Source organism: Miscanthus floridulus, chromosome 12 (genome assembly GCF_019320115.1).
Source record: "Miscanthus floridulus cultivar M001 chromosome 12, ASM1932011v1, whole genome shotgun sequence".
Taxonomy (NCBI): Eukaryota; Viridiplantae; Streptophyta; class Magnoliopsida; order Poales; family Poaceae; genus Miscanthus; species Miscanthus floridulus.
In genome coordinates, this window is record NC_089591.1 from 59,233,039 (window position 1) to 59,377,217 (window position 144,179).

At 46.2% G+C, this 144,179-nt stretch overlaps 5 protein-coding genes, 1 long non-coding RNA gene and 2 pseudogenes across 9 annotated transcripts; 6 read left to right on the forward strand and 2 right to left on the reverse strand.

Moving 5' to 3' along the window:
• The first annotated feature begins 546 nt into the window (after positions 1-546).
• On the forward strand, positions 547-1,595 carry LOC136495367 (protein trichome birefringence-like 8; annotated as a pseudogene).
• Positions 1,596-26,051: 24,456 nt separating this feature from the next.
• On the forward strand, positions 26,052-41,690 carry LOC136498173 (probable metal-nicotianamine transporter YSL11). Of its 3 annotated transcripts, none has more exons than XM_066494129.1 (5): positions 26,052-26,552; positions 39,290-39,627; positions 39,709-39,843; positions 40,099-40,288; positions 40,376-41,690. In XM_066494129.1, exons 2-5 carry the CDS (start codon positions 39,380-39,382, stop codon positions 41,477-41,479), a joined length of 1,677 nt encoding a protein of 558 aa, XP_066350226.1. In that variant the 5' UTR covers positions 26,052-26,552; positions 39,290-39,379; the 3' UTR covers positions 41,480-41,690. The 3 variants fall into 3 exon arrangements, with proteins under 3 accessions (XP_066350226.1, XP_066350227.1, XP_066350225.1); XM_066494130.1 differs by lacking the exon at positions 26,052-26,552 and having other exon boundaries at positions 38,893-39,442; positions 39,530-39,627; XM_066494128.1 differs by lacking the exon at positions 26,052-26,552 and having other exon boundaries at positions 38,893-39,627.
• Positions 41,691-42,582: 892 nt separating this feature from the next.
• LOC136497969 (probable metal-nicotianamine transporter YSL12) lies at positions 42,583-45,212 on the forward strand. The gene is made up of 6 exons (XM_066493877.1): positions 42,583-42,894; positions 42,988-43,151; positions 43,239-43,336; positions 43,435-43,569; positions 43,729-43,918; positions 44,048-45,212. The coding sequence occupies exons 1-6, from the start codon at positions 42,672-42,674 to the stop codon at positions 45,179-45,181; spliced, it is 1,944 nt and encodes a 647-aa protein (XP_066349974.1). The 5' UTR covers positions 42,583-42,671; the 3' UTR covers positions 45,182-45,212.
• Positions 45,213-45,333: 121 nt separating this feature from the next.
• LOC136496459 (large ribosomal RNA subunit accumulation protein YCED homolog 2, chloroplastic-like) lies at positions 45,334-47,162 on the reverse strand. 2 transcript variants are annotated; one of them, XM_066492140.1, is made up of 7 exons: positions 46,931-47,162; positions 46,655-46,846; positions 46,443-46,496; positions 46,098-46,184; positions 45,926-46,006; positions 45,799-45,844; positions 45,334-45,718 (listed from the first exon to the last, which is right to left on the reverse strand). In XM_066492140.1, exons 1-7 carry the CDS (start codon positions 47,099-47,101, stop codon positions 45,630-45,632), a joined length of 720 nt encoding a protein of 239 aa, XP_066348237.1. In that variant the 5' UTR covers positions 47,102-47,162; the 3' UTR covers positions 45,334-45,629. The 2 variants fall into 2 exon arrangements, with proteins under 2 accessions (XP_066348237.1, XP_066348236.1); XM_066492139.1 differs by having other exon boundaries at positions 45,340-45,718; positions 46,407-46,496.
• Positions 47,163-52,398: 5,236 nt separating this feature from the next.
• On the reverse strand, positions 52,399-56,545 carry LOC136498168 (UDP-glycosyltransferase 82A1-like). The gene is made up of 2 exons (XM_066494123.1): positions 55,950-56,545; positions 52,399-53,575 (listed from the first exon to the last, which is right to left on the reverse strand). The coding sequence occupies exons 1-2, from the start codon at positions 56,452-56,454 to the stop codon at positions 52,527-52,529; spliced, it is 1,554 nt and encodes a 517-aa protein (XP_066350220.1). The 5' UTR covers positions 56,455-56,545; the 3' UTR covers positions 52,399-52,526.
• A 12,042-nt stretch (positions 56,546-68,587) lies between these two features.
• LOC136498203 (uncharacterized) lies at positions 68,588-100,683 on the forward strand. Its single transcript, XR_010769537.1, has 3 exons — positions 68,588-68,639; positions 68,720-68,916; positions 100,612-100,683. It is a non-coding gene; the product is annotated as an uncharacterized lncRNA (long non-coding RNA).
• A 16,886-nt stretch (positions 100,684-117,569) lies between these two features.
• On the forward strand, positions 117,570-118,735 carry LOC136497280 (uncharacterized). Its single transcript, XM_066493079.1, has one exon. The coding sequence runs from the start codon at positions 117,625-117,627 to the stop codon at positions 118,525-118,527; it is 903 nt and encodes a 300-aa protein (XP_066349176.1). The 5' UTR covers positions 117,570-117,624; the 3' UTR covers positions 118,528-118,735.
• Positions 118,736-129,186: 10,451 nt separating this feature from the next.
• On the forward strand, positions 129,187-133,887 carry LOC136496656 (pentatricopeptide repeat-containing protein At2g20540-like; annotated as a pseudogene).
• Positions 133,888-144,179: the final 10,292 nt, after the last annotated feature.

A 144,179-nucleotide genomic window follows, 5' to 3' on the forward strand; every position in this document is an offset into this window, starting at 1 on the left:
GGGAGTGAGCGAGTGAGACGAGTTGGGTAGCGGTGGCCGTAAATTGATGTTGGGCCGATCGGGGCGCAGGCCTAGAACGACGGGTCCGGCATGGACATGCCCGGACGGATGCCCTTACTCTCACAGAAGTATTATCGTTTAAAAAATCTGATAGATTTAACTACGTACTTTTCAACTTATTTTTTTAACCGGAACAGTGTTTTTCTCTCATCGCAAATCAGCCGGAACAATGTTTTGACTTGTTTTTTCAGTGAAGCGAACGGGGCCATAAAAATACATGGACGCATAACTAGACACTCCCTTCAATTAATTTCAAACTTTGTCGTCTTGGTTAAAAGTTAAAACTGGTGCTGATCACGACCCTTTTAGGTAGCGATGGTTTCTCTTTGATGCAGTCCAACACGACCCACAAATCGCTCACTTGTACTCTTGGCAATTGGCATTAACACCAGTGGCTCGTTCACTTGTTGGTGCTGTCCTCGCCACACTACCCTCCGAATAACCAGCAACCAATGTTAGCCAACAGTGACGCTCGCGTCTTGACCCATGCATGCGAGACACGTACTCGTCCCCTCCGTCTTCCTCTTCGTCGTCGCGCTCTGTACCGTCATCCTACCCCTGCCTCAGTGCCTCGGTGGCCAAGGTCAACGTCGTTCTTCTAGTCATCTTGGCTACCTCCGGTCAACAGAAGAGAGCACGGCGACAGTGCCGACGGCAACCCGTGCGACTATTCAGATGGATGATGGGTGAGGGACGACGATGCTGCCGACGTGACGACCTACATGGAGGACTGCCCGTTCCTGGACCCCGGCTTCCGGTGCACGCGGAACGGCCGCAGGGACTCATCCTTCTGGCACTGGCGCTGGCGACCTCACCGCTGCGACCTCCCTAAGTAGGTAGCCCCCGCCATGTCATGACATCTTCATCTTCTTCCTGGATGTCCTAATAATCGTGACCTGATATCAATGGTTTAAGTTGTTTATTAGGTTCAACGCGACGGACATGCTGGAGCGGAGCCGGAACGGCAGGATCGTCTTCGCCGGGGACTCGATCGGCCGGAACCAGTGGGAGTCCATGGTGTGCATGCTCACCGCCGCCGTGCCGCCCATGGCCAGCGTGTCAGTCGTCCAGAGTGTACGAGCGGTCCGGGAAGCTGATCAGCCAGCACAAGGGCTACCTCGCCATAGTTTTCGCCGACTACAACCTCTCCGTCTAGTACTACCGCGCGCCCATGATCAGTGATGGTCCAATGCTTCCCGGTGCCAAACGCGACAGGCAGCTGTGTGAAGGGAGCCGTCCGCCTGGACGTGCTCCCATGGCATGCCGACCGGTGGGCCGGAGCCGACGTGCTCGTGCTTAACACCGGCCACTGGTGGAACCAGCATAAAACCGTCAAGGCGTACGTATGCATGCATGCCATTGGTTATTTTGTACCCTCTAGGTAACTAAAACACTAATTTGAGGTTGTTGTGCGTGTGTGGCTCATGAGCAGAGGAAACTATTTCATGGTTGGCGACCGCTTGAATAAGACCATGGACATCAAGGATGCTTTTCAATGGTCCCTGCAAACGGTGAAATATTAGGAATTGAGTAGTACTCGATTTTCCAAAAGCTATTTCTTCTTCAGGAGCTATTCTCCCTCACATTACAGGTAAGTTAAGCTAAGTGGTGTTAATTGCATTGTGATAAAGAGAACTGTGGCATATGGTATGACAATATATATGGTCTAGCAATTGCGACTATTTGAGGATATCTCCATGGCTATAATGCTCAATCAACAATCTATATTTAAAAAAATAAACCTAGTGAACTTTAATTTTCTTCGTGAGTTATTCACCTAGGTAATTGCAGGGCTAAACTTTCTAGTCGATCGTAACCATGGTTTTTCTGCACCTGAAAATGGCAGCAATGGCACCTGGGACACTGGTGGTTCGTGCGCCAGCTAGCAAGAACCACTACTGACCACTAACGTCCACTTAAAAGAGGCATCGATCGCCTCGGGAGGGTCGAGGGACCTCACAACCACACACGACAAAGTAGAGGAAGAGGTACCCTTGCCTCCTCCTCCACCCCTGCCTCCTCCTCCACCTGTACCTCCTCCTCCTCAGAGGATGAGTGAGCGGAAGGTAACTCAGACGGCGACTGAAGGTACAGACGATGGTGGCCTCGTCTTGCCTCCACCCTTCCCTCGACCCCTAGGTCTACCCCGAGGTCTCTTCCCAGACCCCTCAGCTGCATCAGACCCTTTACGCGTCGCTGTCGCTTTTGAGTAAAGCGACGTTATCCTCTTCATACCGCCCACCATTGTTCAATCACCTGCAATTAAAAATAGTAAACCAATTAGCACAGATAATACATCAAAATAGATGCAAAATAAACAAAACATACTTAGAAAATAACATGGTATGACAAATAATAAATCAATTAGCACGGATCATACATGTATTAGAAATAATCATCATAATCGGGACTAGCTGGATCATAAGTCTCATCATCACTATCACGCATGTCGATATAATCATCCCCGTGCTCCGAAGGAGGAATGTCGTCATCACCGTCATTGCTTAGATGTAATCGCTGAAGTAATTCTAAGTCCTTCACATTCTGAACCTCATCTTCGGCGTCCTCGTCAGCACCACTTTCATTGTCTACTTTCATACCCTGAGCTTTGGTTAAGCCTATCTCAAAACTTCATTCGAGCCTATCTTCTTGAAAGAACTCTCCGTCATATGTGTTGGGGTCTATATTGTAATCTTGATTGTTTGGGACAGGTAGTTTACCATGTGGTGATACCTTGTACACAACATCCCAACCCTTAAGACAGTCTATAGTTTGGCACAGGTATGAGAGATAATAAACTTGTGTGGCCTGTTAAGCCATAATATAGACATCGTCTCCTGGTAAGACAGATGATTGTCGAATTTTGACTAGCCCAAGATTAGGGGTCCTGCCTCACTACTTTAGGATCAAACCAATGGCATTTGAATATAACAGGATTAAGAGGTTTGCAACCTTGAAACATGAGTTCATATATTTCTTCAATTCTTCCATAATACTCAACCACATCTAAGCCTTGTGTAAAAACTTTGGTATTTGTGGTTCTTCGATTAGGGCCGACTCTGCTTGTGGCTTGTTGTGTGAAAGCGATATCCATTCACGTCATAACCGGTAAATGACCTGGCCCTATAGGCACAACCATCGGCAACCTGTCTCAACTCAGCACTCATAGACGTATCGGTTTGTCCCTACAAGTTCAAGCAAGGTAGTTCGTTATATTAGTCACACGTATGAGCAACTTGTAATATCAAACTAAGTACGAGCCAAATTGAACAGTACCTTTTGTTTAAACCAAGAAATGAAATCGGGCATTCCATTTCTCGCACCCTCTTTAAGAAAGGTCAAAGTTTCCTACGGGGTAGGTTCCCTTGATTCATGCCAGAATTGTTCATAAAATTCCCTATACCAACGAGAAACAAGGGAGTTGAACACATAATTGTGACTACTTGAGAAAAAGTTTGTTGAGAACTTACAGCATGTATGGCTCCACTTCAGATAGGTTGGTCAACACATATAGCATAATAGTACGCCACTCTTCATGTTTCAAGGTCTTGTTAGTCGCACCACTTGCACTTCCTAGTTGCCCTCGGAAAATGCTAAGGTTCGATTCGTCTTTGCCAGCATTGTAACGAGGGGGTGGATTATGCACGCTAGGAAGGTTGTTAGCATAGTATTTTATTGTGAAGTTTGACACCTCCTCTAGAATGTATGCCTCTACTATGGATGCTTTAATTTTGCATTTATTTTTACATTTAGTTCGAAGAACCTTTTGAAATCTCTCAATTGAATAACACCAACGGCCCTGCACAGCCCCCCATTCGTGCCTCATACGGGAGGTGCAAAAACAAATGTTGCATCGAATTAAAGAAGCCAGGTGGAAAGATCTTCTTCAACCTGTAGAGCAACATAGGCGCTATTCTTTCCATGTCTGCAACCATGGTACGAGATAACTCCTTAGCACAAAGCTGGCGGAAGAAATTACTCAACTTCGCCAGCACTATCCAGACATGCTTAGGGACATACATAGCCTCAAACCATCACTAGCAGTAGCCGCTCAAGCCATATGCGGTAGTCATGACTCTTAAGCCCGTTGATTCACAAAGTATCTAAGTGTTGGGGACCTAATACCAGGGTACCCTAGGAGGTGGAACCGATAACCACCAAATGTGAAAAACTTCTGGACGCATAAAGGCGTCATGTCATCCCTTGTTCGAGTAACAGGAGTTCGGTTCCGCCTCGCCCGACACCTTTGGGACGGGCTCGGTCTCGCCCGAGGGCCGAGGGATAAACTCCGTCTCGCCCGATGCCTTGAGGGCGGGCTCAGTCTCGCCCGAGGGCTAAGGTATGAGTTCCGTCTCGCCCAATCCCGGAGGGGCAGGGTCAGCCTCACCCAACGCCTTTGTGGGATAACCCTGCCTCGCCCAAAGGCTCAAGGCTAAACTCCGTCTCGCCCGACGCCTATAGGGCGGGCTCGGTCTCGCCCGAAGGCTAAGGGATGGATTCCGCCTCGCCCGATCCCAGAGGGATAGGGTTAGTCTCGCCCAAGAGATAGGGATTGATCTCCGCCTCACCCGATGGCCCAGAACGAGCCTCGCCCTGATCGATATCTATCCCTCATAATGATGGGTACAGGACGAGACAAGACGTTCGGGTCAACCATGGCTCCAACGACCATACCCTGCGCCCTGGCAGGAAAAGGACTGCCAGGGAGCAACAGGACTGATGCTTTAGACCCTTCCGGGCGCCGCTGAGCCCAAAAGGTATTACAGGTGCGTGCATCTCACTCGGTAGAGTTGTAGGCGCCGCCTTCAGCTCTGGGACACGGAACCCAACGAAGATATACGACAACCGCTATGCTCTAAGAACGGATTTGCTATCTCCACGAACGACGGATACTCCATCACCGCGCTGTGGACCCGAGGGAGCGGGGCCCTCTTCCCGACCCCTCAGGTCCTCCCAGTCAGAAGGCCTTGGCCACGGCGCTACACCGGACCCCGACCCCGAATTCTCCCAACAAGAATCATGGGAACCAGAAGGCGTATGGAGCAAGGCTGGGGGGAGGCTCCTAAGTCAAAACCACTGTACTATAGCCCATACCCTGGGGGCAGCATGCTGTGACTAATCTGACATCCTACAGAGATATCGACAACATCGTAAGCACTTATCTTCCTTCGCACTCATCAGAATGGGGGACCTGACCAGGCAGACATGAGCCCCAAGGCTAAGTAGAGTACGCATCCTGGAGCCCTCACCCTTGTAAAGCCAGCCCCTTCATCTATAAAAGGGGATGCACATCCTCCATCAAAGGGACGGAAAAAATAGGACCGAACAATAGAACGCACTCATACACACAAGCAGATACGAAGCTCTCGACCACCTTTCAATCCTTCGATCAGAGACTTGGGACCAGTCCCTCTCTCGGCAGTTTGTATCCCTTACTACAGACCGTTCACGGTGCTAATAACACAAGCAGCAACAAACTGGATGTAGGGACGTTCCGCCCGAACCAGTATAAATCCTGTGTCCTTTAGCGCACCATCCGAGCCTAACGCGCATTACTATAAATTTACTTGCCGGTGCTTGTATGAAACACCGACAGTTGGCGCACCAGGTAGGGGCTTTGCGCGTTCCAAATCAGGTCTCGGATGGCCACCCACGCAATCACCTAGGCCCCGGGCGCACACGTGCGTTTCGGCGACCTGGATTTCATCATCACACTAGGAGGAGAGCTGGCGCTGACTCACTCAGCCGCCCCATCTCCCCCTTCGATCAACCTCAGCCGTCTCAGGCTTGAGGGCCCACCGGGCAACTCCCGGGGAGTCCCGCCACCCAAGGAGACCTCTCACAATGCCACCATGTGTCCGGAAGGGTCCGTATGGAGCGCCCCGACAGCGTTTCCGTTCGGTCTCCGCAACATTGCGGCAACCGCTGGCCGCCTTCTGGCGCTACGTGTGGTTCAACCACCCAGGGACATCGAGTTCGTGGGAGCGATGGAGCGGGATACGGAGACCCTCTATGAGCTCCTCAACGAGGAGCCTGTATCGCTCTCCAACTTAGATTCCAGCAGGGGGAGCCACCACCCTTCCCGGGAGTGCTACATGATGCAGACCCCCGAGGGTCACATCGAAAGTGCCTCTAGGGAAGAGGCCACCCCTACAAACAATCCTAAGAGCAGATCTAGGGAAGAGGGGATAGCCCCATCTCACCTGAGGATGGAGCAGCTAAGGGCTCGTCAGCAAGAGATCGATGAGGCCGGGCAAGGGCTCACACGGGAATACGCGGACATCAATCGCGAGATTGAACGCCGCAAAGACGGGGGGGCGCGCGCGCACCACAGCCCGCACCGTACATCAAAGGATCCTCACCGACGATAGGGCCTTTCCTCACTTTGCTCGGGCCAGCCAGAACATCGCTGCAGCAACTGCCTTGCTGCATGGCCTCCTGGAGGCTGCGACGTTCGAGGATCAACACGCTTATCAGGAGATTCGCACGTTGCTCGAGCATGCAGCCGCGCAGCAGGCGGAAAGTTCGTTGTCTCGATGACGCAAACCCGACACCAGCCAGCGCGCACCCTTAGTGCGTCCCACCAAGGATGCATCCATACACCAAACACCGCCAGCCGGCGGGCAGCCCTCCGTCGTCCCTGTACATCAACGCCTCGGCCGTGGCCGCGACGTACGCAGCATAATCGATGCCCGGAGACGTGCCCACGACGACGATGGAGAAGCAGCGCGCCGCGGCTATCATCCTCGACGTGGCGGGCACTACGACAGCAACGAGGACCGAAGCCTGAGCCCCGTCCTGCCAGGCCCTCAGGCTTTTGGCCGGCACATCCTCAACGCTGCGTTCCCTCTAAGGTATCGACCGCCTATGAACATTCCTAAATATTCTGGCGAAACAAATCCCGGGCTTTGGCTCGAAGACTATCGGCTTGCATGTCAGGCCAGTGGTGCGAGTGATGATAACTTCATTATTCGCAATCTCCCGCTGTTCTTGGCCGACTCGGCGCGAGCGTGGCTGGAGCACCTACCGTCCAATGCTATTCAGAGTTGGGCGGATCTGACTGAGATCTTCGTGGGTAATTTCCAGGGCACATACAAATGCCCTGGAAACCCATGGGACCTCAAGAACTGCCGTCAGAAAGCCGATGAAACCTCCGCGGGTACATCCGGTGCTTCTCCCGACAGTGCAATGAGCTCCCGAACGTCGCCGATGCCAACGTGATAGGAGCCTTTCTGTCCGGAACGACCTGCGAATCCTTGGTCCACAAGCTAGGACGCAGGGGCCCGCGAACTACCAAGGAACTCCTAGACATCGCCACTAGTCACGCCTCTGGAGAAGAGGCAGTCGGAGCCATCTTTGATCGCTCCGACGGAAAGATAAGGCGGGACGAGGACACCAGCGAAGGCGCCTCCAACCGTCCCGCCAAAGGGAAAAATAAGAAGCAACGGCGCGACAACTCACTCGCGGTCGCTGCCGACCGCAAAGGTGGCCGGAAGCCCACGGAGGGCACTCTGAACCACTTCGAGAAAATGCTCGAGGGGCCATGCCCAAACCACGCCTTCCCGGCCAAGCACCTATACAAGGAATGCGGCCTAATGCGCAAATACTTGGCCGGGGGTCTGAACAAGGAGGAGTAGGGGAAGGAGCCTGTTCCCACCACTAACGACACGGAGGAGAAGGACGACACCTTCCCAACTCCGACCGGTGCCCTCATGATCTTCGGAGGATCAGCGGCCTATGACTCCAAGCACCGCTAGAAGGTCACACGTCGAGAGGTCTATACCGCTGGACCGGCTATGCCAGCTTATCTCCGGTGGTCGGAATCCACCATAACCTTCGATCAGACCGACCATCCGGATACCATCCCACACCCGGGAAGGTATCCGCTTGTCATCGACCCGATCGTTGGTCCAAAGCGGCTCACCAAGGTACTGATGGATGGGGGCAGCGGCCTCAACATCATGTACGCCAAGACACTCGACGAGATGGGCGTCGACCGAACGTGCCTTCACCCCGTCCGAGCACCTTTCCATGGCGTCGTGCCAGGAAGGCAAGCCGTGCCGCTAGGGCAGATTGACCTGCCTGTCACTTTTGGGGATCAATCCAATTACCGGACTGAGACCCTCACCTTCGATGTAGTAGGGTTCCCGGGGACTTTCCACGCCATTCTGGGGCGACCATGTTATGCGAAGTTCATGGCCGTACCCAATTACACGTACCTGAAACTGAAGATGCCGGGCCCCCGTGGGGTCATCACCATCGGCACCTCCTTCCAGCGCGCTTACGAGTGCGAGGTCGAATGCTGCGGACACGCATCCGCGGTCATCGCATCCAAAGAGCTCGCCACCCTCAGGGAGGAGGTCATTGAAGGGACACCCGACGCAAAGAAGTCATCTGGATCGTTCGAATCGGCAAAGGGCTCCAGGGACGTCCTCTTGGATCCCAGTAGCTCCGAGGGCAAAAAAGTCCGAATCGGGACCGCGCTCTCCTCCGCATAGGAAAGCGCGCTCGTCGACTTCCTCCGCGCCAACAGGGACATCTTTGCGTGGAAACCCTCGGATATGCCAGGCATCCTGAGGGAGGTCGCCGAGCATACTCTCCAAATCCTCCCGGGCTCCAAGCTGGTGAAACAACGCCTGCGCTGCTTCGACGAGGAGAAACGTAGGGCCATCGGCGAGGAGATAGCCAAACTACTGGCCGCAGGATTCATAAAGGAAGTATACCACCCAGAATGGTTAGCAAATCCTGTTCTTGTCCGAAAAAAAGCGGGAAATGGAGAATGTGTGTTGATTATACTGGCCTCAACAAAGCGTGTCCAAAGGATCCATTTCCTTTACCACGAATAGACCAAATAGTCGATTCCACCTCGGGGTGCGAAACCCTCTATTTCCTGGACGCATACTCAGGCTACCATCAAATCGCGATGAAAGAGTCCGACCAGCTCGCGACATCTTTTATCACGCCCTTCGGATCATTTTGCTACGTTTCAATGCCATTTGGTCTGAAGAACGCTGGGGCAACGTACCAGCACTGTATGCTTAGTTGCTTTGGAGACCTCATCGGGCGAACCGTTGAGGCCTATGTCGACGACATTGTAGTCAAATCCAAGCGGGCTGACCACCTTGTCGCCGACCTTGAACGCACCTTTGCGAAACTCCAGGCGAACGGCATCAAGCTCAATCCCGAAAAATGTGTTTTCGGGGTCCCGAGGGGCATGCTGCTCGGCTTCATCGTCTCTGAGCGTGGCATCGAAGCCAACCTAGAGAAGATATCAGCCATCACGAGGATGGGCCCGATCCAAAACATAAAGGGGGTTCAGCGGATCACCGGGTGCCTTGCCGCCCTCAGCCGATTCATTTCACGCCTCGGCGAACGAGGACTCCCCCTTTATCGACTCCTGAAGAAAACTGACCGCTTCAAGTGGACGGCCGAGGCTCAGGAGGCACTTGACATGGTTAAACAATTTTTAACTAAGCCGCCAGTCCTAGTTCCTCCATGCGATGGAGAATCTCTCCTACTATATATATCGGCCACCACCCAAGTGGTTAGCTCCGCCTTAATAGTAGAGCGAGAGGAAGAGGGGCACGCCTTCAAGGTGCAGCGCCCTGTATATTTCATCAGCGAGGTGTTATCCGACTCCAAAACCCGCTACTCCCAGATCTAGAAACTCCTCTACACTGTCCTCATCACCAAAAGGAAGCTACGCCACTACTTCGAGTCACACCTCGTGACAGTAGTGACGTCGTTCCCCTTCGGCGAGGTCGTTCATAGCCATGACGCTACGGGAAGAACCGCAAAGTGGGCACTCGAGCTGATGGATTAGGGCATTTCTTATGTCCCCCGAACGGCAATCAAATCTCAGGCACTGGCTGACTTCATCGCGGAGTGGACCGAGGTCCAGATGCCACCAGCAGCCGTCGACCAAGAGTATTGGATAATGTACTTTGACGGATCGCTGATGAAGAAGGGCACCGGAGCAGGACTAGTCTTTGTATCCCCCCTCGGGGTGCACATGAGGTACATGGTTCGGCTTCATTTTCCCTCATCAAACAATACTGCAGAATACGAAGCGCTCATCAACGGCCTACGAATCGCCATCGAACTAGGCATCCGACGCCTCGACGTCAGGGGCGACTCTCAGCTGGTCGTCAACCAGGTCATGAAAGAGTCAGGCTGCCACGATGTCAAGATGGAGGCATACTATCGAGAGGTCCGACGTCTGGAGGACAAATTCGACGGCCTCGAACTCAATCATATCCCCAGGCGCCTCAACGAAGCGGCCGACACACTCGCAAAAGCGGCATCCAGCCGAGAGCCGGTTCCAACAGGCGTCTTTGCCAGTGATCAACACAAACCCTCGGTACGCTATGCGGGGTCGGAACAAGCCGACGATGGCCCTTCTAGTCCGATCCCCAAGGCCGATCCGCCAACTGTTCCTCCTGACCCCGAGGTCATGGAGCTTGAAGAAGATCCAGCAATGGAATCCGATCCTCCCAATGACTGGAGAACGCTTTACCTCGACTATCTCCTCCACGACGTACTACCGACCGACAAGACGGAAGCCCGGCGGCTCGTGCGACGCGCCAAATCCTTTGTTCTTGTAGAGGGCGAACTCTACAAACGAAGTCACATCGGAATTCTGCAACTTTGTATCCCTGACGAACAGGGAAAACTCCTACTGAGCGACATCCACGGTGGGGCATGCGGACACCATGCCGCACCAAGAACCTTGGTTGGGAAGGCATTCCGACAGGGTTTCTATTGGCCCACCGCAGTAGCTGATGCCGAGCAAATTGTACGCACCTGCGAAGGGTGCCAATACTATGCTCGGCAAACACACCTCCCGGCCCAGGCTCTCCAGATGATCCCCATCACGTGGCCCTTCGTGGTCTGGGGGCTTGACTTGGTTGGGCCACTTAAAAAAGCACCCGGAGGCTTTACCCACCTGCTTGTCACCATAGACAAGTTCACAAAATGGATTGAAGCTCGGCCAATATCCATAATCAAATCCGAGCAAGCTGTGTTGTTCTTTCTCGACATCATCCATCGCTTTGGAGTACCGAACTCCATCATTACAGACAATGGCACACAGTTCACTGGTAGGAAATTCATTCGTTTATGTGATGAACAACACATCCGAATCGATTGGGCAGCCGTCGCGCACCCCCGGACGAACGGACAGGTCGAGCGCGCAAACAGCATGCTTCTTCAAGGCCTCAAACCTAGAATTTTCAACCGGTTGAACAAGTTCGGCGTGCGTTGGCTCGCTGAGCTCCCAGCTGTGCTCTGGAGCCTAAGGATGACTCCTAGCCGGGCCACCGGCTACACACCCTTCTTCATGATCTACGGCTCCGAGGCCGTTCTCCCGACGGACCTCGACTATGGAGCACCAAGAATCAGAGCATATGACGAAAAGGGAGCCGAGGCATCTCACCAAGATGCCATGGACCAGCTGGACAAGGCCCGCGACATCGCCCTCCTCCGTTCAGCCAAGTACCAGTAAGCGTTACGGCGGTACCACAGCCGACGGGTGCGGTGTCGAGCCTTCAACGTCGGAGACCTCATCCTCCGCCTTGTGTAGAGCAACAAGGATCGTCACAAACTCTCCCCGCCCTGGGAAGGGCCCTACATCGTCGTGGAAATACTTCGCCCAGGCGCCTACCGGTTGAAAACCATCAAAGGCGAGGTCTTCACCAATGCCTGGAACATTGAGCAGCTACGTCGTTTCTATCCTTAAAATAAGCTTACACTTTTCTTTATCAGTTTTTGTCTTAACAGAACCCCGATCCTTAGTGACTTCCGGCCCCTGCAAATTGCGAAGGGTCAGACCTCACTCGGGGGCTGGCATGTGATCGTAACATATGTCATATGTAATACAAGTATTACGCTTGTAAAAAATCCCTGTGTTATACTTGCAAACATTCTCTAAGTTTTCCATTCGCCTCATAAACGAGTCTCGAGGGCTAAGATCTTGGGAACCAATTCTGAACACAACTGGTAGGACTGTGAGACACCCACGCCCCAGCGGCTGCAACCTCTTTGCTCACCAGTTCAATCAGAATTAGTTCGCCCACGTTCCTAGTTTCCTATGACTTAGACCATGAGAAGAGTTGGAAAGCGTTAAAATGACTTGCCATAAGCAAAGGATGTAATTTTGTTCATTTTTTGCACAAATTCACCACTTACAAAGCGATGTCATTACAAAAAGGAACAATATACTTTGAGGACTGTTTACTCGGGGGCTTCCCCATAACGTTATTTCATTACAGTCTTGGCTCAGCTCTACCACAAGTGCTACTGCGGTCGCCGTGCCACGCTCTCCATCGGTGACATCCGGGGCATGTACACGGGCCAGCTCGTCTACTGCGGTCGCCGTGCCACGCTCTCCATCGGCGACATCTTCGCTGGATCCTCGAAGGCGCCACCATCTACGACGCCTCCGCCGGAGCGTCCGGGGACTACGCCATCATCGTCAGCCGCAACCCCGGCAGCAACGCCACCGCCATGGCATCTAGGGACTACGCCATCATCCCCAGCCATAACCCTGACAATGGCGTATGGGCAAGAACGCCTCCCGCCAAGGGAGGAGCACAGCAAACGATGGCGCAGTCAACGACGTAGGACGCCCACCGACGCCTTTTTTCCTTCAGCAGCAGCGACTCCTCACCAAGGGCCGCGCGCACCATCTCATCTACATTGGATAACCTCCGGCTCGACATCACGCACCAGACTCACGAGCAAGGTTGTAAGTTCTCTATCTCTCTCTGGCATTACTCTTCCTCACTCAGGAACTACCACGACGCACGGACGCGTTCGGTGGAAAGGAAGAAGAAGGAGAGATAGCGGCTCGAAGGCAGAAGGGGAGGTGGGATGAGAATTCCTCTCCCCCTCCCTATTTAAAGAGGAGGCGCTGTAACTAAGGAAAGGCGAAAGGTCGGACGAAAAACCCTCTCCCTTCCCCTTTTTTAATACACAATCAATGCTGATTGATATCTGAGGGGATGCGCCAGAAGTGACGGGACGAACCCCGGTCTACGAGGCGTCCCTCTTTGGTCAAACTGAATACTGCCTGGGTATGGCCCGCCACTGACCCGCTCCGGACGCGGCGATTAAGGCACCCACATAGGCAGACAACTTTTTGCCTCCCCCATGCAGGACCACGGACGACCCGACGACGGGACCTTTCAGATCTCCTGGGTCAGCCATTCGGCCCAGAAGACACGACGAACGAACGACCAAAGAAAGATAAGCCTCTCAGTTTTCTCACTTTATGCGTTAAAATTCGTTCGCAAGATTCCGACCCCGTCAAATAGCAGGGACACGAACAGCAGGCTGCCGAGGATGACTACCAGTCTAGACATCCTCTTCACCCGACCCCTCCGTACGCTTGAAACTAAGGGCGCGACATACAGGCAGAAAGCTTTGAGTAAAACTGGACGAACTAGCAAACCCTACGCCTCGATAGCTATGGTGTTTCTGTTCACCAGAAAAATCATACTCAACGCCCCTCGCGTCTCTAGTTTCGACATCTGCCTTCTCAAAGAAGGATCAGAGGGGTCCGCCTACAGAGTCTCCCCCAAGGGAAGAACTGTCAGGATGCCCAAGTTAATCGAACGGCTCAGATCGTCACCGAGACACGAAAACAAAGAACAGCAATTCTTACGTAGGTTATTCCAACCTCGTCACAAACGTCAGGGCCTAGACCCATCCGGTAGGAGCTTTCCGCCACTCATACCACCAAGGTAACGTTACCGACCCCGCCTTTATTTTCAATTAAATCTTGCATTCAAAACATTTCATATGCAAAAAATTGCATCCCAACGATTCGTGTCGCACCACGAAACGGCTGTCGCCTCATTCGATATAGGCAACCACAGGCTGAGGTTTGAAGGTTAGCCCGCAAAGGGCTCGAGGCCGCCTCACACCGAACAGAGCCAGGGAGAGATAACCGAGACGAGCCCCAGCGGCCCTGCCCGACCCCGCTCAGAAGCGAACCGAGACGTCTCGACCTTCTCTTGTTCGATTCTAACCTCGAGCCAAACCCACAGAATCTCCATCGAGGAGAGGCCATTGGGCCCCCTGAGCTTATCGAACGACTCAGGCATCTGCCGGGAGGCGGGTTAAGAAGTTGTGGAGTGCCACCAGAGGGCTCTGCCGACCCCATCAGCAAATGATGGACCCGGATTCTGCACGAACGTACCCGTTTGCGAGCTCGTTGAGCGCGGCACTCAAGCCGTCGAGGCAAGTGTCGTTCACTCAGCCCCTCCGATTGCGAAAACCGAGGACGGGGTAACACGCAATTAACGGCCAAACCCTATCAGACCCTAACAGGGCTCGGGGGCTCGGGCCAAACAATGCAGGGACACAGGTTCAAAGGCCCCACCTTGCCGAGCCCATAGAGTCCCTAGTTGGGATTTCTGTTGGAAGACAGGGCGGGGATTATTGCGATGGCATCCATTATCACCAGAACCACGATTCCGATCTCCAATAACACCCGACCCCAGCAGGTGCGGGGGTCGGACCTTACTCGGGGGCTATTAAGGTACGGCCACCTCCTTTCCTTCTTTCGGAACAATCTCCTCGCATTATAATCAGCGGCATAATTCAGGGGAACATATTGGTAAGACCGTAAAAAATGAAATCACAAAAAATCAAACAAAACAAAATTAAGACGCAAAAGCACGAAAGGCGTCCAGACTCGAAAAGTACCGACACTTGTCCACATATTACATATAAGCTGTTCTCAAAATTGTTCGATTAATTACTCCCGTGAAGGGAGAACCATTTCTTTTAGACTGTCTGCCAGGTTCTTCGCAAGGGGAGCGACCATCTTCTCCATTTCCTCCAGCTCTTCATCCTCGTAGGTGGACGGAAAGCCTTCGCTCATCACCCTCAGGTTTATTTCCTTCTCATAATGGGCGTGGGCGACGGTGAAGGCCTGGGTAATCCCGGTGTGAAAGGCACTCTCCTCAAGTTGGCCCACCCGAGCCGTGATACCTCCGACACGAGCCGCGAGCGGGCTGGTCTCCACTGGCTCCGTCACATTCAGGGCGTTAAGGACCACCCCGACCGCAGCTTGTAGAAGATCGTGCTCATCGCTCTCAGCCTGAAGGGCCCTGCACGTATAGGCAGTCTCCCGGGCACCGGATACACGATGTCGAGGACCATGCCGGCAGAATCCTTCGTCGGCTCCGTCGCCTCCTTGACACGCTGCACCACTTCCGAATAAGGGAGCGCCTCGTCAACGAGCACCGTCCCCTCGAACGATATCCCGGGCATCATCCGATGCAGGGGAAGCACACGCGCCATCAGTGGCGCCACCCTCCTCGCGTGGTAGGCACCGATAATCCCCGACCCCTTTACACCCCGACCCTTCAGGGCATGGAGGGCGGAGAGAAGGTCGGAGATGTGCTTCTTGTCTTTAGACTGGACGCCCCAGCCCCACGACGCTGGAGCATCCACAATAAGACGTCCAGTGTACTTCGGTAGGGTGGCACTCACATCATCCCTAACATAAAACCACTGCGAATGCCATCCCTTGTTGGATGTAGCCAGACGCATGTACGGGTAACCCTTCGACCGGGTATGGCGCAGATGAATGCTGGCACACCCCATCGGCGCGTTCACTTCCTTCCCCCCAATCTTCCTCTTCGACAGACTAACGCTAAAGAAATACCGCCATAGATCAAAATGGGGATCGATCCCCAGGAAACCCTCGCACAGGGCAACAAACGCTGCCATATGTTGTATCCCATTGGGAGTTAGATGCTGTAGCTCTACCTCATAGTAATCTAATAGCCCTCGAAGGAATCTATGCACGGGTACCCCGAATCCCCACTCATGGAAGAGGGCAAAAGAGACGACATACCCTTCAGGCGGCACCGGCTCACCCTCGTCGCCAGGAAGCAACCACTCCTGGACGGTGGACAGTGGGCGGAGAAGGCCACGATGGATGAGGCCCTCCAGACGCCGGGAGGTGATGCTTGATCTACCCCATAACTCCATTGAAGCAGTAGGGGGGAAGGGCAGGCGCGAGCTTAACGGCGGCTGGAACACGAACGCAGGCCGGTCGACGGTGGCGATGCGGGCACGAGAGGCTGGGAAGATTGGCGGTGGATGTTTTAGGATGCAAAGGAAGGGGAGCGAAATACGGGACCCTAGGGGCGAACCCCGCGGTTTTATAGGGGGCGACGGACGCGAGAAGGGCAACCGTCCGCCTCGATCTCCAGGCCTGCCACGCACGCCACCGCGTCACGTCGCGGGACACGCGCCCGTAGTCCCTATCCTCTCACCCCAAAAATCTCGGCGGATGGTTCGCCTTCCCCAAGCGAATCCGGACTCTCTACCCACCTGGGAAACGCAAGCCACAAAGGCCTGTTCTTTTTCTCTCTGGCCCACCTAGGGCCCAGAAACTCGCCACCGGCCCAACCAAGAAGGAATCCACGAACGATCCATCATCAAGGGCAGAAGCACCAGTTAGGACAGCCCCGAATCAGTTCCCAGCGAACGGGACGCCACGACCCACTCGGAAGAACATCCAGTTGATAAAAAACTAAGTCCTTCAGCCTTACCCGCGAAGGGGCCGATACAATCCCCCGGGCAACTCTACTCGAGTCACCCGGAGGCTCGGGGGCTACACCCATCGGGTGCGCTCGCGCGCACCCTCCGGCAAATTACCTTCGACGAAATCAAAAACATCCTCCAGGCGGTTCTACACGAATCACCTAGAGTCTCGGGGGCTACTGTCGGGGACCTAATACCAGGGTACCCCAGGAGGTGGAATCGATAACCACCAAATGTGAAAAACTTCTGGACGCATAAAGGCGTCATGTCATCCCTTGTTCGAGTAACAGGAGTTCGGTTCCGCCTCGCCTGACACCTTTGGGACAGGCTCGGTCTTGCCCGAGGGCCGAGGGATAAACTCCGTCTCGCCCGATGCCTTGAGGGCGGGCTCGGTCTCGCCCGAGGGCTAAGGGATGAGTTCCGTCTCGCCCAATCTCGGAGGGGCAGGGTCAGCCTCACCCGATGCCTTTGTGGGATAACCCTGCCTCGCCCAAAGGCTCAAGGCTAAACTCCGTCTCGCCCGACGCCTATAGGGCAGGCTCGGTCTCGCCCGAAGGCTAAGGGATGGATTCCGCCTCGCCCGATCCTAGAGGGATAGGGTTAGTCTCACCCAAGAGATAGGGACTGATCTCTGCCTCACCCGACGGCCCAGAACGAGCCTCGCCCTGATCGATATCTATCCCTCATAATGATGGGTACAGGACGAGACAAGACGTTCGGGTCAACCATGGCTCCAACGACCATACCCTGCGCCCTGGCAGGAAAAGGACTGCCAGGGAGCAACAGGACTGATGCTTTAGACCCTTCCGGGCGCCGCTGAGCCCAAAAGGTATTACAGGTGCGTGCATCTCACTCGGTAGAGTTGTAGGCGCCGCCTTCAGCTCTGGGACACGGAACCCAACGAAGATATACGACAACCGCTACGCTTCAAGAATGGATTTGCTATCTCCACGAACGACGGATACTCCATCACCACGCTGTGGACCCGAGGGAGCGGGGCCCTCTTCCCGACCCCTCAGGTCCTCCCAGTCAGAGGGCCTTGGCCACGGCGCTACACCGAACCCCGACCCTGAATTCTCCCAACAAGAATCATGGGAACCAGAAGGCGTATGGAGCAAGGCTGGGGGGAGGCTCCTAAGTCAAAACCACTGTACTACAGCCCATACCCTAGGGGCAGCATGCTGTGACTAATCTGACATCCTACAGAGATATCGACAACATCGTAAGCACTTATCTTCCTTCGCACTCATCAGAATGGGGGACCTGACCAGGCAGACATGAGCCCCAAGGCTAAGTAGAGTACGCATCCTGGAGCCCTCACCCTTGTAAAGCCAGCCCCTTCATCTATAAAAGGGGATGCGCATCCTCCATCAAAGGGACGGAAAAAATAGGACCGAACAATAGAACGCACTCATACACACAAGCAGATACGAAGCTCTCGACCACCTTTCAATCCTTCGATCAGAGACTTGGGACCAGTCTCTCTCTCGGTAGTTTGTATCCCTTACTACAGACCGTTCACGGTGCTAATAACACAAGCAGCAACAAACTGGATGTAGGGACGTTCCGCCCGAACCAGTATAAATCCTGTGTCCTTTAGCGCACCATCCGAGCCTAACACGCATTACTATAAATTTACTTGCCGGTGCTTGTACAAAACACCGACACTAAGTTTACTCCCCTCTTCAGATTCGTTGCATACCTATCAGGGAACATTAACGTTTGGAACCATTCTAGTACTTTCCTCCTTTGGGCCCTCGTCGGAACAAAATTGGCCTTAGGCTTTCTCCATGACTTCCCGCCTCCAGGAGGCGCCATGTCTAGCTTTGGTCTATTGCATAACCTCGCTTGATCCACTGTAGCCTTAACATTATCCTTTGTCTTATTAGGAATGTCCATGATTGTACCAAAAATTGCTTCGGTGATATTTTTTTAGTATGCATTATATCAATGTTATGTGGAAGTAGAAGGTTATCAAAATAGGGGAGGTTCCACAAGCACGACTTGTGAGTCCATGCATGTTGCTCGCCATATCCCAGAAAATGATCTCCTTGGTCATTGACCTCGAGAGCATCTAACTGAGCATGAACCACGGCATCAATCATCATCTAGGGTGCAGGGCCTTCAACTACTACATCTTTCGTAAAGTTCTTGATGTCTCATCTGAATGGATGATCAATAGGGAGGAATTGTTGATGTTTGTCAAATGAAGAATACTTGCCACCCTTCATCAACCAAATGAACATCAGAGACGCCTTGCATACTGGGCATAAGAACTTCCTATGAACATACCAGCTGCAGAATATCCCATACGCCAGAAAGTCATGTAGGGAGTACTGGTACCAAACATGCATTTTAAAGTGTCTTTGTAGCTCGGTCATATGTCCATACCCCTTCCTCCCAAGCACAGACAAAATCATCAATCAGAGGCTCCATGTACACACTCATATTATTCCCCAGGTGTTCAGGAATTATCAATGACAAGAATATGTTCTGTCATTGAAAGAGGTTGCTAGGGGGAGATTGAGAGGGATAACGAACATGGGCCAACAAGTGTATGAGGTAGCCACTATTCCATAAGGATTAAATCCATTCGTTGCCAGCGCAACACGTACATTACGAGCCTCTAGAGCTTTCTCATGATGAATTGTATCAAACCTTGTCCATGCTTCACCATCGGATGGATGCACCAGCTTCTCAGGATTATATCGACATCTGTATTTGTGCCATGTTATCTATTTTGCGGATTCCTCAGTCATATAAAGCCGTTGGATCCTTGGTATGAATGGAAGGTACCATAGGATCTTCACGAGGATGGCGAGCTGCCTCTTCTGACCATCACCAGAGTCTACCTCTAGGAACCTAGATGATTTACATTTCACACAGTACTTTGCTTCCGCATGTTCTTTCCTAAATAAGATGCATCCCTTCGGACAAGCATGTATATACTCATATGGCATCTTAAGTACACAAAGGAGTTTATGTGCCTTATACATGCTCTTTGGAAGGATGTGACCATCCAGGAGCAGGCTACCAACAACTGTCAGCATAACATCGAAGGCTTCTCGACTCAAGCTAAATTGGGACTTTACGGCCATTAGGCGTGTAATGGCATCTAGTTGAGAAACCTTGGCATGCCCGTGAAGGGGTTGCTATGCCATAGACAACATATCGTAATACGCCTTTATGGTTGGCTCTGGCTCCTCCTCCCTATGTCCTTCGTCAAAGTGTGCTTCATTATAGTCATTTAACATGTCTGCTACCTCGGCATCAGCATCATAATCCTCGATGCGTTGTCTCATGACCTCATCTCTCACATGATCGGATTCACCATGGTAGATCCACCGGGTATAGTCTACCATAAATCCATTCTTGCAGAGATGTTTACCTATGACCACCTTTGTTTGTCGACCCGTGTTTGCACAAATGTTGCAGGGACACCAAGTATACAGTCAAATGCATTGATAATCAAAAGCCAATGGCAATGCATAAGCCAATGCCAATAGATGGAATAAGAATAATAAAGTGTTTGATCCATGGACCATAATAGGCTCCCAATAGCAGTTTTAATTATAGCCAAATATATAGTCAAATGCATTGATAATCAAAAGAACCATTTAGCTCAACAAATATTTACACAAACTCATTAAAAAAGAACACCTTCAAGAATTCTGAATTTTTAAACTTGAAATGGGCATCCCTTGGTCTCTTTAGTTAATACTCCTCCATATTAGATTCTTAGAAACCAAGTTTAGTATAAGCATTACTACATTAGAGCTACCATATGTGTCATCCTTGTAAATGATGCGACTGATTCTAGGAAACCCAAAGACTAAGCTTTGGAACTCTGTGGTAATTGCCTAAGGGTAATTTAATTGATTGGTAAAGAAGAACTAATGGCTTGATCAGAAGTAATTAAGTCAATGGAAAAGGACTAGAAACACAAGCAAGGATTGATCTTTATGTTATTAAATGATGTGACTCATGCGAACTAAGTCGACAAGTTATTTTATAGGATACCTAAGATGGAAAAGAATGTCAACATTTATATGCCCAAATACATCCATAATCTATTTTCACAACCCCCTCGAATATGTAGGAGAGATCTTCACAACCTTCCATAAACAACAAATGATAAGTTATGTCGCTTTTAAACTCTTAAGCAGGCCATCTGGAACCACATAACCAAGCCAAAAAAAGCGAACAACATCACATAAAAATTTATGTGCATCATTGGACTTGTGAGAATGCTCACAGCAAGTCAACAACTATAGGTAAAGCTAAAAGAGTGCTCAAGCTAAAACTAGACCTCCAATTTCAAGTGTTCAGGATGTGAAGGTCAAACTAGATCTGCAAGTCTTAGTGTGAAATCCAAGCACCAAGAACTAACTGATCAAACTCCTAAGGCAAATCTCTATGTATCATAACCGCAGAACTACTTAAACATGAAAGAACCTGACTGGCAGAGATCAAAATTTAGCTACAATTTCTATCTTATGATTTCATCAATCAAGTCAAGTAAACAAAAAGTGGGACTAATTCCCATCCATCGCCAAACTGATTCGATACCAGATGAGCAACTTAAATATGAGTTAATTAAGACGTAAAAATACCTACGCAATGGGGAGCAGGCCAAGCTCTCCGATCACCCTAGCCGCGCGGGGGCCAGGCACAGAGGCTGGGCACCAGGCGTGGGAAACCGGTAGCTGGCGTGGGCGTGGTGCCGACAGCTAGCGTGGGCGTGGCACGGGAGCTAGGCCAACGGCTGGCGCCAATGCGGGGTCAGCGGCTGGCGCGGTGCAGAGCCAGGGTCGGCGGCTGGCTGTGTGTGCGTGTGTGAGTGTATGCGTGTGTGTGCGGTTGGGGCCGTGTACGATGGAGGTTTGCCAAGTGCCCACGATCTAGCACTCGGCAAAGCCAAGGTTTGTCGAGTACTAGATCGCAGGCACTCGGCAAACCCGTTTTGTTTTTTTTCATTTTTGAACCATAAACTACTACGCGTGTGTGGGGCCGTGAAGCGGTTTGCCGAGTGTTCCAGGTCTGACACTTGGCAAACGTATTTTTTTTATTTTCCTCCTTTTCCATAACGTGTTTTCCTCAATTTGTTCCAATGTACTTTGAAAATACCTTCTCAAATTCACTGAAAAATATATATTTGATTTTTCTAGGAATATTATTTGATTATTTCATGCAGTTATAGCTCAAATTCAATCTATATCAATTAAAATCCTATAATTACACTTAATAAATTAAAATTATCAAACGAATCCAAAAAATTACCAAAATTTCACATGAATCAATCTATGTTCTCTATTGCCTATATAAAAAGTTTTGAAGTCAAACCCTAATTCGACCGTCACTTTGACTCTAAATTCTACCGAATCCTTCTCAACGCTACGATTCTTCTTTTGAGATACTTTGGTTTATAAACATCGTACATGACAGATTGTGCGAAACCTTCTCAATTTTTTACCACAGCCTCCATGTATGATATCACGAGATCTTGACAAATCTCATGATTTTCACACTTCGTTTGCTTTTTTAGAATTTAAAAATCATTCGGCCACACGTTCGTGGTCATGTTTCCTGAATAAGATCTTCGAAATTTCTTTTTATTTCCTAGGTAAGGCCTCACATTAGACTCAATAACATGAATATCATTTTTATACTCACTTTATTCTATTATTTAAATCACTTGTAGTTCAAATTTGACTTATACCAAAAAATTCCTTGAAATTCAATAAATTAATTAAATATAGCAAACAGATCTAGAAATATACCAAATCTTAACATGGAGTACCACATGTTGTATGTGGAGAGTAGAAAAAGTTTCAAGGTCATAAGAGAAAAAAAAACTTATTATTTCATGCAGTTATAGCTCAAATTCAATCTATATCAATTAAAATCCTATAATTGCACTTAATAAATTAAAATTATCAAACAGATCTAAAAAATACTAAAATTTCACATGAATCAATCTATGTTCTCTATTGCCTATACAAAAAGTTTTAAAGTGAAACCCCAATTCCACTGTCACTTTGACTCTAAATCATACCGAATCCTTCTCAACGCTACGATTCTTCTTCTGAGATACTTCGGTTTGTAAACATTGTATGTGACAGATTGTGTGAAAACTTCTCAATTTTTTACCATGACCTCCACGTATGATATCATGAAATCTTGACAAATCTCATAATTTTCAGACTTCGTTGGATTTTAGAATTTAAAAACCATTAGGCCACATGTTCGTGGTCATGTTTCTTGAACAAGATCTTCGAAATTTCTTTTCATTTCTCGGGTAAGGCCTCACATTGAACTCAATAACATGAATATCATTTTTCTACTCATTTTATTCTATTATTTGAATCACTTGCAGTTCAAATTTGACTTATACCAAAAAAATCTTTGAAATTTAATAAATTAATTAAATATAGCAAATAGATCTAGAAATATACTAAATCTTAACATGGAGTACCACATATTGTATGTGGACAGTATAAAAAGTTTTAAGGTCAGAAGATAAAAAAAACTTAATATTTCTTGCAGTTATAGCTCAAATTCAATCTATATCAATTAAAATCCTATAATTGCACTTAATAAATTAAAATTATCAAACGGATTCAAAAAATTACCAAATTTTCACATGAATCAATCTACCTTCTCTATTGCCTATACAAAAAGTTTTGAAGTCAAACCCAAATTCGACCGTCAATTTGACTTCAAATCCTACTGAATCCTTGTCAACACTATGATTCTTCTTCTGAGATATTTCGGTTTATAAACATTATACATGATAGATTATGCGAAAACTTCTCTATTTTTTACCATGGCCTCCACGTATGATATCATAAGATCTTGACAAATCTCATGATTTTTAGACTTCGTTTGCTTTTTTTAGAATTTAAAAACCATTCGGCTACACGTTCGTGGTCGTGTTTCCTGAACAAGATCTTCGAAATTTCTTTTCATTTCCCGGATAAGGCCTCACATCGTACTCAATAACATGAATATCATTTTTCTACTCATTTTATTCTATTATTTGAATCACTTGTAGCTCAAATTGGACTTATACCAAAAAAATCCTTGAAATTCAATAAATTAATTAAATATAGCAAACAAATCTAGAAATATACCAAATCTTAACATGGAGTACCACATGTTGTATGTGGAGAGTAGAAAAAGTTTCATGGTCAGAAGAGAAAATAAACTTATTTATTTGTCGAGTGCAAAAAAAACACTCGGCAAAATTATTTCTTTGCCGAGTGCTAAAGGAAAACACTCGACAAACTTACTTCTTTATTGAGTGTCACTAACGGACACTCGACAAACTCCTAACGGCAGGCACACTAACTGATGGATGTCCACGTGGCGGTTTTTTGCTATGTGTCTCTGTTTTGCCGAGTGTTTTTTTTCTAGTTTGCCGAGTGGTCTTTTTCAGCACTCGGCAAAGAGTTTGGTATGCCGAGTACCATTATTTTGCTGAGTGTGGTTTCTGCAGCACTCGACAAACAACTTTTTTGCTGAGTGCCCGATGAAATACACTCGGCAAATCTTTTGGCACTCGGCAAATCACCTGTTTCCGATAGTGCTGATTGCCATCTATCTAAAGAATTTGTTGTGGTCCAGATTATCTAATACTCCATCCCAAATTATAAGTTGTTCCAACTTTTTTTAGAGTCAAAGCATCTTAAGTTTAATCAAATTTTATATAACGAAATAATAATAACATTTATGATACTAAATAAGTATTATTATATATTTTTCATTAATTATATTATCATAGTATACCTATTTGATGTCATAAATCTTTATATTTTTCTCTATAATTTTGGTTAAACTTTAGTGCTTTTACTCTCCAAGAAAGTTAAAATGACTTATAATTTAGAACGGAAGGGAGTGGTAGTTTCCCAATTTAAAAAGAATTCCTGCCAAGATGACGGATCCAGACGTAGGTGCCTCTACATGGGCTTCGGGTAACCAAATATGAACTGGTACCATAGGCACTTTGACGGCAAAAGAGGCGAATAATTTAGGCTTTGTAATAACAAATCAACTTATGTTCTGGGGCCGAGACTTAGGTTGCTCTTGCCCAATTGAATATAAGAATGTGCACGGACAGACTGTGGAGGCACAAACCAAAACCCACGTTCACCACCACAAGAGCACACGCTGCACACGTTCACCACCATCTACTCATATTCCATCTTTCTGCCGGCACACGTTCACCACCATCTACTCGTATTCCGTTTCACCACCATCTACTCCTATCCATCTTTCTGCCGTTGGACGCAAGTCCAAACCATATCCGTTGCCTTTCCATCTTTCTGCCACCGCCATCTACTCCTATCCATTTTTCTGCCGTTGGACACAAGTCCAAACCATCCATTGCCTTTCCATCTTTCTGTCATTGCCTTTCTCCCTTTCCATCTAGTATCTTTCTGCCGTTGGACGCAAGTCCAAACCATCCGTTGCCTTTCCATCTTTCTGCCGTTTGTTGGGTCCAGAGAAAACCCAGCCCAGGAATCCAGCAAGTCTGCTTCTACATCTCGTTGCGAAACGGTCTGTCTACTACCATGGCCGTTCAACACATATATTGGTCGAGCCATTATAGGTGGGAGGACTACACTCAATTCTTATAAGTCACACTGGCTATGAAGCTGTAAAAAGATCCTTTGAATTGCACCAGGTCTACTGAGTTAGCGGTGTGTACTCTTGCATACCGCCGGCCGAAAATCCAGCCTTTTTCTTTTGGATCAATGTGGTAATTTATTGACCTTCTAGTCAGGTTGTGGTTTTTTTTTTATCATTGGTAATTATGCTTAATATAGACGTTTCAAATGGGAACCAAGAGAGGAACTGATGTAGCAAAAGGCTACTTCAGCCATTCCGAAAACGAGGTCATTTTAGTTTTATAAATACGTCAAATTTCTCTAACTTTAACCAAAAGTTTATATAAAAATACATTAGCATCTACTATACCAAATAAACACACTATTTGATGTTATAGATGTTGATGTATATTATAATCTATAAATTTAGTCAAAGCAAAATAAACTTCGCTTGGGAAAACGAACTACATTTCTGAACCGAGGGAGCAAATCGGGATTACTCCGTATTATGAAATGACCGTACCGCTCTCTTTCTTTTTCGTGCACATCAGCACATGCATGTTGATGTTGCGTGCTGCATCCCATGCTAAGAATTTGAGGAGCAGCACTACTTACTCCCGCACCGTTGAACAGATACCGAGAAGGAAGCACACTTCGCTTGGTGCATTTGTTGTTGACAAGTGTCATTGGTCACTGTCAGTCCCTAAAATAGCGGTAACAGAACTAACAGTTAGATCCAGATTCTAACTGTCTTCCATTATATTATCTAAAAAGAGAGATTCTGGCCGTCACAGCGCTCTCAAGCTGACCACACACCACACCATGGCTCCAGCAGGCATCGCCACCGGCAGCGTTTCCGGCGGCTCATCAGCCGTACACGACGACGCCGAGGCCATGGAACTAGGCCACGATAACCTGATCCGTCGTCGCCACGCCGGAGCCGGCGCCGCTGGCGGCGAAGCCGACGACAGGATCGGCAGTAGTGCCGCCGCCGCCGCGGTAAGGAGTTGGCCCCGTCGTCGGTGGAGCAGGCGTTCGCGGACCAGCCCGTGCCGTCGTGGCGAGAGCAGCTGACGGTGCGCGCCTTCGTGGTCGGGGCCCTCCTCTCCGTCGTGTTCAACGTCATCCTCATGAAGATCGACCTCACCACGGGCATCAACCCGTCGCTCAACGTCTGCTCCAGCCTCCTCAGCTACTTCCTCCTCCGCACCTGGACCAGGGCCATCGGGTGCATGGGCTTGCTCAAGCAGCCCTTCACGCGCCAGGAGAACACCATGATCCAGACCTGCGTCGTCTCCGCCTACGGCATCACCTTCACTGGTACAATAAAGCCCAAACCTGCAAAGCCTGCGTTCGCTCGTCAAATTTCATTCCTGAGACAAGATCGGTGAATCACCCGGCTCAAGTTACTTTTTTTTTTTTAACGTTTGGTCAATTTACGATTTATATTAATCCATAAATACGACTTAAACAATAGTAACAGTACCACTAACCATACTGTAACAGCACCATTACTGCAGATAGTATTTAATAGTGCAGCAACCAAGTGCGCTAAAAACAATAACAGAATAGCATATGAACAATAGCGCACAGTGGGATTAGATTTATACCCTAGGGTGGGACTGCCGGTACCCGCAGACAGTGAGCCACCATCTTCTCCGTCGTTGGTGTTGGTGCGGCCACCAGTCCTCCTCGTGTCCACCATGTTGCAGAGGAGGTCGCGCTGGGAGACTCCTGCAGGTGCGGTGTCGGAGCAGTGCACGGGAAGCTCCTGCAGGTGCAGTGTCGGAGCAGTGGCACGGGAAGCTCCTGCAGGTGCGGTGTCGCAGCAGTAGCACGGGAAGCTCCTGCAGGTGCGGCGTCGGAGCAGTAGAACGAGACTCTCCCGTCAGGAAGCAGAAGCCCCCGAACAGGAAACTGCAGACGGGGCAGCAATCGCACCGGGAAGCCGCGTCGCGCGCGCGCGGGCGGGCGGCGCGGCTCAGCTCGGCGGCGGCGGCGCGCGCGTGTGGCCTCCCGGTTCTCCCTCTCAACTTGTCTATGTGAGAGTCCTAAGACTCACTATTTAAGTTGATAACCTTTTTAATGAATTTCCCATATGGTACTAATCACTTTTCCACTTAACAATAATTGTGAGCCTTTGAAGTTTATTTGATTAATTAGAATAAATAATGGGCCTGGCCCAAATTAATCTAACAATCCCCACCAAACTTCAGAAGTCCACAGTTAATGTCTTCAGATCTGAGCTTGTTTGATATACCAGTGTTTCGATGGAGACTGTTAAGTTGAACATCCATCTAGAAAAGGAGTTTACACTCATTTACAACTAACCAATGGACTATGCCTTGAATTAACAGTTTTGTGCAAAGTGAGGCTCACTCGATTCCTTTACTGATACTAGGCTGCCTGTAGCATCCCCTCTGGTTGGAGCATATAAGTCATACTCCTGGCCTATTCATGAGTATCTAGAGATCACCCAAATCTTATAGATTGCGACTAGCAATCGAACTCACATAGGTGTGTTCCTTTAAGATGCCATGTAGGCCGACATCTTTGCTTCTCATTAAGCCACTCGGATCACATTGAGGTATTTACCAACCTGCCATACAGATAGGAAGAGAAGTGCATTACTCAAGAGATTGACCTTTATTAAAAAGGGTCTCTTCCCTCAGTCTATCCATAGCTTGTTTCACCATCCTAATTTATGGGATCTCCGATCACATAGGACAGGTTGCCACCACGATAGAACTTCATGTGGGTCTCAGTCCCATCTCACTCGATGCACTATCTATCACATTACGTGATAGTCCCTTAGTAAATTGATCTGCCAGATTTTTAGACGTATGGACATAGTCCAATGCTATTACTCTAGAGTTTCTCAATTTTCTGACAGATTTTAACCGCCGCTTTACATGCCTAGTGGTCTTCATGTTGTCCTTTGAACTGTTTATCTTGATAATTACTGTTTGGTTATCACAGTTCATAGAAATTGCGGGCACAGGTTTTTCAACCACCGGCAAATCTATAAGGAGCTCACGGAGCCATTCAGCCTCAACAGTAGCGGTATCAAGTGCTGCAAGTTCTGCTTCCATTGTTGACCTTGGTAAGATGGTCTGCTTACAAGACTTCCAGGAAACAGTGCCACCTCCAAGTGTGAATGTATATCCACTTGTGGCTTTTAACTCATCAGCATCAGATATCCAATTTGCATCACAATAGCCCTCGAGTACCTTCGGGTACCCCGTATAGTGAATGCCAAAGCTCGATGTTCCCTTTAGATAGCGCAATATTCTTTCAAGAGCACATCAGTGATCATCTCCCGGATTTGAAACAAACCGGCTTAATTTGCTCACAGCAAATGAGATCTCAGGCCTCGTTGCACTAGCCAAGTACATTAGCGAGCCGATGATTTGGGAGTATCTCAACTGATCCCTCATTATTCTTCGGTTCTTTCTCAGGATCACGCTTGGATCATAGGGAGTGGACACGGGCTTGCAGTCACTATAACCAAAGCGACTCAGTACCTTTTCCACATAGTGAGTTTGTACAAGTGTTACCCCACCATTTTCTTCCCTTAGAAGTTTGATGTTTAGTATCACATCAGCCACTCCCAAGTCCTTCATGTCAAAGCTCTTTGACAGAAAGTCCTTGACTTCCTCAATCACATTGAGGCTTGTCCCAAAGATTAGTATGTCATCCACATACAAGCACAGGATTACTCCTTCTCCCCCACCATAGCGGTAGTACACATATTTGTCGGCTTCATTCGCAACAAAACCAGCAGATGTCATAGTTTTATCAAACTTTTCATGCCATTGCTTAGGTGCTTGTTTTAGGCCATACAAAGACTTCAATAATTTACACACCTTTTCTTCTTGACCTTCTACTACGAAGCCATCAGGCTGATCCATGTAGATCTCCTCATCTAGCTCCCCATTTAGGAAAGCCGTCTTAACATCCATCTGATGAACGAAAAGACCATGAGACACAGCCAGGGCAAGCAGTACTCGGATTGTGGTCAATCGGGCCACTGGTGAATAAGTATCAAAGAAGTCCTCGCCTTCTTTCTAGGTATAACCCTTAGCCACAAGCCTTGCCTTGTACTTTTCAATCGTACCATCAGGTCTAAGCTTTTTCTTAAACACCCATTTACATCCTATAGTCTTGCACCCGTAAGGACGATCAACAATCTCCCAAGTTCCATTGGTCATAATTGAATCCATCTCACTTCGCACTGCTTCCTTCCAGTAGTCAGCGTCGGGAGAGGAAAATGCCTCAGCAATGGTGCTTGGAGTGTCATCCACGAGGTATATAGTGAAATCATCACCAAAAGACTTTACAGTCCTCTGTCTCTTACTCTTTCGAGTAGCTCCACTATTATCCTCCTCTGGATTCTCAATACATGTTTGTTCAAGATGTTCTATTGGCGCCACGGGGGAATCAATAGGTTTTTGACTAGATGTGCTTGGTTCATTTCCTCTCATAGGAAATTTATTCTCAAAGAATGTAGCATCTCTAGACTCAATCACTGCACCAACACGCATGTCAGGTACTCCAGAGCTTACAACTAGGAATCTATAGCCGACGCTGTGTAAAGCGTAACCGAGGAACACACAATCTATAGTTTTTGGTCCAAGTTTACGCTTTTTGACGATTGGCACATTCACCTTGGCCAAGCATCCCCAAGTGCGTAGGTATGAGAGAGTCAACATTTTCTTTTTCCATTCCTCGAATGGTGTTACTTCTTTATTCTTTGTAGGAACTCTATTCAGGACATGACATGCCGTCAATATAGCCTCACCCCACCATTCGTTGGAAAGTCCCGCAGTGTCTAACATGGCGTTAACCAAATCAGTTAGAGTGCGATTCTTTCGTTCAGCAATCCCATTGGATTGGGGGGAGTATGGAGGCGTCCTCTCATGAATAATTCCATGTTCCTCGCAGAATGAATCAAACTCATGTGAAAAGTATTCTCCCCCACGGTCAGACCTCAACCGTTTGATTTTTCTTTCCAATTGGTTCTCTACTTCGGCTTTATAGATTTTAAAATAATGCATTGCTTCATCCTTTGTTTTTAGCAAGTACACATAGCAAAATCTAGTGCTATCATCAATAAGAGTCATGAAATATTTCTTTCCTCCTTTGGTTAATACACCATTCATCTCGCACAGATCAGAATGAATGAGATCTAGCGGTGCCAAATTTCTCGCCTCTTTCACAGCCTTGTGAGGCTTGCGAGGTTGCTTCGCTTGAACACAAGCATGGCACTTAGACCCTTTGACCAGATCGATTTTAGGGATTAATTTTAAACTAGCTAAGCGCGTCATACAACCAACATTGATGTGACAGAGTCGAGAATGCCAAACATTAGACTCATTATCATTTCTCACATGGTTCACAATTTTATCACAAGAATCCATCAAAGAGAAGCGGAACAAGCCTCCGCTTTCATAGCCTTTTCCAACAAAGGTTCCATACTTGGATACAACACATTTATTGGACTCAAATACAAGTCTAAAGCCATCTCTACATAATAGAGATCCACTAACGAGATTCTTCTTGATGGAGGGGACATGCTGCACATTCTTTAGCTGCACGATCTTTCCCGAAGTAAACTTCAGATTGATCGTACCAACACCAAGTACAGCAGCATGCGTACCGTTTCCCATAAGCAAGGAGCAACCTCTTTGTTCCTGATAAGAAGAAAACAAAGAAACATCAGAACAAACATGAATGTTAGCACCCGTGTCAACCCACCACTCAGGCGAGAGACAAACTGAAAAAACTGTAGGTAGGTGATTACCGTACCCAGATCCTCCAGATTCGCTAACAACCATGTTTGTGGACTTCTTCTGCTTGTCCTTGCAGTCAGGGCACTCTTTTGCCCAATGGTCAGATGCACCGCAAACAAAGCAAAGGCCATTTTCTTTTTCCTTGCCCTTCTTCTTAAAAGTTGCAGCTTTAGGCTTGACTGCAGGCCTATTTTTCTTCTTCCTCTGTGCGGTATGAAAGTTCTTTTGCACTAGATTAGCGCTAGAACTTTCCTCATGCGCTTTCTTGCCATGAGTGTCCTTTGCCCTAGCATTCTCCTCCACACCAAGAGTAGCAATGAGATCAGTCACACTGAACACTTGCCTCCTGTGCTTTAGAGTAGTGGCAAAGCTCGACCAAGTAGGTGGTAGCTTAGCGATGATACCGCCGGCCACAAACTTGTCAGGCAACTCACACTCATTGTTCTGGAGTTCCTTTGCCAGCATCTGTATCTCATGAGCCTACTCTACTACAGATCGGTCATCGACCATCTTGTAGTCATAGAACTTCTCCATGATGTACAATTCAGTGCTAGCATCGGCAACACCGAACTTGGCCTCAAGTGCATCCCACATGTCCTTGCCAGTGTCCATATCCATGTACACTTGCACCATGGTTTCAGCTAATATGCTGATGAGACCCCCCTTGAACAAGTTATCTGCCTCATTGAACTTAATCTCCTCCTCGTGAGAGAAAAGAGGTTCAATGCGCTTTCCCTTGATCACGTGCTCACAACGCATACTAGTGAACCACAGCTTGGAGCGGACATGCCACACTTTATAGTTGGATCCATCATCTTTCAATGGTGGTGGTTTTAGTGACGTAGCAAAACTAGCAGTCAAAAATGACCTATCAAGTTTTTGGATTGTTGAACATTTGGTCAATTTATGACTTATATTAATCCATAAATACGACTTAAACAATAGTAACAGTACCACTAACCATACTGTAACAGCACCACTACTGCAGATAGTATTTAACAGTGCAGCAACCAAGTGCGCTAAAAACGCTAACAGAATAGCATATGAACAATAGCGCACAGTGGGATTAGATTTATACCCTAGGGTGGGACTGTCGGTACCCTGCGGACAGTGAGCCACCATCTTCTCCGTCGTTGGTGTTGGTGCGGCCACCAGTCCTCCTCGTGTCCACCATGTTGCAGAGGAGGTCGCGTCGGGAGACTCCTGCAGGTGCGGTGTCGGAGCAGTGCACGGGAAGCTCCTGCAGGTGCGGTGTCGGAGCAGTGGCACGAAAAGCTCCTGCAGGTGCGGTGTCGCAGCAGTAGCACGGGAAGCTCCTGTAGGTGCGGCGTCGGAGCAGTAGAACGAGACTCTCCCGTTAGGAAGCAGAAGCCCCCGAACAGGAAACTGCAGACGGGGCAGCAGTCGCACCGGGAAGCCGGCGCTCCCCAAAAACTTGATTCCCCGCCTACCCGTGCAGGTACGCTTGACGGGGGAAGTTTCGGAGGCCTGCTACCGAAGCTCCCTATGCGCGCAGGGAACTCCGGTCGGAGATGCAGACGAACAGCTCAGCGCTCAGATATTGCGGAGAGGAGGAAGAGGAAGAGTCGGGTCTCGCACCCCTGGAACAGGGGCGCCCTCCCCTCATTATAGCCGCGCAATTCCCCATCTGTCCGTTAGGCCCTGTCGGGGGAATGAACCTGGACAGGGTGGTTGGGCGTTGGGAGTTGGCTGCGGCGGCTAGGGTTTTGGTTGGGCCAAGCGACAAAACCAGGCCTAACCAAGCCAGCCCACGGCCACGGCCACGGCCACGGCCCCGGCGCGGCTCGGCGACGGCGGCGCGCGCGTGTGGCCTCCCGGTTCTCCCTCTCAACTTGTCTATTTGAGAGTCCTAAGACTCACTATTTAAGTTGATAACCTTTTTAGTGAATTTCCCATATGGTACTAATCACTTTTCCACTTAACAATAATTGTGGGCCTTTGAAGTTTATTTGATTAATTAGAATAAATAATGGGCCTGGCCCAAATTAATCTAACACTTTTGGCTTCCAGATTAAATCTACATTAGATCTGTGCTAGTGCAATGGTATTCACAACTTGTTGTATTTATTTTATCACCAAATGACTTCCTTTTTCCGCCATAAGTGGAAAGTCAGTCCCTGGTGAGCGAGGACCTTAACACATTATTGATACCATCCACTCTGATTTCAATCATACGATCATTTACAACCAAACTACAGATTGTGTGACATGTCACTTGTTCCACCACTAATTACCGGTCCTCATCAGTTCACTGAGGTTCTGTAGCTTTGTTTTATTTTGGGCTACTTTCCACACTAGGCGATTGAAAATGGCAAAGATTTCAGTCGAGAGTGGATTTCTCACATCCCCGGCCCATCGACCACAAGACAATCAACACCGTTCACTTGCATCAAGATTCGTGCCGGATCTTTCAACACTTAGAAAACCAGTTCACCGCATTCAATCCCCCCTGTTGTCAGTCCTGTGTCACCTATGCTTGCACCCCAAAATGATTGCTGACTTTGTACAACTCAGGTAGGGCACGCTACAGAAACACATTGTATGCTTGTTGATTGCTGGTATTTCCATCATCCAATCCACAACAAATCAAAGAAACCCGCTTGAAATATAGATAACCATGGGGGGTGTTGAAGAAATTAATACTGACTGGTCTAGGCATTGTTCACTGGATCATGACCCTTGCTTTTATTTTGGGATATAATCCTAAAAGAAGATTATGGATGCTATTACTGACAGTGTGAATACATGTAGATTTGACATTGCATGACAATTCCTACAATTTACATTCTTTTATACCTTCAGCATGGTGAGACAAGAAACAATATAATCATTGCCAATGAAAAATTATAATTTAACAGGTGGGTTTAGCAGTTATCTGTATGGTATGAGTGGAACTATTGCTAAGAAGACAGAGGCCAATGATCCTCAGGATTGTTAAGTAATCTGTTGCTCCCTTGTATGAACGCGCGGCAGGGACAGGCGCCGAAAGGCTCTCTGCTGTTGCACTGTAGCTGCTGCAGGGGCAGACGCCGAAAGGCTCCCCTGCCGCACTGTAGCCACAGCAGGGGCATGCGCCAAAGTCAACTGTCACATCTAGTCACTGTAACAGCATGACAGCCTGACATGTCTGTGCACTAGAATTAGATGGATAGAGTTGTATATATAGCTTCCCACTGCAACTCAGTAAAGAGAGCGAGTTCAGTTTTGCCATCTCCTCTGTAGAGCTCCGGCCAACGCTGGTGCTTGTGTTGTGTGTGTACTCTGTTCTCCCTTCCTTCTTCTACCTCTAGCCATAGTGTGCGGTCGAAAACACCGGGGAGTGGTAGGCTCACCTGTTCCGAAGATTTAGGGGCCAACAAGTGGTATCGGAGCCGTACAAGCATCGTCGTCAGACTAACCGCTGGTGATAACGGACGGTTTGGAGATGGGCGACAACAGCGGTGCTGTTGTGGCTACCCAGCCACGACAGGAGGTCATCGTTCGCACAGTGCGGGAGGTCAGCGGCACCAGTTGGCTGACGCTGACTCGCACCAACTATGGCGAGTAGGCGGTGACCATAAAGGTCAAGCTCAGAGCCCGACAGCCCTAGAATGCTATTGACAAGAGCATCGACAACGAAGAAGACAACATGTCAGCGTTGGAGGCTATCCTCGCTGTTGTGCCAGCGGAGTACAGGGAGCCGTTGGGGGTGAAGAACTCTGCTAAGGAGGCATCGGAGGCCATTGCAGCGAGACGCGTTGGTTCTGACTGCGCAAAGAAGGCGAAAGCCCAGCTGTTGAAGCAGGAAGTACACCACCCTAAAGTTCAAGGATGGTGAATTAGTGGAGGACTTCTCCCTCCACCTGCAGACGCTCATCAGCAAGCTGATGAGCCATGGCGTCACCATCGATAAAGAAGAGACGGTCTTCAAGTATCTCCACTCCGTGCCAATGAAGTACATCTAGATCGCTCTTTCTATAGAGATGATACTAGACTTGTCTACCCTCACCATTGAGGATGTGATAGGCCGTCTGCGAGCGGTAGACGAGCGTATGGAGCAGGCCACAACAACGATGAATAGCGGCAAGCTGCTGTTGATAGAGGAGGAGTGGGCTACCCAGAGGAAAAAGTCTGGGGAAGACTCCTCTAGCAGCGGTGGCGATGGTAAGCGCCGTGGCAAGGCTTCTTCAAAGAAGAAGAAGGTCGACCCCAACACCTGTCGGCCCTATGGAAAGATGGACCATTGGGCACAGGAGTGCCCAAATCGCAAGCAGGAAAAGAAGATTGAGGCTCATCTAGCGTAGGATGATGATGATGATGAGGCCACTCTCCTGATGACGACGTTCTATGCACTGCACGACATTGAGGCGAAGGAGAAGGGAGAGGGGATGGTGGTGGAAGGGCCAGGGAAGCCTCTAAAGGCTGTCTACCTCGATGAATCGTGCGCCCAAGTCCACCTCGGACGTGTGGGCGGTAGACAAGAGCAGTGGTGGTACCTGGACTCCAGCGCCAGCAACCACATGATGGGCTCCAAGGAAGCCTTCTCCGAGCTCGACAACGACATGACCGACACGGTGAAGTTCGGTGACGGCTCAAGGGTGACGATTCGATGGCGCAACACCATCATCTTCAGGTGCCAGAATGATGAGCACCGCACGCTGACGGATGTGTACTACATCTCATAGCTACGTTCAAGCATTATCAGCATTGGCCGGCTGGATGAGCACGGTAGCGAGGTACTGATCAAGGACGGCATCCTCAGGATCCACGACCGAGAGCAGCGGCTTCTTGCCAAGGTGAAGAGGTCCCGGAATTGGCTGTACCTACTTGACTTGAAGGTGGAACAGCCAGTGTGCCTAGCAGCACAACACACCAAGGAGTCATGGCTGTGGCATGCCCGGTTCAGCCATCTCAGCTTCGACGCGCTCGGTCGGTTGGAGAAGATGGTTCGAGGGCTGCCCCACTTCAAGTACGGAGGCGAGTTGTGTGACAGCTGTCTGACCGGGAAGCAGAGGAGGTTGCCGTTCCCAAAGGCGGCCAAGTATCATGCGGTGGACGCTCTCGAGCTTGTCAACGGTGATCTTTGCGGGCCAATCATGCCAGCCACAAACGGTGGTCGACGGTACTTCCTCCTGCTCTTGGATGATTACAGTCGCTATATGTGGCTGCAACTTCGGACGAGTAAGGACAAGGCGGCAGAGGCGACAAAGAAGTTCAAGGCATGCGTGGAGGCAGAGAGCAGCAAGAAGCTGCGCGTGCTGAGGACTGATCACGGCGGTGAATTCACTTCGGTGGAGTTCGCTACGTACTGCGTGGATCAGGATGTGGTGCGACACCACACCGTGTCGTACTCGCCATAGCAGAATGGTATGGTGGAGCGGCGGAACTAGACGGTGGTCGGCATGCCTCGATCCATGATGAAGGCCAAGAGCATGCCGGCAAGGTTCTAGGGTGAGGCAGTGACCACGATGGTGTTCATCCTCAACCGTGCGCCCACCAAGGCCCAGAAGGGCAAGACATCGTTCGAAGCTTGGTATGGGCACAAGCCGAGCGTGTCCTTCCTCTGAACAATCGGCTACATCAGGAAGACAAAGCTGGTCCTCACCAAGCTGGAGGATAGGAGCACACCGATGGTGCTCCTGGGCTACGCGAAAGGTACCAAGGCGTACTGGCTCTACGACCTACACGGAGGCAAGGTGGTTGTCTCACGCGATGTCGTGTTCGGCGAGAAGACGGCCTGGGACTAGGACAGTCTGGGCACGGGGGAAGCTGGCGTCTTCACCAGCACTTGGTCATCCACGGTAGTGGAGACGCTGGAGAGGAGGTGCTGACCACTCTAGCAACAGAGCCAAGCACTCCTAGGGCGGTGTCGAACACTCCAGGAGGGGTGCCGAGCACTCTAGAAGTGGTGCCGAGCAGTCCTGCAGTGGTGTAGACCACTCTAGGACGGGTGCCAAATGCTCCCGTAGCAAAGCCAAGAGGCCTTGCAGTGGTGCCGATCACTTCAAGATTGGTGCCGAGCACTCCTATAGTGGTGCCAACCACTCTAGAGTGGTGACGAGCAATCTAAGAGTAGTGCCGAGCACTGTAGCCAGGGGTGCCGAGCACTCTAGGTGTTGTGCTGACCACTCCGGCAAAACAAGGGACTCCATCAACGCCGATCGAGTTCGTCCTCACCTCCAAGCGACATCACAGAGTTCGTGGATGCTTTCCACGATGGTGAGGAGGTGCGATTCCATAGGCTGGACGACATCATCGGCGGCACAAGGCCCTCAGGCCTGGCGGGTCAGCTGCTCAATGACCTAGAGCTGCTTCTCGTCAGTGCAGAGGAACCACCCACATTCGTGCTGGCCGAGCGCGATGCAAATTAGCGACGAGCGATGCTGGAGGAGATGAAGGCGATCGAGGAAAATGAGACTTGAAAGCTCGTCGATCCACCTCTAGGATGTCGTCCGATCGGCCTGAAGTGGGTGTACAAGATCAAGCGGGACGAGCGCGATGCCATTGTCAATCACAAGGTGTGCCTCGTCGTCCGAGGCTTTGTCCAGCGTGAGGGTATCGACTTCGAGGAAGTCTATGCGTCGGTAGCGCGCATGAAGTCTGTCCGACTGCTTCTAGCTTTGGCAGCAGCGAAGGACTGGCGCGTCCATCATCTAGATGTAAAATCAGCCTTCCTCAACGGTGAGCTGGTAGAGACGGTCTTCGTCAGGCAACCTCTAGGTTTCGCTGTCAAGGGAGCGGAGCACAGGGTGCTCCGACTGCGCAAGGTGCTCTACGGGCTACAGCAGGCCCTGCGAGCGTGGAACGCCAAGCTTGACGCCACACTGGGCAAGCTTGGGTTCACATGATGCGCAACCAAGCACAGCGCTCTACACGTGGCGACGGGGAAGGAGGAGCTCGTCGTCAGCGTGTATGTGGACGACTTAATCGTCACCAGCGCGCGTGCGGAGGACATCGATAGCTTTCAAGTACGAGATGGCATCTCATTTTCGAATGAGCGATCACGACGCGCTCTCCTACTACCTTGGCATCGAGGTGAGACAAGGGAAGGAGGCGCTCACGCTCGGTCAGAGCGTGTACGCCTCGAAACTATTTTAGCGGAGCGGCATGGCTGAGTGCAAGCCATGCGTGACTCCGATGGAGGAGCGGCTGAAGCTGACAAAGGCCAGTACCACGGCGAAGGTAGATGCAACACTCTACCAGGAGCATCGTCGGCGGTCTACTGCTACCTAGTCCACATGAGGCCGGACATTGCGTTCGTCGTGGGCTACAGTCAGCCGCTTCATGGAGGATCCCCGAGTGGATCACTGGGCTACGATAAAGCGGCTGCTGCGCTACGTTAAGGGGATGGTGGATCAGGGGATCGTCTTCCCCAAGACCGGTGGAAGTAGGCTGCAGGTCACTATGTTCAGTGATGCAGACATGACAGGAGACATCGATGGACGGTGGAGCACCTCTGGCGTGCTCGTCTTCCTTGGGTCGGCTCCAATCTCATGGCTATCGCTGAAACAGAAGGTGGTGGCGTTGTCCATGTGCGAGGCAGAGTAGTGGCGGCGACCACAGCGACGTGCCAAGCTGTATGGCTACGCCGGCTGCTGGGCGACCTGACCAGTGTGGAAGCTCACCCGCCAACACTGATGGTGGACAGCCAGCCCGTTATCGTCCTCGCAAAGAATCCGGTTCTCCACGACCAGAGCAAGCACATCGACGTGAAGTTCCACTTTCTCAGGGACTGTGTCGATGGAGGGCAAATCATCATCGAGTTCGTCGAAACTTGTCGGCAACTCGTAGACGTCCCACCAAGCCGCTCGGTCGTCTTCGGTTCACGGAGTTGAAGAAGATGATCAGGCGTGGTGGAAGGTTCTAGGGTTAGCAGCAGGATTAGGGGAAGAATTGTTAAGTAATCTGCTGCTCCCCTGTATGAACGCGTGGTAGAGATAGGCGCCGAAAGGCTCCCTGCTGTTGCACTGTAGCTGTTGCAGGGGCAGGCGCCGAAAGACTCCCCTGCCGCACTGTAGCCACAGCAGGGGCAGGCGCCCAAGTCAGCCCTGCTGTCACATCTAGTCACTGTAACAGCATGGCAGCCTGACATGTCTGTGCACTAGGATTAGATTGGTAGAGTTGTATATATAGCTTTCCACTGCAACTCAGTAAAGAGAGCGAGTTCAGTTTTGTCATCTCCTCTGCAGAGCTTTGGCCAATGCTGGTGCTTGTGCTGTGTGTGTGCGCTCTGTTCTCTCTCCCTTCTTCTACCTCTAACTATAGTGTGTGGTCGGAAACGCCGGGAAGTGGTCGGCTCACCCAGTCCGAAGATCCGGGGCCAACAAGGATATCAAGGATCCCCACCTCGTATGGATGATAGGGTTTATGTTTCTCGTCAGTTTTGTTGGTCTTTTTGCTCTGGTGCCTCTGAGAAAGGTAGATGCTTCACTTTCCCACTGTATTCTTCAGGGAAATTCTGCAAAAAAAGATTCCATGACTATCAACTGGAGTACATGTTTTCAGGTTATGATTGTGGATTACAAACTGACTTACCCAAGTGGAACTGCTACTGCTTACCTCCTCAATGGATTCCATGCACCGCAGGATACTGAACGCGCAAAGTAGGCGACATTAACTCTTGTAACCTGACATCATTATTAAAAATCAAGCATTGTTATTGATAAGATCATATTTTATTTCAGGAAACAGGTTAGGACGTTAGGCAAGTACTTCTCCCTTAGTTTCCTTTGGGCATTCTTCCAGTGGTTCTACACAGCCGGGGATCACTGCGGATTTGGCTCTTTCCCAACACTCGGCCTTGAAGCTTATAAAAACAGGTCAGTATGGATGTGTCCTGGACTCTAATTCAGAAAAAAGCTCCAAACTTACTTAGGAGTATTTATTAAGTGATTAGTTGATTACAACGTAGTCATGCATACATGCTCTAATGAGTACAATATTCAGATGCACTAACTACTCTATTTGTCTTAGGAAGTGTCTGCTGGCTATTCTCGATTTTATAATCATGCTCTCCTGTGTGATTAGTCATAGTCCTATTGTTCTTAAGTACCTAAAAATTTATCATTTTGCAGGTTCTTTTTTTATTTCTCAACTACTTATATTGGTGTTGGAATGATCTGCCCTTATATTGTAAATGTGTCTCTTCTTCTTGGAGGCATCATCTCCTGGGGAATAATGTGGCCATTGATCCGCACAAAGAAAGGAAGTTGGTACCCCAAGACTCTTCCAGATAGCAGCCTACATGGACTGCAGGGTTACAGAGTAAGCTATAATTTAGTCCTACTAGCATGCAAACTTTTGCTTTCTGCAACCAATGTATTACCCAGAACTGAGAACATAACACTGCAGGTGTTTATAACCGTAGCAGTAATCATTGGGGATGGCCTGTACAACATATTGAAGCTACTTTATCGCACAATAGAAGCCTTCATATCAAGGTACAGGAATAGAAATACAAACACGCTTCCTGTGTCCAACGATGGCACCCCTGCTAATACCACCGAAACTGAGTCGTTCGATGACAAGCGTCGTCTTGAGCTATTCATGAAGGATCAAATTCCCAAGACAGTTGCATTGGGAGGCTATGTCGTTCTGGCAGCTATAACAATCGGTTGTCTCCCTCTCATGATCCCACAGCTCAAATGGTACCATATTTTGGCTGCGTACATCGTTGCACCTGCACTGGCCTTCTGCAATGCCTATGGATGTGGCCTAACAAATTGGTCCTTCGCAAGTGCCTATGGTAAACTTGCAATCTTTAGCTTCGGTGCGTGGGCAGGTGCTTCACATAGTGGTGTGCTTGTGGGACTGGCTGCATGTGGTGTGATGATGAGCATTGTGGGAACAGCTGCTGATCTAATGCAAGACTTCAAGACTGGGTACCTGACACTGGCCTCGCCAAGGTCCATGTTCATAAGCCAAGTGATAAGCACTGCCATGGGCTGTGTTATTGCCCCCTGCGTCTTCTGGCTGTTTTACAAGTCATTTGATGTTGGAGCGAGCGATGGCGCTTACCCAGCACCTTACACATATATGTACCGTAACATGGCGATCATGGGCGTTGATGGATTGACCCTTTCAAAGCATTGCTTCACATTATGCTACATCTTCTTTGCGATCTCCTTCGCTGTCAATTTGATCAAGGACCTGGTGCCGAAGAAGGTAGCGAAGTTCATCCCCATCCCCATGGCAGTAGCCATTCCTTTCTATGTTGGAGCCTTCTTCACTATTGATATGTTCTTGGGCTGTATGATACTCTTCATCTGGGAAAGGAAGAATAAAGCTGAAGCAGACTCATTCGGACCAGCAGTTGCATCCGGCTTCATGTGTGGCGACGGGCTCTGGGCACTACCCGAGGCTATTCTTTCTTTTGCAAATGTGAAACCTCCCATTTGCATGAAGTTTTTGTCAAGGTCTGTTAATGCCAAAGTGGACTCTTTCCTTGGGAACTAGTGGGTGCTAGTTTGATAGTAGAATAGAATTTTGTGTTTCTTTCATAGTTGAGTGGTTAAATAATTCTGTCAATTTGTGGAGTCTCATTGGGCAGTGGTCATAGCTTTTTAGTAGTGACTAATGAAGAACAATTAGAGAAGTTGCCTGATTTCCTTAGTGCTGCAATTGTCCGGTTGCTATATCTAGAATTTAATTTTCGTGGTCCAGAATATCTCTAGTGAATCAAGAATGCAAGATTGCAAATCTGCTTGGTGTTAGTACTGCACAGTCGACAAATCATGTGATTCTGTGAGGCAAGACTTCTTCTTCTTTGCTATAACTATAAGCCAGGTCTGCAGGTATGGTCGAATCTGATAAGTTCAGACTTCTGAAGGAATAATTGGGCGTTTTGGCCTTTTGGGGCTCAGTCTTAAACAGGAACAGCCATCATGTTCACATATGCCCAGCCTCGTGCACGGACAAGTCTGCAGCAAATGACCTGAAGGGATTAGGATTACGAGCTCGCTGTAATCCTCGCCCTGTCTTCTCGGTTCCTCAGCTGCCTGTTGTTGCTTGTGTCCGACACCAAGTGCCGCAGCATTTTTCTTCACGTAGTCATGGTTTCGCATTTCCCGATACATGGCTCGCCGAAACCATTGGATGCCTGCGGCCGGCTAACAAAGCTTCAGGCTTCAGCTGTCCAGATTCCTGAAATTACGCACGAAAGGCGTCAGCGACAGCAGCCGACAGCGATGCGCTAAATAGGACAAGAACGCAGTACATTTTTCTTGCTATAACCAGGCTTCCAAGGCTCCAGATTTGTTTGGGACAGGCTTACGTGGAGTATATAATGTTGGTGAGTGGTTTGAATGTGTGATGACTGCCTAGTGTGTATTGCAGGAGACTGCCTAATCTGAACTTCTGAAGGTCAGTCCATCGGTTCCGTTCGCAGCTGAGTGGAAATCGTCAGACCATGGCGTCCGCCCACGAGCAGGTGAAAAGTGACGCCGCCGCCGGTGCAGTCACCAGCGTCGCGGACGTGAGCGAGCTCAGGCAGAGGAGCAAAGCCCACAACAAGCCTGGCACGGATGCGGAGGACAACGAGGCGGGGAGGAGCGCGGCGGGGGGCTGCGAGGTCACGGACTCCATCGAGCGGGTGTTCGAGTCGGAGCCGGTGCCGCCGTGGCGGGAGCAGGTGACGCTGCGGGCCCTGATGACGAGCCTCTTCCTGGCCGTCCTGTTCAGCGTCATCGTCATGAAGCTCAGCCTCACCACGGGCATCATCCCCTCGCTCAACGTCTCCGCCGGCCTGCTCGGCTTCTTTCTCCTCCGAGTCTGGACGGCGGGCGTCAAGGACCCGAAGCGGCCGTTCACCCGCCAGGAGAACACCGTCGTCCAGACCTGCGTCGTCGCCGCCTACGGCATCGCTTTCAGCGGTACGATCGATGCGCCGCCAGCTGATGTGCTCCCTGTTCAAAGCTCACCTTGAAATCTGACTTTGACTCGTCCGCCGCCACTGCTGGGGTCAGGTGGCTTTGGGAGCTACCTGTTTGGCATGAGCGAGACGATCGCCAGCCAGGCAGCCGAAGAAAACAATGCGGACAACGTGAAGGAACCCAGGCTGGCGTGGATGATCGGCTTCCTGTTCCTCGTTAGCTTCGTGGGCCTATTTGCTCTCGTCCCCCTCAGAAAGGTGCCTTTGGATTGTGATCGCTCCTCCTTTTTTGTCACAGAAGACTGAAAGTCTGAAACTGACAAGGTACTGGGATTTGCTTTTCAGGTTATGATCATAGATTACAGGCTCACGTATCCGAGCGGCACCGCGACCGCTCACCTCATCAACGGTTTTCACACACCGGATGGCTCTGAACGCGCCAAGTAAATACTACGTATTAGTGCAGAGATATATGCTTGTGCACTGATCTGATCGATTGCAGTCATCACCATGTAACATCCGTGATCATCATATATTGCAGGAGCCAAGTGCGAACGCTGATCAAGTGCTCCGCGGCCAGCTTCCTCTGGGGCTTCTTCCAGTGGTTCTACACGGCCGGGGACGACTGCGGATTCGGACATTTCCCTGCACTAGGCCTGGTTGCCTATCAGAACAGGTATCTGAACCCGTCCCTGTCCCGCCCCCCCCCCCCCCTTCTTTTCTTCTTTCTGAAACCAGCAACCAGCCCCTGTCTGCAGTTCCTAACTTCCTATAATGCTTCAGCTGCCTGCTACGTGAAAACTATTCACTGTCTTTGCTGTTGCGGTGTTGCCAGGTTCTACTTCGATTTCTCGACGACTTACATCGGCGCAGGAATGATCTGCCCGCACATCGTGAACGTCTCTGTCCTTCTTGGAGGAATCCTCTCGTGGGGAGTTCTCTGGCCTCTGATAGCCGAGAAAAGAGGGAGCTGGTTTGATGCAAAACTTGCAGACACCTCACTTGAAGGAATGCAAGGCTATCGGGTACTTTGCCATCTTCTGTTGAATGTTTCCTGATTCCTGTTCCAGATCTTGTCAAAAACGCAACGGGAACTGCAATTCAGGGTGAGGCTTCAATCTGATTTCAGCCAAGCAATCTGAACTGTGTTGCAGGTGTTCATCGCCATCGCCATCATTCTCGGAGACGGCCTATACAAGTTCGCCACGGTGCTCATTCGCACCGTCGCCTCGATAGCGGCGGCGTCAACCGAGAAGAAGAAACTCTTCGGTGCGCTCCCCGTGAACAGTGACGACAGCAACGGCGCCAATCCCGCGACGGCGACGCCACCCTCGTTCGACGACGCTCGCAGGACCGACTTCTTCACCAAGGACCAGATCCCAATGCCGGTCGCGATCGGCGGGTACGTGGCCATCGCCGCCATCTCCGTCACCACCGTGCCTCGCCTCATCTTCCCGCAGCTGGAGTGGTACCACGTCCTGGCGGTGTACCTGATGGCGCCCGTGCTCGCCTTCTGCAACGCCTACGGGATGGGCCTCACGGACTGGTCGCTCGCGTCCACGTACGGCAAGCTCGCCATCTTCACCTTCGGCGCGTGGGCCGGCAAGTCCCACAGCGGCGTCCTGGTGGGGCTCGCCACCTGCGGCATCATGATGAACATCGTGTCCACCGCCGCGGACCTGATGCAGGACTTCAAGACCGGGTACATGACGCTGGCCTCGCCGCGGTCCATGTTCGTCAGCCAGGTGGTCGGCACCGCCATGGGCTGCGTCATCGGGCCCAGCGTCTTCTGGCTCTTCTACCGCGCGTTCGCCGGCGTGGGCACGCACAAGAGCGCGTACCCGGCGCCCTACGCGCTCATCTACCGCAACATGGCGATCCTCGGCGTCGACGGCTTCTCCAAGCTCCCCGGGAACTGCCTCACGCTCTGCTGCGTCTTCTTCGTCGGCGCCATCGCCGTCAACATGGCCAAGGACATGGCTCCGGAGAAGGTGGCCAAGTTCATACCGCTCCCCATGGCGATGGCCATCCCGTTTTACATTGGCCCGTACTTCGCCATCGACATGTTCCTGGGGAGCGTGATACTCTTCGCGTGGGAATGGGTGGACAAGGATCAGGCAAACGCGTTCGCCTATGCCGTCGCGTCCGGCTTGATCTGCGGCGACGGAGTGTGGTCTCTGCCGCAGGCGCTGCTGTCTCTATTCAACGTGAAGCCGCCCATATGCATGAAGTTCCTATCGAGGAATTTGAACGACAAAGTGGATGATTTCATTGGAACTTTGTCGTAGAGAACTCAAGGAAGAACAAGCTTGAATAATTATGACGGTGAACTACTTCTAGCAGTTGAAAGGAAACTGAATGCATTATGCATGATTAGTGCTTTTGTGTCAACAAGAAATGTTTTATACTTAACTCTAAAAAGAAGAAATGCTTTATACAAAGAGTCAAACAGTAGTTATCTTCACACACATTTATTCTCTGATGATATGCTTATACTGTATGACCCTGTCCCTGGGCATGCAGTCGCATATACCAATATGGCAATATACCATTCAGATAAGATGGCCAATCCTCTCTCTTCTCTTCCAAAAAAAAAAAAAGACAGCCAAGGAGTTACAAACCACCAACCTTTCATCATGGTTGAACAATTTGTCGCCACTTCCATTCCAGCATCATGATACAGCATTATTCTCTCTATATGCAGTATTGGCAGTTGACTGATGCATAGTAAGTAATTCACTTAGGCGCTTTATCCAGGGTATTCTTCAGATCAAGAAGTTTTGACCACCTTTGGCTGGAAGTCTTCTTCCTCTGGCTACCACCATCTGCAGAATTAGAGGATCATGACAAAGATCTGTACATTACTGATTGAAATTAAGTGCAGTTAATCGTAGCAAGTGCATACATTGCCATATAACTGTAGACTTTTCGCAGGTCTCCGAACATGAACTCTGCATGTGATGTTCGCATATTAATCAGTAACGTCACTGACCAACCTAGCATGCAGGCTGTAATCAGGACCGGTGTTTCACCTTAGCGGATGCAGTTAATCGTACGGTCTCTTGGATTACCGAGTCAAGATCGACTTCGTCTCCTGGTCTGACATAGATGACCTGTTTAAAGTGGAGATAAGTTGGAACTGACGTAAGTGTTGCTTCAGAAATTTGAACAGAAATCTCAGCGCTGCTAGTTCCAAACTCATACCGATGGATCAGTGTCACCGAGATCAGGCAACCCACTCTGATCTCTCCTGGTTGAAGACAGAACCGTGAGATTGAAGTGTTCATCGATCTGCAGTGCAAGAGCATGTCATCAGTTGTCTGAAATAATTGAGTGCATCTGCATATGTGCAGGACCTGAAATAAGATTTGATTACAGGTCTTAGACAAGTGTCGAGGTTGATGCCTCGGTATCTTTCATGCTATAATTGATGGTATCTCTCCGAGGATGGTAAAGGAGATCATTTCGAATAGTATCATAGAACGGAGAAGATTTTGAGTGAGAGAACAATACATTTGTGCAGTACGGCAAGGAGCAGGAATCGCATACTTTTCTGAAGGATGTGAGGACTCGCCCTTTTATCGACATCCCAAACTGAGTATGCTGAAAACAAGTCACACGAATATCAGTTCCTCGCCTCCGAACCTATCTATCTACTTGTACTTGATCTAAATCACCACATGTTCTTCAGACCCATCATTAACTTATAAATGCACGGGCACACTCATCATTCATTCTGTTGCTGTAACCCAGGCAATTACCTGCTGTACCAGAAGATGCACGAGTACATCAGCATCCCTCTGCCCGTCCTCGATCAGATCGTCTAGATGCAGCTGCCGCAACGTCAGCTCGATGTCGTTGCTCCACTGATCACCTCCGCCGCACGACGTTCCGACGGAGACCAGGCTCTGCCGCGCGCCACCGGTTCCCCTCCGGCGGGTCCTCCGGAGGCTCTGAATCGAGACAAGCAGCACCACGAATTGAATGAGCTTCCAAGGATCACCCAAACAAATCATCGTGAACACTGCGCTCTGTACCTGTGTGACTCGCACTTTCTTCAGTGGCTCGCTCGAGTAAGCGTTGTCTTCAGTGGAAAGCTGCGCGTGAACGGCGAGGCTTCTGCATCTGGCGCGGCTTCCGCTGCTTGCCAGCTGCGTGGTGACGGAATTCGGCAGCAGTCTCAGCGCGCGGTTGCAAGCTCTCGCCATGATATCGGAATTTGCCGTGCAGTGCAGCGGAGCCTGGTCCAGGCTGCTGTGGCGCTGAAGCCTTGAATGATACTGCTGTTACCTTATCAGCTTATCGTTTGCTCCACCGTGGCCGTAAGTGACACGTGGCACTTGTTTGAACAGAACACATGTGCATCACCGTATAGATGCTTCTGCAGTGCTAGTGACCTGTGAATGAGTCTCGCTACAAATTCAATTTCATCTACACAAACGAATTCAATTTTCATCTACACAAACGTAGTGTAATTTGCTCTCTCGTGTATCCATGTGATGATTACTAAATTATACAAGCGTTGTACTCTGTTATAAAAAGTATGGTCCTGTTCGCTTATGCTGAAATTTGGCTTATGCTGATACTTATGCTGAAACGTTGCGAGAGAAAAACACTGTTTCATGGCTAAAAAGTAGCTCAAGCGAACAGGGCTTTTCGAGGACTTAGATGTTTTGATATTTGATCAAATTAATTATGGAATATGTTTTCATAATAAATTTAGTTGAAGATATAAATTTTAATGCTATTCACTATAAAATTGATCAAACTTAAACTAGTTTGACTTGTATAAATACTATTGTATCTCTTTTGGGAGGGTGGGAGTACGTGTTAATCCTAAGTTTGCACGAGATGCATATCCGGAACTACCGAGATTATTCCTCTTAATGTGGTTTCATCATATAATTATAACCTGATTTAGATAATTTAGTCTCACACTATGACTCTATCTACTAGTACTATTATCATGAAAAGGAGGGTCCCCACTCTAACCGATGTGGCCACATTGCCGAAGGCGGAGACGGAGGGATGTTGTATAGCATCTCCAATAATTTCAAAAAACAGTAGGGTAAATCAATGAGCTTTTGCAAGTAGCCAAAAAATTTGGGAACATATTTGTTGAGTTTCTTCAGCCATTTCCAAAATCCTATTCTAAAATATAGAACACAATTTTCCATAAGTAATCCGACTATTTCTAAGTTACCACAAGCACTTACATTTTTTTTCTCTATTGTACATTTGCATTGGGGACCCTGTTCTTACTATTTATTCTCCCCCATGTGTAATCCACCTCCATATTGGCCGATTAATAGCGCGTGTATATTTTCACACAATTAGATTGATTTTCCCATGTGTTGGGAGTTGGGTTAAGGCATTGTTGGAGAGCGTTTTTTCCATTCCTGCTAAAAAATCAAAACTGAGAGTGGGTCTTGAAAACTCCTGGAGATGCTCTTACCGGATGGATGGCGAGGAATTCCAATTGTCGCTCTCATCTCTTATCTTAGTATTTGGCCAAAAAAGTCTCCATATTAATTCTCAAAGTCTAGAAATCACCATATTAATCAGAGAAAATAAAATCAAAGTGGCACTCTACATGTTGACAAGTTACCCACCACTGCTATTACGCAAAAAATATTCACCTGTAAATACCCTTGTATCTATTTCTCTCTTACCAACCCACGCCATTATTTTAAAAAAAATATCTTCCTTAAGTTGATAAGTCAATGAACCTTTGTGTTTAAAGGAAAATGACTGAATATTTGTCTTGGGGAAAAAGGAAATTCAAAGGTGCACTTTAAATTATCTTTTGGTATCAAATAGTATAATATAAAAAAATAAGAATAGTTCAATTACTAGAGTTTTAAAAAATAACATAGAAAATTTTAAAATGTATAACCCAAAAATGTCAACTACGCTACTCCCTCTGTCCTTGAATAAATAGATTCCTGTAGTTGTCTTAAGTCAAACTTTTTAAACTTTGGCCTGAATTTGTAGAAAAAAAACATCAAGATTTATGATATCAAACTAGTATATGGGAATGTACCATAGAATATATTTTCACAATATATTTATTTTATGTCATGGATGTTGTTACTCTTTTCTATAAAATTAGTCAAATTTAAAAAAATTTGACTGGCATAGATTCTAGAAATTGATTTATTTGGGGACCGAGGGAGTAGTATGGAAGGCAAAATATGTAAAGCTAATACTAAAACTTTGATATCAGCCAATGAAAAAGAATGTTGACGATGCCATTAATATGCAGATGTGCTAAGTGAATGTACAAGAGGATAAGAGTTATTTCCTTCGACCCTAAATAACTATCTTTTATAATTTTCAATGAACAACTTTGACTAAATATATATAAAATAATGTTAATATTTATAGTACAAAATTAATATCATTAGATAGATCGTTAAATATATTTTTATAATAAATTTATTTAGAGATATAAATGTTGCACGTATTTTCTATAAATTTAGTCAAACTTAAGGCACGGAACAAAAAAAACGACAGTTATTTAGGAACACATAAAACTCTACTTCCGGTGACAATAAAGGGCGCGTTTGATTTCTTTACTTGGAGCTGTGTTGCCTCGCTGGGAGAGGCTTCACAGTGAGACCATGCGTTTGGTTTTGTTGTCTGGTCGTATTGGGGTTTGTGCTGGCGAGAATTGGCTCGCTTGTGTGAAAGGGAAAACGGCTCGCCCGGCCAAGCGAGTTTCTCGTGGCGCGTGCCAGCACAACAAAGCAAGGCGAGGCGAGCTGAGGCCTCGAACCAAGCGTCCCCAAACACTCTTGAAGCCATTAACATTAGAGTAGGACATGAGGGTAAAAGAGTATAAGTTAAATTGCATATGTAAACCACGCAATTGCATTGATCCCTCACTAGTTTTTTTTTCAAATCAAATAAAACAAGAGAGAAATGATTAATTATTCTACGAAAAAGTACCCCGATATTTGTTTGCCGGGCCACTAAGGATGCCTAGCTGAATTTACACACAGGTTGGTACCGGATGGCCCAGCCCAACAAACCAACAGGGCACGCGGGGCCGGGCCTTCGTCTCAAGTCTAATCTGGAGCAGCAATCAGCCAAGTCGCGTCACTCAAACGGTCGAAGCCAGATCGCACGGCCCGGTCATGATACTGTACTGTACGTCTAGATTCGGATTCCTGACCGCTCGTGGCGTCCGGCCCCGATCCTGCCAACTGATGGGCAGATTTGGCTTGTGGCTCAGTCTGCCTGCGAGTGCGAGCACATGGAAAACGCCCGGCCCGGCCGGCACCCAGCAACCCTTCCGTCGCGTCACTGCGTCAGCGCAGCTGGTGCTGGACGCATCGCCATCCTAGCCTGCCGCCTGCACTACCGGACGTCGTCGCTGCTTTTGGCGCCCGGGTGCTCCTCCATCAGAAATTCATCAGAACTCAGAAGTGCAAGTGCCCTCTCATCAATAGTTAACTTTTCACTTTTCGGCCTTCATGAACAGCCCGCTCCGGCCACGCTTTTGGCAGCCGCTTGGACGCATCGGATCAATGTCGTCGTCATCTGCAAACCGTGGTGATGGATGATTTGCTACTCACAAAAGGCAGAAAACGCGCGTGCGGAAACACGCTGCTCGATCGCGACGCTCAGTTCCAATCCAGCCACGTTGGAACGCCTGCTGCACGCTGCGGTCCTATTCTGCTCGCACTGCCGAGCACTCCTGTAGTTTCCACGGCCGGTTCTTCTAACTTTGGTGCGCGGAAGAGTAGAAATGCACCTTCCGACCATCGGCGGCCGAACGAAGTTGCTGTCGCCTGTCGGGGAGACGTGCTGCTTGGGTGCATGCATTATGTGCATGTGAACCCAGTTGCGGCGACGCACGTTGCAGGAACCCCGGTTAAGATATCCTACTCTGGCTTTGGAGGAAGCGAACGGAGAGTTTGCATTGGCTTGTGTTCATCAGGGACGGACAGTGCCATCGCTTGGTGGCTGGTGCCGAGTGCCGTTCAGAAAGTAGCTTTTGTTTTTCTTTTCCCAGTACTTATCGCCCGTGCCTTCTAGGTTGACATGTACTTGATGACGCTTCATAACCTGTGAGGCTGTAACAAAGTGTTACGTTGCATGCTCTAGCGAATTGCGCATGCGCTCGCGTCTTTCGCTGACGACTGCCAACACTCCTGTAGCGTAGTGGGTTCTCCGGTTAAGGGAGATATATCGATCAAGATTTAATAATGCTGGTGGCACTGAAAATCTCTTCGGCAGCGAACCAATAAAATAGCGGCAAAGAGCCGTTGTATAGACGGCCTGTTCGCTTGTTGGTTTCAGCCAGCCCAAACCAGCCAGTCAATAGTGTTTTTCTCTCACAATAAACCAGCACCAGCCAACTTAAACCAGCCCAGAAACCAACTAGCGAACAGGCCGAAAGACGTTTGCGTATAGTTTTGGTTTGTTCCTTGTTACTGTATTACAGTACTGCACTGTAGTGTGAAACAACTGGAGTTTGGAATTGGGGTCTGGGAGTTTTCTAGGCGGCTACGGTTGAGAATTTCTTCTTAAAATCTTTATAATTTTGCTATATCATGCCCGGGTAATAAAAAAGGTCCCTCTAACACCTAAGCATGTTATAAAAAAAATTTATGCAGGATATTTTCTTTAAGAAATTAAAAAAAAATCATGCATGCTATTTTAGAGGATCATATTGGTTATGGTTCAAGGCACTGCTAGTGTGAAAACTAAAGAGAGAAGTTTCGATTGGCAAACAAAGCGTTGGAGGTTATGCCGGTTATCACTTTTAGATGTGTTTGCTAAGAATGGATGGCAAAGTAATAATATACTTTGATTTTCTACTATTTGAGTGCACTGTTTTTTATTTGTTTATGTTAACAAATAAGCTAATAATTGTATGTGGTCGCAGAGACCGTTTTTTTTTTTTTTGATGTTTTAGAAGAGTCCTACACCTAGATTAAAGGTGTTGTGAGAATCGGGTGAAATATTCATTCTCCACAACTGAAATTTTAGTTACATCAATTTTCCTAGGAACCACACTAAAATAGTCACAATAACTCTAGTACAAGTCAATTTTAGTTTATTCCTTCCTATATACACATGCTTTACTCCCTTCGATGCATGCTACTCTATCTGTTTTAAATTATAAGTCGCTTTAACTTTTTAGTTCATCCATTTTGCTATGTATCTAGATATATTATTATATCTAGATGCATAGTAAGTAAAATGAACGTACCAAAAAAGTCAAAGCGACTTATAATTTGGAACGGAGAGAGTATTTTGGAAGAAGAAAGGGGAAAGCAGTTGTGGGGTGGGGTGGGGGGAGGGGGGGAATAAGGTGTTGGGAGAATATTTTCACCCAATCTCTGAACCAATACCGTGGAACGATCATTCTCCTGCCGGCCGAGTTATTTTTTTTTCCGCTGATGACTGAATTTGTGCGATGCTCAAGGAACGTACAAAGTTGTAAAGTTGTCATGAATCATAATCCCTTGTCTAGAGCTAGATTCCGCCATTAATTCGGGCATAGTAGGTCGCTTTATTTGCTAGCATGGATCAAAACCATTTTAGTCGTGAAGAGAAAAGAAAAAGGAAGAAGATAATGTACATGTACATGGCGACGGTACCAATACAATCGCTACAAGCCTACAACACGCTGTATAGTTGCACCAACAGCGGGTGATCTCTCGTGATCTCGTCCACGAACGAGCTGACGTTCCGGTCGGCGGCGCGCCTGGCCTCCACCGTCACGACGCGGTCCCGCAGCGCCCAGACCTTCTCCTGCAGGCGCCGGCCCTCGTCGCCGTCGTCCATGACCCTCCCGATGCCGGCCCCGACGTCGTCGCGGCTCATGCCGCCGTCGAGCCTGAGCCCGATCCGCCACACCCCGGTGATGTAGGCGCAGTTGATGAACTGGTCCCCGGAGACCGGGTAGCAGAGCAGTCGCACCCCGTGCTGGATGGCCTCCAGCGTGGAGTTCCAGCCGCAGTGGGTGAGGTAGCACCCCACGGCGGCGTGGCAGAGCACGTCCTGCTGCGGCGCCCAGTCCACGAGCTTGCCCTGGCCCGCCACGCGGTCCTCGAACCCGTCGGGGAGCCCCGAGCGCCAGGACGCGTCGCGCTTGAGCGCCCACAGGAACGGGCGGGCCGTGGCCTCGAGCCCCAGCGCCAGCTCGCGGACCTTGTCTGGGCCGATCGACCCCACCCAGCTGCCGAACGAGACGTACACCACCGACCCGGCGCGCTGCGCGTCCAGCCACCCGATGCACGTCGAGTCCGCGCGCCACATGCTGGGGTTCTTGCCGCACTGCTGCTGCTGTTTCGTGCGCTCGCCGGCGCCGCCCGGTAGCAGCACCGGGCCGATGGGGAGGACACGCGGGCCCTGCCGCGCGAGGCGGTGCGCATCGTCGTCGTTCTCGTTGCCAGCGGCTGCAGCTGGACACCCGGCCTCGCCCGGGAAGGAGTTGACGAGCACCCAGCGGAAGCCCCGGGCGCGGTGCAAGGTCTGGAGCCAGAAGGCGAACCTGGAGCTCCGAGTGGCCGAGTCGCCGACGAGCCACGGCAGCTCCTCGACACGGAGCTCCACCTGCGCCGGCAGGATCTCGAGGCCCCGGATCGTCGCCGTCCGGCCGTCGTCCTGAACGACCTGTTGTTCATCGCCGTCGGACGACTCAACAGCCGACGAGATCGGTGTACCTTCACGTCAGGAAAAAAAGAAAAGAAAGGCAGCCAGCAGTTAGTGCATGATGATAACTGGAGTATGCAAGATTCCTGTCCTAGGTTCCATGTGGCCAAGTACGCGTCCGTATGCGTGCCGCTACGCGACGGCGCACTTTGATCGCGATTCGCGACGATCCCCGCGCGCGTGTCGCGAGGCACCAGCGACGCACGTCCGCGAACGCACGGCACGGATTGGCTGGCTGGCAGCTATCACTCGTCACATCAGCCGCTACCTGGCAGCTCGATTATTCGATCAGCCGACCGACGGAGCTGCTGCCGTTCACCTTCTGACTGTAACGTGTTCAGTTCTGGGCCAAACGGAATATGGGGAGGACCACTCACTACGGGCCATCTTTGTCGTCTTCCGTCCGTCCGTCGCCGTCCAGATGCACAAAGCACAACTGCACTTCCCGGGTGCACGAAACACTGTACCATTATACTACTGGTACAGGAAGAACTCCCCACGTGGGGAAATTTTTACGTCGTGCAGTGCAGTGCAGTGCCCAGGACCACTTTTATTTGCTGGAACTGCTCGTGCCACGGCTGACTCCGATCAGTTTGTTTTCAGCATCAAGGCCACCTAAGCACCAAGAACTGACTGAGCCACGCCTCCAAAGGATCCGTGAAGATATTTGACTTTTTTTTCAGATTCAGAAAAGATAAACATGACTCCCTAATTATTTCCTCGTTATCCACTCTGGATCCACGTGCAGATGTACGAAAACTGCAGCAGCGCTCCTGCCACATCGTGCCGGAACAGACCGGGGACTTTTCAAAAAGGAGGAGGAGAAAAAAAAAAGGTACTCCTACTGTAAGGTAGAGGTAGGAGCACATCACGTGTCGACTAGTGCCCGATGGGAGAAGTCAACTTTATCGCGAGATGTGATCCTGCTGGGCCAAAACTGAGCCGGAGAGGCAGGCGAGGCGCACCTCAAAAATGGTGAGAACGAACGTGGGTCTGCCCCAGCCAGGCAAGGAGATCCGGAGATGGATGCACCATGATTCGATCATGCATGGATCTGATCCCATCCAGAGCATGCAGTCAGTGGTTGGATGGAGAGGGGAGACCACGGGCCCGCAGGGAAGGGAGGGGCCGACGGCAAAACAAGAAAGGAAAACTAGAAAAGGAAGGACCCAAGGCCCGGTCTGCTCTCCCCCGCCCCGGGCTCATCGGCTCCGCTGTCGATCGCAACGTTCAGCTCAAGGAACAAGGGGCCAGCAGTCCAGCACACAGACTTGGCAACATGGGGCGTGCCACTCCACACATAAGTCATATATATGAAGGTACTGAGTGATTAGGTGACGCAGCTGGCAGAAACATTATAAGATGTACGACTGCCACACTTTCTATTGTCACGTGCTCCAATTGGACGTACCAACACTCAACATTTGTTAATACAGAAAAAAAAATGTTATGGTGTGTGGAATGGGCATGGACTGGCTTACATTTTTAGTTTGCTCTAAGCGAATTTTACATTATGCGTTACTATCTACCAGAGCAAAACCGGGCTTGCATTGTAGGGCTAAGAAAGCAACAAAATAGCTAGAAAGGGGTTTTCGTTAAAGCTTAGCAATATAATTTCCACTTGTTTAGGTGGATATGTACACTCTTTTTCTTTTTGGTGAAAAGATGTGGATGTACACTTGTGACTGCTAGCTTTACGTTAGTTTGCATTGTGATGTCGGATAGATTGTGCGTCAGTGAGTGCAAATCCAAGGTGTAAATGAAAGATGCAACACTTTTATCCGAGGTTTTTTAGGAAAAAAACAAAGTTGCAACTAACTGAGATGGAGGTCGCACAAAAGTTTGAAGGAGGGGGTTTGTCCTAAACAATGCATGGCAACGTTATTTTACGTTAGTATAAGAAGCCAAAGCCGTCGTATAGCATTAGGCGGCCATGCTGCTAATGTGGATCAAATAGGTCTTTGTTAACAGGTGTGTTGGAGGAAGCTAATAGATGCTAATAGTTAGTATGCTGCTCTTTTTTTTTACAGAAATGAGTATGCTACGATTAGCAGATATAACGACCGAGCCCTAGTTGGGGCCTATGATTAAGGATCGTGCCTCTCGGCCGGCAAAATCCAGATTATTCTAGAGGGATCTCGAAGCATATATATGCAGGTCAAGGACCTCAAATATATATCTTTTGGTTTCCACCATCTCAAGGTCAACTCTACCATGTTACATGTCCGGTGCAACTCCGAACACAAGGAAGCTCTAAGCAGCGTGGGTGCCCACGGATTTTCAACTTGTTTTTTTAGCTGGAACAATATTTTTCTCTCACAGCAAATCAGAACAGTGTTTTGGCTTATTTTTTCAGCGAAGCGAACGGAGCGGAGTAGTATGTACCTGATTCCGAGATCAAGCCCTTCTCGAGGAGCTCCGGGATGGCGGCGACGACGCGGTAGCAGGCGAGCATCGCGGGCCAGAACCCGGCCGCAGGCACGCCGCAGCGCACGGCGACGGGCACGGCCCACGACGCCAGCACGTCGACGACGACGCAGGCGACCGGCGGTACCCTGCGTGGCGGCGACGTCGTCAGCATGCGCTCCAGGTGCAGGGGCATGTGGTGCTCCATGGAATGCACGATGTCGCGGAACCCCGGGGTGTCGTCGTCGCCAGCGGCGGTGTCCTGGGCGGCGATGCCGCTGGGGATGGACGCCAGCGCGACGCCGTCACCAACACAGCCGCAGGCTGTAGCGATGCGTCGGTGGATGAAGTCCGGTACGGCGACGGTGGGCGCGACGCCGTGCGCGGCGAGCACGCCCGCCAGCTGCAGCATGGGCGTGATGTGGCCCTGCGCCGGGAACGGCACCAGGAGCACGGCCGGGTGGGCCACCGCCTCGGCCCCCATGCGCGCGTGCGATCAGCTTCTGTGAAGAACGAAGGCTACGTTGTCGATCTACGTGTACGACTGGACCTGCGCCACGGAGGCTTATACTCCTTTCTTCTCCGTGGCCTGGGTGGGATGGATTGCGAGGCAACGAACGCAGCGTCCGTGAGGTTTTATATAGCCGCCGCGCCTTGCCCCGCGCTGGCTCTCGCCCACTTTCCCGTTTGTCTAGCCGAGGAGCTGCCTCACTTTTTTTTAGGGAGCTTGAGCTTTGGATGACGAGCTCGCATGCACTCTCTCCGTTTAGAAAAATATGCAATTCTAGTAGTATCATGTTTTAGTATTTTAAATTTGATTAATTATAAATAAAAAATATCAGTATTTATGATATTAAATAAATATTATTAGATTAATTATAAAATATATTTCCATAATACATTGATTTAGGATCGTAAAGATGAATATTATTCGCTAGAAATTTAGTTAAACGTGAACTATTTTTTTAGCACGCAACTTATAGATGTATATTTTGATAGAGGAGTAAACAGTGTAGTAGCGGTGTCGTGTAATATGGTCTGCGTGTCGTCCCGAGGCGATTCGAAGATTCGTCACGGGTTTTGGTGTAGCCGCGCGGGATTTTTTTTTCTTTTTTTTTATTGAAACAGCATAAAGAGCATGTTCGTTGATTGGTTTCTAGGCTGATAAACCCGACTAGTATTAGTTTATTGTGAGAGAAAAACACTGTTAGCTGACTGATAAATCGTGACTAAAACCGTCTAACTAACGGGCTGAAAGAATCAAAACCACGGTCGCTCATTTTTGGCGGTGGATGGCCGAGGGCCCAAGGCCCCTTTTCGATAGATGTAAATGACCTGACCGTGTGGGTGAGCTGTTTGGTCTGGGTATGACTTAGGCCATGTTTGTTACTGCATGAAAATTTTAGTCCCTGTCCCATCGGATGTTTGGACACATGTATGAAGTATTAAATATAGATAAAAAAAATAACTAATTGCACAGATTGTGGCTAATTTACGAGACGAATTTTTAAGCCTAATTAGTCCATGATTTGATAATGTGGTGCTACAGTAAATATGTGCTAATTGTGGATTAATTAGGCTTAATAAATTCGTCTCGTAAATTAGTCTCCATCTATGTAATTAGTTTTATAATTAACTCATATTTAGTTCTCCTAAATAACATCCGAACGTCTGATGTGACATGGACTAAAATTTAGTCTATGGAACTAAATACCCCTTAGTAGTAGTTCATTCCTAAAGAACTTCTGTAGTCATTTTTTTGTACCTGCACACGCGGAAGAAGGTAGTCAGTCGTTCAAAAACACGCGAACGCTAACAAGTTGAAAAGGCAGTATGCAGTGGTCATTTTCTTTGGGTTGTGTCTGCATGAGGTGATTTACATTTTTTATTACTAAACCATCAACCCATACCCCACTACACGGTCTAGAATTCTATACACTGCTACTCCGTCCTATAAAACACAGTCGCTATAGTATTAATGTTGGGGAAACTTTTATGAGTTTAACTTGATTTGTTGAAAATATTAACAATATTTATATCTCTAAATAAGTTTATTATAATTATATATTTAATGAGCTATCAATGATACTAATTATGTACCATAAATATTAATAGTTTCTTATATATATTAGATCAAAGTTAAAAATATTTGACTTCTCGAGAAACAAGAATGACACTTTTTACGTGACAAAGGGAGTACAAAGTATCAAATATTCCATGCTTGATTTAGTACATAAGACTGATTTAAATTAATTATTTTACTCTATATTCTTTTCTAACACAATACCTATTAATGGCTCCGTTCGCTTCGCTGAAAAAATAAGCTGAAACACTATTCTGGCTGATTTGCTATGAGAGAAAAATATTGTTCCGGCTAAAAAAATAAGCTGAAAAGTACAGATTATAAGATAAGCGAACAGGGCCAATAGATATTGTATAATTTTCTATTGGGTTATAATAAATTTACTAGTTATTCTATATTTGTTTTCATCATTAGCACTACGTCTCTAAGTGTTTTAATATATATTTAGTTAAAACTTTAGCTCACCTTGCGGCGAATAGGAGAGCGGAAGCACGGTGAATCGTTGGGAGTGAAAAACAGTGTGGATTGTGCAGAGCAGATTTCCTCTTCTTTGCGCGGGCGAAAAAGGGGAATCGCTAGCGATACCTATGAGGAGCGGACGATGACTTCGTTGTTGGTAGTGCTCCACTAGATTCTCGAGGAGCTTATGTTCGAGGAGCTTATGTCGAAAAATTGCACGATGTAAGCATGCTAAAAAGGATTAGTGAGCTCGACGCGTTAACCTGTCCATGTATCTGTATCTTTTATAAAGCTAATTCTCACTGTTACAGGATTTATCTCAATATGCAAAATATCCACGTCATCTTTCACTAATAGCTATATCATGCCACACTAACTTCCAACCTCTTAATACAAGCTATCCACGTCATCTCAAGTTATATCTCAACATACAAGACATCCACATTATCTTCCACTAATAACCATGTCATGCCATTAACTTTGAACCTCTTAATGCAAGTTATCCACGTCATCTCAAGTTCTATATCAACATGCAAGACATCCACATCATCTTTCACTAATAGTCATGCCATGTCACTAACTTCCAACATCTTAATACAAGCTATCCACGTCATCTCAAGTCCTATCTCAACATGCAAGACATCCACATCATCTTCCACTAATAGCCATGTCATGCCACTAACTTCCAACCTCTTAATGCAAACTATCCACGTCATCTCAAGTTCTATCTCAATATGCAAGATATCCACACATCATCTTCCACTAATAGCCATGTCATGCAACTAACTTCCAACCTCTTAATGCAAGCTATTTACGTCATCTCAAATTCTATTTCAACATGTAAGACATCCACATCATGTTCCACTAACTATTCACGTCATTTTTCAGTAACAGACATGCCATGCTACTAACTTCCAACCTCTTAATGCAAACTATCCACGTCATCTCAAGTTCTATCTCAACATGCAAGACATCCAAATCATTTTCCTCTAATAGCCATGCAATGGCACTAACTTCCAACATCTTAATACAAGCTATCCACGTCATCTCAAGTTCTATCTCAACATGCATGACATCCACATCATGTTCCACTAACTATCGACAACATATTTCAGTAACAGATATGTCATGCCACTAACTTTCAACCCCTTAATACAAGTTATCTATGTCATCTCTACTTAATTTTATTTTCAACTTTGCAATCTCCGCAACAAATATAAAAGGAGAGAACCAACAAATAAGGAGAGGCTCTAAATCCTCCACAAATCTCTCAAAATCCCCCATAAATCTTTTTGTATTGATGGATTTGGTGGATCTGAGCTCCCTCTCTCTCTCATTGTCGTTAACCCTAGATCTCCCTATTTCTCTGTTTCTCTCGTGAAAAGAACAGACACGCACGCAAGTGAGGGAGGCTCGGCTGCCCCCATTGTGCTGTGTTGGTCACTTTTCTAAAGAGTCCTTGAGGTTGTCAGATACTGCAAAAGAGCCCCTCTTAATAGGAGCTGTAATCACACTAGTGCATCTAGTAGTAAGTATTAGTGTAGAGATTTTAAAGCGAGTATCCAGTAATATTATATTTTTACAAAGCATTTTATTATTCAGTTTCCATTCACCTTTTGTGTGCATATATATATACAATCATATCTCTGTTCTGCATTTGTGCGGGACAATTTGCTACGAGATGGACATGCATTCTTCTAATCCGGCCGGACGAACGACCTCGACGTGTCAACTTATAAAATATAGAAAAAGGCACTATGATGCGTGCCATTGCCTGCAGGACCACCGACAGCCCCATCGAGTTGGGCTCGTTGCAGAGGAGCCTTTCGCTTTGCCAATGCGAGTTACGGGAAATTGCCAGATTATGTGGTCGGAGCTTGGATGTGCTCACTTGCTCAGGCACCACTGTGTGCCGACCACCGTCACTACTACAACACAAGGATATTGTAATATTTTATGTAATATATTCATCAATGTGTTCCAATAAAATTCTATAGTAACATAAAATAGTGTGTTACAGACTTCGGTTGTAACACAAAACACTTCTTTTATAAAAAATATGTTACTGACAATACTTATAGTAACACAAAATTAATGTTACAAGCAAAATATTACAAAAGTGTACTATGTTGTAACACATAAATGGAACATATAAAATGTGTAACAAATATATGCCCTGTAGCAATACAAAATAATGTTACAGTCCAAGTATTACAAAGAAACATATACACGTGGACCTTTCTATTCATAGGCTACATGCACATCACGCCTGAGTGTCGTCAAGGCTGTTAGGCTGTCACATCATGATCATCGCATGACAATCAAGTAGTAATGAGTAGGCGATTAAAAAGGTCAGTTTGATGCCAGAGCTGTTGTCAATTTATTAGGTCGAGCTCAAGACACTCTAGATAGAGCCATACACAAAGAAGAACAAGTACAACAGAGAAGAAAAAATTTGAAAAACAAAAAACAAAAAATGTGAATTAAATGGGAGTAATATAGATATTTTTTACGTTGTTGCCAGAACCCACTAACCTACCACTATATAGGTTGATCTAGAATTTCATCTTTTTGGTCACTTGAGTACCAGGTCAAATTTACAACACATTGTCACATAATATTGTTTTATATGATCAAAACCTTAGTGCAAACGTTTTTTGTGCAAACGTTTTTTGTGGTTTTGGGTCTAACAAAAAGGCTATGCCAAAATAGTCAGGTATGACAGCCAAAAAAAAGTTTAATCGAATAAGTAATCACCAAGTAAAAAAATGTCTCAATGTTATAAAACGCATAGAAAGGCCACAAAAGAAGGCACATTTGAGTCTGGCCTTTAAATGATATTTGAGGCAATATTAAACAAGTGCCATCACAAATAAAATAGGAAATTCAAAAATAGCCTCCAACATGTTTTGTGGTAATATCCAGAATACCATGAGCCATCATCCGAACATTTACATATAGAATGTGAATTCTCAAATGGTTTGACAATAAAAGAAAAATATATGCTCTCCAACTTCACAACTATGCATCCATCATACTTTAGGCTTAAACAAGGTGAAGCGGCCGAGCAAACAAGCAATTGAGAGCTTGTCTCACTAAAGTTAGGCCCACTGGATGCCCAGGCACCCAGGCCAAAATCAAAAGTACCATATTAGTAGAAATATTTCACCCTTTGTGCACCCCCCCTCAGCCCAAAACGAGGCACCCCCCACCGGCCCAATCAGTCATCACACTATCACAGCACTACTCAGACTCTAGCACGTAGACGTAGTTGCTTCCAAGAGAAGGAGACGGGAAACAGCCCCGCGCGGCAGCGCGCGAGTCCGCCAGGGCCGAGGAGGCCACGACGTTTCGCCGAACGCAGAGAGCCAGGCAGCCAGCGACGCCGACGGCAGCAGTGATGTGGCTCGCCAGCAACACTCCCTGCTGACGCCTGCGCCCCTTCCCCTTCCTGGCTTCCAGTGGCGTCGAGCCGAGCGCCTGACGGCCACGGCAACCGAGCGGCGAGCACCCTCGCCCTCATGGCCTCTCTCTGATCTGGTCCAAAAGAAAAGGCAAGGCATCAAACCATCAATATATTTATCTTGTATTTCAATCAATTTAAGTCTCACATCCGATTTCGATTTTTGATGGTTATACGTTGAAATTGAGTAGCCTGCATGTTTAGGGTGAGTGTGTTAATTGGGGGTTTCTCTTTTTTTATATATGTTTGCATTTATGATAGTATGGATCTACAATTTGATTATGCTTGTAAATGATAGGTAATCATGGAGAGGTTTTATAAACGGAAAGCTCAAGACATAGACAGTACCAACAATAACAGAAATTCATGTCTAGATGATCTCAATTGGGAAGAGGAGATTAAATATGACCCAGGCTTGAGAAAACAAATTGATGCTTACCATCCTAACCATAGAGAAAAGGCCAGAAGAAAATATTTGGAGAATGGACCTTGCCAGCCTCGCACATGTAATTTTCCTAGTTTCAGATATTGGAGACAAGCTGAGAAGATTTATCCCTGGAATGGTTTGATGAGTTTGGAAGTTGGCTTGAATATAGTGAGTCAAAGGATAGAGCATATTGCTTTTGTTGTTTCTTATTTAGAGAAAAGAAGGATGCAGGATATGAATCATTTGTAGTTAATGGTTGGAATGGTTATCATAGGAAAGGAAGGTTAAAGTCACATGTTGGTGATGTTGGTGGCTTACACTATAATGCAATGAAGAAGTGCGATGATTTGTTACAAAGAAAGCAACACATAGATGTTGCTTACAATCAGATAAGTGAGGCTGCTAAGAAGGCTTATTTTATTCGGTTGAATGGATCCATTGATACTGCTAGGCTGTTGTTGAAGCAAGGATTGCCTTTTCGTGGCCATGATGAGTCAATAGAATCCCACAACAAGGGGAACTTTAAGGAGTTTTATGATTGCTTAGCACAACATGATACAGAGTTACGGAGAGCGGTGAGTACAAATGCTGCAGCTAATAGTAGTTTGCTTGCTCCTGAAATTCAAGAGTTTAGTCAACATGTTTTGTACAATAGTTGAAGTGCTAAAAGTTGTTGAAAAGGATGACAGAGATTAGGAAAAATAGAGATCAAGCATCAAATCTTCTGGTATACTTCAAATCTTTTGACTTTGCCTTTTATTTGCATCTCATGTTGACTACCTTAACTGTCACAAATACCTTGTCATTAGCATTGCAACGCAAGGATCAAGACATTGTAAATGCCATTGGGTGTGTGAAAGCAACTAGACTCCATTTGGGTGATCTTAGAAGAGATGGGTGTGAGAAATTATTAGATGAAGTGAATGAGTTTTGTGACTTGCATGAAATTGATAGACTGGAAATGGAAGATAGATATACTGATCCTCGACAACCTAGGAAAAAATCAGGAATTACAAACAAGCATCACTATGAAGTGGATTGCTTTAATGATGTTATTGATTGGCTAGTTCAAGAGCTTGATAGCCGCTTTAGTGAGACAAGCTCTCAATTGCTTGTTTGCTCGGCCGCTTTCAACCCTAAGGGATTCATTTCAGGCTTTCAATGTGGAGGATTTGATGAGCTTAGCAAAACTATATCCTGATGATTTTAGTACTGATGATTTGAGAGACCTTAGCCACTATCTTTGCCTTTACATTGCCGATGTGCGAGAAGATGCTAGATTCTCCAACATAAACACTATTGGTGAGCTCTCTCAAAAAATGGTTGAGACAGGGAAACATCGTTGTTATCCATTGGTCTATCGACTCTTGAAGCTTGTACTAGTATTGCCTGTCGCTACTGCAACAGTTGAGAGATGCTTTTCAGGAATGAAGTTTGTCAAAAACAACTTTGTCTAATCGCATGGGTGATCAGCACTTGAGTCATAGACTTATTTGCTATCTAGAGAAAGAAGAAATGAAGAAAGTGACCAATGAGGCCGTGGTTCGACGTTTCATGACAATGGAAGGAAAAGGGCGTAAATATGATCTCTGATAGGTAATGCAATGCATCTACTATTAATGGAAAATTCTATAGTTTATTTGCTAAATAACTGACCTATCTGTTTTCTTTCCTTTTAGGCTAGTGGGATCTTCATCATGGTCTCCTGGATGGCTGGATCACATATTTTGCTAAATGGGGCATGTTTTGTTCATGATTTTGGGATTCTATCAATGATGACTACACTAAAGTGATCAATGCTGTCTTCTTTTTGTTAAATGGTGAGTGTTATGTTTGGACCAAAATCTCATCTCTATTGCTAGAAGTCGAATTTGATATTAAAATATGGTAGTTGCATATTAGTTATGCTATTTTTGATTGAACATCATATCAGTTAGTGTAGTTATGAATTAAGTGGTGCACCCCCCGTCATTTTGCTCTAGCTTCGCCACTGGAGATACCACATAACATTAGTAACTTGCAATTCCAAAAAAAAAGAAAATAGTCTAAGGATGTTTCCATACATTAATTGGAAAAACGATAGTATTCTTTTGACATTGTTGGGTAAACCTACTACTTACCTCCACCTCATAATTATGTAGGCTGATTTATAATTTGATATTTTTGGTTGATAAGAAAAATAGTCAGATTACAACTCATTTTCATGTCACTGTGCTTTCTATGCTCAAAGTACAAGTGCAAACATTTCTAGGTTTCCGAATCTAAGAAAAAAATGTTAAAAAACTAGTTCCCTCTAATTCTTTCGACGGAGAAAAGAATAAACTATCTTATCTTTTCATATTAGCTGTAATCCAATCTGTAAGACTTATCCTTGTCTAAGAGTACTCCTGTGCCCCAAATTTCAAATGAAACTAGCAGGTAAATCCCGCGCTTTGCGTGGGCAACAGTAAGCGATGGGACAAAAAAAAAAGAGGAGGGTTGGTATTGTTCCTTATCTGGGGTGGAACTGTTCATCGTGGATCCGTTACTGTTCGTCACGGACCTAGGTATCTGGTACTGTTGATCAACAGTGATATAAGTCTTTTCCGGTCGGTGGATGAACAGTAACCGCGATGTGACACCCCTCAAATCTAAAGTTCCCCGTGCTTCGCACGGGACAGTGAGGGAAAAAAACCGGGAAACAGTGAACACAAAAAAGGTGGGGACTGTTCCTTAGGGGGGGTCGGCCATTGTTCATCTAGATCCGCTACTGTTCATATACAGGGACTGGGCCTGTGTGCGCACCGGATGAACAGTGACTCACGATGTGACACCCCTTAAATTTATAGTCTTTTATAGATATAGATATACTTGAATCATATGCTTTTATGATTTACCAGATCAACCAATCTATCTTGGTTATCAAGAATAATTTTAATAAATAGTGGCAGGTATGGTAGATGAAAATAGTGAAGTCCTAAGTAATCAATAGACAAAAAAGTTATTATTTATATTTTTAACTGAGCAAAGGCAATGTTACAAAATGCCTAAAAAGGTGATGAAAGAAGGCATTGCAGTACAGCCATTGACCACCCCAATAAAATCACATTGATATAATGACACCATTAGAAATTCAATAAACATAAAAAAACTTGTACAATTAAACATAGTAGAAAAAAGACATCAACACAAACCTTTAAAGAAACGAGCTTGCACAATGAGTAGTCAAGGTATTGCAACTCATGAACTATGATTGATCATTCAATCCATGGATGCTAGCATTCGCTGTGGTTCCCTCAATGTCTTTCATCTAACCCATTGATGCTAACATTTGTATTATTGAACATCTCTTCTACGTGTGTGACATTAAATGGCTCGTTTTCTACATCATCGTCCAATTCATCACAAGACATGCCATATATATATCTTGGTTTCATATCTTTATGACCATAGAAAACCAAGGGTTCTGTTTGTCTTTGTCTTTAATATAAAAAACCTAGTTAGTTTGGTTAGGAAAAATCTATGGTTTATGACCAATCTTTTCTCTTGTATGTTTACTACATTACGTAGTCATTGCTTGGTCTTTCAGAGCTGTCTCTTAAGAGCATTTAGTCGATTAATAGTTCACTACAAAACAAGAAATACTATTATTGAATTAGGTATGTGGTACTTAAATATCAAAGAGAAAAAAATGTTGGAAACAATATAGTGAAGATCTAGATTTTTCCTACTAACATAAAGCGGACTCAAGCATATTGTTTTCATCTCTCCAAACACTGAAGAAAATATACTTGACAATGTTGAATAATGTTCAAGTACCATCCATATGTCCATTATCTTGTTCAAAGTACTTCTTGTACAACCATAATTTAATGTTTTTAACATGTAAGCAAGAATAAAGCAAATATATTAGGATGATCCACCTTTTTTAACTTGAGCAGGCGCAAGAAATTTCTAGTGGGACCATCTGCTATACTTCCGACAACATTACAATATAACCCCCTGTGATCATCGAGCATTAGGACAGTGCTTAAGAGAAGAAGCAATTCAAAAACATCTTATCAATATTAGCTACAATATATATTTAGAGAATAACTGAAAATCTTTTGTCCTACACAATGATGCTTGGAGAAGAAGTACAAATTAATCTGGAAATACTTCTCAGTTTTAGTATTCAGGAAAAAAAAATCAGATTCTGACAGACTGAGATGTTTTGTCTGAGATCTAGTATTTCGGTTTGATCGGGGTTTAGCACCGATTATTACTTATCTAATTTGCGTTTTGCGTTAAAATTTTGGTATTTTTACTAGTATAGTTCCTTCTTTTTAGTTAACACCAAATTGCATCCCGCTCTAACTGAAGCACGTTTTTTTTTCGCGACAACATTGCATATCCAGCGTTGTATCTACGAAAATATCTTCTTTATATTATGGTGGCACCTTTTTTTAGTTTGGCGCATAACTTATTTTCATATGTCAGATTACAATATAGCATTATTTATGTGCTTGTCAAATTAGTACTTTTTTATCTACACTACCCCAGATTATGACATAAGTGCGGGTTAAAACCCCATCACTACAGAAATTCGAGATCTACAACTTTGATTTTGTTCATTTCTCCATCTGAGGTCGTTTGAACAATTTGAATTTCAAATGTGCGAAAACTCAGCCATAATTTTCATTTGGTAGATGATTTCAAATGAAAAAGTTGCCAACCACAAAGTTGCGTAACTTTTCGAGATCTACAATATTCGTTTTTATCATTTCTCCATCCGATGTCGTTTGAAGAATTTGAATTTCAAATGTGAGAAAACTCAGCCATAATTTTCCTTCGATAGATGATTTCAAATGAAAAAGTTATCAACCTACAAAGTTGTATAACTTTTCGAGATCTACAACTTTTGTTTTGGTCGCATCTTCATAAGATTCTTAACTACTACTACACACTCACTTATTACTTTAGAGCACATAGAATCTTTTGGTTTTAACTCGATAAAATTTTGTGAAATAAATATTACGGGATCAGAACGGACTTTAGATAAAAAAAAGTGAACTACAAAGTTTCATAACTTTCTGAGATCTACTAACTTTTGTTTGAGTTGTTTCTCCATGCTATGTCCTTTTCTACCACTACACACACTTATGACTTTAGAGCATATGGATTTTCTTTGGTATTAACTCTATAAAATCTTGTGATACATACATATTCGGACATCCAATCGATCTCAAATAAAAAATATCTGAACTACAAAGTTGTAGATCTTGAATAGTACTACAAATTTAGTATAAAGTTCAGTCTCCATCAAACATCATACGAGAAACATGTGATGGGCCGACAGTGAAGCTCAGCTCTGTAGTAGTGTAATAACTCTTGTTATTTCTCTTTCTTATTTTTACTAAATAGAACAAAGAAACATGCGAGTCTAAATATAGAGAGGATGAGTACATAACACTTGTAGGAAAAAAACCCATAAAAATAACAATTTATCAATAAATATTTCAATTGTTAAGTAAATAAAAATATAAAAATTTGAATAAATATGTAAGAGCATCTCCAAGAGTTCCCAATAAAATATCTCAATCTAAGATTTTTGGTAAAAATGAAAAAAACCATCTTCAATAGTTCCGATCCATATTAGAAATAATCGAACCTAATCTTTATGTATCATTATTAGTACAAAAATTAATATAATCTTATTAGATATAGAGATAAACTTTGAACAGTTTAAATGATGCATATTATCTGTGAATTAAAAAATTAATATAACTTTTAGATTGTTTTACTGGATTCATGGGTATGGATAATGTCGTTTCATATTTATTTAATACGAATCTGGATTGCAATAGATAAAAGTATATGGATTCATATATCTGTATTAACATTTTAATAAATACAAATATCCGATAATTTGGAATTTTAGATAATATAGATAATAAATAACAAATAATTTGGATGTTTGGGTACATCCATTAACGTTTTCCAGATACACCCGTGATTTAGTAGGTGAAATTTCAGTTTATATAGTAATATAACTAAACAAGTTCCACTATTTTTTTTAACTGAGTCGGGAGACCACGTAATAAAACCTCTATTCTATTGTTTTCCCTCCAAAAAAGATCTGGTCCTGCCCACCAAATTTTGACGGGACGCGAATAGGAGATTAGGAGATACACATTTGCCCTCTACCTTCGCGGGGCAGTTCAACTTTTAGCTCGTCCGGTCGCCCATCACAGTTCGTGGCTTCGTGCGTCTGGCGAGGTGAGGAGCACGGATCCTCAACAAACCCTCTCCCAACTCCGATCTGTGATTCGAATTTGTCAAAATGGTTCAACTTTCAGCAGCCAACACTGTCGATCGGTCACGTTGCCGCTGGTACTAGTGCGAGCTGCGAGGAGAACCGGCGTGCAGGCGTTCAACGCCAACCCCCTGCACAGCGGCGCCGCCGGCTCAGACCTGCCCCTCCATGGCTCCACCCCAGGTACAGCGCCCTCATCCCTAGGGCGCACCGCGCACACCATCCTATTCCTATCCTCAGGTGAGTCCTTCACTTCTTGCGCTCCTCTCTCCCAATCTATGTGGAATCGAATTGCTCTTGATGCCTCGATCTGATTTGGCGATCTCAGCCTTGATGTGTTCTGGATTTGTTATTTTCTTCTGAATCTCTTTGTGTGATGTTCTGCTATGGAACTGCTGAACTTGCAATGCTCTGATTGTGTAATTCCAAGCACCTGAGAAATCTACATTTGAACTTCCAATTTTTTTTTTTTTTTTTTGTAATTGTTTCTGTAATCTCAAATTTCGCATGATGCCACGATTCACTGAGTTTTTTTTCGTACGATTAGTTGTGGTCATGTGGGACAAACTTAATTGACAGGTCGTATAATCAAATATGAGATAAGCAATTCGTATAGCAGATTTGAGATGGCTTAGTGCAATCCTTGTGCTAACATTGAAAACAGAGCCGACAGCTGCTGACATCCTTCATTCCCTCTCTTGTTTTTTTTGTGTGGCAAATCTCTGTTTTTCTTTTCTCTATTATGATCATTCGATAATTTAGTTTGTAGAGTAAAAACGATTTGCACATGAATTTTATTCAGGTACATATATACTAAATTACGGGGCAAATTTATGAGCTTTTACTAAATCACTAAACACTTCATCCGTTCTAAATTATAAGACGTTTTAACATTTATAGATACAATTTGTTTGTGATGAGGCAGAGACTGGCCACTTTAGCACCTACCAAGTCCAACAAAGAACCATCCAAATCTAAACAAAAAAATTAAAGGTATTAGACTAAACATATAATTTACGTTTCTATGTATATTTGATTTGATTATTCAAAGACAACTATTCCAAATCGTATTAGTTATTAATGATTTATTTTCATACAAGATTAGCATATTCAACCCCACCATAGTATGTGACTTAATAAATACAATCTTGGTAGTCTAATATAAATATCTAGTTGTTTAATAAAAAGATTACATATTGTCTATTATATTTACTGTTATATTTACTGTAAGCACGTGTTCATGTCTCCAACATTTGTTTAGCAGGAAAAAGGAGGTACAAAGAAAAAGAAAGGATTAAATGTAATGCATACTGAAGCACTATATGTGAAAGGATCTAACAATGCCTAGAGGGGGAGGGGTGAATAGGCGTATCTAAAATTAACTACAAATGCTAAGTTCAAATTTGTCAGTCAATGTTGGAAGTCCCGGCGTTTGGGTCGGAACTCTCAACGTCGTCAGAAATTCTGGCACAAACGTCAGCAGTCCTGACGCCTACGTGAACTACAAAAGCAGTGCCAAATTTAACTTTACGGAATAAATAATCTTACAACCCCACTTTCTTGTGGTTTGGTGAAGAGGTTGGATCACTCTCTTGACGCCGTAATGCCTCCAAACCGTAGATCGAGTTCAAACCCTAAAATGAAGTTCAAGAGAGAGACAAATAAATACAAGTAATCTCTAGCAATCACAACAACAAGCACATGGAATACAAGGATTTATTCTGAGGTTCGGCAACCCCACAAAGGAGCTCCTACGTCCTCGTTATTAAGGTGACCACAAAAGTCAGAGTATATTCCACCCCCTTGCCTCTCTCAAAGCGACCACAAAGGTCACTGGAGCTTTCCACTAAGAAATTCAAAGGGTAATACAAACTTTCCAAGGCTCTTCCACTAAGATGGAAGCTCTTGGGCAACGCCTAGCTGGCTAGGGGCAAAGCCCCAAGAGTAATAGATGCAAAATCAACCGGCTTGACGAAGAAATCAAGTGCTCAAGCTTGCCAAAGTGATTCTCTCACTTAATCCACTCTCCTTTCAATCAAAACCCTAAGGGAATCAAAGATTGGAGCAAAGGAGGAAGGAAGAGGGATGCCTTTCTTGCTTGGGAGCTTGTTGGGACGAAGTTAGGTCAGTTGTGAATGAGTCCGTAACGGTTAGAAGTGAAGAGAGGGCTATTTATACTCTAAGTAGAAATCTAACCGTTCAGATCTACGTCGGAAGTTCCGACGCAGATCTCGGGACTTCCGACGTTAATAGAAAGCACTGTTCACACAGGGTCAGAAGTCTACGCAGTGCAAGTCAATGTCGGAACTCCCAACGTACGTCGAGACTTCCGACGTGCGCAGTCAGTCAACCAGCCAGCACCGCTTCAGGTGTCGGGACTCTCGACTTGTGTCGGGACTTCCAACGGGCGCATATAACCAACCAAGTAGAACCACAGGTGGCGGGACTTCCGATGTCCACAGTCACCGTGCAGGCTCAGTGACTGGGAGTCAAAACTTCTGGCATGAGTCATGACTTCTGACGGTCAGGGAGTTCTAGCTTACATCCGGACTTACGACACCGACAGTCATAGAAAAATAATATATGTGCTCGTAGGGGTGCTAGAGTGTCTCTCTTTTGATTTTATTTTTTTGCTTGAGCACTCTATCTTCCTCAGACCAACTAAGTTTGCATCCCTCTTTTTAGTGCAGCCAATCCTAAACTCAAAAACTAAAAATAAAACCTTTGGAGAGCGTTTTGAGTTTGTCCGCCTTTACAACTTCAAGAATTGAGGGATACCATTTCATCTTTATCAACTCTTTGAATCTTTCATGGGACTAATAGCTGCGACATATCTCATTAAGATCACATTAGTCCCTAATTTGGATGTCATCAATGCACCAAAACCCACATAGGGGGCAAATGCACTTTCAATCTCCCCCTTTTTGGTAATTGATGACAACCAACTTAGGCTTTTATAAGAATGAAATAATTTAAAGCTTTTGAATCCCCAAAATTTATGAAGAGCTCCCCCTTGATGTATGCATGAATTTGAATATCAATTAGAATCATCTATACATGATTTGCATACATCAAGACAAAAGCTCCCCCTAAATTTTGCAATCCGTGGGGTACAACAAGTGTGTGTGAACTAATAGATATCCGTGGAAAGAAATGCAATATGACACATGTTATTTCACACAACAAGTAAAAATAAGTATGATGGCCAAGATTTCAAAGTAAAAAACTTGAAGCAACACATGGCCATCCAAAAACCATTCACCATCACAAGTATAGACAAGTACAAGCGAATAAGTTAGATAAATAACCATTACTTGTCCTACAATCATTCATCACAAACATATATATAAAGTTGTCCATCACAAGCTAGCCACCACACAGAATAGTTCACACAAGATAAAGTTTTTTTTTATTCTCGAAACAAAATGACCAATAACTAACTTATTACAAGATATCAAAGCCTAACACTCCCCCTTTGTCAACAAGTGCCAAAAGGGGTAGGCTGCATGACTAACCTACTACTCGTCCTCGTAGTCATCATCCTTATCTTGGTCACCGTCCTCACCACCATCATCGTCTTCATCCTCCTCCTCTATGTATTCCCCATCTTCTTCCATCGCCTTGCCCTTGCCCTGAGGGTGAGAAGTCACATCATCTTCATATGCCGCACAAGCCTCATCATATAAAGCCAACGGATCACAGGGAGGCACAAATGGCGGTGGAGGAGAAGATACAATCCCTGCGTGCTATTCCAACTAGTAGAGCCTCTCTTGCATATCGTGCTCACGTTGAGCACTAGCACAACACTGTCCAAACATGTATGTCATGAGGAACTTAAATTTGCTTGGCTTCTTACCCAAGGAGGAGGAAGAAAGGGGCTCGGCACTAGAAGGGCGAGCAGCAGCAGCAGGTGGTGAAGCACCACGGCGAGAGCGAGAACCCAAAACACCTTTCCCTTTTGCTTTGGCAGCAGCATCTTTCTCCCTTAGTTCTCTTGCAACAGAGATGAAAGTCTTGTTGGAGATCTTTAGGAGATTGTGCTGAGTGTCTATGGGAAACTAGATGCCAGACACTTGCTCAATCACATGCATAATGTATGGTGCATAGGGAAGATGCTTCATCGGATCCTTAGTAGCATCATGGATCTTGTTCCAAATGTATCTGCTGATGGAAAATTTCTGAAACTCATCTCCGAATCGCTGAAGCACCTTCTAAGAATCATCACGAAGGAAGGTGGAGTCACCTTGCTTCGGATACAAGATCTGTCTCAGAATGTTATTAAGGACATAGTAATAGGGCTTTAGATATACTGTATGTCCATCAGTTGTATGTCCATCAAGATACATGTGTTGGTACTCCTCCAAAGCTACGTCGTCATACTCAGTCAACTCAGGTGCAGTGCGGTCAGTGAAAGTGATGAAGTCCACCTTATAATGCTTGCCTTCAGTGGTCCAATGAATAAAGTCAATATCACCTAGTAGGGTCTCTCTCATGATGATATGAAGCATAAAACTGACAGATGAGCTCATTATTCCAATGCTTCCTAAACTCCAGCAAGTACGATAGCCCCATTGAGTGTATATCATGAACCATTTGCTCTAGCTCAGGGCTCCTTGTACTTACCAAGAGAGTATGCATCAATGCACTTTATCTGAATGACCGGTGACTCCCTTTTCTTTCAAAAACTTTAGATAGAGAATGGAATCATAAAAGTCATAATGGAATGGGTGCCAGAAACTATACTCAAACCGAAGATCCTTCTTGTCCTCAGCATAAAGGTTCCTTCCCCTCATGGACCTGATGTCATTAACCCGGTGATGATAGTCCACTGGTACAGGAGGGGTCTAGCCACTAGTAGGATTAGGAGCCATGGCGGGCTCCCACATGACTGGCGAAACACCTGGGAAGGGAATGAGCTGAGAGACAAAGCCTGGACCATGAGTCGAGGTGCGAGTTGGTGGAGCAGCAATGGTGCGGCCGGCATGCTCAAGAGCTTCTTCTTTGGCATCAACAATTAGAACATCCCCAACAAAGGCCAGAGCAGGAGGAGTAGCAGCAGCAGATGATCCTTGATCGTCATGGCGATGGGCATGGGAACCACCAGCAGTAGCATGGGGACCTCCAGCACCAGCATGGGGATATGCCGCTTTGGTGTGGCTAGACGGCTTGGGGATAGTGACATGATCTTGGTTCTTCTTGGATCGCTTCTCCTTATGACGCGAGGGACTGCCACCGTCCATGACTGTGAAGAACACGAAGTGGAACTAAGAAACAAGACAACGAGACATGAACGAACATTGAGAATTGAAGAAACATGAATGGAGTGGTCACCCTAGGGTCAGGAGTTCTGGTCGTAGTTGGGACTTCCGACAGCTAGGAGTTCCAGCCTAGCATCGGGAGTTTTGATGGGCGAAACCTCCGACGGTCGCCGGGACCTCCGACGCACATGGTGACCATCCCATTCATGGGGCTTCAAATCACGACACACATTCATACAAGGAGGATAGAGGAGTAGAGAGGGAGAAAGAATAGAGGCAAATCACAAGGTACATTGCATTAGGGTTCGGGGGCCATGGTAGTACCTTGAATCGAGGAAAGAGGAGATGGAGAAAGATGAAATCATAGTCCACGAACAAATCGATGATCCCTAGCACCACCACGAATGGAATCCCCACCACACCACTGAGCCAAGGAAGGAGATCGAAGCCCTGAGCGGTGGTTGAAAGAGCCGGTAGGACTCCTGGCAGCGCTACCAGAAGGGAGGGTAGCCGGAACCTCTAGTAGGCCAGAGTCGTGGACAGGGCACGACGACACGAGGAGCATGGAAGGGCAGGGGCAGCACATGGAAGGGTTAGGGCAACATGAGGAGAGGGATGGTGATAGGAGTGTAGGGATGGAGAGAGTAACCACAGTAAAAGGGACCGGGCCGGTTATAAATGAGTAGGTAAAACAATGCGGCTGCTGATCAAAAACTCAGATCTACGTTGGGACTCCCGGCGTACGTCGGGACTTCCGATGGTCGAGAGTTCTAGCACGAGCCATGACTTCTGGCCATTGGGAGTTCCGACCTACGTCGGGACTTTCAACGTAGGGAAACTAAAAAACACCTCAACCTACACTCAGTCTACCATGCGGGGCAAAAATATGATGAACACTAACATTTTCACAGGTGACTAGATTTCATTCAACCAACACAAAGCAATAGTCACTTATGATAATTATAAAATAGATTTTGAATGTGTCACACAATGTTTTCTTAATTATTTTCTCCTAACTAGATCAAACAAAATGTGTGTGCAAGGGATCAAGCCACGTTACGAGAATCAATGATATTTAGTTCACTCCTCAAAGCACAAAATCTTAACTCATTTAGGGGCTTTGTGAAGATATCGGCTAATTGCTTTTCGGTGCTCACATGATGAATGGCGAATATCTCCTTTGGCTTCGTGGTCTCTCAAAAAATGATGCCGAATGTCTATGTGCTTTGTTTAAGAGTGGTTTATAGGGTTGTTTGCCAACTTAATGGCACTCTCGTTGTCACACAAAAGTGGAATCTTGGTTAACTCACATCCAAAGTCCTTTAAGGTTTGCTTCATTCAAAGTAGTTGGGCACAGCAAGCATCGGTTGCCACATACTCAGCTTCGGTGGTGGACAAAGCAATAGAATTTTACTTTTTAGAGCTCCAAGACACCAAGGATCGACCAATAAATTGGCAAGTCTCGGTAGTACTCTTTTGGGTTACTTTGCAACCGGTATAATCCGAATCGAAATAGCCTAAGTAACTCAAAAGTGGAGCTCATAGGATACCACAAGCCAAGATTAGAAGTGTGCACTAAATACCAAAAATTTCTCTTAACGGCCATCAAATGACATTCTTTCAGATTAGCTTGAAATCTTGCACATATGCACACACTAAGCATAATATCGGGCCTAGATGCACAAAGGTAAAGAAGTGATCCAATCATGGAGCGATATACCTTTTGATTGACATCCTTTCCTCCTTGGTCAAGACCAAGATATCAAGCAAAGTCCAAGCACGAAGATAGGAACCAAGCCGGATGCAAGATCACGAAGAAACGAGCTTACAAAGGTGACTAGACGCTAGACCAGATGCTAGGCGGAAAGTGATCGGATGCTCTGATCAGGAGGCTCGACAACAGCAGTAGCAACCGGATGTTGGTGGCAAAACTGATCGGACGTAGAACTACAGCGTCCGATCGAGTACAGAGAGGTTCTAGAGCGATGAAACTACGACCGGAACGCTGGTAGTGTCCTGATCAGTTGATCATAGCTCTAACGGTCGGGATAACCTAGACGTGTCCAGTCAGGACGTGACCAGCGTCTGGATCAGTAGTAGAAAAATGGGACTTCATCCCCAACGGCTACTTTCTTAGTAGGGCTTATAAATACAACCCCCAACCGGCCATTTGAGTAGTGTGGAGCTAAGGAAACATATCAAGGGTGTTGATACACCATTTTAGTGATCTCCACTTGTATAGTGCTTAGTGTTTTATTAGGTGATTAGCGTAGGTGCTTTGTGAAGTGCTTAGGTTGATTAGACCACCGCTTATGCTCTTACTCTAGGTTTAGGCCTAGTGTTTAGTGTGGTTTGCATACCTCTTATCACTCGGTGCTTGTGAGCACCATTGTTGTACATCAGAGGGGCTTGTAATCTTGCAATATCACACCAACCGTGTTTGTGGTGTGGCCGCCACCGTGTACTGAAGGGAACAAGGCCCGTGACATTTCAGCCGGAAGCTTGATAGTAAGACGGCGGGGAGCATCTAGGAAAGGCTTGCTAGGAGGCACGTCGGAGACCCACTTGCGCGTGGGGAATGCCCGAGGCTATCCACGGAGTTACCTGACCAGGGAGCTTGGCCCCTTGCGAGGGATTCCTTGCGAGGGGCTTCCAACGAGGACTAGGGGGAAGCTTGTGCGCTTCTCGATACCTCGGTAAAAATACCAGAGTCGTCGACAAGAGTTTGTATATCTCTACCTTGCTCTTTAGCTTCCGTATTTACATTGATTATATTACTCCTTTTACGGTAGAGATAGCAACACATTAGCAAAACCATAAGTTGCACATTTAGATAGTTTATCTTTGGTATAGGTTTGGCTAAGATTAGAAAAAGAGGCCATAGTTTAGAGTTAGAATTTTAAGTTGCCTAATTCACCCCCCCTCTTAGGTGTCACGGTCCCCTATAAGTGGTATCAGAGCCGGTTGGCTCAATTTGGACCTTTGGACTTAACCAGTCGTTGAGCCGACTCTATTTATAGTGTTTAGGATGGATACCTTTAGGCCTCCTAAACTTTGACTGGCACTAACTTCCCTTATTATAGAGCTAGAATGGCTTGCTAGGCGGTTGATTTGGGAGTCTAGAGAGTCACTCGTGATGGGATAAAACCCATTAAGAATCCTGATAAACCCACAAAGAGTGATGTAAAGGAAATTCATTTCAATGCTAGAGCTAAGAATTGCATGTTTGAATCTTTTAACATGGATGTTTTTAACCAAGTATTCACTTCAAATACGGACACATGAAATATGGTTAAAACTCCAAGAGCTCCATGATGGCATATCTAATGTCCATGAGCAAAAGCATTGTCTAGCTAAGCAAAATTATGATTCCTTTACAATGAATGATGATGAGCTTGTTCATGATATGTATTCTTGTTTGAATCTAATTATCAATGAGCTCCATTCAATAGGACTAACAAAGCTAGATGATGCGGATATCATGAGGAAGATCATCACCGTGCTACCACAAAAGAAATATGCAAGCATCATCACCATCCTTCACAACATAGGAGGACTTGAGCACCATGACCCCTGGCCATAGTCATTGGCAAGATAGTGGCATTTGAAATGTCACGCAAGATGGGTCAAGAAGAAGCCTCTTCATCAAGCAAAGGCAAAGCTCTCGCATGTAGTGAGAAAAGGAAGATGAAGAGCAAACAAGTTGAGACAAGCTCAAGCTCAAGCTCCTCAAGTGAAGAAGAAGATGATGATGATGATGAAGATTCAAGTGATGATGATCAATCTTCCTCCTCCACCTCCAACCTTAATGAAGAATAAATCAAACTAATCAACAAGGTGGAAAAGATGATCCAAAAGCTCAATGTCAAGGGTGTGCCCATCCAAATCCAAGATCTCATTTTCACAAATCAAAGAAATGAGCAAAGAAAAAGAGGATGCTATAGATGCGGTGAGTTAGGGCACTTTGTGGAAGTTTGTCCAAACAAGCTCACACCCAAGACAAAGAAGAAGGCATGCAAGAACCAAGCCCTCACATCAATAAAGTCATGGGATGATTCTTCAAGTGAAGAAGAACACCATCACAAGAGGCGAGGACGTAAGCACTCATCATCAAGCTCTTCTCATATGTGCCTTATGGCATGAGGTAATGAAAGCTCATCCTCTAGTGAGAGTGATAGTGATGATGAAATACCTTCTTATGAAGAAATTGTGCAACAAAATCTTAATTATGCTAAAGCTTGCACTAGTCAACAAAAGAAGCTCGGAAAAATAAAAGAAAAGCTAGATAGTTCACAAGAAGCATACAAAACTTTGCTTGAACAATATGAGAACTTTGCTAATCTCAATGTTGAACTATCTACTAAAATTGAGCTACTTAAGGCTAGTGCAACAACAAATGCATGCACAATCAATGATGAGCAACTTGTAAAGAAAAATGAAAACTTAAAAGAAAAGTTAGCTAGCTCACAAGATGCTTATAAAAGTTTGTTTGCTAAAATGGAAACCATGTGCAAACATTGTGATGAGCTAACTAATAAAGTTGCTAATCTTGAAGCCATTAGTACAACCCCCACCAAGGCATCTAAAAAGAAAAGTTCTATCTTTAACATGTCTAAAAAGGATGCCTCTACTTCTTGTAATGATTAATGTTTAGACTCATGTTTGTGCAACCAAGTTTGTGTTGAGAAAGTTATTGTAGATACATGCACACAAGAGGTTGTAAAGGAGAATGAACAACTCAAGCAAGAAGTAGCTCGCCTCACCAAGGACTTGACTCAAGTGAAAGGTAAGGCGAAGCAAGCCCAACTTCATCAAGATAACACCGTCAGGGGAGTGAAGAAGCTTGATGAAGGACAAATCGTGGTTTGCTACGTATGCCACAAGGAAGGTCACAAGTCCTATGAGTGCAAGGTGAAGAATGAGGGAGGAGCAAAGAAGAAAGAGAAGAAGCAAACAAGGAAGCTCTCCAACACCTACACCAACAAGGTGGACAAGAAGGCCTCCACACCATACTTGTTAAAGAAGAAGAAAAATAACAAGGTGGTGGCCATCAAGGTGAACACGCAAGCCATTAATGGGGTCAAATGCTTTTGGGTGCCAAAGGAAATCATTTCCAACATGAAGAGCACTAAGAAGGTTTGGATCTCGAAGGGAAGTGAGAAGTCCAATGGACTTCAGGGGAATTGGAAGACTTGGCAAAAGTATGGATGCATTTCATGGGGTGCATCATGATGGACAAAATCATTGCCAAGTGGGTTAGTGAATACTATTGACCCAAATTCCCCATTCCCATATTAGGTAACTAGATTATATTTGCTTCAATTGTATTAGATTTAACTTTGTTACAAATTGGTATCTTTAAGCATCTAGTTACTCTTCATGCCTAGGTTTGTATTTGCATGCTTACATCTTTTGTCATGCATACACTAGGTATATCTTATGGTAGGCTTGCTTGGTTTCATTCTTAACCCTTGGAGCAAACCTACATGGTTTAAAATTGTTTAGGAGCACGGCACATAGCTTGTATTTTGATTATTCATCTAATATGTGCCAAAGTCCAAATTGTATATAATCTCTCCCTGAATATCGCCTTCGAAAAAGACTCACATTCATGTGATGTCATCTTTCAAGTGATATTTTTTATTCTAAAATCAATGTGCATGTTTCCTACAAGTATTCCATACTTGTGTGCATGAATTTAGGGAGAGGATTACTCTTCAAGTTGGATGCTTTGAGACTAACACCTTTTCAAGCTTATCATGTGTGTAGTAGTTTCATTGTAAGGAAAATGGAGTCCCCGGAGTTAAGCATCATACCTCAAATATCCACCACCTATTGCAAGTGGTAGAATTCAAATTGGTTTCCACATGTGGTATTTCTAAACCGATATCATCATGTTGATTTCACTTTGATGTTTACATGCTTTCTCCATGCATTATATAGATTAAATTCCCTTGTGCAATAATTTACTAATTATGCATATGCTTTGCCTTCTACCATATGTATACATATATTTAGGAGGAGCTTAATCTATATAATGTGAGAGTCAAATTTTGTGATCTATTTCACTCTACACACAAAGGATCACAAAGTTTGACCCTCCCTTGTGCTACTAATGTCTTCCTTTTTGGTGTTTGATTCCAAAGGAGAGAATTTAGAGGACCAAAAGCAAGCATTAATTTGTAGGACCAAAGCTAGATCATTTACAAATGGTAATAGGTCTACAAGTGGTGTCTACAAGTGGTAATGGTCCGAGAAAATGAGGATAGTGGATTATGGATTGCCTATGTAATGGGGATATTTTGTAGGAAGCAAGGTTTAAATCCATAATGCCACATGGGTACATTTGCAAGGGCAAGATAAGTTTTTATTTAGTCTTACAAGTAGTATCTTTTAGCATCATATAACCTTGCCCCTTGCATTGCATCCTAGCAAGTAGATTGCTTTTCAATTGCAAATTTTTATTATTTGTTTGCTTTGGTTGTGTTGTCATCAATCACCAAAAAGGGGAAGATTGTAAGGAAAATGGACCCTAGCCCCATTTACTTTGGATTTTGGTGTTTGATGACCAACACAACCAAATTGGACTAATGAATTTGCAAGTGTTTGTTTTATAGTTCAATAGGATGCAAGACGTGACTTAGACGAAGGCGATGTGATGATCTGATGATCAACACCTTAAGCAAGACCTTAGAAACACAAGGGAAGACCCAAGAGATCAAGCAAAATCCAATCACTGAAGATAGGAACCAAGCCGCACGTAAGATCACGAAAGAAACGAGCTCACGAAGGTGACCGAACGCTGGACCAGGATGCTGACGGAAAGCGACCGGACGCTTCCGATCAGGAGGCTCAACTAACAGCAGCAGTGACCTGGACACTGGACCAGACGCTGGTGGCAAAACTGACTGGATGTAGAACTGCAGCATTCGATCGAGTACAGAGAGGTTCTAGAGCGGTGAAACTATGACCGGACGCGTTCGGTGGCATGTGACCGGACGCTGGCAGTGTCCAATCAGTTGATCGTAGCACTAACGGTCGAGACGATCGGATGCGTCCGGTCAGGACATGATCAGCGTCCAGTCAGTAGTAGAAAAATGGGACTTCGTCCCCAATGGCTACTTTCTCAGTGGGTCTTATAAATACAACCCCCAACCGGCCATTTGAGTAGTGTGGAGCTAAGGAGACATATCAAGGGTGTTGTTACACCATTTTAGTGATCTCCACTTGCATAGTTCTTAGTGTTTTATTAGGTGATTAGCGTAGGTGCTTTGCGAAGTGCTTAAGTTGATTAGACCATCGCTTATGCGCTTACTCTAGATTTAGGCCTAGTGTTTAGTGAGGTTTGTATACCTCTTACCACTCGGTGCTTGCGAGCACCATTGTTATACATCGGAGGGGCTTGTAGTCTTGTGAGATCACACCAACCATGTTTGTGGTGGGGCCACCACTGTGTACCGAAGGGAATAAGGCTCACGACATTTTGGCCAGGAAGCTTGATAGTGAAGACGGTAGGGCGCATCCAGGAGAGGCTTGCCGGAAGGCACGTCAGAGACCTACTTGCATATGGGGAAGGCCCAAGGCTATCCACGAAGTTACCCAACTAGGAGCTTGGCCCTTGCGAGGGATTCCTTGTGAGGGGCTCCAATGAGGACTAGGGGGAAGCTTGCACGCTTCTTGATACCTCGGTAAAAATACCAGAGTCATCGACATGGAGTTTGCATATCTCTACCTTGCTCTTTAGCTTCCGCATTTACATTGATTATATTACTCTTTTGCGGTAGAGATAGCAACACATTAGAAAAACCATAAGTTGCACATTTAGATAGTTTATTTTTTGCATAGGTTTTGCTAAGGTTAGAAAAAGTGGCCATAGTTTAGAGTTAGAATTTTAAGTTGCCTAATTCACCCCTCCCTCTTAGACGTCACGGTCCCCTACAGGCTTATTTAAGCCCATAGAGCGCCTTGTCGAGCTTGTAGACATGGTTTGGATACTTGGGGTCTTCAAAGCCTAGTGATTGCTCTACATACATCAACTTGGATAGGGGGCCGTTGAGAAATGCACTCTTCATGTCCATTTGATATAGCTTGAAGTCATGATGGGCGGCATAGGCGAGTAGAATACGAATTGATTCTAGCCTAGCCACTGGTGCATAGGTCTCCCCAAAATCCAAGCCTTCAATTTGATTGAATCCTTGAGCCACCAACCTTGCTTGTTCCTTGTTACCACGCCATGCTCATCTTGCTTGTTGCGGAAGACCCACTTGGTTCCAATCACATTTTGCTTGGGCCTTTCCACCAAGGACCAGACTTCATTCTAAGTGAAGTTGTTCAACTCCTCTTGCATGGCTATCATCCAATCTGGATCATCAAGTGCCTCTTCCACCCTATGAGGTTCCAAAGGAGAAACAAACAAGTAATATTCACAAAAACTTGCTAAACGGGAACATGTAGTTATCCCTCATCGAATGCTCTCCAATATGTTATCAATGGGATGACCCTGTTGAATGGATTGATGCACTCTAGGATATGGCACTTGAGTTGATCTTTGGATAGGGCCATCATCATCATCATCATCATCATGGTCATGATCAATTGGAGGATCACAATCATGAGCTTGTGGAGGGTTGACTTCACTTCTTTCTTCATTGATGAGTTGAGCTTGAGCTTGCTCATTATTGACACCATCTTCATGAGAATGACCTTGTGCTTCATTTGATCTCCCATCTTGATTATTTATTGTTGCAGAAACTTCACCATGTTCATTGGATGAAACATGATGAATGGTTGGATCAAGATCATCATGCACAACATGGTCTTCATCTTCATCTTTGATGGGCTTTACTTCACTAATGGCAAGCTTCTTGATTGCTTTGTATCAGTGCAAAAAGTGACCAACAAGTAAATATTTGTAGTTTTGCCGTATGCTATGATCGGAGGTGGCCTAGCACTCAATGACACAGGGTTTATACTGGTTCAGGCAATGTGCCCTATGTCTAGTTTGAGTCAGTCGATGACTTTATTCCTGAGCCTAGGTGCTTGAAGTTTGCAGTGGGGTTACAAACAAGAAGGAGAAAGATGGGGTGCACGAGAGGTCCGGTCGGCTCTGGTCAGAAGGACCAAGAGCAATAGGAGCTCCTCTATGAGCTAAGTGTTCAAGCATGTGCTTGAGTTCCAAACCTGGCGGTTCTGTGGTTGTGAGCTAGTGAACTTGATCAATCTGGATTAACTTGTATGAACTTGAATCAACTTAGTCTCTTGGGAGAGAGCGCATCCCCTTTTATAGATGAAGGGGATGGCCTTATAAGTGAGAGGGAGAGAGTTCGTATGCTTCTAAGTCTTGTTGCACATGTCGGTGGGTACAAGAGGATGGTAGGCGCCCACAACACTGTTGAATGTCGGTTGTATGTGGGAGGTTATGTCGTCTTGTTTTGGGTATGGTAGATGTCGGCACCTGCATATACTGTTGATGCCTAGAGGCATGTGAGGAGTCTCAGCATGTTCACTTGGTACAGTAAATCCTGGTGCCCACAATACTATTGATGCCCAGATGCATGTGGGGGGGCCTTACCGTATGGAAGTTAACGGCGCCCACAATACTATAGAGGAAAATGTCGGCGCCTACAATACTATTTGTATCAGGGTGGTTACAGAGTACTATTCCTATAGGTGATAGGGTATGGTCCTTGGTATCATGGTTTGACTTGAGCGCCTTGCCTTGCTTTCTCCGTTCGTTCCCTAGTCCCTTTCGGGCGGGCATCCCTGGTCGGTTGGTCCCAGTCGGCTTTGGTTGCGCCAGTCGAAGAAGAGCAGTGAGCAGGGTCTTTGCATACCTCGGTCGGAGATGTGGGGTTGGAGTCAGAGGTAGTGCTTTGCCAGGCCTTCTAGTCGGAGAGACCATCCGAAGGCACTGGAGACCGAAGTGAGCGCTCCGGTCAAAGAGGTGGGCCAGAGTTGACAAGCTAGTGTTGTTCCTCCTTGACCTGACCTTCTGGTCGGTGACTGGACTACCCTTCTGGCCTATTGTTTTAGACACTTGGGCCGGCCCATGAGTTGCGCATTGTCTTCTTAGGTCGAGCCTATGCGGAGAAGTCGGTCCATGAGGGACCCCGGGTTTATGAACCCGACAGGAGCCCCTAAGCCCCCGGGCGATTCGGGCAAAATCATCTAGGGTTTTTTTTGTCTCGACGATGGGTGCACGCGAGCGCACCCACGGGTGTAGCCCCCGAGCCCCTGGGAGGTTATGGTAAGAACCATCTAGGGGTTTTCTATGTTACCAGTGGGGGAGGTTTTCGTTTCATCGGTGGGTGTGCGCGAGCGCACCCACAGGTGTAGCCCCGAGCCCTGGGTGGTTTAGGCAGAACCGTCTGGGGGTGTTTGTTTAGCGGGTGTGTGTGTGCATGTTTTTTAGTCGAGACGGAGTCATCGACCAAGGCATCATTGTGCAGTTGAGGGAGTTAGTTTCGAGGGATTGGGTGAGATGGAGCTTGTAGGTCCTGGCGTCGTTGCGCGCCGTGGGACCGGGTGAGGTAGTTAGTCTTAGAGATCGGACAAGATAGAGCTCGTGGATCCTAGCATCGATGCGCACCGTGGGATCAGTCAAGTCAGAGTCATGGATCTTGGCTCTGGTGTAGCCCACGCAGCCGAGGCAGTTATTTTTTGGGATCAGGCGAGGCGGCAAGGCGGTGCTCGTGGATCCTTGCGTCGATGTAGCCCGCATAGCTAAGGTAGTTAGTTAGTTAGTTTAGGGATCAGATGAGGCAACAAGGCGGTGCTCGCAGATCCTGGCATCGGTGCAGCCCGCGTAGCTGAGGTAGTTAGTTAGTTAGTTTAGGGATCGGGCGAGGCGGCAAGGCGGTGCTCGCGGATCTGGGCGTCGGTGCAGCTCGCGCAGCCGAGGCAGTTAGTTAGTTTAGGGATTGAGCGAGGCAGAGCTCACTGATCCTGGCATCGGTGCGCGCCGTGGGATCGGGCGAGTTGGAGTCATGGATCCTGATGGGGCGCGTTCAGGGTCACAGACCCAGGCATTTTGTGTCTTGAGCCCCCAAACCCCATTGGGCTTTATTAGGGGTTAGTTTGAGTTGTGTGCGTTACCCCGTCCTCAATTCCTCACAACCGGAGGGGCTGAGTTTTGTCACTTGTCCCGATCGCTCGGGCTCGAGTGACATGCTCAGTGAGTTCGCTAACGGGTATGATCGAGTGGAATCTAGGTCCATCATTCATGACGGGGTCGACATAGCCCTCTTGTGACATTCCACTACTCCTTTACCTGCAACCCGGTAGATGCCTAGGTCTTTTTGGAGACTGACCTAGGTGGCCTAACAGTCTCCCCTCGATGGCGATTTTGTGGACTTGGTAAGAGGTTTAGGATCGAATGAGAAGGTTGAGACAACCCTATATGCCAGACTGGGCGAGGGCCGCACATGGCTCATCTACATTTTTCTCCCCTGGCTCTGTTGTTGCTCATGTCGAATGAGGCAACTGCCACTTCATGATGCAACATGGAGCATTGTGATGCATTTTGCTGCACGTGCAATGCTTAGTTCTCGAGCCCCTGGGCGGTTTAGGGCCCAAATCATCTAGGAGGCACGGACGTATGGAATGAATGCACGTATAGATGTATGAAATGATTATAAAGAAATAGAGGGGGTTTGGTAGTGTTACCTTGACGACCCGAGTGATGGGGTTTGGAGAGCTCCAGTCAGAAATGTCCGACCAGGACCCGTGCTCATCATTTGTGACAGAGTCGGCATGGCCTACATGGGGCATCCCTTCGCTCCCTACCTGTCTCTTGGTCTATTTCTTGTATCAACGAATACATCAGTACTATTTTTGATAGAAATCACTATCCATTCCTTGTTTTTATCCTAGCATATCTTTTGTTTTTTGTCCTTTCTTTTTTGTACCTGCCCGTTAGTTCCATAGGCTACAACTTTTTTAAGAGCCTAGGCATGGCCCGCGGGGCTCAGCTGCTCATAACCATAGGTCATGCGGGGTGCGTTCGGTTAGGAGTAAGAACAAAAGTTACATAGGGCAATCAAAGGAAAAAAAATGCGCTTCCGTTCAGGGACGAAGTTGTTTACCATGTGTCAGTAAAAAAGGGAGTACAAATGAGAGGTAGTATTTAGTATTGTACCCTTATGGAGCCCCCAAGCGACGCAGGCTGAAAGTGTTTGTGCTGGGGTGCTTTATAGGGGCAAGTGTTGACTAAAAAGCGGTTAGACCAAATTTAGGGGAAAAACGACGTAGCTGTTCAATGTTCCAAGTGTTGGTGAGCACATTGTCATTATTGTCCTCCAGTCGGTAGGTGCCTAGTTGGATTACTTCAGTCACCATATAGGGCCCTTCCCATGGTGGAGAGAGCTTGTGTTTTTTCTTCGTTGATTAGGTCCTCCGGAGTACGAGATTGCTGACTTCGAGTATCCTCCCTCTGATCTTCCTTTCGTGGTACCTGCGGAGGGTTTGTTGGTAGCGAGTGGAGTGGATGATGGTCGTCTCACAGGCCTCTTCAAGCAGGTCGACTACGTCTTGTTGAGCATCCGTGGCTCGGTCATGATCGAAAGCCTTCACTCTTGGGGCACTGTGGTCGAGGTCAGAGGGCAGCACTGCCTCAACTCCATAGGCCAGGAAGAAGGGTGTGAACCCTGTGGATTAGTTTGGGTCATTCTTAGGCTCCAGAGGATAACTAGGACCTCTACAACCCATTGCCTGATGTACTTGTTGAGTCGGTTGAAGATGCGTGACTTAAGTTCTTGGAGGACCATGCCATTGGCATGTTCGACCTAACCATTATTTCATGGATGTCCAACCGAGGCCCAGTCGATCCTGATGTCGTATCCATCACTAAAGTCTAGGAACTTCTTTTTGGTAAAGTTAGTCCCATGGTCAGTGATGATATAGTTAGGAACGTCGAACTGGTAGATCATATCAAGGAAGAATTTGACTACGTCCTCTGAGCGGATGTTGGTAATGGGCTTGGCCTCTATACACTTGGCGAACTTGTTGACTGCTACGAGTAGGTGAGTGAAGCCGCCTGGCCCTTTTTGAGGGGCCCCACTATGTCGAGGCCCCAGACTGTGAATGATTAGGTGATGGGGATGGTTCGGAGCTCCTGTGCTGGCAAATGGGTTTGCCGAGCATAGAACTGGCATCCTTCACACCTGTGGACGACCTCCTCTACATCTCATAGCGCGGTGGGCTAGTAAAAACCTTGGCGAAAGGCTTTTTCAACCAGTGACCTTGGGGCCACGTGATGTCCACAAATCCTGGCATGGACCTCTAGGAGGAGCTGCTTCCCCTAGGTGGTGGGGACGCACTTCATGAGCACTCCTGATGGACTTCGTTTATAGAGCTCATCACCGAGTGCGATGAAGGTCTTGGCGCGTTGAGTGATTCACTAGGCTTTAGTCCTTTCGAGGGGGAGAACCTCCTCGAGAAGGTAGGCGAGTAGCAGCGCTCGCCAGTCAGTTTGATCGAGTGCCAATACGGCAACGTTTGCGGTGACATCATCATGGAGGTTCTGGGATCAGAGCCCCCGAGCACTGTCTTGGCATTGGGGTCGAAGCCCCTGGGTGCTGGCTTGGCGTTGGGGTCGGAGCCCCCAAGCGCTAGCTGGGCATCGGGGTGTGTTTAGATTGGACCTTCTAGGATGCGGGCGGATGGCTCGTGGACGTTGTTGATGAAGACCCCGCTTGGGGATGGATCCCTCCTGGCAGCCAATTTCGCAAGAAAATTGGTGGCATAATTGTCCCTTCGAGGGACGTGATGTAGCTCGATCCCCTAGAATTTGTCCTCGAGCTTCTACACCTCTTGGCAGTATGCTACCATGAGGGGGGTTTTGCAGGACTCCTTCATGACCTGATCAACAACTAGCTCTAAGTCACCGCGAATGTAGAGTCACGTAGCACCGAGCTCAATGGCGATGCGTAGTCCGTTGATGAGGGCCTCATACTCCTTGGCGTTGTTTGAGGCTAAAAAGTGGAGGCGGATGACGTAGCGGAGCCTACTCTCGTCTAGAGAGATCACAACCACTCCAGCCCCTGAGCTAGGCGCCATTATGGACCCGTTGAAGTACATTGTCCAGTACTCGTGGGTGACGTCTGGGGTCAGTAGCTGTACCTCTATCCATTCGACGACAAAATCCACGAGAGCCTAAGATTTAATGGTGGTTTGGGGGATGTACCTCATGTCATGGCCCATGAGTTCAAGTGCCCACTTAGAGATCTGTCCCACGGCGTCGTGGTTGCGGATGGTGAACCCGAGTGGGTATGAAGTGACGACCACGACTTCATTGTCGGTGAAGTAGTGTAGGAGCTTCTGGGTCACCATTAGCATGGCGTATAGAAGTTTCTGGACCTAGGGGTACTGGACCTTGGGGTCGGCAGTACTTCACTGATGAATTATATGGGCTACTAGACCTTAAGCTGGTGTCCCAGCTCCTCCCTTTTAACGACCAACGCGGTGCTTACCACATGGTTGCTGGCCACAAAGTAGAGGAGAAGGGGTTCTCCTCGATCAGGAGCGACAAGGATTGGGGCTAACATCAGGGATGCTTTGAGGCTTTCTAGGGCCTACTGGGCTTCCTCAGTCCAAACGAAAGTGTTTGTCTTTTTGAGAAGCTTGTAGAGTGGCATCCCCCATTCGTTGAGCCAGGAGATGAATCAACTTAGGGCAGCCAGACAGTCGGTGAGCCTTTGCATGCCCTTGACATTGCGTATGGGACCCATGTTGGAGATGGCCATGATTTTTTTGAGGTTGTCCTCAATGCCACACTCAAACACAATGTATCCTAGCAGCTTCCCCTTTGGAACCCTAAAAACACATTTTTTAGGATTCAGCCTGATGTTGAACCTTCAGAGGTTCATGAATGTCATAGCCAAGTTTGTGATTAGGTCACAGGCTTGAGCTATTTTGACCACTATGTCATCAACATAGACGGCGATCATTGGTCTTGGCCGCTCGATTTGGTCGAACTGATCGAGCGGGTCAATTTGGTCGGTGAAGCATTGCTGCATGCACCTCTAGTAGGTGGCGCCAGCGTTCTTCAAGCCGAATGGCATGGTTATGTAGTAGTACAAACCATATGGGGTGATGAATGAGGTTGTGAGTTGATCAGACTCTTTCATCATGATCTGGTGATAGCCTGAGTAGGCATCTAGAAAGGAGAGGATCTCACAACCCGAGGTGGAGTCGACTATCTGGTCTATGCACGGCAAAGGAAAGTGATCCTTCAGACACGCTTTGTTGAGGCCCATATAGTCAACACACATTCTCCACTTCCCGATCTTCTTTTTAACAATAATGGGATTAACAAGCCAGTCAGAGTGGAATACCTCTCTGATGAATCCGGCTGCAAGGAGTTTGGTGATTTCTTCGCCTATGGCCCTGCGCCTCTCATTGTCGAAGCGACGTAGGCACTACTTGGTGGGCTTTGAGCCTAGGATGAGGCACAGTGCATGCTCGGTGACCCCCCATGGTATGCCAGCATGTCAGAAGGCTACCATGCGAAGACATTGTGGTTGTCATGTAGGAAGTCAATGAGGTCATGTTCCTATTTGGTCGGGAGCTGTGTCCCGATCCGAACCATCTTGGTTGGGTCGGTGGGGTCAATTCCCACTGCCTTGGTTTCCTCAAGCGGTCGAAAGGCCATCGAGGAGGTTGGTTGGTTGCAGTCTAGGACTACCGGGATTGATGATTCCTTAAGCCGCAGGAGCTCAAACGAGTTGATGACCGTAGTGGCGAGCTCGTAGTGCTCACGGTCGCACGTGATGGCATGCGAGAAGGCGCTGCTCATGATAATGACGTTGTTCGGTCCTGACATCTTTAGCTTGAGGTAGGTGTAGTTGGGGATTGCCATGAATTTGGCGTAGCATGGCTGCACCAAGATGGCATGGTAGGATCCTGGAAAGTCCACCACTTCAAAGGTGAGAACCTCCGAGCAGAAGTTGGCTCAGCTACCGAACATGACGGGCAGGTCAATCTGCCCAAGCGAGTATGCCTACGCTCCTAAGATCACTCCGTGGAAGGGAGAGCCCGCCAAGTGGAGCTCCGATCGGGGGATGCGCATGGCATCAAGGGTGTTGACATAGAGGATGTTGAGGCCGTTGCCTCCGTCCATTAGCACCTTGGTGAGGCGCTTCTTGTGGACGATGGGATCGACGACGAGTGGGTAGCGTCTTAGTCTCATGATGTGGGAGAGATCGTCCCTCTGATCGAAGGTGATCAGAGATTCCAACCAGCTAAGGAAGGAGGGGATGGCCGTCTTGGCGGTGCATGCTTCCCTATAGCGTACCTTGTGTTGGCACTTAGACCAGATGGCGTCGGATCCACTGAAGATTATGATGCATTCATCGGCATCGGGGAAACCATCTCCGTCCGTGCCCACCGTGCCTCCTTTCTTGGCTGCTGCCTCTTTGCCATCCCCTTCTTTCGGCCTGCCAACTTGTTGTAGGAAATGTTTGAGGAGCTCGCAGTCCTTGTAGGGGTGTTTGACAGGGTAGGCGTGGTTGGTGCATGGGCTATCCATGAGCTTGTTGAAATGGTCAGGCAGGCCCTATTGGGGTTGCTTGCCCATGTGGTCAGTTGCGGCAACCAACATGGTGTTGTCTAGTTGGCGCCAGTCCTTTTTGTTCTTCTTGCCCCTCTGTGTGGAGGCACCCTTGTCTTGGTCTGTGCACTTGGCCTTGCCTTTGTCCCGACCTCCGTTGAAGACTGCTCTGGCCGTTTCCTCGTTGGAGGCATGGTTAGTGGCGATGTCGAGTAGGTCACGGGTGGTACGGGGCTTCAGGCATCCAAGCTTATGGATTAGGGACTCGCAGGTCGTCTTGGAGAGGAACACGCTGATGACATCCGCGTCGATGACATCAGGGAGGGAGTTGCATCATTGGGAGAACCTACAGATGTAGTCCCATAGGGACTCGCTGGGCTCCTGCTAGCAACTCTTGAGGTCCTAGGAGTTCCCAGGGCAGACATATGTCCCCTGGAAATTCTTGATGAAGACCCTCTTGAGGTCTGCCCAATTACGGATGCTGTCATGTGGGAGAATTCAAGCCATGTCTGAACATGTTCCCCCACACAGATGGGGAGATACTGAATGATGAAATAGTCATCATCCACCCCTCCGGCTCGGCAGGCGAGCCGAAAATCTTCAAGCCAAATACCAGGGTTTGTCTCCTCGATGTACTTGGTGATGTTGGTGGGCATTTGGAAGCACTGTGAGAACGGCGCTCTCTGGATACACCAATCAAAGGATGGTGGCCCTGGACCCTTAGGGCTGGGACTCCGATCGTTCGGTCGGCGACCATGCCTAGGGCATGTTTCACCGCTCCCCTCGATGGTTTGGCTGGGATCCATGTCGTCTGCTCTTGTCACCACCCGGTGGACATCATCATCATGCTGGTCTCTATGCTGGTTGCTGACGATGTTGTGAGCATCCTGGTGCAGACCGAGCCACTCATGTACCAGTGGTCGGTGGGGAGTAGGCACCAGGTCGGACCATGGCATGGCTGCCGCCCCCTGAGCCACACCTAGCGGCTGTAACGGCGAGTGGATGGAGCGATCCATCTGGTGCATCTCTGTTCCCTTAGTGGGGAGAGAGGGCGCGTGTCAGAGTCATGATGCGAAGCTTTCCGCCTATTGAACAGTGGTGGCTTCTACTAGAACCCAGAGGTTTCGGTAGACTACCCGCTCCTAGGGTCAATGGGCTCAGGAACGCTGCGTAGAAGCATTGCCGCAGCGAACTATGGAAGATCGTTCCCCTCGTTCATGATGTCATGTTGGACCTGACGGCCATGACACCGGGCACCACCCGTCGGGCCATGCACATGGGGTGCAACGTGTTGTACCGAATGCGCCGCTGTAGGTAGCTACTGGTTCTACCGCCGTTGTCATAATTCCTTAGCGTGCGCTTGTGTAGACACGAGCCCCCCCCCCCGCATGTGGGTCCAGAGGGGTGTGAGTCTGCGTAGATTCCACAACCACCAGCGGCTGTCCCAGAGCATCTGCCATAGCGCACTCCTAGGACAGACGGTGGCAAGGTGCCACATCGTCGATGCTGGAGCCATTGCTCTCACCCTCATCATCCGAGAGTTCATCGAGAGTGGTAGGAGCGTAGCTCGCCATTCCCACGAATTTGGATGTGAGGGGGGATGGTGCCAGCATCCTTCAGAGCCCCCGAGCATACGCATCTGGGGGGCGTGAGGCCATAGGGGAACCGAACATACGGTGTTCATGGCGTAGGCAGTACAGTCCCTTCGGATGATCAGCGGGAGATAGTAGATAAAGAGTAAATAACAGTACGCATATTTCTTACAGCGGGGTTTGAGCAGAGAGTTTGCTTGGAACAGTGCGCAGATGACGCATCGTTGAAGTCATGCATCCTAGAGTCGATGGAGGGCACCCGTCTGATGGGTGCCGAGACAAGTGCCTCCTCATGGAGGTTTAGTACGCCAAGCCAGTCGGTGACGAAGTCTAGGCTTCTAAGGAGGAAGGCCTAGGATGGCTCGAAGACGGGTGGAACCCACATCCCAACAGGTGGGAGCGTGGGAAACTCCAGTGAGCCGAAGTGAATCAAATCGCCAGAGCCCACCACAGCGAGGGTGGTGGAAAAGTGGGCCATCCAATGACCAAAAAGTGTTGAACGTACAGTGTCTTCCCCACAGACGGTGCCAACTGTCAGTATAGAAAGTGACCAATAAGTAAATATTTGTAGTTTTGCCATATGTTGTGATCGGAGATGGCCTAGCACTCAATGACATAGGGTTTATACTGGTTCAAGCAACGTGCCCTACATCCAGTTTGAGTCGGTCAATGACTTTATTCCTGAGCCTAGGTACTCGAAGTTTGCAGCGGGGTTACAAACGAGAAGGAGAAAGATGGGGTGCATGAGAGGTCCAGTCGGCTCCATTCGGAAGGGCTGAGAGCGACAGGAGCTCCTCTATGAGCTAAGTGTTCCAGTGTGTGCTTGAGGTCCAAACCTAGCGATTCTGTGGCTGTGAGCTAGTGAACTTGATTGATCTAGATTAACTTGTATGAACTTGAATCAACTTAGTCTCTTGGGAGAGAGCGCATCCTCTTTTATAGATGAAGGGGATGGCCTTACAAGTGAGAGGGAGAGAGTTTGTATGCTTCTAAGTCTTGTTGCCCATGCCAGTGGGTATAGGAGGATGGTAGGCATCCACAACACTGTTGGATGTCGGTTGTATGTGGGAGGTTACGTTGTCTTGTTTTGGGTATGGCAGATGCCAGAACCTACATATACTGTTGATGCCAAGAGGCATGTGAGGAGTCTCACCATGTTCACTTGGTACGGTAAATCTCGGCGCCCACAACACTGTTGATGCCTAGAGGCATGTGGGGGGTCTTACCGTATGGGAGTTAACGGCGCCCACAATAATGTAGAGGAAAATGTTAGCGCCTACAATACTATTTGTGTCAGGGTAGTTACAGAGTATTGTTCCTATAGGTGACAGGGTACGGTCCCTGATATAATGGTTTGACTTGAGCGCCTTGCCTTGCTTTCTCCGTTCGTTCCCTAGTCTCTTCTAGGCGGGCGTCCCTAGTAGGTTGGTACCAGTCGGCTCTAGTTGCACTAATCGAAGAAGAGCAGTGAGCAGGGTCTTTGCATACCCCGGTCGGAGACGTGGGGTCAGAGTCGGAGGTAGTGCTTTGCCAGGCCTTCTAGTCGGAGAGACCATCTGGAGGCGTTGGAGACCGAAGTGAGCGCTCTGGTCGGAGAGGTGGGCCAGAGTTGACAAGCGGGTGTTGTTCCTCCTTGGCCTAACCTTCCGGTCGGTGACTGGACCACCCTCCTGGCCTGTTGTTTTAGACACTTGGGCCGGCCCATGAGTTATATGCTGTCTGCTTGGGCCAAGCCTTTACGGGGAAGCCGGTCCATGAGGGACCCTAGGTTTATGAACCCGACACTTTGTGTGTAGATTCTTCATTACCTACAATCTCAAGATTGACTTGCTCTTTTTGAGAGCCGTCGATTTTATCAAAAGTCACGTCTACCGCGATTTCAATCAAACCGGTGGTTTTATTGAAAACACGATATCCATGTTCGTTAGTACCATAACCAAGCATGAAACATTCATCAACCTTTGGTGCAAACTTAGAGCTTTTGGATTTCTTATTAAGTATGAAACACTTGGATCCAAAAACTCTAAAGTAGTGCACCTTAGGCTTTTTACCAGTTAGAAGTTCGTAGACGGTCTTTTCTCTTTTCTTGTGAAGATATAAGCGATTGATAGCATGGCATGCTGTGTTGACCGCTTTCACCCAATAGTTGGTTGGAGTCTTGTACTCATCCAACATTGCTCTTGTGGCTTCTATGAGCGTTTAGTTCTTCCTCTCCACAACACCATTTTGTTGTGGAGTGTATGGAACCGAAAACCCATGCTTGATTCCTTCTTCATCAAGAAACTCTTCAATGTTGGTGTTCTTAAACTCTGTCATATTGTCACTTCTAACTCTCTTGATTTTGACATCAAACTCATTTTGGGATCTTCTTGCAAACTTCTTGAAGATACCTTGGACTTCACTCTTTTCACGCAAAAAGAATACCCAAGTGAAACGAGAATAATCATCAACAATTATGAAACCATATTTGTTACCACCAATGCTTATATAAGCGATGGGTCCAAATATGTCCATGTAAAGCAACTCCAATGGCCTTTCGGTTGTCACAACATTCTTGACAGGATGTTTAGCTCCAACTTGTTTTCCCGCTTGGCATGCGCTACAAATCCTATCTCTCTCAAAAAAAACATTTGTTAGTCCAAGGACATGTTTGCCTTTTTGAAGTTTGGCCAAGTTCCACATCCCAACATGGCCAAGTCAGTGATGCCATAGCCAGCCCATGCTAGATTTTGCCATTAAATAAGTCTTGGGATTTACTCTATTTGATGTGAAATCAACTAGATAGAGTTTCCCTTTTAAATGACCCATAAATGCAATAGAGGAATCCTCCCTTCTATAGACTTCCACACCCTTATCCGTAAAGAGACAATTGTAACCCATCTCACAAAGTTGTGAGACGGACAACAAATTGTATCTCAACGAATTCATAAGTAAAACATTTGAAATAGAATTATCATTTGATATACCAATTTTACCCAATCCGAGGACTTCTCCTTTTCCATTGTCACCAAACACAATATTTCCACTTTGATCATGACTTGGTTGGAATGATGTGAACATGTCCTTCTCTCTAGTCATATGATTGGTGCATCCACTATCCAACACCCAACTTGTTCAACCGAAGGAATATTCCTACAAAGACAAATTAAGCTTTTATTTTAGGTACTCAAAAAGATTTGGGTCCTAGAGGGTTAGTCACATAAAACTTGGGCACCCAAACACTCCTCATAATTTCCTTTCTCTTTTGGGCACCAACATACTAAACCATAATCTTTCCATCCTTACCCCAACAACACATATAGTCACTGGCATAGCACCGTGGAAGTAGTGCTTGTGGCTTGGGGGCCTCATATTGCTTTGTCTTGATTGTCTTGTTACTTGTAGGTTGGATCTTTGGAATGTATACCTTGTTGTTGGCCTTGCATATAAGCTCATCAAGAGCAATGCCCTTGTTGAACTTCACACAAGGCACAACATTGATCATGTTCCTTCCATTGGCCTTTCTATCATACCTATTGTAGCCAATGCCTTCCTTGATTGATGGGTGCCTTGATGACTTGTATATAGTCTTGTTGGATTGCTCTTGACACTTGCACCCATTCTTCAAGATCATCTTCAACATATGAATCTCCTTGTCTTTCTTCTCTAACTCAACAAGGTTAGTTGTATATGCATTCACATCAATTTTATAGCATCTTTTACAACCATTACTAGTGGATACATTAGAGTATTCGGTTGCCTTAGGAGAAGTTGAAGTGCTAGCCCAAAGAGTACTATAGTTTAGCTCAAGATTTTGGTATTTTTCTTCCAAGCTTGTGAGGCTTTCTTGAGCTATACTCTTCTCATTCTTGAGGCTAGCTACTTGATCATTAACCGATGAATGTTCCTTAGTCAATTTACTAATTGAGTCATTGGCTAAAGACAATTCAACAGTTAACTTCTCAACCTTCATCTTTTCCTCAGCGATAGATGCTTCAAGAGCAAGGTTTTTCTCTCTCTCTTGAGTGATTATATCTCCTTGGATCTCTAAGCATCTATCCCTCTTCTCTAATTTCTTCATTAGCATTCTTATTTTAGTGAAGGCCTTTTTATCAAATTTCTTTATCATGGTTGCCTCAATTTCTTCTATGTTCTCATCACAACTATCATACTCATCACTAGAGGGATTGGGTGTAACATGTACCTTCTCCCCTTTTGCCATGAGGCAAGTTGGAGTGTAGTAGTCATTGTCGATGAGGTTGGAGAAGAGCTTCGGTGGTGAAGATAAGTTGGGAAAGAGTTTTGGTGGTGAAGTTGAGTCAGGGAAGATCATGGTCGGTGAAGAAGAGTGGTGGATGGCGATGTTTGCGGCTCCTTTCTTCTTCTCATCATCACTTGAGTCACTATCACTTGACTCCCATTCTTCCCCATGCTGAGCTTCACCTCTCTTCTTGCCTTTGTTCTTCTTGTCTTCATCCTTGTCATGCTTGTGCTTCTTCTTCTCATTAGGACAATCGGCTATGAAGTGACCGGTTTGACCACATCCATAGCAAAATCTCTTTTTGAACCTTCTCTTTCCATCACCATAGGTCTTGCGGTTGCTCTTCTTCTTCATAAACTTTCTAAGATTTCTAATCACAAATGCAACCTCCGCATCAGAATCTTCTTCTCCACTTGAGGAATCATCCTTCACTTTCTTCTTCTTCTCTTGACTTAAACCTTGACCTTCATGTTGTTGAGTTGCTTTAAGGGCTACACTCTTGTTGTATCCCATTGCATTAGGATTTTGATTGTGAGCATTGATTTCATCTTCATCTAGACACTCATGATGCTTGAGTTTTGAAAGAACTTCTTGGGGTGTCATCTCATCATAACCGGGCCTTTCCATGATCATGGATGCTAGCATGTTGTTCTTGGCTCTATAGGTTCTCAATATCTTTCTAGCAACCTTGTTGTCATGCCATTCGATGCTTCTAAGAGCTCTTATGCGGTTGACCAATGCCATAAGCCTATCAAACATGGATTGGGTTGTTTCATTTTGGAAGAACACAAATCTTTCCAATTCATCATGAAGTAACTCAATGTTGCCTTTTCTCACACTTTTATCTCCTTCAAATGACACTTTCAAAGTATCCCAAATTTGTTTTGCACTTTCCATTCCATTGACTTTTCTAAACTCATCCGGAGCTAGGCTTGACACAAGCAATGCTACGGCTTGTGCATTTTGATGGAGGTTGTGCACTTCTTCCAGAGTTATCTCTCTATCTTCATCGGTAGGAATCATCACACCAATATCCACAACTTCCCAAAGTCTTGCGGCAATGAAATGCATCTTCATCTTGTAAGACCAATCGGTGTATCTTGTTCCATCAAAGTGAGGTGGCTTGCCAATGTTGACAGACGGAGTATGTAGTGTTGAACCTTTTATGAGTTGTCCATAGTCAAAACTCATGTTTGAATATATTCCCTTTCCATGAGCATGCTCATTGGCTCCAATATCACTAGCGGCATCTTTGTTTGCTTTATTCTTGTCACTTGTTGTATCATTCTTGCCGCTTATTGCATTATCAACCTTCTTGCTCAATTCTTCCTTCATCTTGCTCATCTCATCTTGCATCTTCTTCATTTCATCTTGAAAGAGCTTGACTTGAGCAGCCATCAACTCTTCAGCTATTTTCTTGGCCATCTTGGCAGCAACGGCTTGCATCTTGTTGGACTCCGACATTGTTTTTTCTCACGCGGTGAAGCCCTAAAAGAAGGCCTTGCTCTGATACTAATTGAAAGGATCAAATAATGCCTAGAGGGGGGGTGAATAGGCGTATCTAAAATTAACTGCAAATGCTATGTTCAAATTTGTCAGTCAATGTCAAAAGTCCCAGCGTTTGGGTTGAAACTCCCGACATCGTCAGAAGTTCTGGCACAAATGTCAGCAGTTCCGACGCCTATATGAACTACAAAAGCAGTGCCAAATTTAACCTTGTGGATAAATAATCTTACAACCCCACTTCCTTGTGGTTTGGTGAAGAGGTTGGGTCACTCCCTTAACGTCATAATGCCTCCAAACCGTAGATCGAGTCTGAACCCTAAAATGAAGTTCAAGAGAGAGACAAATAAATACAAGTAATCTCTAGCAATCACAACAATAAGCACATGGGACACAAGGATTTATCCTGAGGTTTGGTAACCCTATAAAGGAGCTCCTACGTCCTCGTTGTTGAGGTGACCATAAAGGTTGGAGTCTATTCCATCCCCCTTGCCGATCTCTCAAAGCGACCACAAAGGTCACTTGAGCTTTCCACTAAGAAATCAAAGGGTAATACAAACTTCCCAAGGCTCTTCCATAAGATGGAAGCTCTTGGGCAATGCCTAGCTGGCTAGGGGCGAAGCCCCAAGAGTAATAGATGCAAAATCAACCGGCTTGACGAAGAAATCAAGTGCTCAAGCTTACCAAAGTGATTCTCTCACTTAATCCACTCTCCTTTCAATCAAAACCCTAAGGGAATCAAAGATTGGAGCAAAGGAGGGAGGAGAGGGGTGCCTTTCTTACTTGGGAGCTGTTGGGACGAAATTAGGTCAGCTGTGAATGAGTCCGTAACGGTTAGAAGTGAAGAGAGGGCTATTTATACTCTAAGTAGAAATCTAGCCGTTCAGATCTACGTCGGAAGTTCCAATGTAGATCTTGGGACTTTCGACGTTAATAGAAAGCACTGTTCACATAGGGTCAGAAGTCCACGCGTGCAAGTCAATGTTGGAACTCCCAACAAACGTCGGGACTTCTAACGTTCAGAACTCTCGACGTACATCGGGACTTTCGACGTGCGCAGTCAGTCAACCAGCCAACACTGCTTCAGGTGTCGGGACTCTTGACATGTGTCGGGACTTGCGACAGTCGGAAGTTCTGACGAACGTTGGGACTTCTGACGGGCGTAGACAACCGGCCAGCAGAACCACAGGTGCCGGGACTTCTGACTTGGGTCGGGACTTCCGACTGTCGAGAGTTTCGACTCACGTTGGGACTTTCGATGTCCACAGTCACCGCGCAGGCTAAGTGACTGGGAGTCAGAACTTCCGGCATGAGTCGTGACTTCCGACGATCGGGAGTTCTGGCTTATGTCAGGACTTCCGACACCGACAGTCATAGAAAAATAATCTACGTGCCCGTGGAGTGCTAGAGTGTCTCTCTTTTGATTTTATTTTTATGCTTGAGCACTCTATCTTCCTCAGACCAACTAAGTTTGCATCCCTCTTTATAGTGCGGCGAATCTTAAACTCAAAAACAAAAATAAAACCTTTGGAGAGCGTTTTGAGTTCGTCCGCCTTTACAACTTCAAGAATTGAGGGATACCATTTCATCTTTATCAACTCTTTGAATCTTTCATGGGACTAATAGCTGTGACATATCTCATTAAGATCATATTAGTCCCTAATTTGGATGTCATCAATACACCAAAACACACATAGGGGGCAAATACACTTTCAATATGCAAACGAGGTCGAGCAGCACGATGATGAGAACCAGAACACATTAGGTACAAATATAGTTAGATCAATCTCATTCATATGGACCGCATCTTAACCTGTTACTATCACTATCGTTCTATTTTTTAATAGGTGATGGCGATGAAGTACCTAATAAGCGAAAGGGACCGTTTTAACACATGTTTGGGATCTACTTGAAGGAGATCAGATACTAGTAAGATGTAACATGCTTGGACAACCCATTGGAAAAGAAGGTGGCCTTTTAGGGCAATTTTTGGGCACCATAGCAACAAATGGTGGTTACTATCCAGTTGGTGCCAAAGATTGGAGTGAAGTTAAGAAAAACAATGTAGAAACCATAATTCAATTCGTACAGGTTAGCTAAATTTTACAAGACATAATGTTGTCAATTTAAGTATATATACTTGTTATCATGTCATGAAGTCATATTCATTCATTAGTGACTTTCTTATTTTAGACAAAGTTCTTGTATCCTTGTTCATGTGAGAAATGGATATTGAAATCAATTGGAAGAGATTGGAGAAAATACAAGGCAACATTAAAAAAGACTACAACCATTGCACACCAGGAGGTGCCTCATGATAAGGCTACATGCTACAAGCGTCAATCACATAAATAACTTCCTATAATAAAGGTAGACGGATATAATACCACTTGTTCTAATTGCATGATTATGATGTACAACTAAGGGTTGTTGGTCACTAAGAGATTATGTCAAATTAATGTAGATTGGGTCCATGGTGCTACTAATGACTTCAAAATATCCTAATAAGGCTAATGCAGCATATGCAACTCTCTTGAGCACTGATCCAGAAGCCATTGTAGGTGAAGTTAAGACAGGAAGTCAATTCTACAAAGTGCATATCAATCATCCTATAGCAAAGGATGAGCCATTAGTGAGGCCCATGTCTGGGTGCAACAATATTGGTGATGCTCAAGCCAAAGAAGTCTCAATTGCTTGGCCTTCGATTTTTATATGTTCAAACTAGCTTTCTTAACTTTACATCAATGTGCATATGTGGCCTAATTTGTAATGTTACAACTTACATTTTCTTTGCAGGTTGAAATGATTAATGGTTGAATTCCTACATCGATGTGTACAAAGAATAGAAGAAGAAGCAATGGACTTTATGAATCCTAACTAGTTCTTGAATTTTTCTTTCAAGTATGGACTTTGTGTGTTTGCTCTCTAGAGTCATATCGTTATGTACATATACTATGATTTAATCTGAACAAGCACTGTATTTCAAATCATTGTACGATATGTGGATCTTGCTATGATTATTAAAATTTTATGGTTTTATGTGATTTTGCAACGTGTCTTGTTTGTGTGATTCTACAATAATCCATGTGCCACATGTATAGACGAAATAAATATTATTTCATAATCTAAATATGTTACAATAGATATAAATAAGTGTTACAAACCATGTGTTCCTTTGTTCCATACTATGCTCTATCATAATGTAGAAGTGTTACTAGAACTAAAAAAGTGTTACAATAGACAATCATTATAATGCTAGGCAAATATTTCGATAGATAAATAAATGTGTTACAAACAATGCTCTACCATAACGTGAAGTGTTACTGGAGAAAAAAAAGTGTTACAACAAAAAATCATTTTAACACTAAACAAATATTCATGTAGACAAGTAAATGTGTTATAATAAACTAGTCTATAATAATATGGCTAATTGAAACATAAAGAAAAATGTGTTACTAAAAGAGCTCGTAATACTTTTTCCAACCTTTAGTAATACAAGTTAGTGTTACTATATCGCTGTTCTGTAGCAGTGGTTAAGTAGGCTACTGGCTGTGCAGTGTAGTAGTCTTTCCAAAAAGATGGAGCGTGCGTAAACGCAACAAACTTTTTCAACTGCGTGTAGATATTATTAAGCAAAAAGTTCAGGACTGGTGGATCAAGACACCGGAAAAGAGAAAAGGGCGACATGTGACAGACAGATAAGGGCGCGTTTAGTTGGCAAAAAAAAATTAGTTTTGGCTACTGTAGCACTTTCGTTTATATTTGGCAATTAGTGTCTAATTATGGACTAATTAGGTTCGAAAGTTTCGTCTCGCGATTTCTCACCCAACTGTGCAATTAGTTTTGTTTTTCGTCTATATTTAGTACTCCATGCATGTGCCGTAAGATTCAACGTGACACTTTGGGGTGAAAATTTTTGAAATCTAAACTGGGCCTGTGTGAACATGACTGGCTGACACTGAGAGAGTCGGTCTCGAAACCTCACATACGATTGAGTTTACTCCCTAGGTCCCAAAACAATGGTCGTTATGAGATAAGTATAGGTTAAACTTTTTTATTCTTAACTAGTTTTGTAAAAAATATGTATAACATTTATATCTCTAAATAAATTTATTATAAAAGTATATTCAACGATCTATCTAATAATATTAATTATGTATTATAAATATTAATATTTTTTTACACATAAGCAGTCAAAGTTGAAAAATGTTGACTTCTCGAGAAGCGGGAACGACTTCTATTTTGGGATGGAGGGGATAAATTCTAACTGGAGTATAGGGTAAAGCTTCCTCTCTAAAATTATAATATAGTTACTCCCTTCATTTCATAAAAAATATAGTTCTCGTTTTTCGAGAAATCAAGGAGGTTTACCTTTGATCAAATACGTGTCGTAAGGAAGAAAAACAAAAGCAAAATAGTATCTTGCACTGTGTTATCGATGGCATTGTGAGTAATTTCTCTCAATTTCTTGAAACAAGAGTTTTGTGAGTACCTTTTAAGAAGCTCCATGGATTTCATGGATTTAGAAGCTAGATCCATATTTTGGTTGATTCAGAATTGGTGGAGCTAAACGTATTTGAGAAAAAAAAATTAGGAGTGGTGCTGTTTTTTCTACTGGGAGATGTCCCAAACATCCCAGCACCCCATACTGTCACACTTCTCCACAACTCTGAGCTTTTGTTTCCCCCTTGAAAGGGCACGGTAGCTCTGTGCTCTGAACTGGTACATGCCAACAGGAAGCTTTCCTTCTTCGGCGGAGTTGTCCAAATCCAATCATGCAATGAGCTGGCATGTTATGACCACCATGATACATAATACTACCTAGTAAGTATTACTGTACGTAGTACTTCCTCCGGTCTAAATATAAGATGTTTTGTTTTTTATATATAATTTTTTGTTACGTAGCTAGATATACACAATGTCTAGACACATAGTAAAAATACTATATTTAGATAAATAAAAATATCTTATAAAATGGAAAAGAGCGAGTACGACCCAGCATTGTGGCTAGCTGACAAAAAAATATGGCCGGACGCTTGAAACACATTGTTTGTTACGGTTAGAAAAATACGAGGAGTGGTATACTGCTACAAAGCAAAATGTCGATCAGGCAAATACTGCACCTCCCCACTTTCCTCGTGCCGGTGCATATGCAGCAATAGATTCTGGCACATTGCAGTGTTAGTTAGAGTGTTTTTTGTTTCTAGCCTTGAAAAGCCATGACAAAAACTTAGCATGCTCTAAAATTTTTGCCACCATTTTCTTAAACGAGATTGTTCACTGAGCAAATTAAACTATTCTTTTGCCTTTTAGTAAATAAAAAGATATAACATTGTGGGTCTCTCATGTTGCTCATCGTTGTAAGAGATTTTGATACGTTTAGAATATTGTTTTGTCCACAATACCCCATGTCTAATATGACCAATTATGTTTATGTCCTAATTTGGCTATGGCAAAAGTTTGGCATGTCCAACTAGTTAGATCTGCGTCCAAGCACACCCCATAGTACATATATAAAACAAATCCATTACCTTTTTCTGATGGAGAACCATATGAACTAACAAATGTGTGCACTAGAGCCAAACATGTAAGTTAGGCATGTACAAAATTTAGACCACAAAAGTCTTTTGCCATGTCATGTAAAGACAACAATATACGCCTCTAATACAATGAGTTATTTATATCAGGCTGCTCTCAATTGCTCTATGCTAATTATTTATTCATCACATATAATGGCGATGATGTCTATAAAACATTATGGGTGTGATTGGTTACTTGTGTTCAGTGCCGGCCCTAGGGAGGGGCACGGGGTGCGATGGCCGAGGGCCTAGGCGGGGGAGGGGCCCAAACTCATGTATACAAATCCCCAAACCCTATAGTCCATTAAGCATCAGCAAACTAATGAGAAGAGAAGTATGGAAAAGCCCAAGAAGATCGTCGACCTTTCTAGCTTTCTTTCCCAGTTTTCACCACGACGCTGAGATGAGGCAAGGAGCCACGCCGCACTCTGATCGCGATCACGACTCGCGAGTTCGCATCACGCGTTGACGCTGGACGCACACACGCTGTCACATGGAGCCCGCGAGGCGGCGACGAGCCGCGCCACCGCGGAGAGCTAGACTGCCAGAGAACGGTGCACGACGGCGGCGACCAGGCAGGGCTCCACATCCACAACGATGACATCTTGGTTCTTGCCTTCTTGCCCATTGAGATCGCCGATCAGTTGTTTCAGTTCATGTCAGGCCCTAGGTATTTTTTCCTTGTTTATTTTTTAATCCAAATTAATTATTTGTATAGTATTCCTGATTTATAGTACTTTGTACTCATATAGTTATTTTTTTCTTCTATAATTATCAGACATGTTAAATTAAAAATACATTATTAGATTTGCTTTTGCTTTGCAAATAAAATTAGCGTATATATATTATAAGATTTTATACATGGTCCAGAGGGGTCGTCACGACGAGTCCGCTAGAGGGCCCTCGAAATCGTAGGACCGGCGCTGCTTGTGTTACCTCTTATCTAGCCCCCCATAGAGCAATCTTAGCTTGTTTGATTCCCTGCCTACATATGCAGGCTAACACTATACTCAAAATAGACCCAGCCTGCATCCTGAGAAAAGACTGATTTCTTTGTATCTAGCTTTGCGGGCATATGCAAACCACTTTTGCAGGAAACCAATTATAGACTTATAGACTTAACAATGCACAGGGGGCCTATGTAGGAGAACTAAATACCAGCTAATTCCATACACTTGTCCAAGTTAAGATATCATGTATAAGCTATTATACATGCTTAGCTTTACGAAACAACCAATCAGACCCCATAGCTAATGTTATCTAGCCATTATATCTTATGCTAATTAATGTTGTCTCTTCACGAAGAGAAGTCTTTACTTACTCTCTTCATTTTCTCTCAACCACATAGGCTAAAACACATATGACATACTATGGATAGATGCCACATTTTTATAGCTGAGGTCCCTTTTTAGGCAGGTTCACATATGCATATGGAAATCATGGCTCTTTCAACAGCTCCTCCACTGGAGCTGAGCAAAAGCCTCAAAAATTAGTTCCTTTGTACACTAAAATGGCTCTGACACCTCTTATCTACACAAAAATACCTCGCCTTTGGGTGTTTGGTATGGCCCCTCCAAAAATACCCCTCTTATCTACATAAAATGTACAAACATAGGGTTTCTCCACTGGTTTGTGAACCCAAAATACATGAAGCTGCTTTTCTAGACAAGGCTGAGGTACCTGCCAAAAAGGCTCTTAGAGCATCTCTAGCAGTTCCCCAATATCTACCCACATTCCCATAAAACTGTTATATTGGGACAACTATGTTTTTTATTGCTCCAGTAGTATCCCACGAAGGTAATATCTACCCCCAATACCTTTATGTCGATAGAATATCGTCGGCAGTCCTCCAAGGGGTATCCCACGAAGGTAGATTCATCAGTGTGCGCATAATCAAGAATAAGAAGGCAACAGAGGCACAAGAGTTAGACAGGTTTGGGCCGTCAGCACGACGTAATACCCTACTCATGTGGTCTGTTAGTTTGTATTGGCTATCGTATGATATTGCGTGTGTGATTGGATGTGGCATGGGGCATGCCGACTAGGGGACCCCTGCCCCTCCTTATATACTCTGGAGGGGTAGGGTTATAAGGAAATTATCCTAGTTGGTTACATGGCAAGTATTAGATTACAATATCTGTAGTATCCGATCAAATCTTCTAGATGTCTTGCAGCGTACACCGAGTAGTGCCGTGCGTCGCAAGTCTTGAATCTTGTGGGCTGGACCATCCCTTACCGTGCGGTCCATGTCCCTTGTCATGGGTATCTGGGGTTATACCCTCCACAGCTAGTCCCCGAGCGCCTTGTATCCTTTGAGCAGCGCCGTCTTGAACAAGTCCGACCAGTTCGACGTGAAGTCGATCAGTTTAACTGGTGATCCGAGCAGTGGAAGTCAAAGCCGACCAGTTTAACTGGTGACCTAGGCAGTGAAAATCAAAGCCGACCAGTTTAACTAGTGACCTGGACGGTGAAAGTCATTGTCGACCAGTTTAACTGGTTAGGAGACCTTGGACTTAGCCAAGTAAGGCTTGCTAGAAGGATGTAAGGGGCTCAAGATAAAATTTGAAAATTCTTCCCCTTACGATAAGTATAGCCACTTAGACTTCGTCAATAAGGAGGGTAAATCAAGAAATAAGCACTACATTCACCGCTAGGTGAAGTATAACCACTTAGTCCCTGAGCCTGCATGAAGAATGAATTTTGAAGTAGGGTCAAAGAAAAGAAGTCTAAAAGCTTATTGATGTCATCTGACATGCGCGTATCAAGATCCCAGACATGCTGTCCAAGATCAGTACCCTGATCCGAACAGCATAGAGCAGCTTGATAGCACACCGATGAGACGTAGCAAGACTCGGCCGCCAAGGGAGTCCCCAGCCTTAGCTGGCAACTCTTGCACGAAGAATCCGAATGCCAAGTAGTCCCCAGCTTAGCTGGTAAGCCCCCAATGTAGTTGATGATGAAGTGCGAGCGACGAATAGTTCAGCCAACTGGTCGGCGATGAAGTGAGCATTGAGTAGAAGTGACCAGCGAATAGTCTGATCAACTGGTCGGCGATGAAGTCCATAAACCTAGCGGTCCGACCAGTTGATCGGTAGAGAAGTTCGAGTACCAGGTGGTCCAACCACCTGGACGATGATCAAGATCCGACCACCAAGGGAGTCCCTAGCTTAGCTGGGGACACTTGCATGAAGAATCCAAACACCGAGGAGTCCCTAGCTTAGCTGGCGACGCTCGCACGAAGAATTCGAACACTGAGGAGTCCCCAGCTTAGCTGGCGAGCTCCCAACATGGATGATGATGAGGTGATGAACAATCCAAACTCCATGGAGTCCCCAGCTTAGATGGCAAGGCCCCAACGTAGCTGATGATGAAGCGATAGACTATCCGACCAGTTGGTTGGCGAAGAATCGAGCACCGAGCAGCCCAACCAATAGGTCGGCGGTGAAGTGAGCGCCGAGTAGAAGTGAATGCCAAACAGTCTGACCAACTGGTCAGCGATGAAGTTCATGAACCTAGCGGTCTGACCAGTTGATCGGCAGAGAAGTCTAAAGGCCAGGTGGTGCGACCACCTGGACGATGATCCTGTAATAAATATGTAGAATGAGTAGTACATGATATAAAAATGAATATATAAACTCTGGAGAAGAATCAGCAATGGTGATGAAATAGCGTCTGCAGCTCGATGATCAGTTGGTGTGAACACTTAGCGTTATTTTAAAGTCCGTCCGACTAGTTAGTGTGTAGCTGAGTCTCCAGCCCTAGCTAGCCTGTTAAGCATAACGCGGAGCGCGAAACCCGTGTGCATGTAGGAAGAGTAGGGTGTCGTTAAGGAGGCGTTGTAACACCTCTGGTGTTACGAGCTCGTTTAGCACCGAGATTTAGACCTAAGAGAATTTACCGAAATGATTTTCCTCAGATTTTAAAATTTAACTTAGGTTTAAAAGTGTCAATTTTGGCAAATTATATTGAACAACGGGTTAATTAGTTCCTAGATGTTTTGTTTCTACAAGTTAGTATGACGTATGGACTAGTGCTTAAAAATATCTAATAGCAAATAAATGGTGAATGGCTTGTTTATTAGATTAAGCATGAAAATCAACTTTTATAAATAAAATCAATCCATTAATAAATAGAACGATATATATATAACTTTTGAATCTAATTTAAATTCGAGCTTTGTTGAAAATCTCCTTGTGCCTAGATGTTGCTAATTGTCTAAATTAGTAAACCGATAGAAATATCTATATGTATATATATATACTCACGTGTTTATTTTGAGAAGCACGCTCAGTTGAAAAGTCTTGGTCTAGTGATATGTTTTTACGTATAGACTCGTTTTACTCCCTATGATAAGTTGGTAACGTACCCGCGATAGCTGCCCGTCTGGCCGCCTCATAAATTTAACGTGATTGGTGTGAAACCACGACGAGAGATAGCGCAGCAGCTTCATTTACTTTTCCTGGCGCGGCATACAACATACTCGCCTTGCTTTGCAATTATGCACCATCTCGTCTCCTATCATGGCTCTACACCCCAGCGCATCGGTTTGCCTACGCCATTGTCTCTCTCTCCTTCTCTAGCATCTTATCTGAATTTTAATGGGAGCACATGACTCTGTCGTGCCCATGCCCTCGCTAAGCACCATCGTTCTGCATGTTCCGTTGCTTCACTCTGCGGCACCATGAATGCCTCTGCTACCTCTGTCTACCTTGCTTGTCTCTGTCTACCTTGATTGCTTCTGTCTACCTCTACCGAGCCGCTGCTCGCTCTGTCCCCTTGCCTCTTCCTTTTTCTCTACTGAAGCCACCACCGCCAAGGCGCACCACAAGCGCACGTAAGCCCACCGCGCTGCCCTCCCTGCTCCTCCGCGGCTCCACAGCGCGTCCGATATGCCTCGCCAGCCAGCTGTCCCACCGAGCCTCGTTCATCCTGGACCTGCTACTCTGCCCCATGGCACCTCCTCCGCTTCGGTCCATGTCATGGCTAGGCAAGTTCGGTCGTGGCCACGCATCTCTCCGCACCGCCCATCGCTCGGTTTCCCCTCGCACGCGCGTGCCTCTGTGGCCATGCTAGAGCATCAGCTAGTGGTGCTGCCCCTCCAAGACCTGCGTTGCCCTGCGCACCGGCGCCCCCGCAGTCGCCAAGGTGCATCTCGAGCACACCCGAGCCCACGTGTCCCGCGCCGCTCCCCTGCTTCCGTTCCTCTGCGTAGCACCGATGTTCCCTCCTCTTCCTCCCCACGTCGCGCGCTGCTGGTTGTCGTGCCCTTCTCAGGCCCCATGCCGCGTGTCCATCATCCGTGCCACCGCAGTGTTCCACCTGGCCATGGACACCACCGTCCTAGCCCATGCCCCCTCTCGTGAGCGCGCGCGAGCTCCAATGCGCTACCTTTCCGCGCGCCTTGGTCGTGTTGGTGCGCCGCTGGTGTCCCACACGTCGTCCCACCGTCTACATTGGCCAGCACATCGCCTCCCCTACAGCAGCCACATCCGGTCGCCTTGCCACATCACCACCGCATGTCGCCCGCTGCTGTGGGCCACCTTCTTCCATGTTGTGGGCACCCTTGGTTGCGGGTTGGTCCCATGCAACCCATGGGCGGTTCTCCACCACCGCCGTGCCACCCTCCATGATGAGTTTGGCCGTCGGGCGATGGCTCTGCTCTGTGCTCTGTTTTGAGAAGGTGAAAAGGTGAGGAAGCGCAAATAGGATTCTTTACTGGGTTCATTTCGCAAAAGTGCTAGACTAATAATTTTACACGAAAGGGCTTAGTTAGTTTTGAGATAACCCAGGGGCCTTCTCATAAATATACCACCACCGCCTGTGTTGGGCCACGCTCACTGCGCGTGAGCCGGCCTATTGAGCCACTGGCCACACGCCCCGCCTGGGCCGCTCGCGCCCTGTCCCCGCGATTGGGTCGTGCCGCTGCGCAAGGGCCGCTCGCGCTGCACGCACGCCCCACCCCACCTGGGATGGCCTGCCGCTGCCCCGCCTGGGCCATACTAGTGCCGCCTGTGTTGGCCCATGTGTGCGCGCTGTGCATCGGGCTGCTCGCGCCGTTACCGCGGGCCACTGGGCCATTTTGGTGGCCGCTGGCCCCTTTTGTTTTCCAAGGCAATTGCTAATTTAGTTTCGGGAATAAATTTATAAAATCAATATAAATTTGTGTAGTTGTCCAAAAATTATGAAACAAATTTTATTAGTCTCCTAAAATCATGATCTATCTGCTAGTATATTTTGTTCATATAGTTTGATAATATTCTTGGAAGCTATATAATTAATTTGAGATACTTAATATTGTAAAAATATAAACTTGTAGGAATTATTGTGATAAATTGGTAATAGTGTTGGATCTAAAATTTTTACAGTAGATTCCTAGCAATATTAGGTATTCACTGTAATTTTTGTAGCTCTAGAATAATTAGTTTGCTAGATAGATAATGATGCCCTACTTTGAATAATGAGTTAATTGATAGAATGAAATAAAGGAACACCTTGGAATTGTATAACTAAAACATATATATTGGGTAATAACGTCTTATTTGATAGCATGGATATGTAGCCTAAGTACGGTCGTCGTTGAAACTAGCTCGTTAACTTGAGAGGCATAAATCATATTTTACGAGTCACGGTTGCAGTTGATTAATTACGTCTTTACATTGCATCGCATTGCATATCATAATAGGGACGTCGATGGATCATGGAGTTGTCGGGAGTTGCTAGAGAAATGGTGCGTTTGGAGATCGTGTCACCATGATGGAAAGCTAACTTCTGATTATATTTTACCCAGGCAAGCCCGGTGCATAACCCCTACTTTTCTACACTTTAAATTATACTTGTGCATTAAGTTTTAAGGAGTTGAATGAAACCCACTTGTGTGTATATATATATATATATCTTTATCCTATGAGTCTTACTAGTATTACAGGATCGTGTAGATTGCTATGCTACAGGACTCTGACAGAAGTCGAGTGATTGCCTATCACTCACGAGAGATAGGAAATGTATTACTGTATTATTATCACATGGAATATATAAAATGGTGGAAAGGAAAATGGTCATCGGGTAGGGATATGGTTTGGGTATTGGTGGGTGTAAGAGGTTGTGTCATGTGGCTGCGGGGCATAGCTTGGTTACACTGCTTTCCCTGTCTGTGTTGGTTAAGGACCGACCGTTGCATTTGGACGATAGGTAAGTCACAAACTTATTATCACGAGCACATACTTAGGTATGGGCGCTTGAAAGACTTGTTACTCTCTTATCATGGGTTTTGGCTCTTTCCAGACCGACTATCAGGGTGGTTTTTGGGTTAGGAGATCCTTGCACCGCACTGAGTCCAGGACTCAGGGGCGGGGGCTTGGAGTCCTAGTTTGGACCGAGACCTAGACCCCATGATAGGAGGGTAGTGGGTTGGTCCTGCTTGTGCCCGGGATACAAGCGGGGAGTGTGTTTTTGGGGTACCCAGCTGGGGACATTGATTCATGAATTGTCAGCGTTTCGGTATAACTTGTCTAAACTCTAGCACCGTAGTAAGAACTGGAAGATAAAAGATGAAAAAAGAAATATAATTGCTTACCACCTGCTTGAAAGTAGCATAGGTGCTTACATATAATAGTTAGTTAATGAACTAATGCACTACTAATAAAAAATCGAATATAAGGACGCACTCTTAGTAATGCTTCCTGCAAATGCAATAAACCCACAAGCCAGATAGTCTTGCATATCATTGGAGTCTTTTCTTTTCTCCCGTCGGGTAAGTCTTGCTGAGTACAATTGACTACTTAGGGTTTTATTTCCCCTATTGCAGGTGACAGGTGGAGGCTAGAGCTGACTTTGTGAGTGGATTCCTCCAGGTGGGCTCAGAGAGGATTTTCTTTATGTTGCGATCATAGTTTTTATTTATAACTCTCACCAAATATTTTATTAAATGAAAGTTTTATAATCTATTGTCATAGTTTATATTTTGATGCTTCGCTATGTCATGCATAGATATTTATTTTCACTGTAACTCTGTTCACATGTTTATATTCCGTTGTTCAATTAAATTATTCATAACTCTGATAATATGATTACATTCCACTGTTATAACAATAAATATTATACTCTGATGTTGTATTAAAAGGAATGTAAGAAATAGTTAAGAATGATGTAAGCTTTATTCTCTCATTTGTGATCCTGATGGGAAAAATGTGGATTTTTGGGTTCTCCCTTGGGGTGTGTTTAACGGAACCGCGTGATTTGGTGTCCTCCCTTGAGTACTTAGTGTCTAATGAAAGACGAGTACTCCTGGGAGGCATTAGATTAGACGGTTCTACCATAGGCGTTGTCGACCACCCCTAACGCAGAGGGCAGGCGCTCGTGCACGTGTAGGGAGAAGTCGGAGACATGGCCATCTCTGGGAACATCCGAGCATCAACATGGATGTTCGAAGATTTGTCTTAGGCTTAGCCATATGTCATCTTTAAGATAGTATACATGAAAGAAAACCATTTGGAGAACAAACATGGAGAAAATAGCTTGGAGAAACATCATGAAGATATATGAAGGTTGGGGAATATTTAGAAAAATATTAAAGCGTGACTTAGCTTTAGACAGAACGTCTGGTCGACGAATTTGTCCCTTAGGGCATCCTGATGGATGGTGGTCATATCTCCTAGTGTTTTTCGATCGGCTTCTGATAGATCAGAATCAAAAGGTGGTCAGCGCCGAACTGGAGTGGTCAGAGCCGATTCTGTGAGGGAGAGGCAGTCGGCGAGCTTCTGGCCGACCTGATCGATGGATGCGATTAGATCGTCGTTGCCGACCTGCTTCCTCAAATAGCAGGGCAACAGGCGGCGAGTTATTGGTGAAGACGACCTTAGAGGCAGTTTTGAGATCAGATCTGCTGCTGTAGACATTGGTGTGGTTGGCATAGAATCGATCTACACCGACTTGAAGATCTCTCTGTGTCCGTCAGCATTGATGACCCAAGAGATCGATCCGACCGTAAAGATCAGACCGGGCTCTAGAGAGGACGAAGAGCTTGAAAAGTGTACCATCTTGTTCATCATGGAAACAACACGCACACCCCTACCTGGCATGCCAACTATCAATAGAATATCATCGGCAGTCCTCCGAGGGATATCCCATGAAGGTAGATTGATCGATGGAGGTGCGTGTAATCAAGAACAAGAAGGCAATAGAGACACAAGAGTTAGACAGGTTTGGGCCATCAGCACGACATAATACCCTACTCCTGTGGTCTGTTGGTTTGTTATTTTGTACATCATGTACTACCATTCTACATATTTATATTGCAGGAATTTTGAGCTATGCACAGGGACTTCGTTGCTCGCTCCTCGACCTGTGCTTGGGGACTGCCTCGACCACTCGCTGACCATAGCTCGGGGCCTTCGTGTCTCGACTACATGCGACTGGCGACTCGCATACAGTTGGGATATTTTTTCTCACTTAGACCTTGCTACAAGGCTCATACCTCACCTTCCAGCAAGCTCGAGGACTACATCGGTACGATGCACCTGCCGGTGCAGCTCGTATCGCCTGTATGACGATTGGATTCTCAACTTAACTAGAAATTCTTTTTAGACCCTAGCACCACGTGCCTACGTCACCTACTACCAGGCTAGGGGACTAAGTGGGCACACTTCACCTTGAGTAGAAGCGACCGGCGAACAGTCCAATCAACTGGTCGGTGATGGAGTCCATGAACCAAGCGGTCCGACCAGTTGATCAATGGAGAAGCCCGAGCACCAGGTGGTCTGATCACCTGGACGATGATCCTGCAATACAAATATGTAGAACGGGTAGTATATGATGTACAAATAAAGAAACTCCAGAGAAAAATTAGCAATGGTGATGAAACGGCGTATGCAGTTCGGCGATCAGTTGGCATGAAAATATATTTATATTTAATATAAATCACCCGAACAGTTAGTGTGTAGCTGAGTCTCCAGCCCTAGCTAGCCCATAGTCCATAACATCGAGCACGGAGCCCGTGCACGTGTAGGAGGAACAGGCGTGACCAAGGAGCCACTGCCGACCACCCATAACGTAGAGCGTGGAGCCCGTAGCACGTGTAGAGAGGAGCCAGAGACAGGGCCGTCTCTAGAGGCATCCGAGCATCAACAGGACTGTTCGAGGGTTCAGAAAATCGTTTGGAGAGCAAATATGGAGAAAACAGCTCGAAGAAATATTATGACAATATACGGAGATTGGAGAATATTTAAAAGAATATTAAAGCGTGACTTAGCTTTAGACGGAGCGTCTGGTCGGTGATGTATGGCATTATCTGGTCGGCGTTGACGACGAACACCTACCGGACGGTGAGGTGTTGGTGAAGACGACCTCGGAGGTGGTTCTGAGATCGGATCCGCTGTCACAAGGGCTGGCATAGCCAGTGATGAATCGTCGTCGTGGACCGACATGGATCTCCACGAGATTGATGATGAGAACGCGCTATTGATTTAAGGTCCATCTGGCTCGTCATGGATCAAGCACACACCCCTACCTGGCGCGCCAACTGTCGACATAATATGCTCGGTAGTCCACCGAGGGGTATCCCACGATGGTAGATTGATCGGTGGGGATGCGCGTAATCAGGAACCGGATGGTGACATAAGGCGCAGAGACAACGATTTAGACAGGTTCGAGCCGTCTGATCGACGTAATACCCTACGTCCTGTGTCTTTGGTGTATTGTATTGATCCGTATGTAGATCCAATCTGATAGATCCTATCCGCTAGGGGACCCCTACCTCTCCTTATATACTCTGGAGGAGGTAGGGTTACAAGTAAAGTAGCCTATTTGGTACTATACAATGTCTTACGGTGCACGCCAAACAGCGCTGTGCATGCCTTAACCTTATGGGCTGGGCCACCTTTAGGGGCGCAGCCCATGTCTTGGGGGCTATACCCCCACAGCTAGTCCTCGAAGCCTGATAGTAGGTGACGTAGTCACGTGGTGTTAGGGTCAGAAAGTAGAAGACCAGCCGAGCAGGCAGCTAGTCCCTAGGCGTAGCCTCGAGATAAGAACAAGCACATTCACCACAAGGTGAAGTGTGCCCACTTAGTCCCTGAGCCTGTTGGAAGATGAAGAATGAATCTTGTAGCAGGGTCAAAGAAAAAGAAGTCTAAAAGCTTGCCGACGTCGTCCGACATGTGCGTATCAAGACCCCAGATGTGCTGTCCAAGATCAGCACCCTGATCTGAACAGCATGGAGCAGCTTAATAGCACATCGACGAGACGTAACAAGATCCGAGCACCGAGGAGTCCCCGACGTAGCCGGTGATGTCCGACCAACCAGGGAGTTCCCGGTGTAGCTGGCGATGACCGAGAACTAAGGAGCGAGGAGTTCTCGGCGTAGGCGGCAATGACAGAGCACCGAGGAGCGAGGAGCGAGGAGTCCTCGGCGTAGGCGGTGATGACCGAGCACTGAGGAGCGAGGAGTCCCCGGCATAGGCGGCGATGACCAAGCACCGAGGAGCGAGGAGTCTCCGGCGTCACTGGCAATGACCGAGCACCGAGGAGTCCCCGGCGTAGGCGGCGATGACCGAGCACCGAGGAGTCCCCCGCGTAAGCAACGATGATCGAGCACCGAGGAGCGAGGAGCGAGGAGTCCCTGGCGTAGGCGGCGATAACCGAGCACCGAGGAGCGAGGAGTCCCCAGCATCAACGGCGATGACCGAGCACCGAGGAGCGAGGAGTCCCTGGCATCGCTGGCGATGACCGAGCACCGAGGAGCGAGGAGTCCCTGGCATTGCTGGCGATGACCAAGCACTGAGGAGTCCCCGGCGTAGGCGGCGATGTCCGAGCACCGAGGAGTGAGGAGTCAGCGTCGCTGGCGATGACCGAGCACCGAGGAGCGAGGAGCGAGGAGTCCCCGGCATAGGCGGCGATGTTCGAGCACCGAGGAGCAAGGAGTCCCCGGCGTCGCTGGCGATGACCGAGCACCGAGGAGGCGAGGAGCGAGAAGTCCCTGGCGTCGCTGGCGATGTTCGAGCACCGAGGAGCAAGGAGTCCCCGGCATAGGCGGCGAGGTCCAAGCATCGAGGAGTCCTCGGCATAGGCGGCGATGTCCGAGCACCGAGGAGTCCTTAGCGTAGGCGGTGAGGTCCGAGCACCGAGGAGTGCTCGGCGTAGACGGCGAGGTCTGAGCACTGACGTCCGTGTGGTGAAGTGTGCCCACTTAGTCCTCAAGCATGAAGAATCCGAGGGCCGAGGAGTAACCGGCGTCGCTGGCGATGAAGCACGAGCGACGAACAGTCTGGTCGACTGGTCGACGGCGAAGTGAACATTAAGTAGAAACGACCGGCGAACAGTCCTATTACAATATCTAGTACAAATTGTAATCTTACCGTGCACGCCTCGATCTTACGGGCTGGGCCACCTCGGATGGTGCGGCCCATGTACCATCTTATGGTACCCGGGGGTATATCCCCCACAGCTAGTCCCCGAGCGCCATGTATTCTGATGCGACACGCCATTTTAACCTTCTCTGAACAGTGAGGCTTGAATTCTTGACATCTTCGACCACCGTTGTTGCCGGAGAAGTAGGTTGTCCGAAGAATGTATGGTGCTCTTAAGAAGAAAGAAAAAGATTTCCGTCCTGGGAAGTGTGCCCACTTGGATTTCTATGAAGAAACGTAAGGGTGTCTTGAAGCGTAGCGTCTTTGATCATCAGAGGCGTAGGGGTCAAAAAACAAGCACATTCACCGTAGGCGAAGTGTGCCCACTTAGTCCCTGAGCCTGGTAGTAGGTGACGTAGGCACGTGGTGCCAGGGTCTAAAAAGAATTCCCAGTTAAGTTAAGAATCCAATCGTCGTACAGGCGATACGAGCTGCACCGGCAGGTGCATCGTACCGATGTAGTCCCCGAGCTTGCTGGAAGGTGAGGTATGAGCCTTGTAGCAAGGTCTAAGTGAGAAAAAATATCCCAACTGTATGCGAGTCACCAGTCGCATGTAGTCGAGACGCGAAGGCCCCGAGCTATGGTCAGAGAGTGGTCGAGGCAGTCCCCAAGCACAGGTCGAGGAGCGAGCAACAAAGTCCCCGTGCGTAGCTCGAAATTCCTGCAATATAAATATGTAGAATGGTAGTACATGATGTACAAAATAACAAACCAACAGACCATAGGAGTAGGGTAGTACATGATCGTATGATATTGTGTGTGTGATTGAATGTGGGATGGGGCATGTCGATTAGGGAACCCCTGTCCCTTCTTATATATTCTAGAGGGGTAGGGTTAAAAAAAGTATCCTAGTCGGTTACATGGCAAGTATTAGATTACAATATCTGTAGTATCCGATCAAATCTTCTAGATGTCTTGTAGTGTACGCCAAGCAGTGCCGTGCGCCAGTTGAATCTTGTGGGCTGGATCGTCCCTGACCGTGCGGCCCATGTCCCTTGCCGTGGGTACCTGGGGTTATACCCCCACACTCTCTTTTTTTGGGGGTCACCAATATTTTTCTCATCTCCTCTCAAATAAAGAGGGAGTTGTATCTCCCCAATTACCTTTGGGACCACCCAACTACTATTTTTTATCCATCTTTTCTCGTATACTCTTGTGGGGCCCACCTTCTATATAGGTATTGAAGAAGATATATTGGGGCATTGTTGTAGCAACTTCCAAATATATATTAAAAAATAACATTAGGCTACCCAATACATACATAGGCCTTGTTTAGATTGTAAATTTTTGCAATCTGGACACTGTAGCACGTTTCGTTTGTATTTGACAAACTTTGTCCGATCATAGACTAACTAGGCTCAAAAGATTCGTCTCGTGATTAACAACCAAACTGTGTAATTAGTTATTTTTTTACCTACATTTAATGCTCCATGTATGCGTCCAAAAATTGATGTGATGAAGAGAAAGTGAAAAAACTTGGAATTTGGAGGTGATCTAAACAAAGCCATATTGGAAATAGATTATTATTAGGGAACTGGTGGAGATGCTCTTAAACACATACACTACTGAAATTCAAGGAAGTTCCTTACTCCTTTTCTCGATGGCCCAATCTTCCGATCCTCACTCCTTCCCCTGAGGGCCCAATCTTCTGATCCAGGCCTAATGCCTCTCGAGGAAGCCCATACGGAAAACCGATAACAACCACCGCACGCCCGCGCCGCACGCCGCAATCTGTTCCGCTTCTGCCGCCGCTGTGTCACCTACAAGCCTCCCCCACAGCCACGGCGCCACCAATGGATTCCTTTGGAACCCACCTCCCTGCCCCACCATGCGCCCCCCTGTCCCCACTCGTCTGACACTACCTCCTACCTCCCCGTCCCAACCTCGTCCCATCGCTGCCGCGCCAGCGTCCAAATCTAATCCCCTAAACCCTAGCGCCGCCGCCGCCGCCATGCTGCGCCGCCTCGCCGCCGTCGCCCCGCGGGCCTTCTTCTCCTCCTCCTTCCCGCACACCCCGCCGCTGGCGGCGTCGGGCTACACCCCGCGCCGCGAGTACGGTCTGGTGCCCATGGTGATCGAGCACACCTCCCGCGGGGAGCGCGCCTACGACATCTTCTCGCGCCTGCTCAAGGAGCGCATCGTCTGCATCCACGGCCCCATCACCGACGACACGGCGTCCCTCGTCGTCGCCCAGCTGCTCTTCCTCGAGTCCGAGAACCCCGCCAAGCCCGTCCACCTCTACATCAACTCCCCAGGAGGTGTCGTTACGGCGGGCCTCGCCATCTACGACACCATGCAGTACATCCGCTCCCCCGTCACCACGCTCTGCATCGGCCAGGCCGCCTCCATGGCGTCGCTGCTCCTCGCCGCGGGGGCGAGCGGTGAGAGGCGGGCGCTGCCGAACGCGCGGGTCATGATCCACCAGCCCTCCGGTGGCGCGTCGGGGCAGGCCTCGGACATCGCCATCCACGCCAAGGAGATCCTCAAGGTGCGCGACCGGCTCAACAAGATCTACGCCAAGCATACGGGCCAGACCATCGACCGCATCGAGCAGTGTATGGAGAGGGACATGTTCATGGACCCGGAGGAGGCACATGATTGGGGGCTCATCGACGAGGTTATCGAGCACCGCCCTGTCTCTCTTGTGTCTGATGCTGTTGGCAGTGATTCGCCAAACCTCGGTGGCGGAACTGGGGTGAATAAAGGGACGGATGAGCCATCCTCAGCGTGATTGGGCAGTCACAAGGTGCAATCCTTTTTGTGTTCCTGTAGCTGTCTTATTGGAGGTGAATAACTTAATTTTCTGGCTGCTGGGCTAATCCACTAGCGACACTGTTGTTTTGCTACTTGAATTGATCTGTTGTTGATAACGAATGCTATCTGGTATGAGCCATCATCAGTGGTTATATATGCATTGTTAAAGATTTGTTTGACTGAAATCAATCAGTCCTGTTTAAAGGATAAAAGTCCACAGCCTTGCAACATTATAATGTTGTATTTTGTCTCAGGGCTAATTCAGAGTGCCATTTCTGTATTCCACAAAATTCGAATTTCTAATATCACTGCATGTTGTCTGGTATTTTTGGCCGTGTTATGACTTTTAAGGTTATAAGATGTTAATATTTTTAGTTAGTTGAACAGTTCGTCATTTTTGTTAAATCTCTGAATAAGAGGTCTTCTCCCACTTGTTTTGTTTTCGTAGGACTTGATAGCTTTCTCTAGTGAGAAGCTGAGTTCATATAGAGTTTTCTATTGAGAACTGAGTGCATCTTGCATTTTTTCTCTGCTGTTGGAGGAACTGGATACTGAATTTTCTGTGTCGGAAACTAGAAGGGACCCTTGCGTTATTTACTGTGCCGCGCGCTTGTCAGAATGAATCAGCCAGTGCTCTTTGAAGTGAATCAGGCTCCAGATGTTTTCTTAGTGAGAGAGTGATGATTTATTTTGGATTATGGATATCATAGATTTTTTTAGTTTTATCCTGAACTGCAGTCCTTTCAATAACATAGGAGGGAACTTTGCTTTGAATGGGATTTAGGTGAATTTTGAAGGTGTCCATTGTTCCATTATAAAGGACGAAGCCTACTTAGTACAACTCACTGTATATATGTTTTATAACTGTATCCAAAGCACTGAACAAACATAGTCAGCCCACATTCACTGCCCTCTAAACATATTGAGATAATATATGGTGTAGTTGTGAGGGAAGGATAACTGAAGTTAGGGACTCTTAAGTAGCTTTCTGTTGATTGGCATCTGTGTGAATTAACAGTCACTGCAAAGGATTAAACTGATATCCATTACATCAAATAAGTAACACAAATAATGTAAAGAAGATCTCGAGTCATTAAAAAAGGTTCCCTCTATTGACATAGCTAGTAGTGAGTAATTTATTTTAACAGGAGGCAAAGATATCATTTGTTCTCTTTTCATATCTCTCAGAAACTTGTTGGCATTTTTGGAGAATGTCTTCAGTGTTAATATTTATCTTTTCTAAATGTCCCTGCAAGGAAGACGTGCACATATTGTTTCAGGAACAGTTTATGCAAGAAAAGCCAGGATACATTATATACCAACATAAACCTCTAGTTGAATGTGGCTTACAAGAGTTGTGGTAGGTTCAGATATTTCATCCAAACTTATTAGCTTATGATGCATGAAAATGCAAACAAAATATTTGTGGTGTTCAGCTTTACTGATCTCAGAAAAAAGCACAAAAAGACTGACGAGGTGAGATTTGGACCAGTGTAGAATATGGTGTTTGACTGTTGCTTCTCAATGGAAGTGCATCAAGGTGGACTGTTGCTTCTCAATGGAAGGGCATCAAGGCATTTGACTGATGCAGCTATTGCCAAGTTTCAATACTGAAAATGGCTCTTTTCTTATTACTAATCACTCCTAAGCATATACAATCTAGAGCTTGTTGCCAACTATGAATTCTTTTCCAGTTCAAAGTTCAAACCTGCTATAATTTTCCATCGCTAAAACTAAAAGTAAACAGGGTCTTGGGACAAAATCAATGGTGTTTAGTTGTGGAACTGCCAAACAGATATGTTACTATGTTAGAAAAATGCTCGTGCTGTCTTTTGTATTGTCAGTATTTACATGAGAGCGCATGCTGTGATCATTGATCAATCAGACGATTGTTAGCCTTTGTAGCAATGAGAGGTGTTGTAACATGTGCAAACTTGACATAGAGTAACATGATCATGCATTAGCTTGGTACAACTGTCAACTGAGTTGTTGCTACAGACATACTACTATGATCCTCATAAATATGACGAAAGTAACATAAATCTCAATTTGTTCATCCATCCATCCATCACAGTTTGGTCTTAACGAGGGACTAACATTATAAAGCAGTTTCTTGATTGTTTCCTAACGAGGGACTAAACTTGTTACTGCTAGCCTTTTCTTCCAGATCATTGTGGCTGTATGCAGTAATGTATTAGTAATCAAAGAAATTGTAATACATGAATTTATATGGTAAAGCAATATATACGCATAGGATTTGCGAGCAAAAATAAGTACATTATGGAGTAGTAGTTTACAGCAGGTTACTACATGAACTGTTTTGAGAGAAAATAGTACTTGATAGAAGCTGACGTAGTCTTTTGTTCTATAGGCTATTAGTATACAAAAAGTTGCAATGGTATGAGATATTCAGCCTGCGCCGTTTTAAGCTGCACCGGCTGCTGTTCCTTTCTTCTTTCCTCTCAGCTCCGCCGCCGTCGAGCTTGCTCTCGCCGGCCAATTCGTCGCGCCTGCTCACCCACCGTCCAATTCACCACGCCCATAGCTCTGCCTCGCCTTTGCGCACTTGTTGAGCCAGCTCGCAGCACCTAGCACCGCCAGAGTTGGCCGCGCCGTGGTTCTAGTCGTGGCAAGTTCGCAGTGCCGCCGTGATCCATCTCACCGTGGCCAGTTCTCACCGCTGCAGATCCCGCTCTCTGCCTTGATGTTTTGGACTCCCTGTGTTGCCTCGATGCTCATCGGCTCATCGGTTTTCCCTTTTATCCACAGTGCGTGTCGGAACGTCGTCTCCGTCGCGAGCTCGTGCCATCGCCATCGCCTCCGACGCCGGCCACCTAGCTCCGTCATGTCCTCGACCTAACCAGCAGGCACATCGAGGTCACAGTGATCCCCTGGTGCTAACTGAGTTGCCTGTTTAGACTTTACCGCACCGGAGTAGCCGGAACGCCGCCGCGCCGACGAGCTCTGCTCCGCCGTCCGCCATGGCCGCGGACGAGTTCGGTGCTAACCCTAGCTTGGTCAATCAATAACGGAGGCGTGTTTGCGTGAGTGAGGTGAGCACTCCCGTGACCTTCGCGTCACCGGAGACCTCACCATGTGTCGCGCCGACGTGCCGGAGCACCGCCGGTCCGCCATGGTCGCCGGCATGGTCGCTACCGCGCCCTAGAACTTCAAACGTCTTCGTAGTTTGATGCACGAGGTTATACCGAGCACGTAGGTATTGACGCCACCGCCGGAGACCTCGCCGTCGGCGAGAAATCATCGGTCAAAGCCCGGTGCTGCCGCGGTTAGCGCGGTCAGCCGGCGCTGTTGACTCAGTCCCGCACGTCAGTGACCCAGGCTAGCTGTGCGTGGGTGAGAAAAGAATTTCGTCGGTTTTGATTTTCAGAAAAATATAAACATGTGTTGAACTTTGGAAATTCATAACTAATGTTTGGAGCATGATAAAAATATGAAGTTTTTTTAGTAGCCTTGTTATGATGTGCTCTACATGGGAAAATATGAATCGGTCATTTTCAGTAATTTTGGTATGCTTAAAAAATACCTCTTTTAATTAATAAATAGACCTTCCATGATTTTTATAGGCTAAAATAATAATTATTTAATCATAAAACTTTTTTTATGCTTTACATGCTTATAACTGCCTTCATAAAAATTATGGTACTATTTTAATAATTCTAACTTGGTTAATTAATTTAAATGTGTTTAAATGCCTTTTTTCTTTATTTAATAAATAATAAAATAAATTAGGGAAATGCTTAACTACCTTTGGTGTGTTTTACACTTTGATTGTGGACCTTGGAACACTCAAACCCCTGTTGTTCCTTGGCAATTAATTTACTTGATTGCTATGCTTTGAATCAACTTATTTATTAATTAAAATGGCTTAATTAAATATCAAACTAATAGATGCATGTATGGAAGTCTTGATTACTTCATGTAAGCAATATTTTGAGTAAGTGATGAAGCCATGTGAATGATTTTCATGTTAATCACTTGTTTGTGCATGTTAGTGCAATTCTCTTATGATAAATAACTAATTAACTTGTTAGTTAATAAATAAAATAGTTACCCAAATGATTAGTTAGAATATGCATGTGATTAGGTCATGTGATGATCCTTGTTTGTTTTCATAGTTGAATTTTGTGTAATGTTAGTAAAGTACCTTGTCATGCTTGACTAGTATAACGTGATAGGTGTTACTTAATTATTAACCACATAAATGACTTAATAACCAAATAATTCAAATGCTTTGTGAAGTGTGACCCTAGTTGTACCGCGAAGGAAAGTTATATTCAACTTTCTTAGATTAGTTTAAGTTCTGCTATGCACTTGTGTGTCCTTCGTCATGCATCATGTCATGCATTCCATCATGTTAAGCAAAGCATCATTTATGGCGTGTAGTTCTTACGAGAGTGAGAAGACTCGTGTTGATCAAGTTTCGGAGGAAGTTCATCCATCCATGGTGTTGGTGCCAAGTTAACCCCTGTGATCCTCTGTGGACTAACCTCCTCTACAACGTAGGCAAGCCCCGGATCATGAACCCTTCTCTAGTATTTACAAATCTTAATTACACTTTAAGTTTCATTAAGTAATTAGGAGTTGGTCGAATACTGTTGCTACATGATTACCTTGATTTTAGGTATTCTTAATCGTACCCTGCTAGTATGAATAGGTCGGTATCTCTTATGCTTAGTAATGCTTAGATTTCAATAGAAGTCGAATGATGATTTCATCATTCGTGGGAAATAGGTTTACCTTGCTTGTCTTAGCTCTGTTGATGGGTCATGAGAATACCATAATGATAATAATGTTAAATGGAGACCGGGCGGGTAGCTTGCATCGTGAAATGAATCGGTGTAGTGCTCCGCCTATGTTGATTAAGGACCGTTCGTTGTAGGGCACCGTGTGGTTGGGACTTTATAGTACTACCACATACTCCGGTAAGCCTAATACCTCGACTATTCTATTATGAGAAAAGCTAACCATGCACTGGGAGTGGGAGATGACGAGAGTAGCATGTATCCACCCTACGGAAACATCATTGATGACGTAGGGCGGTGGAGTACTGTGCTCTCGGGTAGCGTGGACTGGTTCACATTTTAGAGGATCTGAGTGAGGGTTGATATATGTAGGTCTAGGACCTGCATATGTCATGTGATAAGGAAACCCTAGCTGGGCCAAATCGATTCGAATCGCCGTGTTTCTCAGAGAAGGAGACCTGATCCTCTGACCATACATCGTAGTTAATCAATGGAACATGGTGAAAGATCGAGATGGCGGACTAGAGGGGGGTGAATAGTCCTTTCTAAAATTAATCGCGTCGGCTAACCGAAACAAGTGCGGAATTAGAACTATCGGTCTAGCCAAGACTACACCCCTTTATTTATGTTCTCTAGCACCTTCCAAAGATACTAATTAAGCAATCAAAGGTGCCAGGCTAGCTAGAGCTCACCTAACCAATTCTAGAAGCAAGGTCACACAAACCTATGCCACTAGTACTTCAAGCAATAAGGGAGCTCCTACACAAGCTAGTAAGCAAAAGCACAAAGCCACCTAAGCTCACTAGCAATGCTCAATAATAAAGCAACCAATGCTAAATTAGAGAGCGCAATTACTTAGCTACACAAACTAAGCAATGCGACTAACAAGGTTACACAAACCAAATTAACCACGCAAGGGAGCTACTTCTATGCTACACAAGCAAGAAAGTAACTAGTAAGCTACACAAGCTAGCTAATTACAAAAGCAACTACACAAGTACAATGTATATGAAATATAAATACAAGCTTGTGAAAGAGGATTGCAAACTAATGGGATGAACAAGGTTGACACGGTGATTTTTTTTCTCGAGGTTCACGTGTTTGCCAACACGCTAGTTCCCGTTGTGTCGACCGCTCACTTGGTGGTTCGGCAGCTAATTGGTATCACCCGCCAAGCCCGCACGTCGGGCACCGCAAGAACCTACCCCAAAAGTGAGGGTAGCTCAATGACACGCTCAACTAGAGTTGCTCTTCACGGCTTCCACGGGGCGAGCACAATGCCCCTCACAAAGCTCTTCTCCGGAGCACCACACAAGCTTCTTGCGGGCTTCGACGGAAACCACCACTGAACCGTCTAGGAGGTGGCAACCTCCAAGAGTAACAAGCACCACCGGCTTGCAACTCGATCATGTAGTGCCACTTAATGCAACCTCACGATGCAATCGTACTAGAATCACTCTCTCACACAATCGAATGATCACTATTAAGTATATGTGAGATGGAGGGCTCCCAAGCACTCACAAGCATGGACACAAAAGTCCTCCGAGGTGCTCAGCACCAGCCATGGCCGAGGCTACCTTCTATTTATAGCCCCACGGGCTAAACTAGCCGTTACCCCTTCACTAGGCAAAACTCGGGACGACCGGACGCTCCGGTCGTATCGATCGGATGCAGGACCTTAGCGTCCTGTCAACAGATGCTCGCCATGTGTCGCCTCCATTCAACCTCAGTCACTTGATCTCAACGGTCAAGTGATGACCGGACGCAGCTGCTCAAAGTGACCGGACGCAGCAACCCCAGCGTCCGGTCGTTTCCAGTAAGGTACTAGTCGCGACCGGACGTGTCCGGTCGGTCACGATCGGACACAGCATCAGCGTCCGATCCTTCTCCAACTTTTCTATGTCGCTTACGTCACCGTATGTCAGCCTGACCGGACGCACCCTGCCAGCATCCGGTCACTTTCAGCACCAGCGTCCGGTCAAAGACCGAAACCGCGCACTCACTGCTGCCACTGACCGGACGTAGGACCCCAGCATCCGGTCACCACGTGACCAGCGTCCGGTCCACTCTGTGAGACCCTATCTTTTCTGTATAGGGCGCTGGTGGCACCATCGGACTGTCCGCACTCTATGGGCGGACACTCCGCCGGTGGAGTTTGAACCCTTCTCACCTCCGTTCCATCGCCGAGTTGATCCACATCAACTCCAACTTCATCTCCTTTATAAATGTGCTAACACCATCAAGTGTACACCACTATGTGTATGTGTGTTAGCATTTTCACAATCATTTTTCAAAGGATTAGCCACTCAACTTGCCACGCCACTCAATCCTAGCAACGATGCAAAGTTAGATCACTTGAATGGCACTAGATGACAGATATGCAAATAAGTTTGCCCCTCTTGATAGTACGGCCATCTATCCTAAACCCAGTCATCAACTTCTCTACACACCTATGACCGGTGAAATGAAATGCCCTAAGTTATACCTTTGCCTTGCACATTCCATTCCATCTCCTCCAATGTCAATGCAACACATGCACCAACACAATCAACAATGATATGATCCACTTCATATCATCACATGATCATATTGGTTCATCGATCTTGACTTCACTTTCTTTTCACCGTTGCCTTCGTTCATCAGCGCCAAGTCTTGCTTAAGCTTCACCGCCACACGGTCCATCGCTCCAAAGCCTCCAACTTGCCCTTCACGCTCGCAACCGGTCCATCAAGCCAAGTCTTGTCTTGATCTTCTCCACCTTGATTACATGACTCAATGTCATGTCTCATTTGCAATGAGCTCCTTCATCATCATATGTGTGAGCTTTGCAACATCTCTAAACCATTTTCACCTTCATGGCATATGTTGCTCACACACATGTACCTGTGGACTAATCACCTGTGTATCTCACATAAACACAATTAGTCCATCTAGGTTGTCACTCAATTACCAAAACCACAAAAGGACCTTTCACATGGTTACTTGTGGAAAAGAGATGAGATGAGATGAGATGCTTAAAGAAGTGCTTGATATAGAATAGGTGCAAATTGGATACTGATAATAACTCAATACTCAACTAAAACATGAAAAGTAAGGATCCACTTGTAGTAAGCTCTTCTGCAAAAGTTAGTCTTGCTTCAAACTTTCCTTTAAGCCTGCATACCCTTGGAGTCTTTTCTTTTAGTCGGGTAAGACTTGTTGAGTACCCTTAAGTACTCAGGATTTGTTAACCTCTGTTGCAGGTTCTGACTTATGCTGCTAAACGAGGTCATGTCAGTGGGCTTGATATGATCTGGTTGTCTCTCCTACCTTAGGTGTTTCACCTAAGTTGCTTCTGTAGTCCTACTCACCTGTTGGAACTTAAAAGTTAAGTTTTTACTGGAACATGTTTTGTAAACTAATATTATAAATCTTCCGCACTCCGATGTTTATTATTTTGTAACAAATGTTATATTGTTGTGGTAACTCCATGTGATCCTGTATGAGTTGTAAAATGTAGATGATTCAGGGTTTCTCGAGGACACCCGACAGACTACTTGAATTATCTGGCTCTCGTGTGTAGTAGTCAGAGGTCTTTAAGGACAATGACAGGTGCACGCGGGCCATATAATTAGGGCACAGCTGGACGGTGTGCGGAGAGAGGCATAAGAGGGTCGTCAGCAGAGGACGGTGTGCAGAGGGAGGCGTTGGCGGCGCAATAAGCAGATGGCGGAGGGCGACAGGCCAGAGATTGGCGCTTTCTCGATGCTCGTGACTACGAGGCGGGGAGGGGAAGAGGTTGTAGCCCGAGCGGGTTCGCGAATATTCTCCGCTTAATGGGCGATAGACCCGCCGTCATCTGCATCGGACGGTTCACGTCGCGAGTTGGCTTGATCTAACAGTTAATGGGTTAACGGGTGACGTGGCCCGATCCACATGCCTGCTTTTGGTGCAAGATTCCTATATAGAGATTAGTCCATTACCCAATAATAGCCATCTTTTTAACTGCTTCTCTTATTTCATTTATGCATTGTCCTTACACTCGTACCACACTTGAAATTGAGCATAGGAGTATATCTGCTATGTAGACCAAATGGTTAAAACCATCCAATATTTCCATAAACTGAATGTGCAGACTGCAGAGAAGGGTACAAAGTTTGTATCAGTACAGGCTTAGTAGGAGCTTCTAATATCTAGCACTAATAATATGTAGAATCACATATGACTGAACAAACATTCTGGGGACTGAAAACAATATTTGCTTCGCTAATAGGGCTTAGATTGGATTGGATACACATAAATTGTCTTTTCAAGAACCTTAAATTAATTAATAATTGGGAAGCAGTTTTCTTTTGGTTAACTTGTTTTGCTACAATTATTATCATGACATCCTTAAAAAAATATGAAACTATTATCCATTATTGTTTGTGCATATATCATGAGTCTGAGCTGTCATCTTTGCTTTTAGCTGTGCAAGGAACAGACTGCATCATGGTCAGCAGGTACAATAGTTGAACAGAACACATGTAAATCATCAACTCCATGATGTTATTGCAGGATATATCTGAGCACCCAACTATATGTTCATCTCGACCAAAGATTCATGCCAAATGATGCGGGCTTGATTCTGGTCCCTGCACTGGAGATTTTATGGTGTCAAACAATTTTCATGACTCAATATAGCATAATCAGTGAGATCACCGAACACTGATAGGAGAGAATGTTACACCGAGCTATGCTTAGTTTTGGACTTTGAAGCACGCCATCTGTTTGTTCAGCTTATGTTTTATCCAGCTATGATTTGAGTTTTGGAACGTGGTGCTTCGACGTTGTGATCTGTATCACGGCCAAGAACTTGAGCGTATGGACTCTTTTATATCGTTTCAGATGGAACACTCTACTGCAGTGTGTCCTCTTAAGTTAGTACCAGGTGCAAAGAGAGAAATACTAGACTTGGCTTATCCAGTTTATATATACTTCCTCCCGCGTAAAATAAGGATCGTTCTCGCTTCTTAAAAAGTCAAAACGTTTTAAGTTTGACTAAATAAATATAAAAAAATATTAATATGTATACTACATAATTAGTATCATTCGATAAATCGTTAAATCTATTTTATAATAAACTTATGTTGCTAATATTTTTTATAAATCTAGTTAAACTTAACAGAGTTTAAGCGGTACAAATACTATAGTGATATTTATTTTGAGACGTAGGTAATATGTTCTGTGTTCTGGTTTAGAAAATTTGTCATTACCATACACTGCTTGCTGAATGGGCACAAATATCAGCGATACTTATTTTGGACGGAGGTGACATGTTCTGGTTTAGGCCACGTTTAGGGCGCGTTTGGATGAAAAAAAAAATTTGGGTTTTGGTTATTGTAGCACTTTCGTTTGTATTTGGTAATTAGTGTCTAATTATGGACTAATTAGGTTCGAAAGTTTCGTCTCGCGATTTCTCGCTCAACTGTGCAAATAGTTTTTTTTTCGTCTACATTTAGTACTCCATGCATGTGCCGCAAGATTCGATGTGATGGATACTGCGCAAGATTTTTTGGGAACTAAACATGCCCTTACACAATTTGTCGTTACCATTAGCTGCTTGCCGTTTGACGCGTCGAAAAGATGTTCCAACGTCCTGTTTAGTACGCTGCTGTCAGTATTTTTTTTATTTCACATTCACATAGAACTGTGTTCTTGTATTGGTAGTGCCGTGCATCCTAGAAATGTACTTGCATGTTTGTTTGTGTAATTGAAAAAATACAGATGAGTAGATTTGTCACTTGTTTAATGCCACACGCAAATCAAATCCACGGAAAAACTCACCAGACACCAAAGCACAACAACCGCCGGCCGATTCGTGGAACACCTTGCGGCTGTTGTCTGTTGATGCCATGGCGGCGCCGTCGCTGTGGCAGCTGGAGGACGCGGTCATCGCGAGGCTCCGCACCTGCGCCACGTTCCGGGACTTCCTCCGAGCGCACGGCCTCGCCGTGCGGCTGTGCCTCTCCCAGAGCAGCTACGTCGCGACCCAGATCGTGCACATCTGCAACGGCCACGGCCGCGCCGCGCACGCCGCGCGGGTTTTCACCCTGGTCCCCGCCCCGAACTTCCACCTCCACAACGCCATGATCAAGGCCTACGCGCAGAACCACCTCCACTGCGACGCGGTCGAGGTCTACGTCCGCATGCTCAGGTGCCTCCCGCACACTTCTTCGAGCGGCGGCTTCTCCGTCGGCTACCGGTTCACGTACCCGTTCCTCCTCAAGGCCTGCGGCTTCTCAGCTCGGCAGGCAGGTGCACGCGCACGTGGCGAGGTCCGGGTGCGAGTCACACGCCATCGTAAAGAACTCCCTGATCGAGATGTATACGCGTTGCGGGGATTTGTCGCTCGCGCGCAAGGTGTTCGATGGAATGCGGGAGAAGGACGTGGTCTCCTGGAACACTCTCATCTCTGCGCACGCGAGAATGGGGCAGATGAGGAAGGCACGGGAATTGTTCCATTCGATGCCTGACAAGACGGTGGTTTCCTGGACCGCCTTGGTGTCAGGATACACCGCGGTTGGGGACTTCACAGGTGCGGTCGAGGTGTTCAGGCTGATGCAGATGGAAGGATTCGAACCAGATGACGTGAGCATCGTCGCGGTGCTGCCGGCCTGTGCCCAACTTGGCGCCCTGGAGCTTGGCCGGTGGATATATGCTTACTGCAACAAGCACGGCATGCTGGGAAAGATATACATTTGCAACGCGCTGATGGAGATGTACGGGAAGTGCAGGAGCATCGAGAAAGCGCTGCAGCTGTTCCATGGCATGTCCGAGAAGGATGTCATCTCATGGAGCACAGCAATTGGTGGCCTCGCGGCACACGGGAGAGCACGCGAGGCTGTCAGGCTGTTTAAGGTGATGGATAGAGAAGGAAGGGTGATGCCAAATGGCATCACATTCGTGGGGCTCTTGTTGGCCTGCTCCCACGCTGGGCTCCTGGACGAAGATCTGCGCTACTTCGATTGAATGAAGGAAGATTATGGTGTGGAACCCGGCGTCGAGCACTACGGCTGCGTCGTCGACCTCCTCGGTCGCTCAGGGCGAATCCAACGCGCGCTCGACACCATAGGGGTCACTGCTCAGCGCGTGCCGCAGCCACAGCGACGTCGACACAGCCGTGGTGGCGGCCGAGCGGCTCGTCGAGCTGGAGCCAGGGGATGTGGGCAACCTTGTCATGCTGGCCAACGTGTATGCCGCTGCGGGCCGGTGGGGCGACGTGGCGAGTACGAGGAAGGAGATACGGAGACGGAGCACGAGGAAGATGCCCGGGTGCAGCATGATCGAGGTGGACAACGTGGTGCGCGAGTTCGTCGCCGGGGAGGACCTGGGGCCTGAGTTGGGAGGTATTGCTGCCGTATTGGATATCCTGGCCTCACAGCTTGCCGATGATGAAGAATTAGTTGATTCAGATTGTGGGGGTGATGGGAATGTGTTTGCTAGTGGGCAGTACTGAACTATATTGGAAGAGGTGGCCCGATGGTGGAATATGAAGAGACTAGCATCAGGAAGAGAGCTAGTAGATGGCGATAGCTTTCAGGTGTTGTTCTGGTCTCTGACCAAAGGTTCATTTCCAGGATAGCTTCCATCAATGCTGTGGTAAAAAGTTCTCCCACCAACAATTACAAAGGCTCTATGAGGAGTTGATTGAGAATGAAGAAGACTGCCAGCTGGATAGATATAAGTCATCTGAGCAATCAGGACGGTAAGAGCAGTTTCAGTGCACTGAGGTCACATATTTTGTAATTTGTATATAGTGCATTATCTTAACCTTAATCTTTGATATTGAAGGAGTCGATGGCTATGGTCCGGTCTCATTACTCATCCTTCTACCTATGCTCCAGTTAAAGGGCTTTACCTCTATGGTGGTGTCAGTACAGGGAAGACGATGCTTATGGACCTGTTCTATGGACAGCTGTAAGTCTATCAGTTCTAGCCTTCTAGGATAAGATCTCCGTCACACCACTTTGTGATGGAGTTCCAAAGTTTGGGTCTAGTAACAGCACAGGAGCTTATCGGTTCGTCACACTGATTGATGTATGGTTCTTGTTTTCTCTAACTCTATCACGTTTCAGTTTGTCTCAGCCTCAATATATGCAGACAAGCATTTATTCTGTATTTGAACTTTATGACACCTAAAAGTTCGACATTCAGTGCGGTTGCCTTAAGGAGGTTTTATCATAGAATATATCTGATCGCATGCAGTAGTCCCTCATACTTAAAAATATATACTTGAATGTAAACAACAGAAATATATTTTTCCCTCAATCTGAATTCTAAAATTCTTCGCCAATAGATTTTGCATACTACTGCCTACATTTTCTTATCTTCAAATAATGAATGATTTTTTTAGTTATGTGCGAGAACAAAGTAAGGCTGTTATGTACAGCCGAGGCTGGACTAGTAGAACTGTTTGAGATGGAACACTTTTGTTTTATAAAGAATCAATAAAGCTAAAAATAATGCTCTGTCTCTCCTATGTCTGATACTGTGGGCAGTGATTCACTGAAGCTCGGTGGAGGAGGAGGTGGGGTGAATAAGGGAATGGAAGAGCCATCCTCAGCGTGATGGGCAGTCACAAGGTGCAATCCTTTTCCTGTTCTGTAGCTATCTTATATTGGATTTACGCTTTAATTCTTACATGAGGTGAATAACTTAATTTTTTGGCTGCTGGGATTATCCACTAGCTACACTGTTTGTTTTGCTACCTTAATTGATCTGTTGCTGCGAACAAATGGTCTCTGTTATGAGCCCTCATCTGTGGTGATAAATGTATTGTTAAAGACTTTTTCGTCTGAAACCAATCAACCCTGATTAAAGGACAGAAAACCACAGCCTTGCAACATTGTGTTTGTATTTCGTGTCGGAGCTAATTTAGAGTGCCGTTTTTGTAGCTGTGTTATGACTTAGTGTCATGTGATGCTAATATCTTGAGTTAGTTGAACAGTCCATGAGTATTGTGCAATCTCTGAATCAGGAGGTTTTCTCCCACTTGTATTTTTCATAGCACTTAGAGCTTTCTCTAGTGAGAGGCTGATTTGAAATAGAGTTTTCTATTAAGAATTGAGTGCGGCTTGCATTTTTATTTCTTGTGTTGGATTGGCGGAACTGGATACTCAAATTTCTGTCTCTGAAACTAGAAGGGACCTGGCACTGTTTATTTTGAAGATAGAATCATATGTGCCATTACCCAATACTAGTCATCGTTTTAAACATGCCTTATTCAAGGGTTGTCACTCGTTAAGGGAGTGGTCTGGCTGTCTTCTGTGAGATTGTGACTGCAGTGGCTCAGAAATCGATAGCACAACGGCACAAGTGAAAAAGAGGTGGCTACAGGGGGTCTTGGTGCCGCTTGTTGCACATATGAGGGAGAGGGACAGACAATGGAACCTTGCATTGCGTGTTGCCTCAGTTTCTCCATTGGATTTCTCCGTACGGATTGCAGTGGTATATCGACACAGCGCCAATGCATTACCTACACCCAGTGACTCAAATGATGGTTTTTGCGGCTGCTGCTGTTTTGTTGCGAGAAAAAAATACTGCACCATTGTTGATAAGCCGGGCTTATAAGTTGGAGCGAACATGTCGGGGATCTGTCACTTGGCTGAGCTAGGGGTCGTGCGCGGCCGGCAGACCGTGAAACTAGTGAGTGCCCCTCAGTTGCAGTGGTACTGCACTACTGCTCGACGCAGATTCCATATAGATTCCTTTCACACCTTCCTCCAAATAAAGAACAGTACTTGCAGCTACGTGCAGTACTACTGCTCTATGCTTATGGACCTGTTCTATGAATAGCTGTAAGTCTATCAGTTCTAGCCTTCTAGGATAAGATCTCCGTCACACCACTTTGTGATGGTGTTCCAAAGTTTGGGTCTAGTAACAGCGTAGCAGCTTATTGGTTCGTCACACTGATTGATGTATGGTTCTTGTTTTCTCTCACTTTATTACGTATTTGAACTTTATGACACCTAAAAGTTCAACATTCAGTGTGGTTGCCTTAAGGAGGTTTTATCATAGAATAGATCTGATTACATGCAGTAGTCCCTCGTACTTAAAGTTATATACTTGAATGTAAACAACCGAAATACATTTTCCCTCAATCTGAATTCTAAAATTCTCCGCCAATAGATTTTGCATACTACAGCCTACTTTTTCTTATCTTCAAATAATGAATGGTTTTTTAGGTTATGTACGAGAACAAAGTAAGGCTGTTACCAGTAGAACTGTTTGAGATGGAACACTTTTGTTTTATAAAGAATCAACAAAGCTAAAAACAAGGTCATCGAGCTCTGCCCTGTCTCTCTTGTCCCTGATGCTGTGGGCAGTGATTCGCTGAAGCTCGGTGGAGGAGGAGATGGGGGTGAACAAGGGAATGGAAGAGCCATCCTCGCGTGATGGGCAGTCACAAGGTGCAATCCTTTTCGTGTTCTGTAGCTATCTTATATTGAATAACTTAATTTTGTGGCTGCTGGGATTATTCACTAGCTACACTGTTCTTTTGCTACTTTGATTGGTCTGTTGCTGCTAACGAATGCTATCTGTTATGAGCCCTCATCTGTGGTGATAAATGTATTGTTAAAGAATTGTTCGTCTGAAACCAATCAACCCTGTTTAATAAAGGATAAAAAACCACAGCCTTGCAACGTTGTGTTTGTATTTCGTGTCGGGGCTAATTTAGAGTGCCGTTTTTGTAGTTGTGTTATGACTTAGTGTTATATGATGTTAATGTCTTGAGTTAGTCGAACAGTTCACGACTCATGAGTATTGTGCGAATCTCTGAATAAGAGGTTTTCTCCCACTTGTATTTTTCATGGCAGCGACCAGGCAGACCGTGAAACTAGTGCCCATCAGTTGCAAAAAGTCGACGCAGATTCCATATAGATTCCTCTCACACCTTCCTCCAAATAAAGAAGAGTATATATATAAATATATGTGCAGCTACGTGCAGTAGAATGCATGTGCCACTGTGGCAGTGTTTGTACGCGGCGACGGCACGCACATGGAAACAGCACATGTCGCGCACGCTTGCTTCTCACTTCTCAGAAGGATCCATGGACTCCTCCTTGGTGCATGGACACATATGGTGATGGTGTCGTGCTCCCTTCGGCCCTTCCCTTCTCCCTTGCGCGCGCGCCTGCCCCTGCCTTGTTTTGTTTTCTTGCGAGGCAGGAATCATATGCGGCACGACATGGTGCGTCGTCCGAGTGCGCCGCGGCGGCTTGCCTGCGGCCTCACGTGTTCTTCTGCGCCACAACAACTTTGTCGCCATGTTGGCGTGTTAGCTAGGCTGGCTGTCGCTTTCTCGTGCCAGAACCAAGGGATTCGCTTCACATGGTCCCATTTCCGCAGGGCCTTGGCCCTTGGCGCACCGCTCCCATCACCTGCGTCGAGAGGATTGCTCCCGTCACTCGTATGGAGAACCACAAAATTTAGAAAAGGCTTTGCATGAGAAATATTCGTCTGGAGAACCACAAAATTTAGAAAAAGCTTTGCATGATAAAGATCTGTCAGGAGAACCACAAATGATAAAGATTGGGGAAAAAAAAGCTATGGATTTAGAGTACATGGCTCTTATGAAAAACTAGTGCCGAGTGCAGGAACGGTGGACCGACGATGCCCGTCCCAAACGGTCACATGAGACGGAGCGCAGAAGACATCGCCGGTGGGGATTGCTAAAGGCTTTAAACAAAGATATAGTATAGATTATGAAGACATATTTAGTCAAATTGTCAAATGAACTACCATTAGAACCGTGTTGTCTATTGCTATCTCTAGAGGATGGACATGGCGCCAAGTAGATGTTAAAAATGCTTTCTTGCATGGTTTTCTACAGGGAAGGAGTTTATAGAAACAACCCCCTGATTATGAAAGTCAGTCTACACCTAATTTTATTTGCAAGCTAGATAAATAAAGCTTTGTATGGGTTAAAACAGGCGCCTAGAGTATGGTATTCAGGATTGAGTGAAAAGTCGATTGATCTTGATTTTAGGTCATCCAAAGCTGATACATCATTATTGTTTTATAATAAAGGGGGTGTTACAATTTTTGTTCTCACATATGATGATGATATCATATTCATCGGTTCAACATCTAAAGCAATTCAAGCACTTTGCAAGATCCAAACAAAGAATTTGCACTAAAAGACGTGGGAAATCTTCACTATTTTCTTGGCATTGAGGTAAACAAGATACGTGAGGAGATTGTGCTTACACGAGAAAAGTATGCTAAAGATGTGTTGGGTCGGGTTGGGATGACAGCCTGCAAGCCGTTAAGTACCGCCCGTTTCAACAAGTGAGAAACTTTCGGCTTATGAAGGATCACCTCTTGGAACAAATAATGCTACACAATATAGAAGTATAGTTGGTGCCTTACAATGCTTGACTTTGACATGACCTGATATTTCCTTTCCTGTGAACAAGGTTTGTTAGTTCTTGCATGCTCCAAGGACAAACCATTGGACAATAGTGAAGACAATATTGAGATATTTAAAGCATACAACAATGGTTGGATTAACAATGAATAAATCTTCCTCTTTATCTGTTAGTGGTTTTTCAGATACGGACTGAGCAGGAAGTATTGATGATCGGCCCCAATCTAATATCTTGGAGTGCTCGGAAATAGGCAACAATGTCGAGGTCAAGCACTGAAGTTGAATATAAAGCTTTAGCCAACACAACAACCCAGATCATGTGGATTTAGACTTTGCAGGATTCAAGCACCAAGAGCTGCTAAATTATGGTGTGATAATATTAGAGCTAAGTTTTTTTTGCAAATCCTGTGTTTCATGCACATATTAAACATATAGAGGATGATTATCATTTTGTACGTGAACGGGTAGCACGAAGAAAACTTGAAATTAAACATTTTTCTTCTAAAGATCAGGTAGCAGATGATTTTACAAAGCCTCTCATCGTATAACAGCAGGAGATGTTCAAGAGCAATCTCAAACTCAGACCATCAGATTGAGGGGGAGTGTTAACAAACATGTAACAGATAGGATCATGGAGTGCTTGGCAAGGATAGTTGTTAAGGAATTGCTGGTGCCCGGACGTCCGATGGGATAGGATTCCGTAGAGCGGTAACCTAGGCACACTCCCACTGAACGGACCAGCACAACGGCCCATCAGAAACCATTGCGCGACCCCAGCTTCGGTCGCCAGCCAGCCCGCTTGCTCCCCCGTCCGCATGCATAGCCTGCTGAAAGGTCGAGATGGCGGACTAGAGGGAGGATATGAATAGTCCTTTCTAAATTTAATCGCGTCGGCTAACCTAAACAAATGCGGAATTAAAACAATCGGTCTAGCCAAAACTATACCCCTTTATCGAAGTTCACAAGCACCTTATAAAGATCCTAGTTAGCCAACAAAGATGCGGGCTAGCTGGAGCTCACCTATCCAATTCTATGAGCAAGGTCATACAAACCTATGCCACTAGTATTTTGCACATCGGAAAGCTTCTACACAATTCTAGTAAGCAAAAGCACAAAGCTCCTAAGCTCACTAGCAATGCTCAATAACAAGGCAACCAATGCCAAATTAGAGAGCGCAAATACTTAGCTACACAAACTAAGCAATGTGACTAACAAGGTTATACAAACCAAATTAGCCACGCAAGGGAGCTACTTCTTTGCTACACAAGCAAGAAGGTTGTAAGGAAAATGGACTCTTGGCCTATTTACTTTGGATTTTGGTGTTTGATGACCAACACAACCAAATTGGACTAATGAATTTGCAAGTGTTTGTTTTATAGTCCAACAGGGTGCAAGACGTGACTTGGACAAAGGCGACATGATGATTCGATGATCAACACCATAAGCAAGACCTTAGGAGCACAAGAAAAGACACAAGATATCAAGCAAAGTCCAAGCATAAAGATAGGAACCAAGCCGGACGCAAGATCGCGAAGAAACGAGCTCACAGAGGGCACAGGACGCTGCACAGGACGCTCCGATACACAGGACGCTGCACAGGACGCTGCACAGGACGCTGCACAGGACACTGCACCGGACGCTGCACCGGACGCTCCGATCAAGCAACAGCAGAGTCAACAGCTGCGACCGGACGCTGCACAGGACGCTGCACCGGACGCTCCGATGCACAGGACGCTGCACAGGACGCTGAGTGCCAGAGTCCGGTCAACATCAGTAAGGTTCTAGAGAGCCGTTTTCGTGACCGGATGCGTCCGGTCAGTACTGACAGGACGCTGGTCAGAGTCCGATCAGTAGCAGAAAAGCGGGATTTCGTCCCTAACGGCTACTTTCTCAGTGGGGCTTATAAATAGACCCCCCAACCGGCTATTTGAGTAGTGTGGAGCTGAGGAAACATACCAAGGGTGTTGATACACCATTTTAGTGATCTCCACTTATATAGTGCTTAATGTTTCATCAGGTGATTAGCGTAGGTGCTTTGCGAAGTGCTTAGGTTGATTAGACCACCGCTTATGCGCTTGCTCTAGGTTTAGGCCTAGTGTTTAGTGAGGTTTGAATACCTCTTACCACCCGGTGCTTGCGAGCACCATTGTTGTACATCGGAGGGGCTTAAAGTCTTGCGAGATCACACCAACCGTGTTTGTGGTGTGGCCGCCACCGTGTACCGGAGGGAACAAGGCCCGCGGCATTTTGGCCGAAAGCTTGATAGTGAAGACGGCAGGGAGTATCCGGGAGAGGCTTGCCGAAAGGCACGTCAGAGACCCACTTGCGCGTGGGGAAGGCCCGAGGCTATCCACGGAGTTACTCGACCGGGAGCTTGGCCCTTGCGAGAGATTTCTTGCGAGGGGCTCCAACGAGGACTAGGGGGAAGCTTGCGCGCTTCTCGATACCTCGGTAAAAATACTAAAGTCGTCGACAGGAGTTTGCATATCTCTACCTTGCTCTTTAGCTTCCACATTTACATTGATTACTTTACTACGTTTGTGGTAGAGATAGCAACACACTAGGAAAACCGTAGTTGCACATTTAGATAGTTTATCTTTTGCATAGGTTTTACTAAGGTTAGAAAAAGAGACCATAGTTTAGAGTTAGAATTATTAAGTTGCCTAATTCACCCCCCCCTCTCTTAGGCGTTATGGTCCCTTCAATTGGTATCAGAGCCAGTTGGCTCATATTTGGATCTTTGGCTTAACCACCGTTGAGCCGACGCTGTTGTAGAGTGGTTGGGATGGATACCGCTAGGCCTCCACAATTTGATGGCACTAACTTCCTCTACTATAAGGCTAGAATGGCTTGCCACCTTGAGACGGTTGATTTAGGTATATGGAGAGTCACTCGTGATAGGATGAAACCCATTAAGAATCCCGAAAAGCCCACAAAGAGTGACAAAAAAGAAATGCATTTTAATGCTAGAGCTAAGAATTGCTTGTTTGAATCTTTTAGCATGGATGTGTTTAACCAAGTGTTCACCTTAAATACGGCACATGAAATTTGGTTAAAACTCCAAGAGCTCCATGATGGCACAAGTAATGTCCGTGAGCAAAAACATTGTCTAGCTAAGTAAAATTATGATTCCTTTGCTATGAATGATGATGAGCTTGTTCGTGATATGTATTCTCGATTGAATCTAATTATCAATGAGCTCCATTCAATAGGATTATTAAAGCTAGATGATGCGGACATCATGAGGAAGATCATCTCTGTTCTACCACAAAAGAAATATGCAAGCATCATCACCATCCTTCACAACATGGAGAACTTGAGCACCATGACCCCGGGCATTGTCATTGGCAAGCTAGTGGCATTTGAAATGTCACATAAGATGGGTCAAGGAGAAGCATCTTCATCAAGCAAAGGCAAAGCTCTCGCTTGTAGCGAGAAGAAAAAGATGAAGGGCAAGAAAGTTGAGTCAAGCTCAAGCTCAAGCTCCTCAAGTGAAGAAGAAGAAGATGAGGATGAGGATGAGGATGAACAAGAATCAAGTGATAATGATCAATCTTCCTCATCCACCTCTAACCTTGATGAAGAATCAATCAAACTTATCAAAAAGGTGGAGAAGATGATCGTAAGGCTCAATGTCAAGGGTGTGCCCTTCCAAATTCAAGACCTCGTTTTCACTAATCAAAGAAATGAGCAAAGAAAGAGAGGATGCTATGGATGCGGCGAGTTGGGGCACTTTGTAGAAGTTTGTCCAAACAAGCCCACACCCAAGGCAAAGAAGAAGGCATGCAAGAACAAAGCCCTCACATCAATAAGGTCATGGGATGATTCTTCAAGTGAAGTAGATCATCACAAGAGGCGAGGGCGCAAGCACTCATCATCAAGCTCTTCTCGTGTGTGCCTTATGGCACGAGGTAATGAAAGTCCATCCTCTAGTGAAAGCGATAGTGATGATGATTTGCCTTCTTATAATACAATTGTGCAACAAAATCTTAAATATGCTAAAGTTTGCACTAGTCAACAAAAGAAGCTCAAAAATTTAAAAGAAGAGCTAGGTAGTTCACAAGAAGCATACAAGAATTTGCTTGAACAATATGAAAACTTTGCAAATCTCAATGTTGAACTATCTACTAAAATTGAGCAACTTGAGGCTAGTGCAACAACAAATGAATGCACAATCAATGATAAGCAACTTGAAAAGGAAAATAAAAAATTAAAAGAAAAATTAGCTAGCTCACAAGAAGCATATAATGTTTTGCTTGCAAAAATGGAAACCATGTGCAAACATTATGGTGAGCTAACTAATAAAGTTGCTAATCTTGAAGACGTTAGCACAAACCCCACCAAGGCATCTAAAAAGAAAAGTTCTATCTTTAACATGTCTAAAAAGGATGCCTCTACTTCTTATAATGATTTATGTTTAGACTCACCTTTATGCAACCAAGTTTGTGTTGAGAAAGTTATTGTAGATACATGCACACAAGAGGTTGCAAAAGAGAATGAGCAACTTAAGCAAGAAGTAGCTCGCCTCACCAAGGACTTGACTCAAGTGAAAGGCAAGGCGAAGCAAACCCAACTTCATCAAGATAACACCGTCAAGGGAGTGAAGAAGCTTGATGAAGGACAAACCGTTTGCTACGTGTGCCATAAGGAAGGCCACAAGTCCTATGAGTGCAAGGTGAAGAATGGGGGAGGAGCAAAGGAGGAGAAAAAGCAAACAAGCAAGATCTCCAACACCTACACCAACATGGTGGACAAGAAGGCCTCCACACCTTATCTCTTGAAGAAGAAGAAAAATGACAAGGTGGTGGCCATCAAGGTGAACAAGCAAGCCAACAATTTGGTCAAACGCTTTTGGGTGCCAAAGGAAATCATTTCAAATATGAAGAGCACCAAGAAGGTTTGGATCCCGAAAGGGAAGTGAGAAGTCCATCGGACAGCGGGGAATTTGGAGACTTGGCAAAGTTTGGGTGCTTTTCATGGGGTGCATCATGTTGGACAAAATCATTGCCAAGTGGGTTAGTGAATACTATGGACCTAAATTCCCCTTCCCATGTTAGGTAACTAGATGTTATTACTTTTCAATTGGTACATCTTGCAATTAGTTTTTTTTCCTACAATTGGTATCTTTAAGCATCTAGTTACTTTTCATGCCTAGGTTTGCATTTGCATGCTTATATCTGTCATCATGCATACACTAGGTATATCTTATGGTAGGCTTGCTCGGTCTCTTTTTTTTAACCCTTGGAGCAAACCTACATGGTTTAAAAGTGTTTAGGAGCACGGCACATAGCTTGTTTTACAATTAATTATCTAACATGTGCCAAAGTTCAAATTGTAGATAATCTCTTCCGAATATCTATTTTGAAAATGATTCTCACATTCATGAGATGTCATCTTTCAAGTGGTATTTTTGATTCTAAAATCAATGTGCATGATTTCTACAAAGTATTCTACATTTGTGTGCACATATTTAGGGGGAGTATTTCTACAACTTGGATGCTTTGAGACTAACACTTTTTCAAATGGTATCAATTTTTTTTTCAAACTTATCATATGTGTAGTAGTCTCATTGTAAGGAAATTGGAGTCCCCGGAGTTAAGCATCATTCTTCAATTGGCATCATCATGTTGATTTCATTTTATATTTATATGCTTTCTCCATGCATTATATAGATTAAACTCTCTTGTACAATAAACTGCTAATTATGCATATGCTTTGCTTTCTACCATATGTATGCATACATTTAGGGGGAGCTTAGTCCATATAATGTGAGAGTCAAATTTTGTGATCCATTTCATTCTATACACAAAGGATCACGAAATTTGACCGTCCCTTATGCTACTAATGTCTTCCTTTTCGGTGTTTGATGCCAAAGGAGGAGAATTTGAAGGACCAAAGGCAAGCATCAAGTTAATGTCTACAAGTGGTAATGGTCCAAAAAAGGGAGGAAAGTGAATTATGGATTAGTCTAAATAATGGGAGATTTTTTTTGAACATTAGGCTTCAATCCATAATATCACATGGGGACATTTGCAAGGGCAAGACAAGCTTTTAAGTAAAGTTTCAACTAGTATCTATCAATTAGTATCATGTAACCTTGCCCTTTGCATTGCAACCTAGCAAGTAGGTAGTTTTTAACTTCCAAATTCTAATTATTTGCTTGCTTTGGTCGTGTTGGCATCAATCACCAAAAAGGGGGAGATTGTAAGGAAAATGGACTCTTGGCCCATTTACTTTGGATTTTGGTGTTTGATGACCAACACAACCAAATTAGACTAATGAATTTGCAAGTGTTTATTTTATAGTCCAACAGGGTGCAAGACGTGACTTGGACAAAGGTGACATGATGATCCGATGATCAACACCATAAGCAAAACCTTAGGAGCACAAGAAAAGACACAAGATATCAAGCAAAGTCCAAGCATAAAGATAGGAACCAAGCAGGACGCAAGATCGTGAAGAAACGAGCTCACAGAGGGCACAGGCCGCTACACAGGACGCTACACAGGACGCTCCGATGCACAGGACACTACACAGGACGCTCCGATGCATAGGACGCTGCACCGGACGCTCCAATCAAGCAACAGCAGAGTCAACAGCAGCGACTGGGCGCTGCACCGGACGCTCTGATGCATAGGACGCTGCACCGGACGCTGCACAGGACGCTAAGTGCCAGAGTCCGATCAACATCAGTAAGGTTCCAGAGAGTCGTTTTCGTGACCGGACGCGTCCGGTCAGTACTGATGGGACGCTGGTCAGAGTCTGGTCAGTAGCAAAAAAGCGGGATTTCATCCCCAACGGCTACTTTCTCAGTGGGGCTTATAAATAGACCCCCAACCGGCCATTTAAGTAGTGTGGAGCTGAGGAAACATACCAAGGGTGTTGATACACTATTTTAGTGATCTCCACTTGCATAGTGCTTAGTGTTTCATCAGGCGATTAGCGTAGGTGCTTTACGAAGTGCTTAGGTTGATTAGACCACCGCTTATGCACTTGCTCTAGGTTTAGTCCTAGTGTTTAGTGAGGTTTGCATACCTCTTACCACCCGGTGCTTGCGAGCACCATTGTTGTACATCGGAGGGGCTTGAAGTCTTGCGAGATCACACCAACCGCGTTTATGGTGTGGTCGCCACCATGTACCAGAGGGAACAAGGCCCGCGGCGTTTTGGCCGGAAGCTTGATAGTGAAGACGGCGGGGAGCATCCGGGAGAGGCTTGCCGGAAGGCACGTCGGAGACCCACTTGCACGTGGGGAAGGCTCGAGGCTATCCATAGAGTTACTCGACCGGAAGCTTGGCCCTTGCGAGGGATTCCTTGTGAGGGGCTCCAACGAGGACTAGGGGGAAGCTTGCGCACTTCTCGATACCTCAGTAAAAATACCAAAGTCATCGATAGGAGTTTGCATATCTCTACCTTGCTCTTTAGCTTCCACATTTACATTGATTACTTTACTACGTTTGCGGTAGAGATAGCAACACACTAGCAAAACCGTAGTTGCACATTTAGATAGTTTATCTTTTGCATAGGTTTTGCTAAGGTTCGAAAAAGAGGCCATAGTTTAGAGTTAGAATTTTTAAGTTGCCTAATTCACCCCCCCCCCTCTTAGGCGTTACGGTCCCTTCAAAGGTAACTAGTGAGCTACACAAGCTAACTAATTACAAGAGCAATTACACAAGCACAATGTATATGAAAGTAATTACAAGCTTGTGTAAGGGGATTGCAAACAAACGGGAAGAACAATGTTGACACGGTGATTTTCTTTCGAGGTTCACATGCTTGCCAACACGCTACGTCCCCGTTCAGACAAGCTCCAAGGTTGCCGCCGGTCCTCTTGCTAGTGGCGACCCGCAAGTCACACTCTCCCACGTGGAGTGCTTACCACAAGCTCTAGCACTTGACCCGGTAGGACCACTTGTCGCCCTTCACGTCTCGCTCTACTAGAGTTGCTCTTCACGGCTCCCGCAGGGTGAGCACAATGCCCCTCATAAAAGCTCTTCTCTAGAGCACCGTAGAAGCTTCTTGCGGGCTTCAACAAAAACCACCACCAAGTTGTCTAGGAGGTGGCAACCTCCAAGAGTAACAAGCACCACCAGCTTGCAAGATGACCACCTAGTGCCACTCGATGCAACCTCACGATGCAATCGCACTAGAATCGCTCACTTACTCAATCAGATAAACGCTATCAAGCTAGAGTGAGTTAGAGGGCTCCCAAGCACCACCACATAAGCCACCAAGGCTCTAGTGTGCTCAGCTGTAGGCCAAAGGCTGACCAACACTTCTATTTATAGCCCCTATAGACTAAAATAGTCGTTACCTCATCACTGGGCGTTTTTCGGGATGACCGGATGCGCCGGTCAGATCGACCGGACGCACCCTGCCAATGTCCGGTCGTGCTATGCCATCCACGTGTCGCTCAGCGTTCAACCAGAGCCGCCTGATCTCAACGGTAACTTTGCATGCCAACGATCACACGACG

Bases quoted from the DNA above. Each gene is read 5' to 3' on its own strand.
- LOC136497969 (XM_066493877.1), top strand. From the start codon at position 42,672: ATGACGAGCCTCTTCCTGGCCGTCCTGTTCAGCGTCATCGTCATGAAG. The intron at 42,895-42,987 runs GTACGATCGATG...TGCTGGGGTCAG, and splicing joins CTACGGCATCGCTTTCAGCG to GTGGCTTTGGGAGCTACCTG. The intron at 43,919-44,047 runs GTACTTTGCCAT...ACTGTGTTGCAG, and splicing joins AAGGAATGCAAGGCTATCGG to GTGTTCATCGCCATCGCCAT.
- LOC136496459 (XM_066492139.1), bottom strand. From the start codon at position 47,101: ATGGCGAGAGCTTGCAACCGCGCGCTGAGACTGCTGCCGAATTCCGTC. The intron at 46,185-46,406 runs GTATTGTTCTCT...CTTGCACTGCAG, and splicing joins CCTTGCCGTACTGCACAAAT to ATCGATGAACACTTCAATCT. The intron at 45,845-45,925 runs GTGAAACACCGG...CATCACATGCAG, and splicing joins GATTAACTGCATCCGCTAAG to AGTTCATGTTCGGAGACCTG.
- LOC136497280 (XM_066493079.1), top strand. From the start codon at position 117,625: ATGCGCCCCCCTGTCCCCACTCGTCTGACACTACCTCCTACCTCCCCG.
- LOC136498173 (XM_066494129.1), top strand. From the start codon at position 39,380: ATGATAGGGTTTATGTTTCTCGTCAGTTTTGTTGGTCTTTTTGCTCTG. The intron at 39,628-39,708 runs GTAGGCGACATT...ATTTTATTTCAG, and splicing joins CAGGATACTGAACGCGCAAA to GAAACAGGTTAGGACGTTAG. The intron at 40,289-40,375 runs GTAAGCTATAAT...ATAACACTGCAG, and splicing joins ATGGACTGCAGGGTTACAGA to GTGTTTATAACCGTAGCAGT.
- LOC136498168 (XM_066494123.1), bottom strand. From the start codon at position 56,454: ATGGGGGCCGAGGCGGTGGCCCACCCGGCCGTGCTCCTGGTGCCGTTC. The intron at 53,576-55,949 runs GTACATACTACT...CCTGACGTGAAG, and splicing joins GGGCTTGATCTCGGAATCAG to GTACACCGATCTCGTCGGCT.